The following is a 135469-nucleotide window of genomic DNA, read 5'->3' as shown; positions in this document are numbered from 1 at the left end:
ATAGCAGCACAAGTTAAATAGATAGCAATAAGGAGGCATTTGTAGTTGTGGACGGTAGTTGAGTTGTAGATGGTGGTAATGTAAGTTTGGGGGGGTGTGTTGTAGTTTTTTTGGCAGTGGTTGTAGTTATGTGTTGGGTGAGTGGTTTTGTAGTTGTACCTGGGGTGTGGGTTGTAGTTGTAGGGTGGTGGGTGAGTGGGCGTGTTGTAGTTGGTTGGGGGGATAGTTTGTAGTTGGGGGGCAAGGTCGTTTTAGTTTGGGTGCTTGCAGACAGAGGCAACACCTGATACTGTACCAACACGAAACCAATGAAAGGTATCAGAACCCAGGCTTGAAGCAGCTACACACCAGGTTGCAGAGGCGCAGCCGTAACCTGGAAACGTGCTGGTGCCGCTTTTGACTGCAGACCAAAAAGAAGAATTTCAGGATATGTTTTAAATTGGCTACTTTCCAGGAAGCTTAATATATTTCATGCAAAAAAACCAACTTAACAGCTTTTAAAAAAACTTTATGTGTTTGTCTGACTTCCAGGCTTGAAATTTAAAATCTTATCACAGTAACTTTCACACCCAAGGATAACATTTAGTATTAATTAGGGTAAAAGTTTCCGCTCTTTTATATGTCAGATGTATCACAAAAGAATTTGAAATCATCTTTGATCGAAAACCGATGACACAACTGATACAACATAAAGACTTACTGGTTGATTGGAAGCATTGGTTCTCCACTCCCTGACACTGTAATGTGGAGGAGCACTGACCAGTGGAAGGGTCACAAAACTTGCATACTCCGCCATTATTTGACTGAGAAGCAGGATCTGAAACAGAAAAGGAGGACATTTCATTTCAGAACAGAGACTCTTACAACATCAGATTATTGTTTTTATTTCTTTATATTATTCTTTTGTCATCAATGAGCAACGTAGTATTTAACTTACTTGGTAGAGTTGCTGAGTTGCAGTTATCTGTGTTGCAGCATTGAGCAGAAGCCAGAGCACTTTGAAAACCCAGGTCGACTGAAAATGTCTGAGAGGTTACGGCTGGACACAGGGAGGAAGATGCACATGCCTTGTAGATTTGTGTGACCGGAGTTCCAGATGAAGTAGCTACAAATTCAAAGTGCGGTTTGTCAATGTTGATGGAACACAAATAGCTTCACAGCAGTTGTAATTTGGTGAAAATATGAAATATGATATGAAGAAAACATTACCTAGAATGGTAGCTGTAACACACATTGGTTCCGATGAGGAGCATGTAAGTAGTGCTGTGCTTGAACATGCTGAATTTGTGCAGGTTTGGCACTGGAGGGCTCCAGCTGCAATCAGGAGAGAAACACAAAAATGATCATCACAATTTAAATATATAGCAAATATGACATTTGTAGTTGTGGCGGTAGTTGTAGTTGGGGTGGTGGTTGTAGTTGGGGTGGTGGTTGTAGTTGTGGCAGTGGTTGTAAGTGTAGTTGGGGTGGTGGTTGTAGTTGTAGCTGGGGTGGTGGTTGTAGTTGGGGTGGTGGTTGTAGTTGTGGCAGTGATTGTAGTTGTAGTTGGGGGGATGGTTGTAGTTGGTGCTGCAGAACAGGCAACACCTGATACTGTACCAACACTCTGCATGAAAGGTAGAGAACCCAGGCTTGAAGCAGCTGCACACAGGTTTGCAGATGCGCAGCCGTAACCTGGAAACGTGCTGGTGCCGCTTTTGACTGCAGACCAAAAAGAAGAATTTCAGGATATGTTTTAAATTGGCTACTTTCCAGGAAGCTTAATATATTTCATGCAAAAAAAACCAACTTAACAGCTTTTAAAAAACTTTATGTGTTTGTCTGACTTCCAGGCTTGAAATTTAAAATCTTATCACAGTAACTTTCACACCCAAGGATAACATTTAGTATTAATTAGGGTAAAAGTTTCCGCTCTTTTATATGTCAGATGTATCACAAAAGAATTTGAAATCATCTTTGATCGAAAACCGATGACACAACTGATACAACATAAAGACTTACTGGTTGATTGGAAGCATTGGTTCTCCACTCCCTGACACTGTAATGTGGAGGAGCACTGACCAGTGGAAGGGTCACAAAACTTGCATACTCCGCCATTATTTGACTGAGAAGCAGGATCTGAAACAGAAAAGGAGGACATTTCATTTCAGAACAGAGACTCTTACAACATCAGATTATTGTTTTTATTTCTTTATATTATTCTTTTGTCATCAATGAGCAACGTAGTATTTAACTTACTTGGTAGAGTTGCTGAGTTGCAGTTATCTGTGTTGCAGCATTGAGCAGAAGCCAGAGCACTTTGAAAACCCAGGTCGACTGAAAATGTCTGAGAGGTTACGGCTGGACACAGGGAGGAAGTTGCACATGCCTTGTAGATTTGTGTGACCGGAGTTCCAGATGAAGTAGCTACAAATTCAAAGTGCGGTTTGTCAATGTTGATGGAACACAAATAGCTTCACAGCAGTTGTATTTGGTGAAAATATGAAATATGATATGAAGGAAAAACATTACCTAGAATGGGCTGTAACACACCTTGGTTCCGATGAGGAGCATGTAAGTAGTGCTGTGCTTGAACATGCTGAATTTGTGGCAGGTTGGCAACTGGGAGGGCCTCCAGCTGCAATCAGGAGAGAACTACAAAAATGATCATCACAATTTAAATATATTAGCAAATAATGACATTTGGGGTATTGTGGCGGTAGTTGTAGTTTGGGGTGGTGGTTGTGGTTGGGGTGGTGGTTGTAGTTTTTTGGCAGTGGTTGTAAGTGTAGTTTGGGGGGGTTTGGTGGTAGTTGGTACCTTGGTGGTGGTTGTAGCTTGGGGTGAGTGTTGATATGTTGTGGCAGATGATTGTAGTTGTAGTTTTTGGGGGGATGGTTGTTGTGGTGCTGCAGAACAGGCAACACCTATATACTGTACCCAACGCGCTGCAGGAAAGGTAGAGAATCCCAGGGCTTGAAGCAGCTGGCACACAGGTTGGCAGATGCGCAGACGTACCCTGGAAACAGTGCTGGTGGCCAGATTTTGCCGGCAGGACCAAAAAAGACGCATTCGATTGGCGTAACCGGGTGTCATTACTGCCGACGTGAATTATGATTTTACTGAATTTACGTTTACCCTTAGCCAGCAGTTTTAAATTTCCTTTAATGTCGCCTGCTCTGGCCCCTGGAAGACAATTGACTATGGTTGCCGGTGTCTCTAGCTTCACATGTCTGAGAACAGAATCACCAATTACCAGAGTTTGACCCCCGGCGGGTGTGTCGCCGAGTGGGGAAAAACGGTTAGATACATGAACGGGTTGGTGGTGTACCTGGGGCTTCTGTTTAGGACTATGCTTCCTCCTCACCGTCACCCAGCCGCCCTCTTTCCCCAGCTGCTTGGGGTCTGCCGGGGAACAGCTAGCGTGGCCTACGCTATCTTCGGCTGCACCAGCTACAGGGGCCTGGCTAGCTATGGGTGAATGAAGGGTGCGAAGCCGAGTCTCCAATTCAGTAATCCTGGCCTCCAGAGCTGCAAATATGCTACATTTGTTACAGATATCATTATTGCTAAAGGAGGCCGAGGAGTAACTAAACATCTGACACAATGAGCAAGAAAGTGCAGGAGGGACAGGTGAAGTAGCCATGGTGCTAACGAGTCGGCTACGAGCTAGGCTAAGCTAGCGAAAGAGTACAGAGAAAGTGAGTGAATACTTTGGCTATAAATTAGGTAGTGAGTACACAGAAAGTGTGCTTCAGATGAAGCACGTGAAGATTATACTATGAAAAAGAATGTATTTAAAAGTTGTTAATTAAATTGCTAAGCAAATAAGCTACTCAGAAGCACCACTGTGTTTGAGCAGGAACAGGAAGTGATACTCTACCACAGAGCGGTATCTCCTCCTTTGGCCAGCTGATAATTCCAGCAAGGTATATGATCACCAGCAGGGCGTAGGTATTGATTGCCCACTTGTTGTTCTTCCCATTCAGCTGACTCCTCAGGCTTTGCCTTACTTTCTGCAGATATTTGGCTGTTGCAGCTTTCCAAGGGGCCTCCTGGGGTGGATGCTAGGCCCTGTGATGGCTGTAGCTTAAGAGGTAAAAAGTGACTCCCAAGCTAGGCGAGTGGCTCTAGCAGATCCCAGGAACAACATCCGAGATCACTGTCAGGACTCTCAAGCTTCCAGGCCTCTGGTAGTGGACCCAAGCTTGAATGACCGACTACCCACAGGGGTCAGAGGGGATTTTATTTTTTTGAGATTCTAATTAATTTCACACCAGAAAATTAATTAATTAATTAATTAATTAATTAAACAAATAATTAATTATAATTAATTCATTAATTATTTAGATCAATTAGTATCATTAAATGATTCTAAATATCCACGTGTCCAAATATATTTTAAAATATACAAAGCTTTCATAGTGTGTCCTAATTTTCTCACATGACTAGATAGATAGATAGATAGATAGATAGAATAGATAGATAGATAGATAGATAGAATTTCTATCCTAGTAGTGTAGATCAGTGAATCGATGTCTCGTCTCAGTCACTCTCGGCATACAGCTTCCAATACTGGAATTTTAGGAATAATCGGACTGTTCAACCGTATGCATGGTTGTTCGGGTTTTTTTTAATTGTACTGTAATTAACTTTTACATTTACGATATCAGTGTGTGATGGATGGGGCGGAATGAATGAATCTGAATACAGGCAGGAGGTAAAAAGGCTGAAAAGATGGTGCAGGGATACCAGTCTCAGCGTTTCATGCAGGCAGAAAACTACCTTTCCACCCCTACACATTGAGGAGCAGCTGAAAAGGGTGTTCAGTTTTAATTATCTTGTTTGAACATCCCTCTGAGGACCTGATCTGGAACAACAACAACCTTTTCTTTGTGGTTAACAAGGTGCACAGGCACACTCTACTTTCTTCAGGAAGTGAAGGAACACTGGACTTGGAAACTCAGTCCTAAAATTATTCTACAGATGTGTGGTAGAGAGTTCCCTGTGCTTGCTTCATCACTGTGTGGCATGGAATCGCTCTATGGCAAAGAAGAAGGACTCTGCCAGCGGTTGTGAAAACTACACAAAGGATTGTAAGCAGCAGCCTCAACACCACCAAATTAATCTATACCAGCATATGTCAGAAATGTTCCCAGTTTAACACTGAAACAACAGAAGGATATAGGACAAGGGCTTTATTTTATCTTTATCATCAGCAGGGGCAGATCTACAGAAATTTCCTAAATTCTAAAGACCTACACCCAAATTTTGTAAACAATAAAGTTCTATACAACTATTTACTGAAAAATGCAGGCAATGCATCTGGAGTTTTTTTCAATACTAAAAATTAGACAACAATCAGGTGTCACAGTAAATGCCACCACAAATTATTTGTGCCCGTGCAAAAAAAATAGTTTGTCTGCCATAAGACAGAGGAGAAACACCACAAGCTTAAACCCTGCAGGTCTGACAAGAGGAGGTGCAAACTTACTGTATTGCTCACTCTGTCAATGTTAACTGTTAGCTAGGCTCAAAGGTTAATGCTAGTTTATTTTAATAAACAACCATTGTCATATGAAAACGTGGGTTTCCACTAAAAGATGGCAAGAGATTATTTTTAGGTGGGCAATGCCACCCTTGCGATTCACCATTGATCATAGTAATATACATCAGATAGAGAGAGAGAAATGCAGAAAAATAAAAAGCACAAAGAAAATAAATAAATAAATAAGAAATAGAAATTCTCTTCTTTCTTCTATTTCCAAAGCATGCTTTGTTATTGCTAAAAGGATTCAGTATTATCACACATTTAGCATTATTATTATATTATTATATTATTTTGGACATAATGGACATAATTGTCCATCATGACAACATACTTATTCCAAGTTTTCTTCAACAAGACTCTATCACCTCTTTTCATTTGACTTTACTTTAACAGTGGTTTGTAAACACAAGGTCAATATCCAAAAGGTTTTTGAGTCTTGTTAAAGCATCATATGTTTCTTTGTTTGTTTTTTGTGTTATTCGGGACTTTAATGAAAGGTAAAGAGAAGGAGTCCAAGCAGCAGATGGATCATTCCCAGTCTGATAGAACAAGCGTCACTTTTGGGTTGTAGAGGCAGTTGTTGCAGTTGATTGTAGCAGTTGTAGCTGCAGAGGTTGTAGTTGTGGCGGTGGTTGTAGTTGTAGTTGGGGTAGTGGTTGTAGTTGTAGTTGGGGTGGTGGTTGTAGTTGTGGCGGTGGTTGTAGTTGTAGTTGGGGTGGTGGTTGTGGTTGTGGTTGTGGCAGTGGTTGTAGTTGTAGTTGGGGTTGTGGTTTTGTAGTTGTGGCAGTGGTTGTAGTTGGGGTGGTGGTTGTAGTTGTAGTGGGGGTGGTGGTTGTAGTTGTAGTTGGGGTGGTGGTTGTAGTTGGTGGCGGTGGTTGTAGTTGTAGTTGGGGTGGTGGTTGTAGTTGTAGATTGGGGTGGTGATTGTAGTTGTGGCAGTGGTTGTAGTGGGGTGGTGGTTGTCGTTGTAGTTGGGGTGGTGGTTGTAGTTGTAGCTGGGGTGGTGGTTGTAGTTGTAGTTGGGGTGGTGGTTGTAGTTGTAGTTGGGGTAGTGGTTGTCGTTGTAACTGGGGTGGTGGTTGTAGTTGTAGTTGGGGTGGTGGTTGTAGTTGTGCCAGTGGTTGTAGTTGTAGTTGTGGCGGTGGTTGTAGTTGTAGTTGGGGGTAGTGGTTGTAGTTGTAGTTGGGATGGTGGTTGTAGTTGGGGTAGTTGTTGTAGTTGTGGCAGTGGTTGTAGTTGTAGTTGGGGGTGGTTGTAGTTGTAGCGGTGGGTTGTAGTTGTAGTTGGGGTGGTGGTTGTAGTTGTAGATGGGGTGGTGGTTGTAGTTGTGGCAGTAGTTGTGGTTGTAGTTGGGGTAGTGGTTGTAGTTGTAGCTGGGGTGGTGGTTGTAGTTGGAGTTGGGGTGGTGGTTGTAGTTGTGGCAGTGTGTAGTTGTAGTTGGGGTGGTGGTTGTAGTTGTAGTTGGGGTGGTGGTTGTAGTTGTGGCAGTAGTTGTGGTTGTAGTTGGGGCAGTGGTTGTAGTTGTGGCAGTGGTTGTAGTTGTAGTTGGGGTAGTGGTTGTAGTTGTAGCTGGGGTGGTGGTTGTAGTTGTAGTTGGGGTGGTGGTTGTAGTTGTAGTTGGGGTGGTGGTTGTAGTATTTGTTGGGGGGTGGTGGTTGTATTGTAGAGGGGTGTGGTGGTTGTAGTTGTGGCAGTAGTTGTGGTTGTTTGGGGTGGTGGTTGTAGTTGTAGCTGGGGTCGTGGTTGTAGTTGTAGTTGGGGTGGTGGTTGTAGTTGTGGCAGTGGTTGTAGTTGTAGTTTGGGTGGTGGTTGTAGTTGTAGTTGGGGTGGTGGTTGTAGTTTGTAGAGGGGTGGGGGTTGTTTGTAGTGTGGCCAGTCGTTGTTTTTGCTATTTGGGGTAGTGGTTGTAGTTGTAGCTGGCTGGTCGGTGGTTTTGTCGTTGTCGTTGGTTTGGTGGTGGTTGTAGTTGGGTCAGTGGTTGTAGTTGGGCCGGGTTGTAGTTGTAGGTTTGGGGGAAGGTTGAGTTGGGGCAGCAGTTGTATAGTGGGTGCTGCAGAACAGGCAACACCTTGATACTGTACCAACGCTCTGCCAGAAAGGTAGAGAACCCAGGCTTTGAAGCAGCTGCACACAGGTTTTGCAGCTGCCGCAGCCGTAACCTGGATACGTTGCTGGTTGCCCTTTTGACTGCAGAATGAAAAAGAAGAATTTCAGGATTTGTTTCAATTTGGTACTTTCCCCAGGAGCTTAATATATTTTCAGGCACCAAAACAACTTACCAGCTTTTAAAACGTGTATGTGTTTGTCTGACTTCCAGGCTTGAAATTTAAAATCTTATCACAGTAACTTTCACACCCAAGGATAACATTTAGTATAAATTAGGGTAAAAGTTTCAGCTCTTTTATATGTCAGATGTATCACAAAAAAATTTGAAATCATCTATGATTGAAAACTGATGACAAAACTGATACAACATAAAGACTTACTGGTTGATTGGAAGCATTGGTTCTCCACTCCCTGACACTGTAATATGGAGGAGCACTGACCAGTGGAAGGGTCACAAAAGTTGCATACTCCACCATTATTTGACTGAGAAGCAGGATCTGAAACAGAAAAGGAGGACATTTCATTTCAGAACAGAGACTCTTACAACATCAGATTATTGTTTTTATTTCTTTATATTATTCTTTTGTCTTCAATGAGCAACGTAGTATTTAACTTACTTGGTAGAGTTGCTGAGTTGCAGTCATCTGTGTTGCAGCATTGAGCAGAAGCCAGAGCACTTTGAAATCCCAGGTCGACTGAAAATGTCTGAGAAGTTACAGCTGGACACAGAGAGGAAGTTGCACATGCCTTGTAGATTTGTGTTGTCGGAGTTCCAGATGAAGTAGCTACAAATTCAAAGTGCAGTTTGTTAATGTTGATGGAACACAAATAGCTTCACAGGGGATGTAATTTGGTGAAAATATGAAATATGATATGAAGAAAACATTACCTAGAATGGTAGCTGTAACACACATTGGTTCCGATGAGGAGCATGTAAGTAGTGCTGTGTTTGAACATGCTGAATTTGTGCAGGTTTGGCACTGGAGGGCTCCAGCTGCAATCAGGAGAGAAACACAAAAATGATCAGCACAATTTAAATATATAGCAAATATGAGATGTTCTGAAAGTTCATATTGGGTTACAGCAGGTTACAGTTGAGTCAATTCTACTCACTAACTTTGGGGGAAAAAATTCCAATGTAAGATTTAAATAAAAGATTTAAAGCTTTAAATTTGACTCTCTTCTACCTGCAGGTGAAATGAGTGTAGTTACCTGTGGTGGAGAGTGCCCAGAGAAGAAACAGAGAAAACAGCAGCTTCATTGTGATGAACAGGTCAGTTCTGCAGATTAGTTTGCCTGGACTGTGATACTAAAGCTGAGGAGCAGCACTGCACTTTATATACTGAACAGGTGACCTCACAATTGCATGTGTTCACATTTTTACAGCATGATCATTCATACAATTAACTCTTCTTTCGTCAAATCACTATGTCAGAGCACCTTACCACACCTTTCCTCTTCAATTCAACAACAAGTATTCGTGCATCACAAAAAACACAGGAATTCTTTTTTACATTATTAAGTTTTTAATAAATGTGAATGACCTTGCGTCTTGTGTCATTAAGCCATCATCTTTAATTTTGACTTTGAAACCATAATTGACTTTTTGTTCAGACAATTCAATTTGTTTATAACAGTTGACACTTCCAAAAAAAATCGGGACCAAATGTTATGAAACAAACCTGGAATAACTTTTCTACAACTGATGAAGATCAAGCCTAAATGCTTTACATCAACTATTGTCCTCTACATATACTACTAATGATAAATGGTGTCTAAATAGATCAGGGGTTATCAACTACATTTGTCCAAGGACCAGAATTTCATCAGCACACACTGTGAGGACCAGATGCTCTCATAAAGTAACTAAAGTAGCATAAACATAACATAAACTAACTCACATTACCTGTAAGCCACTAGAGAGTGACTGCAGTATTTTAGGCTTCATATTTGTGAGGCTAATAATGCACGCAGTGCTTTAGTTTGTGGAGTTGGCCTGAATATATTACATGCATGAAAAAGTGTCATTTCTCAAGAGCCTTAAGTGTTGTGCAAACAAAATTCATCCTAATGTTTTTCAAACTTGAAGAATAATTGTGGTCTTTTGCTGCTGTTTGGTAAATTTTGCTTGGAGCCTGCAGAAACTTGCAGTTTTGGAATCTGTGCTTTCTGAGTGAACTCTGGCGATTCTGTGGAAACAGGCAGAAGTGTTTAACAGGTTAAGTAGAAAGTTAATGCAGAAAACCATAGCTTTAATGAAGAATGGACTGATACGTATGTACTCATAGTGCAAACTTTTAGAAATGCTGTACCTGGGTGCCTCATTTGCAAACAAAGAGTCGCGGTTGCTAAATAATAATGTAGTTTATAAAGATAGGCTAACAAGTCCTCTGAAGACAGAGAAATCATGGGACAAAAGAGGGACAAAACTCAGAGATCCTACAGAGGTCAAGATAAAACAAAAGAAAGAAGTCCAAAAAGAACTATTAATTTGCTAACAAATGTTGTGTTTTTAATCTCAAAATTAATATATCTGAAAAAAACAGTGATCATTGTAGATGTCTATTTAATCAGCTTATACTACATAACAGTTTTCATTCCTACTTGAATGCCAGTTGTTGACCATTTCAATATGAAAACTTGATTTCACTCACTAACACAGTATAAACAGTGTGGTGTGAAATCTGTTTGATTTTATGTGTAAGTTGAAAGAAAATCATCAGATGTTCCTTGATGCAAGAACTAACAGTCATGACTGGGAGGTAACTGTCTGCATAAAATATAAAACATGTTAATCACTCTTTATTTTCTTGCCCCACACCTGCTTCATTCTTTCCTGTAGATCTGGTTTGTTGAGAAACTGACGGCTTTGTGATCAATGGTGTAAAACCTGCTGCAGGTGTGGCAGCTGCCTTACCCAATCAAGATCAATACTTGAACCGTGGAGTAACTTTACTTTTACTCAGCTACTTTACTGAAATGTCTTTTAGCTCAAACATTGATTTTCTGGTTTATGCTTCTATGCTTTGTACATTTTGCTCTTACACGCTTCAAACAGCCAAGAAATCATCTAAACCTCATGATCTACCATCTCAAATGTTTTCAAAAACCATCATGAAGCACAACTGACGCTGTAACTCTGTCACAGTGTTGTGCTACTCTCTGAATTTACCACACCTGCTGTTGTTAAACGGATGTCTTGCCACGCTCTCTTTGTAACATAATAATAGCACGCCTATTCAAATCAAACATACAGCATGTTATTTATCAAGTATGATCATTTGTCACATACACCTTCTTTTGTTATCTATTATGGTCTAACACAGAAATAACGCAGGTTGTTTCTGAATCACTTAATTAAGGGTTTGGCCATTACATTAATTTTTCAGCTAATGCCCTGGTATGTCACCTCCACCACAGCCGAGTTATCTTTTAATATATGCTTCTCTTTACTATTTATTTACTCCTTTCTGTTTCCATGTCTTAGATGAAACATCTGAAACACTACTGTGTGACAAACATGAACTATAAAAGGAAGACTTTGACTGAAACTTCAGGGGAAAAAACACAATGTCCAGCTTGAAATGGATATTTTCAACGAATGCCTGTGCAACTGTCCAACTGTGCATGGAATAAAATAAAATATAAACAGGGGAGCAAGAATAAGTAACAGATAAGAGAAGTATATGCATCCTCACTTAGATCTTCCTGTTCTCCAGATGGCTCAGCATTCTGTGAAGGGTGATGATGATGGCATCCTCCGTGAACTGATTTGGTGTGTACACAAACTGATTGTGGTCGAGAGAGGAAGATAGGCAGCCTCTGATGTACTGAGAACTTTTCGCCTTCTAGTGGGTCCTGTGCTCTCCTCAGCACCATAGAGCCCTGTTGGCTAAACCAAACCAGTTCTTATGCCTTCAACTGACTGGTTTGCTAATTAGTCAGTGATAGTCTGTGGAGGCATATCCATGGAGGGACCTCTACAAGCTAGGCAACGGCAGCCTGACTGCTATTAGGTATGATCAAGAAATCCTTGGGCCCATTGTCAGACCCTGCTCTGTTGCTGTACATCCTGGCTCCTCCTGGTGCCCGTCAATGCCCAGCCTCAGCATTATTATTAGCCTCATGCAGCATCTCAGTGATGCCGTGGACCAAGCATGTCTTAACATTACAGGCATGCATACAAGCACATGGGGGTCGTACAAACTACTGATACTGATACTAATGCTGCATTGAAATTTCTGCAAAATGAACTAGCCTACAGCATCATTTTGTTCACTTTGATTTTAAATGTGTCTTTTATTTGAGAGATATACAGCAAAAAAAAAAAAAAATGGGGCATTTTCAAAATTGTTTCTTTAATGTTTTTGTGCAGTGCATATATACAAATACTAGTGTTATGTATAATGAATTTACAAAAATGTACATTTTTATTTTCTTTTTTTCTATTAAAATGTATTTAATATGAGTAATATAGCAACACTTCAATGGAAGCGCTTATATTTTGCAGAAACACTGGGGGTCAGTCTCTGGTACTTCCAGTTTGCAAGTCTGTTGAATGGCCTTTGTTTAAATGACATGCACTATTTGTATTCTTGTTTTAATCAGCTAGATTTGTAATGTATTATGTCTATTTATATAGGATATATTTATATAGGAAAGTGTACTGCTGCCTGGAAAGTAATATGCTATTTAAATAAAGATTTGTTTGCTGTCTTCCATCTCTTTGGTCATTCCTCTACACTTTAACTACAGCAGAGGAACCAACCTGTGCACTGCCTGGATTGACTACAAAAAAACCTCAGACTCTCTACCCCTTCATCAGGAATTGGATGGGAATGTGCAGAATAACACTAGAGGCCAACTTCAAGCACACGTCACCATAAGTGTGGGATCTACCAAGGATATGCTCTGTTCTCACTGCTGCGTAGGACTGAACCCTCTGTCGTAGTCTGGGTGAGTGCTGGAGTTTTTCCACTGAGTCACAGTTCCACCCCTGGGTGGAATCACTGCTTTCCTGCATGTCTCCACACCTGCTGGCAATTGAGCTGCCAGTACTTAAGACCAGCGCTCACCACTCCTCTTCGCCAAGTCTTCAGCTAACCACACTATCCTGTTGTCTGCCACCTCCATCTCCTGGCAATACACGCTTTCATCCTGAAGCTGGTTTGTGCTTGGCAGCTCTTTGCGTCACAACACCTCTCAGATTCACTCACCTGCCTGCCCTCCTGTCACAGTGCTCAATCGGACCACCATCTCCTGGAGACCAGAACTGCTCACTCGGACCACTCACCCCTTCCTTGCCATTCCTCCACCTGCCAAATGTTCAGAGCCTCCAGGTCATGTTTCCTGCCCTGTGCCCCTGTACATATTCCCTCGTCACAATTCTCTGGTGCTTTCGTAAATCTAGTATTTCTCATAGTTTAGCGTCACTTCTGTTTACCACCGTAATTGAAGTCCCATGTTATTCCTCATAGCTCAGTCTTTGTCAGGCCCAAGGAAACACTCGTCTGTGCCTCTGTGTATGATCTGCATTTGAGTCTGGTTGTAGGGTTCGGCCTCGGCCGTGACACCCTCTCAGCTATTAACATTAACAAAACTGCCTGTGGATGCGGACTACAAAATGGAGGACTTGTTAGCCACCTCCTCTAAATGAATGTCATAATGCTGTTTGCCAGTAGTGAATGAGATACCAGTTCATTGATCCACACCACTAAGACCTACAGCAATGACATGAGAATGTCATTCAGACGGGAGAAGGTAGTCAGAACTGAGGGGATTGCACTACCAGAAGACAACATCGCAGACATAAGAAAAGCTACAAGTACCTTGGAATCCCACAGGTAAATGGGACCCATGACGAGGCTGCTAGGAAAGCCACAACAATGAAATACCTACCGAGAAAAAGGCCTGAGTAGTCAGCTAAATGGTAAGTACAAAATCTCGCCAACCAACACAAATTGGCCTTTAGATACCCTTTAGATACCCTGCTGAGATAATAAGTTGGCCAAAGGAGGAGACAGAAGCCACTGACATCAAGACAAGAAAATGCTTTACTGTGCATGAGGGGTTTCACTCAGAGTCCAGCACCCTGAGGTGTACGCTAAGCAGCAGTAAGGTGACCAGGGACTAGTGAGTGTAAGAACCACTGTCCAGGATGAAACACAAAAAATCCATGAGTACACCAGGGAGATGGCCACAACTGATCAGGTGCTGGAATACCTCAGTGAATACCTCAAGGAGCAGAAACTGGAGAAAGAAAAGGAGCACGAAGAACCTTCATGGAAGGTTACTTCCATCTAGCCATCTCAGCTGAATTCATCATATATAGGCTGTTTCTGAGTGACATTGCTGAAGGATAATATATGATTCAGATAGCTTTCACAACTCTTATCATTACTCTTACTCATAGCTCTTAAAGCTACATTTTGTACCATAAGTCTGTGGATTTTTGTGCCATTACTTTAACAGCCAATTACAGTACGGATTGGAGGATATGTCAACCACCAGCATAACATGACAAAAACAAAACAATAAATAAAATTCATATCAGTTTCAAACAGATTTTTTTTCTTGTTTTTATTTATTTTGTTACTGGTTTTACATTGAGAGCCATTTATGCAGAATCCCTTGTGCAGTAGATTGTTGATGCCTGTAAAGTCTTTAGCATTGTTTGAGTTGAATCTTCATTATTTTCAGATATTGATACTATTTTTCCTGCTAAAAAAGAAAATATGCAGAAAGTATGATATGATATATCGAGTAAATATTGGTATGTGTGCAGTTTTTTTTATTTGTTTTATATTGATACCTTTTTATTGTACCTCAGCTTCAGACAGACTCCAGTCTCTTAACTAAATTTGGATTTCGTAAGCCAAATCAGGTCATGAAAAAGGTGTTTTCTGAGCCTTTCTGATGCTTCACAAGGTGTATCAAGCCTTTTTGTTTTCTTCTAATAGATAATATAGTATTACACAAATTGTTATCACAACAGCTGACGTTCCCAAGATTCAAGACAGGGAGACTTGACAGGCTGGACACTGCTGTACAGATGTTTTCAGACATGCAGTTCTTGACTGGAAATGAAGTGCTGATACCTGATGGCACTGTCGATAAAAATCATCATTTCAGAATTTTCATCTTTAAAGAATTTTTTTTTTTGTCATTTTGCAAAAATCAGAAGGAAGTATTTAAAGACGCTTTAAGCAAAAACCTTCTACAGCATGTAATTACAACATTTACCAGCAAAGTGTATTTTACCAGTGGGTTTGTAAGGTGTTTTTTTGACGTAGCAGCCTATTAGCTTCCTTTTTTGTCAAGAGACTTTTTCCAGGCAAACCTCGTAAATACAAACACGTTTTTAATGGGTTATATTGACTCAGCATACCATCTTGTGGTACAAAGTGGTATTACATTAAACTAAAAGCACCTGACCAGAACACATATATTTTGGACATAAAATCACACATGTTGTTTTTACACCTGCTAGTGAAAGCTTTAGTTAAATTTCCAAGGTTTTCAACAAATATAAAATATATATTTACAATAAGTACTTTTAAAAAAATCAGTTTCAAAATAGATACAAAAATATCTAAAAATAGATCAATCTTATTTTCTAAAAATTCTCAAGATGTCCAGATAATGTTTTTCCCTTGTGGCCACTATTCTAATCCATCCGTTCTATTTGTCATGTCCTGCAAACTTTCCTTTTTTTCCTTTTTTTTTTTTTTTTTTTTTTTTTTACAGATTATAAGAATTTTGTGAGAAACGTTGCTGAAATAGTATGGGCTCAAATTGTGGTCATAAATATTTTGTATTTGTAAATCAAATGTGTATTTGTGTATTGAGTTTTGTAACCTTGTAAACCAAAATATATTAAAATTTTATCTTTGTACATCTACAGATGAGAATTTATGTGTGTGTAAAAAGGATTTGTGTGTTTACAGCAGATACAAATTTTTTTGTTAAGGTCTGGTTAGAGATACAAAGCAAAAAACTAAGTGCAAAACACTGCACTCGGGTTCCCTGGCTGCATGTGAATTTCAACTTACACGTACAAATTTTGACCCTTTCAGCTGCTTGGTCAATGTCATGTCAATCACAAATTTAACAATCCAATCAGAGAACAGATGGGTTTGGCTGTTGGAGGGGTGCTATACGGAGTTTCAGGTCCTGTAAGAATAAATGCCCTGCGTTTTCCTTCATCACCTCGCAGTGTGGCCAACTTAACGACTTTATTGCTATATTTAGCGAGTTTTCAGACCCCCTTAGGGAGTTTTTCTCTAAAATGTTTTGTAATGAGTAGTGAGCGCAAAACAACAAGTCCAAGTACAGATCTCAAGCACTGTGGCTCCCGTGGCAATTCCTCCATGAATCCCATACAGTGCAAGTGTCCGTGTAAGTGAATGGTGACAACTTCAAAAAACCCCAGACCCATCTGTGACTTCTCTCCGTAACTGACTCGCCGCTCCCAACTCCTGGTGACACAAAACACACACACAGCTCAGCAGGAAATCCACAGCAGCGAGGCATTCACTAATTCACATGGAAGTCTGTACTTAACGGTTTTGACACTAGGATCCAGGGCTGAGCAGAGCTCAGCCACACTCTTAATTATGGCTCCCCTGATAACGCAGATAACGAGCAGCAGGTGTGGCTGCCTCCAGCGCAGGAACAGTTCCGGGTCGCGATTCCTCAGGCGACCCAAAACACCTGGGAGCACACGCTGAGAGACAGGAGCGAAAAAAGAAAGAAAACAACAAACACTACACAAAGAAAATAAACAGGTACAAAAATACGTGAGCTCTGGGTCCTTAGACCCAGGCCATGACAGCACTATACTGAGAGATCTATGGTTTGATTTCTTTGCTTGTGTGGGTTGGATTGGTTGTTACTTCATATCAATATCACCTTTAGCAAAAAAAAAAAAAATTCCCCACTCAGTTTTGTCAGAAGGCCAGTTGGCTTGTACGTGAAGTGGACCCACAGGTCTGTTCTTTTAACTCTGTAATTCTAGCCACAAGGGCTCGGCAGGGAGTGAGAGTCACAGGCATGGAGCTTACTGCAACAGAAGGAGAGGCGGATTATTGTAAGGCAGAGAATACCGAAAGCAAGATGAGTCGTTACTAGAGATAATGCTTACTTGATAAGTGAGGAGTAATGTGCTCCAAGGGGGATGCGACCAGGTGAGTATCGAGGTGAGAGGCGAAATGAATGAGCCAAGATGTCCGACATTTTCTTCCTGTTGCAGTGATCTGCACTCAGAAAAATAAAGGTGCCAACTGGAACCAAAAGTGGTTCTTTAGACTGATGCCATAGAAGAACCTTTTTTGGTGCCACAAAGAACCTTTCAAACAATGGTTCTTTGAAGAACCATTTCTTTCAGTGGTTCATTGAAGAACCATTAAAGGTGCCCCAAAGAACCATCAAGAAATGGTTCTTTGGGGCACCTTTAATGGTTTTTCAAAGAACCTTTTAAAAAATGGTTCTCTAAAAAGAACCATTTTTAAAAAGGTCCTTCAAATGGTTCTTTAAAAGAACCATTTTAAATCTTTCAAAATAAAATGCATCATAAATTGAATTTGAGCAGGGTAAAATAAATACGAGCACAGCATAGACATATATTAATGGTTTATTGTCATTTTGTAGTTACCAAAAGACAAAAAGGCATTTTAACCCTCAGCACAACATCACTACTAATACATGTCACATATTAGTGTTTTAAACAGTAATAATTAAATGTATTTGCTATACTATAAATAAATATATATAAATACTACAGATAACACAACAAATAATACATGTATTGTTTAATTAATAAAACATCAGAAAGTGATAAAACACATTAGAAATAGCTTCATAACAGACCAATAAATCAACACATTTTCATCAGCAGATGTTTGCATGTTCATTAAAAATATTTCAACAAGTTTATGATTAAAATGATCAATGAACTTCAGCCTTACGCTATGTAATGTGCGTTTCATGTTGTACTCATGGCCCTTTGTTAGTCCAGTTTAGGATAATGTCTCTGACGTATGTTTCATATCAAATATATGTCATATCAAAACAAGCCCACACCTGCAGTTGTTTCAGTTTTTCACTGGTGCTTCCTGTCAGCTGGTCAACCTCACTCAGGCGGACATCCATATCAGCCAACCAAACGACAAGCTCCTCCCTTTGTGCTTCAAATCCCTCCCACTCTGAGACAAGGAGCTGAAAGAGAGAGAAAAGAGTCAATTATAAAGAAGAGAGAAAAGTGAAACCCTCAGAAGGTCTGACTCGCATACCTGCAGTTGACCTGTGATGGACTCCAGTTTGGCGTTCACGTCATCCCTCGTCGATGCCAGCAGCCGAGTCTGCAGGGTGCCCTGGAAGAGCTGAGTTAATGTTCGACTCCTCCTGGTCAGGCTCTCCAGCTGGATGAGCCGAGGTCTCCCCTCTCGCCGCTGCCTCTGAACACAGAAACAAATTGCATCTGAAGCAGGAGGAGCAGATTTTTTTTGCTATTCTTTTCTAAATCCAGGCTAGATCATGTGGAGGTATTTGGAAAACTTTTTTGGCCAGTGGACGACTGTTGTCTTGCAGAAAGTCAAATCAAACATATGCGATACACAATCAATTCACAAGAACACATTATAAAAAATAAGTCCAGTTCTTGCCTGATTTCAAGTGAAATCTGCATCAAAACAGGGTGACAGAAGTAAAACGAGAGCACAAAGCCTCACTTTGTACAAGCCTGCTATTACAGTTCTCCTCTATGCAGACGACTTTCCTGTTTTCAAGGCACAACTTGGATCTGCTGTACGAATCTTATGGATACACACTAAATGAAACAATAGTGTGCATGACTCCAGATTCTGATCCCTCATCCTAATATGGTCCCAACATAGCAACAGCAATAATGCAAATGTTGAGGCTTCAAAATACAAAGTCCATAAACCAATGGCTGACATGGGTTTTATCATAAGGGTGATAAATATACAGATTTCAGTCTGTCTTAGAGATTTGATGTTTATTTACCTGCAGATGCACTATACGTACCTGCTCCATGGTTTTTCACAACGTTTTGCACATCACTATTTAATACAGGAAGTAGGTGAACTAAAACAAGTCATCGTTCTTTGTGAGAGGACCATATTAATGAAACAAACCTCAATGACATCATAGGGATCCCTAAAGATGCTCCTGCTGCTTTTCTTCCTCCTCATCCAAAGCTTCCTTCTCCTTGTCCTCGCCTTCCATCCAATTGTATTTCAACCTAATTGTGTTTCTCCCCCTCCTCTTCCTCATTTTGTTGGAGCTGTGAACACAATTAATGTGAATCTGGATTAATTTGTGCAAACAAGAAAAATCTACAGCTTTTTGGTCAGAGGTGCTCTTGTGATTTAAGCCGGGTAGAGTAGATTTATGTGTTGATGCTACCTGCTTCAGCTCTGGCTGCTGAGTGATATTTACACCCTGGCTGGATTACAAACTTTAACCATGTGCTGAACTTTGGCCCAGCGTTGATACCTCTTGTTAGTATAAAGAACTCTTCTTAGCTTGTATGTATGATGTATGATGGTGGGTAAATGAAATATACAAAGAAAAATTAACTATATTACAAAAGAACATTATCTTGGAAACATCAAATGACCGGAGCATAACTTGTCAACTAGACCGAAACTAAGTTATGCAGGAACAGTCAAAGACACCTTCTCATGTCACATTCCTATTCATTTCTATATAATTCGATTAGACAATAAAGAGTTATCTAATCTAATTATTCATTCAAAACTCTTATGCATAGCTGTATTTTATACAGCTCATACAGAATTCAAAGTACAGGTTCATGTGAGTATTTAATGTACGGCTCAGATCTACAGAATTTCAGAGTTTCTAGAGCAGACACAGAGCTCACGCCACAACAGGCTTCAGGCGCCATTTTAGTGACTTTAACAATATATTAAATTTTAATTTCGGTCTAGCTGACATTAGGTTATGTACGCAGCACGCAATTGAACCAGAAGCCAAAGGTTCAAATTAGCTGGGAGCACCTTCACTTAATTATAACAGTGGTTTTGTTAGGAAAACAGTTTCTGTATACCGGATACTAAATTGCGCTGAAGTCAACAGCTAACGTATCTAGCTAATCGCTACTGTTAGCACAACATTAACAGCAAGCTACAATGACGAGTAACAAAAACAAAACAGTAATAAGGTTTTAATGAAAATGTTTTACCTTTTCCAACAGTCCCAGAATCCAGAGCTTCAAAGTCCAGCAGGTACTGAAGACTGTTATCCGCCTCGCTGTCACCGTCCGTGAGTTTATTTCCCGAAAGGTCAAGGCCCGCCGCTCCACACTCTGTCTGCGCATGCGCATCCCAACGACTGACCCTCTCCGTCCGCTCCCGGGAGGTTATAGTATGACGTGTTCTGACGTCACTCTCTCTCTCTCCCTGTCATTTATTTGGCTCGAAACACATATCAACAAATTGCTCAGTGATGAACAACTACTCAGATCATTTACCTAAGCAGTGTGCTTTGTCAAAACGAAGTGTGTGTTCATTACACTGACATTCTGTTCTGCAAATGTTATTTGCTTGTATTTTATAATTTGACTTTACATACTGTAAATGCCGGCAAAGCCACTTTACTTTGCGCTTTTATTTTGAAGAGTACCTTAGCACTTCCTCTTTTATTGTGTCAGACTTCCTGTTCTGTTCTCGGTGAGGCGACGCAAACACGTTGCTTCAGAGTGAGTAAAAGCGTTTGTTTTTTGAGGGTACTCATGTATGGAGTGCCAGGACTGCCATAATGCATTAATTAAATACACCATTAAATAATTAATTAAATGTGGCAATAATTAATTAAAATTGGAATTAATTAATCAAATAAATAGTTATGACACATGTAATTAATTAATTATTGACACATTTAATTAATTATTTATGTATTTCACATTTTAATTAATTATTGACACATTTAATTAATTAATTATTGACACATTTAATTAATTATTGACACATTTAATTAATTATTTAATGATATATTTATTTATTTCATTTTGGCAGTCCTGGCGCCTGGCTCTCATCATGAAATAATTTTATCTGTCAGCCTCACCCATCAAACTCAGAGGGCGGGGTTAACGCTGCCCATGCAGCTTCTCTAACATTTGATTGGTTGCCGTGCAAAGTAAGTCAAAACAGGTCGATCCTAGATAATCGATTGCTTGTGTAGACTTGGGGCAGCCAGGTATCCCAGAATGCAGATCAAATCACAGGCAGCAATGGTGGTGGTGTAGTTTTAAAATACCCCGTTTTTCTGTCACCAGCTACACTTTTAACAGTGTTTTAGCCGCGAATGTCGCGACGTATGTCTGGTCAGGTTGTCAACATAGAACATGTTTGCAAAAGTGCTCAGATGTTTTCAGAGATTTCACTAGCTCTGCTAACAATTAGCATGCAGAGTGCACCCAGGGGGTTACGTTAACCGGTTTGTTTACATATTCCACTCTCCGTGTTCCACATGTTGCATTCGCAGATTCTCATTTTCACCGAACGATCGTCTCTTTCCGCCTGCTCTTGTGTCTCTGTGCTTCTGTAACTAAAAGAACGAGCTGACATTTTTCTCACGAAACCAGCGATCAGCTCAACAGACCCTCAGTTTACCTGCATGCATCCTCCTCCTCATCTGTCAGCTGTTTAACACCTGCTGCTAATTCAAGAAACACGCCTACGTTACCTGGTGATAGTCACAGTTTAACCGGGCAGCCGGTGCTCGATATAAAGCAATGTCAGCGCATTTTTCTGCACAAGATAAGTAAATATAGTGTTTTCCCCAAGCGCAGAGCTGCTGGAGCTTGTTTCCTTACAGAGCACTTTATAGGCGAAGCAGCTTCATCAGCGGCTGATGTCCAATCACCGGCACACAGCTTTGAAACCTCAGCTGAGTTTTAGCTCTCAGTGGTTAAACGCTGGACTTCATTCACTCAGGTTCTGTCTGTCGGGTCACGTTTACTTCGCTGTTTTATTTACAACTGAGCAAATCGGTTTGGCTGAGGTTAAAGTTACGTTTCATAACTGCATAGTTTCACAGACGTTTAATGGTTCACTGGCACATGTGTTAGACTGAACTATCATCTAAATATCATCTGTTTTTTTAATAGTTATTCAACTGTATTCTAAGCACCAGCTGTCTGTTAGAATGTGATTTTTTTTCTCTCTCTGTTGGCAGAGGTATAAAAATGCGCAGGAAAATCTGACGTGCATGGCAAACTTCACCGACGATATTTAGGGAGGAATAAACACACATCAAACATAAATGAACCATTTGCCTGTCTCCATAATTGAGAGCATTTTCTCTTCTTATGTCAACACTCTCTCTTTTTTTTTTCTTTTTTTTTCTTTTTTTTCTTTTTCGGTCATGTTATGTTTACCTGTCAAAGGCTCGTTACAAACTATGAAACACATGGTGCAGACTTCTGGATGTTAGAAGAAAACTAATACTGCTCATGAAGGAGACTAAAGGCAGGAAGGTGTCCTTTAAAACTAAACATGTTAATAGGACCTCCCTATTTATATCATAGTTTATGATATAGCACATGTATTTCAGTAATAGCCTGCTGATTTCAGGTGAACAGTCGCTCACGTAGGCGTTATCTGTGATACTCCTTAACTATAATTTATCCAAGTTAACTTCAGTTAACCATTCAGACAGTTCTTTTGCAATGAAAAACATAAACACCCATGCTGGTGTAGGTTCCTCAGTGCCAGCTGTTAACATTATAGCTGCTTATGCAGTAACCATGGTAACCACGGACTGAGCGGCTGGATCGACGGAGGTCAGACAACAATTTTACATGTATGATCTTAAAACAGGACACAGCCACTATACGTGCTGGCCTCATATCAAATGTGAAGGCAGACTGAGTCTATGTTTGACGTTTTTTATATCTAATCTTCCTTTTCAAACATTTAAACAGCAGCGAGTCTGCAGCTGAGGAAATACAAACTCAAATTGTCGGAACAGGTTTGCTCGTTTCTTGGATTCATTTGGTGATTTATTAAATGTATAACTGTTATTCTAATCTGCTGCTGAGTCTCTTACACTTTTCTTTATGCTGCATATTTTCACGTCTCTGGAATAGTTGGAAGTTAGATAGTCAGCTGGGAAACTCTGTGTTAACTCATGGAGCTGAGGATATCGTGGATATCGTGGATATGCTGACCTCGCTCCGTGGTGTACAGGGCCGTTTACCCTCATGATTAATATTCGCAATAAAAATATTAGCCGAACATCATGAAGTCTGTATGTGTTTCATAGTGTCGAACAACCTTTGTACAGTTAAAGCCAGCAGTTACTACATGACAGAAACACCAACGTTATCTCTTTTATGCGTTTATACACAGGTCACGCTGATTACTGAACAAAAACCCAAAGATCAGATGTTAAACAGATTTATTTGCTCTCTCTCCTCCTTAAACATGTTTTTAATGTTAGTTATAATTCAGAATTGGCGACTGAAACACGTAGGACACATACGAACATCAGGAAATAAAACACCGATAAATATAACCTCAGTAAAAGAAGTCAGCGGGGGTTACTACAGCTGTGTACCGGGGCCTGCGCTTTGTCAGTGGGATTGCTTTCGAGGCGAGCGGGTCTATCCCACGCTTTGCCGTGAGACTGGGCAGACATCTCCGAAATCATCGAAGCACTTTTGCAAAGAGGCTGTATCTTGACAAACCGACCAGACACATGAAGATTAAACCACTACATTCTCGGCTAAAAAAATATTAAAACGGTATTTGGTGACACACAAACAGGGTTTTTCAAAGTTCAGTTCTGTTAGCTTCCACATGCCGGTTGTTGTGTGCTAGAAACAATGGCCACCAGGCCAAAGCAATGGTTTTGACTCGATCAGCGTTAACCCCGCCCCCTGAGTTTGATGGGTGAGGCTGACAGATAAAATTATTTCATGATGAGAGCCAGGCGCCAGGACTGCCAAAATGAAATAAATAAATATATCATTAAATAATTAATTAAATGTGTCAATAATTAATTAAATGTGTCAATAATTTATTAAAATGTGAAATACATAAATAATTTATTAAATGTGTCAATAATTAATTAATTAAATGTGTCAATAATTAATTAAAATGTGAAATACATAAATAATTAATTAAATGTGTCAATAATTAATTAATTACATGTGTCATAACTATTTTTTTAATTAATTAATTCCAATTTTAATTAATTATTGCCACATTTAATTAATTATTTAATGGTGTATTTAATTAATGCATTATGGCAGTCCTGGCACTCCATACTCATGCAGAACTATGTGTTTATGTATCTGTCACATGCTATAACTTTGAAAGTTTACTCAATGTTGTTGAATTCGTTTTTTATTGTGTATGCATGTCATTTGTTCGTGGTGTGGAAAGACTGGCTAAAAGATGCGCATGGAGGAGGTTGGCTAGCTGATTCAGCATGATTAGCACCCTTGGAAGCAAAAAGAGGTTGGTTAATGATTGCAAATGATTGTTTATGTATTTAAGACACAGAAAGGTTGTTGTTAATTGATTTTATTAAATGCTGTAACATAAATAGTTTAAAAACTATTGATTTATGTCAATATCACTATTTGGGTTAATCAAAATAATTTTCTATAGTAAAATGCGAACATTTCTGCACTTTCTACTTGAATGTTTAATGGTATTTGTTTGTGCATCTTTATAGTTTTCACGGTGCCATATTATCGGTGGTTTAAAGAGGAGAGAATAAAGTTGCATCAGTCGAAGCTCTCTGCGTCATGAGTGGTAATTCCAAGTGGGCAGCTACAGTGAAAACTCCTTGACTGCAAGAGACCTGCCATCCCTGCAGAGAACCTGACACCATTTCATCAGAGATCCAGCTACCAACCTGTTACCAGCCAGCTGATTCCACTTGCATCTACAAACTGCACTCGCAAGGTTAGAAAGAACAGCATACTAAAACTCAAGACTCCAGATACTGAAAGAGACATTGACTACCAAGAAGAAACATGGGACTGCTTACACACATGCACAAGCTTAATGCATAACTAGAAACTCCTTAAATAATGTTACGAGGCCAAAATAATTCATAGACTGCCAACACATAATATTCCTGAATCTGGTTAATGTTTCTTGGTGAGCGAAATGTGTTTTTTGTGGAATAATAATTCACAGGATGTCTGTTTATGAAAAGGTTTAAAAGGTGAAGCTCATTAGCTAATTTATGAACATTTGTTGTTGCTGTCTTACACTAAACATACCTCTGAATGTCCATAATCAGTAAATGTTTGACACGGCGTTACTCTGTGGTAAAGATTAACTACAGCTTTAAAGTATAGTCAGGCAGTAAGGCAATCAAAGCTACAATCGACTTAAGGCAGCTACGGAAACAAAATGTCACTACCGGAAGAGCAAACAGACAACCCCACAAGCGCACCGTGTGAATCCAGCTCATCAGAAGAAGAAACAGGCAACCCTACAAACGCACCATGCAAATCTAGCTTACGTGAGAGAAAATTAACAGAGAAAGGCCTAGAGATGCAAAAGCACGATATCAGAAAGCGTGAAAAATCATTCAACAAGACTTATGACTCTTGGAAGCTCGTAGCAAGGGAAACTAGAATAAAACTAAAATCCCTCTGCTCAGCAGAAGATCTCGATAAACTGCAGAAAAACATTGAAGCAAAGCATGACGCTGTAAGTTCACAGTATGAACCTATCCTGCGTAACAGTAACACCACACCTGACATTGTCAACAAAATGGACGCCTGTGTTACACTAACAAAGGAAGTATGTAACCTCATAAGTGACCGTCTAAAGACCGTTCATGAGGAATATAATAACCATCTTGAGAAAGAAAGAGTAAGAGAAGTGTTAAGCAAGAACGAATATAGGTCTGTTTTTGGCGACAGCATAACGGAAACTGCAAACTCTATAGAGATGTCAGAGCAATTGAGCCGTCACTCTGGCTCATCCTGTACCCGTAGCAGTAGAGTAGAAGCAGAAGCAGAGCTTGCTGCCAAGCTGGAGCAATCAAAGGCTATGGAAGAAATTCGAGCACAGCAAGCACATCTTCACAAGTTAGAAAGTGAATGGAAACTCAAAGAGGCAAAAATGTTGTCAGAAATTAAACTAAAAGAGGTGGAAATGCAACAACAGTTGGAACAAGAAAGAGCAAAACTACAGCAGTTACAAGCAGACAAAGAAGTTGCTATAGCAATAGCTCGCTTGAAGGCGTACAACAGCCTTGAAGGGTTTGAGAACCACAACGGGGAAATTGATAGTAAAATTAGCTCTGCTTGCTACAGAAGGCAAATTGAACCTCAGCTGAATCCAAATGCCGCATCATTCCAACCCCACCAAGCACTTCCAGAAATGACAATGACCCAGGAGTCTGTCAGCTTAGCACAAGCAATTGCTAGCTCATTAAGTATGAATCGCTTGCCAGTCCCTGAGCCTGCCACATTCAGTGGGGACCCTTTGCAGTTTACCGATTGGAAAATGTCATTCATTAATCTGATTGACCGAAAACCCCTTCCAGCAAGCGAGAAGATGTTTTATCTGAAAAATTATCTTGCAGGAGAAGCACGCAAAGTGGTAGGTTTCTTTTACCAAGATTCAGAAAATGCATACAAGGGAGCATGGAAGGTCTTAGAGGACAGATATGGGAACCCATTCATTATACAGAAAGCATTTCGTGATAAACTCATGAGATGGCCGAAAATCAGTGCAAATGACCCACTAGCGCTACGAGAGTTTACTGATTTCCTCAAAGGATGCTCTGAAGCAATCCCACACGTCAAAGGTCTAGCTATCCTAAACGATTGTGAAGAAAATCACAAATTGCTCAAAAAACTGCCAGAATGGACCGTGCGCAAGTGGAGTCGAATTGTCGTAGATGAACTTGACGAATCTGGCACCTATCCAAATCTTGCATGCTTCACAGACTTCCTGAGTAGAGAAGCACGGATAGCTTGCAACCCGATAGCTTCTCCACTGTTGATGAATTTCAAACCTGTAGATGATCGAATCCCAAAGAGAGCCAAAGTCTTCAACACAAACATGCAACCAAAGAGTTCCGCTCAGGAGAAACAAGTTGTGTGCTTTGCAGATTTCGGAAAGAAGCCGTGGCCGTAATCTGCGACATTGAAAGAATGTTCTATCAATTCGTTGTTACCCCTGAATCCAGAAACTATCTGAAATTCCTCTGGTGGAAAGAAGGTGATTTGGAGAAAGAACCTCAGGAGTACAGAATGGCAGTTCATCTGTTTGGAGCTGCATCATCTCCAGGATGCGCCAATTTCGGTTTAAAGCATCTTGCACGACAACATCAAACCGACTATCCTCTAGCATCAGCCTTTGTGGAGAAAAACTTCTACGTTGATGATGGATTAGCCAGCGTTTTATCAGTTGAGGAAGCCAAAGAACTCATCATTCAGTCACAAGAGTTGTGCAGAAAAGGAGGCCTGCGCCTTCACAAATTCAACTCAAATGAAGAAGCTGCTCTCTCCAACTTAGACCCTTCTGAAAGAGCAGCAACCATTGAAAGTTGCATCAGTCGAAGCTCTCTGCGTCATGAGTGGTAATTCCAAGTGGGCAGCTACACATACTGCTGGGTGGTTTGTAAAGTTTACAATAACTAGTATTATCATTATGCTATATTTTCAAAAATATATAATAATCTCAAAAGTAATGCCTTGGAGTAGAAAATAGTAATGCTTTATTAAAATTTAAAACTAAAGTACAGTATTTGAATGTGTGTATTGTGTCTACTGTTTGCAAATATTTCTAACTTTTATTTGAATATTCAGTTTCCTACCATCTTCTCTTAAAGGGTAATTGCCAGGTATCCCGCCCTCCCCCTTCGCACACACATGCACACAAAGAAAACACACAGTATAATTCACAGCCTCATTATAGTGAATAAATATTTATGCCATTTACACCATCAAACTTAGATTGCTAAGGATGAAGAACCATTTGTTCTTTAAAGAACCATTTGTAATAGCTGAAGAACCATCCACAAAATAAAAAGGTTCTTTGACGTATGATGGTTCTTTAAAGAACCATGAAGACATCTGAAGAACCATTTAAGAACCATAATTTTTCTGAGAGTGGCTGAGCAGAAGGGCAGCCAGGTAAGATGTCTGAGCATTTTGTTCTTTCCAGACCACTGAGGAAAGGCATCCCGCAGAGAAATTAAAGAGGTGAGTTTTGGATGCTTCAAAAGGAGACAAGCCTGTAGCAGAGAAGGTGAGAGTTATGTGCATATTCTATCCAGGTGAGCTGTGTAGACCAGAAGGAAGGGTTCTGAGACGTGACACAATAAAGGGCCCTCCCCAGTTCCTAATTCATTCCTTTTCCTTTGAACGTTACCTAAGCTTTGAGCACCTGTGTGAGCTTGTTTATTATGGTACCCTGTTTGGAAATGACGATACAGATTGGGTCTAATGGTTCCATGAAGTCTGTATCCTTCTAGTTCGGGTCCTCTTGAAGGTCCAACGCAGTATTTTTGCTGTGCCTTAGGACTGCCCTCCTTTGCAGATCTCAGATGTTGTTCCTGGGACCTGTTAAAGTGACTCACCCACTTTGGAGGTCCTCCGGTTACCTCAGAAACCAGTGTTGCCTTCAAACTCCACATCTTCTTGAGCTTCTCTCTCAGCCCTTGGTGTTTCTGGAGCTTCTCACATTTCTTTTTCCTGATGCTGTTATCTGTTAATATAGCTACATCTGTTACTATGGCCAATTTCTTCTGCTTGTCCACCACTACTTTGTCTGGTTGCTTAGCCATCACCAGTTTGTCTGTCTTTATCTGGAAGTCTCACACAATCTTCGCTCACTCATGCTCGATCGATCACCCTAGGGGACATATCGCATTTTAAACCTGGAACTTCCAGGCCATAGTCGGCATAGATGTTACTGTATATTATGCAGGCCAGCTGGTTATAGTGCTCCATGTATGCCCTGCCTAATATGATCCTGCTGTTATGTGCTGGATTGTCTCAGGGTCATCTTTGCACAGCGTGCACCTTTGGACTTGCTTGGAGTGGTAGAACCAAGCCTATGCTTAGAACTTGTTTCTGTACTACCATTTGTAGTGCCTCTGTGCTGTCTTTCAGTCAGCTTTGTCCAGGCACTGGTAGGATTTTTCTGCCACTTCTTTTAACAGCCGGTGGTACATGCTATGCAGGGGTCTGTCCTTCCATGATAGTTCCTACCTCTTATGCCTCTTCTTTCTCTGGTTTCTGGCACCTGAGATAATCACTAAGTATCAGTTGTGGTCACCTCCCTGATTTATTTATGGATTTCTTTGTTTCATTGTAGGTAATGGTTCTGACACTCACTCTTACTACTCCTTGGGCACCTTCCATCTGCTTAACCTACCCTACAGCCTTAGGATACTGAACTTGGGATGAATCCCTCCATGCATGGTGAGGTGGTTCCTTGTTAGTGGCTTCTATCTCCTCCTTTGGCCAGCTGATAATTCCAGCAAGGTATATGATCACCAGCAGGACGTAGGTATTGATTGCCCACTTGTTGTTCTTCCCATTCAGCTGACTCCTCAGGCTTTGCCTTACTTTCTGCAGATATTTGGCTGTTGCAACTTTCCAAGGGGCCTCCTGGGGTGGATGCTAGGCCCTGTGATGGCTGTAGCTTAAGAGGTAAAAAGTGACTCCCAAGCTAGGCGAGTGGCTCCAGCAGATCCCAGGAACAACATCCGAGATCACTGTCAGGACTCTCAAGCTTCCAGGCCTCTGGTAGAGGACCCAAGCTTGAAGGACCGACTACCCACAGGGGTCAGAGGGGATTTTATTTTTTTGAGATTCTAATTAATTCCACACCAGAAAATTAATTATTAATTAATTAATTAATTATAATTAATTCATTATATTATTTAGATCCCTTAGTATCATTAAAATTGATTCTAAATATCCACGTGTCCAAATATATTTTAAAATATACAAGCTTTCATAGTGTGTCCTAATTTTCTCACATGACTAGATAGATAGATAGATAGATAGATAGATAGATAGATAGATAGATAGATAGATAGATAGATAGATAGATAGATAGATAGTCAGAACTACCCTTCTGGTAGTTCAAAAAGAGGTAGTTCAAAAAGAGCTTTCCTCTTTTTGTTACCCACCTGATAGGTTTGTAGCTTGAACCTATTCGCTGGAACGTTGAAGACAATATAATTACACAGCAAGCAAGACACGAAGTAGGCAAAGTTCTTCATGTTTCTCGTGCACGGGAGAGAACCGAACAAACGCCGTTCCTTCGCTTGATCCCAGTTGCTCTCGTCCGCTCCCCCGTAACACTGCTCTTTTATTGAGGTTACATGAATATGCATAGGTTCATTAACATACAACATCTACATACAAACAAAGAGTACCGTGTGTGTGTGTGTGTGTGTGTGTGTGTGTGTGTGTGTGTGTGGGGTCAGAGTGTGGCCCCATAAACAACTTCCCTTAACCTGCTGGTCTGGAAAATCCAACAGTTCATCGATATGTAAAAAAGCACTTAGACTAAAACTGACATAGCTACGTTAATCCTACCGTAAAACACTAAAACAAGGTACAACCTCTTCCCATGCTCCCAGGATGTAGGTGTGCATGCACACCAAGCCTTTTCAGCCTGCTAAAGATCACACATCCTATCACTACACAATTGATTATACACCTCTAAGCATATATGGTTAAATATTTCTAAGCATAAATGACAATAAACAATACAAAACCTAACACCACCTACTACACTTCTACAGTCTAAATGACATTTCTATCCTAGTAGTGTAGATCAGTGAATCGATGTCTCGTCTCAGTCATTCTCGGCATACAGCTTCCAATACTGGAATTTGAGGAATAATCGGACTGTTCAACCGTATCCGTTTCACATGGTTGTTCGGGTTTTTTCTAATTGTACTGTAATTAACTTTTACATTTAAGATATTAAGTGTGTGATGGATGGGGCGGAATGATGAATCTGAATACACTCCCTTCCACCCCTACACATTGAGGAGCAGCTGAAAAGGTGTTCAGTTTTAATTATCTTGTTGAACATCCCTCTGAGGACCTGATCTGGAACAACAACAACCTTTTCTTTGTGGTTAACAAGGTGCACCGGCACATTCTACTTTCTCAGGAAGTGAAGGAACACTGGACTTGGAAACTCAGTCCTAAAACTATTCTACAGATGTGTGGTAGAGAGTTCCCTGTGCTGCTGCATCACTGTGTGGCATGGAATCTGCTCTATGGCAAAGAAGATGACTCTGCCAGCGGTTGTGAAAACTACACAGAGGATTGTAAGCAGCAGCCTCCACACCACCAAATTAATCTATACCAACATATGTCAGAAATGTTCCCAGTTTAACACTGAAACACAGAAGGATATAGGACAAGGGCTTTATTGTATCTTTATCATCAGCAGGGGCAGATCTACAGAAATTTCCTAAATTCTAAAGACCTACACCCAAATACTAAAACAAAAATTAGACAACAATCAGGTGTCACAGTAAGATGCCACACATATTATTTGTGCCAGTGCAAAAAAATAGTTTGTCTGCCACAAGACAGAGGAGAACACCACAAGCTTAAACCCTACAGGTCTGACAAAAGGAGGTGCAAACTTACTGTATTGCTCACTCTGTCAATGTTAACTGTAGCTAGGCTCAAAGTGTTAATGCTAGCTTATTTTAATAAACAACACTGTCATATGCCAAACTTGGGTTCCACTAGGGATGGCAAGAGATTATTTTTAGGTGGGCACATGCCACCCTTGCAGATTCACCATTGATCACTAGTAATATACATCAGATTAGAGAGAGAGAAATGCAGAAAATAAAAAGCACAAAGCAAAATAAATTAATAAATAAGAAATAGAAATTCTCCCTCTTTCTTCTATTTCCAAACCATGCTTTGTTATTGCTAAAAGGATTCAGGTGTGTCACCCATTATTAGCATTGTTATTATATTATAATATTATTTTGGACATAATGGACATAATTGTCCATCATGACAACATACTTATTCCAAGTTTTCTTCAACAAGACTCTATCACCTCTTTTCATTGACTTTACTTTAACAGTGGTTTGTAAACACAAGATCAATATCCAAAAGGTTTTTGAGTCTTGTTAAAGCATCATATGTTCTTTTGTTTGTTTTTGTGTTATTCGGGACTTTAATGAAAGGTAAAGAGAAGGAGTCCAAGCAGCAGATGGATCATTCCCAGTCTGATAGAACAAGCGTCACTTTTGGTTGTAGAGGCAGTTGTTGTAGCAGTTGTAGCTGCAGAGCTTGTAGTTGAGGCGGTGGTTGTAGTTGTAGTTGGGGTAGTGGTTGTAGTTGTGGCGGTAGTTGTAGTTGGGGTGGTGGTTGTAGTTGTAGTTGGGGTGGTGGTTGTAGTTGTGGCGGTGGTTGTAGTTGGGGTGGTGGTTGTAGTTGTAGTTGGGGTGGTGGTTGTAGTTGTGGCGGTGGTTGTAGTTGTAGTTGGGGTGGTGGTTGTAGTTGTAGTTGGGGTGGTGGTTGTAGTTGTGGCAGTGGTTGTAGTTGTAGTTGGGGTAGTGGTTGTAGTTGGGGTGGTGGTTGTAGTTGTAGTTGGGGTAGTGGTTGTAGTTGTGGCAGTGGTTGTAGTTGGGGTAGTGGTTGTAGTTGTGGCAGTGGTTGTAGTTGTAGTTGGGGTGGTGATTGTAGTTGTAGTTGGGGCAGCAGTTGTAGTTGGTGCTGCAGAACAGGCAACACCTGATACTGTACCAACGCTCTGCATGAAAGGTAGAGAACCCAGGCTTGAAGCAGCTGCACACAGGTTTGCAGATGCGCAGCCGTAACCTGGAAACGTGCTGGTGCTGCTTTTGACTGCAGATGAAAACGAAGAATTTCAGGATATGTTTTAAATTGGCTACTTTCCAGGAAGCTTAATATATTTCATGCAAAAAACAACTTAACAGCTTTTTAAAAAGTTTATTTGTTTGTCTGACTTCCAGGCTTGAAATTTAAAATCTTATCACAGTAACTTTCACACCCAAGGATAACATTTAGTATAAATTAGGGTAAAAGTTTCCACTCTTTTATATGCCAGAAGTATCACAAAAGAATTTGAAATCATCTTTGATAGAAAACCGATGACACAACTGATACAACATAAAGACTTACTGGTTGATTGGAAGCATTGGTTCTCCACTCCCTGACACTGTAATGTGGAGGAGCACTGACCAGTGGAAGGGTCACAAAAGTTGCATACTCCACCATTATTTGACTGAGAAGCAGGATCTGAAACAGAAAAGGAGGACATTTCATTTCAGAACAGAGACTCTTACAACATCAGATTATTGCTTTTATTTCTTTATATTATTCTTTTGTCTTCAATGAGCAACGTAGTATTTAACTTACTTGGCAGAGTTGCTGAGTTGCAGTTATCTGTGTTGCAGCATTGAGCAGAAGCCAGAGCACTTTGAAAACCCAGGTCGACTGAAAATGTCTGAGAGGTTACGGCTGGACACAGGGAGGAAGATGCACATGCCTTGTAGATTTGTGTGACCGGAGTTCCAGATGAAGTAGCTACAAATTCAAAGTGCAGTTTGTTAATGTTGATGGAACACAAATAGCTTCACAGGGGATGTAATTTGGTGAAAATATGAAATATGATATGAAGAAAACATTACCTAGAATGGTAGCTGTAACACACATTGGTTCCGATGAGGAGCATGTAAGTAGTGCTGTGCTTGAACATGCTGAATTTGTGCAGGTTTGGCACTGGAGGGCTCCAGCTGCAATCAGGAGAGAAACACAAAAATGATCATCACAATTTAAATATATAGCAAATATGAGATGTTCTGAAAGTTCATATTGGGTTACAGCAGGTTACAGTTGAGTCAATTCTACTCACTAACTTTGGAAAAAAAATTCCAATGTAAGATTTAAATAAAAGATTTAAAGCTTTAAATTTGACTCTCTTCTACCTGCAGGTGAAATGAGTGTAGTTACCTGTGGTGGAGAGTGCCCAGAGGAGAAACAGAGAAAACAGCAGCTTCATTGTGATGAACAGGTCAGTTCTGCAGATTAGTTTGCCTGGACTGTGATACTAAAGCTGAGGAGCAGCACTGCACTTTATATACTGAACAGGTGACCTCACAATTGCATGTGTTCACATTTTTACAACATGACCATTCATACAATTTGCTCTTCTTTTGTCAAATCATTATGTCACAGCACCTTACCACACCTTTCCTCTTCAATTCAACAACAAGTATTCGTGCATCACAAAAAACACAGGAATTCTTTTTTACATTATTAAGTTTTTAACAAATGTGAATGACCTTGCGTCTTGTGTCATTAAGCCATCATCTTTAATTTTGACGTTGAAACCATAATTGACGTTTTGTTCAGACAATTCAATTTATTTATAACAGCTGACACTTCCAAATAAAATCAGGACCAAATGTTATGAAACAACCCTGGAATAACTTTTCTACAACTGATGAAGATCAAGCCTAAATGCTTTACATTAAGTGTTGTCCACTACATATACTACTAATGATAAATGGTGTCTAAATAGATCAGGGGTTATCAACTACATTTGTCCAAGGACCAGAATTTTATCAGCACACACTGTGAGGACCAGATGCTCTCATAAAGTAACTAAAGTAACATAAACATAACAACAAGTACCTCACATTACCTGTACTGCAACAAGCCACTAGAGAGTGACTGCAATATTTTAGGCTTCATATTTGTTAGGCTAATAATGCACACAGTGCTTTAGTTTGTGGAGTTGGCCTGAATATATTACATGAATGAAAAAATGACATTCCTCAAGAGCCTTAAGTGTTGTGCAATTTGATACAATTTCATACAAAAGCTGGAATTTGTTAGCTGTTGAACAGCAGAAATTGGGTTATCTTGTCAGAGGTCTTTGTTGCAAAACAAAATCAATTTTAAAAAGGGGACAGCCACACTGTACATACAATAGACTGGTGCATAAAGCATCTATGCATAACAAGCAAATAAGGCTGAAAATAGTGATGGGAAACAGCTCTTGAAGCACACTGGAAGATGGACCTGTGCGGGAAGCGTTGGTTCAGGTGGACGTTTGGAAGCAAGAGAGCAAAGATAAAACAAAATTCATCCTAATGTTTTTCAAACTTGAAGAATAATTGTGGTCTTTTGCTGCTGTTTGGTAAATTTTGCTTGGAGCCTGCCAAAACTTGCAGTTTTGGAATCTGTGCTTTCTGAGTGAACTCTGGCGATTCTGTGGAAACAGGCAGAAGTGTTTAACAGGTTAAGTAGAAAGTTAATGCAGAAAACCATAGCTTTAATGAAGAATGGACTGATACGTATGTACTCATAGTGCAAACTTTTAGAAATGCTGTACCTGGGTGCCTCATTTGCAAACAAAGAGTCGCGGTTGCTAAATAATAATGTAGTTTATAAAGATAGGCTAAGAAGTCCTCTGAAGACAGAGAAATCATGGGACAAAAGAGGGACAAAACTCAGAGATCCTACAGAGGTCAAGATAAAACAAAAGAAAGAAGTCCAAAAAGAACTATTAATTTGCTAACAAATGTTGTGTTTTTAATCTCAAAATTAATATATCTGAAAAAAACAGTGATCATTGTAGATGTCTATTTAATCAGCTTATACTACATAACAGTTTTCATTCCTACTTGAATGCCAGTTGTTGACCATTTCAATATGAAAACTTGATTTCACTCACTAACACAGTATAAACAGTGTGGTGTGAAATCTGTTTGATTTTATGTGTAAGTTGAAAGAAAATCATCAGATGTTCCTTGATGCAAGAACTAACAGTCATGACTGGGAGGTAACTGTCTGAATAAAATATAAAACACGTTAATCACTCTTTATTTTCTTGCCCCACACCTGCTTCATTCTTTCCTGTAGATCTGGTTTGTTGAGAAACTGACGGCTTTGTGACCAATGGTGTAAAACCTGCTGCAGGTGTGGCAGCTGCCTTACCCAATCAAGATCAATACTTGAACCGTGGAGTAACTTTACTTTTACTCAGCTACTTTACTGAAATGTCTTTTAGCTCAAACATTGATTTTCTGGTTTATGCTTCTATGCTTTGTACATTTTGCTCTTACACGCTTCAAACAGCCAAGAAATCATCTAAACCTCATGATCTACCATCTCAAATGTTTTCAAAAACCATCATGAAGCACAACTGACGCTGTAACTCTGTCACAGTGTTGTGCTACTCTCTGAATTTACCACACCTGCTGTTGTTAAACAGATGTCATTGCCACGCTCTCTTTGTAACATAATAATAGCACGCCTATTCAAATCAAACATACAGCATGTTATTTATCAAGTATGATCATTTGTCACATACACCTTCTTTTGTTATCTATTATGGTCTAACACAGAAATAACGCAGGTTGTTTCTGAATCACTTAATTAAGGGTTTGGCCATTACATTAATTTTTCAGCTAATGCCCTGGTATGTCACCTCCACCACAGCCGAGTTATCTTTTAATATATGCTTCTCTTTACTATTTATTTACTCCTTTCTGTTTCCATGTCTTAGATGAAACATCTGAAACACTACTGTGTGACAAACATGAACTATAAAAGGAAGACTTTGACTGAAACTGCAGGGGGAAAAAACACAATGTCCAGCTTGAAATGGACATTTTCAACGAATGCCTGTGCAACTGTCCAACTGTGCATGGAATAAAATAAAATATAAACAGGGGAGCAAGAATAAGTAGCAGATAAGAGAAGTATATGCATCCTCACTTAGATCTTCCTGTTCTCCAGATGGCTCAGCATTCTGTGAAGGGTGATGATGATGGCATCCTCCGTGAACTGATTTGGTATGTACACAAACTGATTGTGGTCGAGAGAGGGAGATAGGCAGCCTCTGATGTACTGAGAACTTTTCACCTTCTAGTGGGTCCTGTGCTCTCCTCAGCACCATAGAGCCCTGTTGGCTAAACCAAACCAGTTCTTATGCCTTCAACTGACTGGTTTGCTAATTAGTCAGTGATAGTCTGTGGAGGCATATCCATGGAGGGACCTCTACAAGCTAGGCAACGGCAGCCTGACTGCTATTAGGTATGATCAAGAAATCCTTGGGCCCATTGTCAGACCCTGCTCTGTTGCTGTACATCCTGGCTCCTCCTGGTGCCCGTCAATGCCCAGCCTCAGCATTATTATTAGCCTCACGCAGGATCTCAGTGATGCCGTGGACCAAGCATGTCTTAACATTACAAGCATGCATACAAGCACATGGGCGCTGTACAAACTAGAGATGGCACGATACCACTTTTTTATGTCAGATACTGATATCATAAATTTGGATATCTGCCGATATAGATATAAATCTGATATAACGTAATTTATAATCAATAAAACATTATTTTTCTCAAATATCTTGCTGCATGTTGTATAATTTCATACTCAAGTTTAATAAAACAAAACAAAATTAAAGCTATTCTACTATACCTGTATGCAAAAAATATATGGCGGTCGTACAAACTACTGATACTGATACTAATACTGCATTGAAATGTCTGAAAAATGAATTAGCCTACAGCATAATTTTTTCACTTTGATTTTAAATGTGTCTTTTATTTGAGAGATATACAGGAAATAAATCCCATTGAGATGGGGCATTTTCAAATTGTGTCATGCTCCTGAGTCTGAGGACTCGGTGTATTGTGTTTCTTTATATTATTCTTTGTTCTCGGTTATTCTGTTTTGTCTTTTGTTTAGGTTTGCTATGTGTTAGTGTTTTTGTTTCATGCCTGCCTGTGTTCTCTCTGTCTGTCCATGGTGTTATTGTGTCTGCTCATGAGTCTGCCTGTCAAGTTCAGTGTCCTGTCTGGTTCTCTGTGTCTGTTAGTTTCCTGTTTTATTCTGAAAGTTCATGTCTCATGTCAGTGTGTTCAGTTTTACCTCTCCCCTGTCTCGTTAGCCTAATTGCTCCCAGCTGTGTCTCCCTCCTGTGGCCCATTCCCTGATTACTCCCCGTGTATTTAAGCCCTGTGTTTTCCTGTGCTCTCTGTTGTGTCGTCTGTTTAACGCCATGTCCGTTTGCATAATTCTGTGTAACCCGGTGTTCAGGCTGCGTCTCTCCGCCAGCTTTCTTTGTGCATTTTGTTCCTCCTCCCGTGCGTGTTTGGTTTAAGTTGAGTTCTTTAGTTTTCCCCAGTTTAGGTTTGTTTTCTCCCCGCTCTGCTCCTCCTGTTTTTGTCACCTTATCACCTCTGTAAATAAACATTCACTCGCACACCAACCAGTGCCTGCATTTTGGATCCTTTTCTCAATTCACCACACGACTGCTGCGCAGCCGTGACAGTACGACACGACCACAAGATGGATCCAGCGGCCTCGACCGGGGAGAGCGACCTCACACGCGCCCTACGCCTGGTGGACTGGGTAACCCACACCTCCAACACACGAGCGAAGGTTGTGAGGATAAATGCCATTGAGGCTATTCTGGATGGAAATCCCTATCTCCACCAGGTCAGGGGATTTACGGATTTAATCTCTGAGCTGCATAAAGCCCGGGAGGCGGTGCAAGGTCGGGAAGTGGCGGGTTCTGCCCAGCAACAGTGGACTACGACCGTCCCGAAGCAGCCGTCTCAGCTTCACCCACCGGAGGTTTCACGGCCCGACCCGCCGGAGGTTTGGCCCTGCCCGTCGGAGCTGTCAGCGGTGGGGAAGCAACGATCACGCCGCCAGCGCTTCACCCCACAGCCGGATTCAGGGACTTCTGTGCGACCAGCTGTGGTGAGTTCAAATGACACTGGTGCCTCTGAGACTGTGTTTTCTGGGGCTGTTCGTGGGGGGAGTAAAGACAGTACACAGAGCTTACCCACCTTCGTGGTAACTGACCTCTCACAAGTTGGCATTTTTAAAACATCCATAACAGTAACTGACCGTGTTTCATCCACTCCACCACCAACTCCAGTTTCACTTCAACCAGTACATAAGCCTTTAGCCAGCTCATTAGCCCAGCCTGCATCTATTCCATTAGCCCGGTCACCTGCCCCCTCCATACTGGGGGCTGTGTCTGCGCCACCCATCTTGAATCCCGTTCCTGGCGCCCATTTTAAGCGGAGAGACAAACACATTAAAACCACTCTAGTTTCTCAGAAACTGGCTAATTTAGAGACTGGTACTCGCCCCAGGGCCTCCCCAGAGGCTGAGTTTCTGCCTTCAGCCGACTCTGGACCCCTGGAGGCCAAGACGCCAGCTAAGAACTGCACCGTGCCAGCGCTGCCGGGGCAAAGCAAGTGCCCTGCGCAGTTTCAGTTACCGGTGACTTTGCCAGAGGTCCCCGCACCTGCTGGTTCTGTTCTGTCCCTGCCAGAGGTCTCCGCACCTGCTGGTTCTGTCCTGTCCCTGCCAGAGGTCCCCGCACCTGCTGGTTCTGTCCTGTGTGTGCTAGGGGCTCCAGTGCCCACTGGTTCTGAGACTGTTTTCGCTGTGGGGCCCGAGGAGCCCGTCCAGCCCCAAGCCTCGTCAGCTGGAGTTTCAGGAGAACCTAGCCAGCTTCCTGCCTCGTCAGCTGGAGGGCCCGAGGAACCCGTCCAGCTTCCTGCCTCGTCAGCTGGACGGCCCGAGGAGCCCGTCCAGCCCCAAGACTCATCATCCTCGCCAGCTGCAGCCTGTCCAGCCCCAAGACTCATCATCCTCGCCAGCTGCAGCCTCCGAGTCTTCATCCTCGCCAGCTGCAGCCTCCGAGTCTTCATCCTCGCCCGGTCCAGCTTCGGCTTCACCCACGCCGTCGCCTGGTCCAGCTTCAGCATCCTCGGCGTCGCCTGGTCCAGCTTCAGCTTCCGTCTCGTCTGGTGCTGCGAATGGCCACGCAGCCTTCAGGTCCCCAACTGCCGCCTCAACATCGTCAGTCATCGGCCAGGCCGCATGTTGGGCATCTTCACCACCGTGGCCGGCCTCCGGACTTGCTTTGTCGCCGCCGCTGTCGTGCGCCCGGTCGGCCCCCAGAACTACTTTCACGCCACTGCCTACTGCGTGACCGGCCTCCAGACCTGCCCCACTGCCGCTGCCTTTCACACGGTCGGCCCCCGGAACTGAACAGTTTTGGCCGCCGGCGCTGTCGGCCTCCGGGTCAGTCCCCTGAACTTGTCCGTCTGGGCCTTTTTGGACTATGTCCGTTTGCATAATTCTGTGTAACCCGGTGTTCAGGCTGCGTCTCTCCGCCAGCTTTCTTTGTGCATTTTGTTCCTCCTCCCGTGCGTGTTTGGTTTAAGTTGAGTTTAGTTTTCCCCAGTTTAGGTTTGTTTTCTCCCCGCTCTGCTCCTCCTGTTTTTGTCACCTTATCACCTCTGTAAATAAACATTCACTCGCACACCAGCCAGTGCCTGCATTTTGGATCCTTTTCTCAATTCACCACACGACTGCTGCGCAGCCGTGACAAATTGTTTCTTTAACATTTTTGTGCAGTGCATATATACAAATACTAGTGTTATGTCTAAGGAATTTACAAAAATGTACATTTTTAATTTCTTTTTTCTATTAAAATGTATTTAATTTGAGTAATATAGCAACACTTCAATGGAAGCGCTTATATTTTTCAGAAACACTGGCAGAGTCACACTGTATTTTTGCTCTGTAAAATCTGCCACCATCAGGGTGCAGTGTTGCTGTCAGTGAGCCTGTACTAGAAAGAGATAGTTTACACTATTCTCTGGCTCATAATGTTGACCTGGACTTTGTTGACTTTTGTTTGATATCTTTATTAGAATGCTTTTGGGAGAAATTAATTTGGTTAAAGAAGTTATTTATAAAGTCACATTTGGAACACTAGATATGACACAACAACTTAGTCATTACGTTACAGTCAAATGAAGACAAACTGAGTCTAAGGTTTGTCTGTGGATGGGTGTGACGGGTGGGATATCCACACACCATTAAGTGGTGGCTCTTCTCTGGAACTTAGATTACAAAAATTCAGAATTACATTACATTAATAACATTTTAGCACAGTAACAGAAAATAAAGGAGAAATGTCAAATGTCAGTGCCTAGTAGTCAGACCATCCGCACCCGTTTTTTGGTAAAAACAAGTGTTTGATGGGTCCAAATGCGCCTGTATCTCCCTAAGTGAAAAAACAAAACAAAACAAATTTTAGCTTTTCTTCAAGGTAGCTTGCATTTATCAAATACAATGTAAACACATCACATTACTTTACACATACAAATATAATATTTGTACTTATTGTTAGTAATATTAGAGACAGTGTTGCTAAGCAAAAGCGATGGCTGTGATCATCATGTACACGAAGAAGTTATCATAAATGTCAAGGGTCAATCTCTGGTCCTTCCAATTTGCAAGTCTGTTGAATGGCCTTCGTTTCTACTTTATTTAAATGACATGCACTATTTGTATTCTTGTTTTTCATCAGCTAGATTTGTAATGTATTATGTCTATTTATATAGGATATATTTATATAGGAAAGTGTACTGCTGCCTGGAAAGTAATATGCTATTTAAATAAAGATTTGTTTGCTGTCTTCCATCTCTTTGGTCATTCCTCTACACTGTATCTACAGCAGACGAACCAACCTGTGCACTGCCGGGATTGACTACAAAAAAGCCTCGGACTCTCTGCCCCTTCATCAGGAATTGGATGGGAATGTGGAGAATTACACTAGAGGCCAACTTCAAGCACAAGTCCCCATAAGTGTGAAATCTACAAAGGATATGCTTTGTTCCCAGTGCTGCGTAGAACTGAACCCTCTCAGCCATTAACATTAACAAAACTGGCTGTGGATGCGGACTACAGAATGGAGGAATTGTGGGCCACCTCCTCTAAATAAATGTTATAAAGCTGTCAATAGTGAATGAGTTACCAGTTCATTGATCTAGCCATCTGAGCTGAATTCATCATATATAGAGATATATCTATCTATCTATCTATCTATCTATCTATCTATCTATCTATCTATCTATCTATCTATCTATCTATCTATCTATCTATCTATCTATCTATCTATCTATCTATATCTATCTATCTCTATCTATATCTATCTATATCTATCTATATCTATATCTATCTATATCTATATCTATCTATATCTAGATATCTATATCTAGATATCTATATCTAGATATCTATATCTAGATATCTGAGTTCAATTCCAACATCAGGCCGGGGTCTTTCTGTGTGGAGTTTGCATGTTCTCCCCGTGTTTGCGTGGGTTCTCTCCGGGTACTCCGGCTTCCTCCCACCGTCCAAAGACATGCAGCTTGTGGGGATAGGTTAATTGGATAATCCAAATTGCCACTAGGTGTGAATGTGCGAGTGAATGTGAGTGTGAATGGTTGTCTGTCCCTATGTGTTAGCCCTGCGACAGACTGGCGACCTGTCCAGGGTGTACCCCGCCTTTCGCCCTATGACAGCTGGGATAGGCTCCAGCGCCCCCCGTGACCCTGAAAAGGATAAGCGGAAGCGAATGGATGGATATATATATATATATTTTAGACACTGGTGGAGAATGACCGAGCTAAGATCCTGTGGGACTTCCAGATACAGACGGACAAAATGGTGGTGGCTAACCAACCGGACATAGTGGTGGTAGACAAACAGAAGAAGACGGCCGTAGTGATCGATGTAGCGGTTCCGAATGACAGCAATATCAGGAAGAAGGAACACGAGAAGCTGGAGAAATACCAAGGGCTCAGAGAAGAGCTCGAGAGGATGTGGAGGGTGAAGGTAACGGTGGTCCCCGTGGTAATCGGAGCACTAGGTGCGGTGACTCCCAAGCTAGGCGAGTGACTCCAGCAGATCCCGGGAATAACATCGGAGATCTCTGTCCAGAAGAGCGCAGTCCTGGGAACAGCTAAGATACTGCGCAGGACCCTCAAGCTCCCAGGCCTCTGGTAGAGGACCCGAGCTTGAAGGATAAACCGCCCGCAGGGGCGTGCTGGGTGTTTTGTTTTGTTTTTTTTGGGGGATTCAGAGATTCTTTTATTGCTACCATATAATCTGCCTTATGAAGAATGTATTAATAACATGTTTCACAGTATCATTTATCAGTAATATTTCCTGCAGGGTTTATAAAATTGCATTGAATATGTCTGTCATCACATTGACCTTTCTATTTTTACAGGTTGAGTTCATTCTATACACAATGCATGAATGTGCTTGGTTAGAGTTGATGTTCCATTCTAGAAGGTTTTAAGCTTCACTGGTGAGAGTGTCCAGATGATACATGCTGAGGGGAGATGAGAACATAACAGGTTAATTGCATGCACGCTTACGATACACATATTAATCTAGTAGCTGGTCTGAGCGAAGGCCTAAGCGTCTTCTGCTTCAGTTTGAGACTGGCTGCAAAGTACTCTACTTAGTGATTAATGACGAGGGTCCATTATTAGCTCTCAGAGATGCTGAGACCTGAAGTTATTACCCTAAAAGGCAAGTAATGTAGAAAAGAGAAGTAATATGTCGGTGTATGGTTATTAGAAGTGTACGTGATGTACCCTTGTCTGCACGGGTTGAACTTTTGCCCGTCTGTCACCATGTATTTTTGAACTGTATTGACGTAGGTGTGATATTTTATCCTATAAAACCAGAACCCAATGTATTCTTGTCAGAGCAAAACAATCCGTATGCTGACGGTTGGTTGTTCTCCTGTGATAATAAAACTCATCGTTTGATTGCACTTTTCCGGAGCCTCCGTCGTTTGTTGTCTGGTCTAAAGTTGATCGATCTCGCAGCATTTGGTGGAGGATGCGGGCAACTGAAGATCAGTAGAACGAGGTTCAGGTGTTTGTTGTCGGCGGAGGTTGAGGCCGGATTTAGTGGTCAGACGGGCAGACGTCTCGGGTGATTTCTTGACTACTGTGGGCCCACATAAAAAGGTGAGCACAAACCTCTTAAACTGAAATTGTGCTGTATTGGATTATAATTCTAAAAATGTAGTCAAGAAGTTACTCATTGATCTCTGTTTTGAGTTTTGCCTGAGTAAAAGTGAAAGTATTAAGTAGTGTTGCATTCAAGGTCGACTCGTAAGAAACAGTACTGAGCTAAAAGTAACTCGAGATGTTGTTTTAAGGAAATAAGAGAATAAGAGAAGAAATAGAGAAGAGAGACTGATTTGTGTGTAAGGAATAAAGGGATTAAGAAGTGTCTAAAGTCACGGAACCGAAGGATTCCACCCCCGGGAAAGACGTTTCCTGGGTATTAAACTAGGGTGGGGCCCCGCTGAGACTTTGTGGCCTCAGATATAGCCCTGGTGATCGCAGAGGATCATCTTGAGAGACACTCAATAAATACATGTTTTAAGAGTAAATACCGGACAGAAGCTCAGAGGAATTGTGATATGTGTTGAGAATAAATACCGGACAAGAAGGTCCGAGGTGTTGATATGTGATTGAAGAGAAACTCAGGCCAAGCCGTGAGCTTGAGGTTTTGTAGTGAAGTGAGCTGATTATTAAAAGTGAGAAGTCTGATAATAAAATACTGGGAGCTATTACCTGTGCATTTTTGGGCCCGCCGTGGTCCGTGAAAAGCTGTGTTTTTGTTGTTATTCTTGTTGGCGTCTGAAAGACGAGCGGCAGTGTGCATATCCGGCTTGAACTGAACTGAGGTTGTGGCGTAGGAAACTGTCTGAAATAATTTAAAGTGCCAGGCGCCTGCAGGCTGGCTGTGTGAGGCTTTTTAAAAGTCTCTTTTTCCTTTCTTTTCTCTCTGGCGAAAAAGTGCGTAGTTAACATCTGGGTGCGGCCACTTCCCCTTTTTAAGTTCAACGGAACAGGCACGTTGATCAACCAGAAACGCAGTAATAAATGAAGGAGCGAGTGCACGGTGAATGGAAGAAAGGTTCCCCTATCAGACGTTTGATTCTAGGACATTAACTGGTTTTACCTTGACTATTTTGCTGACACCTGTCACTCATGGGGAGCCTGTGGAGGTGTTGGTTTGTTGTGAAACATCAGATAGAGAGTTTGATTTTGTTAGAGCAGAGATTTTAACCGAACCAGAGTTTCGGGTTGATTGTGTAGAACTGTGTGAAGGCTTAGCCGCAGTTCTGGCCCAGCGTGGTCATTTAGAAGAGTGAGAATTTCCACAGTAAATGTTGGTGTGCCATAATATTTTGTTTCAGTGAAAACCGAGAGAATTTAGGGGAAACTATTATATGCTTGTACTCCCTGCAGACATAACTGAGGACCAGCTTCTTGAGTTTGTTGGTCATTGTTTAAGAAGGTTTAAAGAGCTGGCTGAACTTGCTGAGAGAGGATTTGTTTCTGAATGAGAGATTTGAGTGTCTTTAGGTGTGATCTAGGTGTTAAGACTGGCTGGGTTGTGCAGTTGAAACCACTTGTTTTATCAAAAGTGTACCAGCAGATATTGTTTCAGCTAAGAGCTACTGGGTGCGGCCTACTTCCCCTTTTTACTTCCCCTTTGAACAGGAGAAGAAACACGCACTGTAGGCCTCTTTAAGATTAAAAGAATAACGTTGCTTGTCTCTTGGTGATTTAAAAAGCAGGCCTTGCTGAACGGTGTGAGTTTGACTTTAACAGAAAGAGAAGAGAATTGTTTCTAACTTTGTGCAGGTCTAAGGTATCTGAAATATACAACTGCGCAGTTTTTGGGTTGGCCCGCACTTCCTCTTTTTACTGAGGATTGGTCTACAAGTTGCATGAAGTATAAAAGCTCTGTGCTTGGTTTTAGAGCAAGAGTTGCAGCTGGTGTGGTGTGTTTATTTTGTAGCGCTGATAATTGTGGCTGTTTTGAGAATTTGTGAAGCAAATGCTGTTCTGACCCAGTGCTGGTTATATCAAGCAGGGTACGAAAAGAGGAAGTGACTGCTCGGGCTGCCACAGCGCTTCTGACGGAAGGAGGAAGTGACTGTTGGGTGGCTGCAGGGCATCTGATAAAGAAATAGGGAAGTCGCCTCAAGAAACTTGCAAGGAGGAGTCATATAGCAGCCATTTTGGGGAAATCTCAGAGGAACCAAAATGAAGAGCTCAACTATGACATCTAGTGAACCAGGGCTATATAAGCCACTAAATGATCAACTGGAGCAGCTGAGCAAAGCCATCCACATGTCTTGTTCAAGAACAACTAAAGCAGCAGATAAAGAATTCAAAGCTGTAAGGAAATATGTGGAGAAATTATGTGCTGCCCAACAAAAACTTTGCAGGACAGACACCCTCTATACTTGATCTTCAAAGAGGAAGTCCGACAGAAAACACCTGGTGCCGTCAGGATGTTTAAGTGACACAGAAGTTCAGAAAATCGAGTCAGAAATGGTTTTGTGGCTCTTGGTAAACTGATTTTGAGGGAAAATCAGTGTTTATTGTGCTGAAGTAACAGATCCGGCGTGGTCTGAGGAAGAAATAAATCGGTGAATGGTTCATATACCTACATGAATTTTGGTGGATCCACTGAGGTCCAGAAGAATAATCAATGTGGACTGTGTTGGTTTGGATGTTGATAAATGATCCAGGAAGGATTGCCCTGGGTCTGTGTCGGTGTGTTGTTCAGTAACAACATGCGCAGTTCAAGTTGGGCGCTCTTCCTTACTCTTTTTGTTTCAAAACACGAAGGGTGTTTGTTTCACTTTAAGGTTGGATTAAGAATTACTGTGTGAGGAACGGTTTCACTTTTGACTAGGGAGATAATAGGCTTACTTTTGGGTCTATGAGAATTGAATTACACTGAGAAGGGGATCTTCTGAATGCGCAGGCTGTTTGCTACTGTGAGACAGTGGAGAGAACTTACGAAGTTACCTTCTTTCACCAAGTAAGAGTGGAAGATCTCGTAACATTCTGGTGGAGATGTCGGGGTAAAAAGAGTGAGCTCGGACGAGGAAGTCCGAGAAAAGGACACCTTGAGTTGAGCAAGGTGTTTAACTGACTCAGGATTTCAGAGAATCGAGTCAGCTGTGATCTTGAGTTCTGATGGTAAATTGATTTTAAAGGAAAATCAATGTTTACTATGATGAAGTAATTCTGAAGATATTACTAGATGTGCTGTGATACAAGTGAAGAATAAGTTGTGTACATGAGGATACACAATTGTGTTAATATTGCTGGATCGGCTGCGGTCCATTTGATAAGTGAATGCTGACAAGAAACTGTTTTAAATCCTCACTGGCAGCGGTGAGATACATGTGCTGAAGATTACTGGACCCGGCGAGGTCCATTTGATGAAGTTCTTGGGCAGATAAATGACAAACAGTTCTTCAAGTGTGTGGAGAATTTAAAAAAGAAAAAACTGAACTTGCAGGTTCTCTGTACTGTGTGGACTTATATCAGAGTTACAAGTCCAAAGGTTATGCCCTGGAGGCCAAGAGTTGTGTATAGAGAAGAACATGACTTAGAAAAGGACATTTAAGGTCACAATTTGCCTAAGATGGGGAGAATTGTCCCATATGTGTTTATTTCTCTTCTCTTTTAAGAGGACAGACGCAGTTACTGAGTGTTGTCTACTTCCTCTTTCTGATTCTTGAAAGCATTTTTGATAAAATACTCTTAGGAAAGCGTATTTTGAGTGCTTCTAAGTGTGTGAATGCTGTGAGTACTCGATTTGAATGATTCTGTGTGATTTGTGCAAAATAATAAATAACTAATAATAACTCATAGGCGAGTGTGTGAACAGAGGAAGTCTGAGAGAGAAGTGTGTGCGTAGGCAAACTGCAGAGTGTGTGCGTGCAAAAAGGGGGTATTGTTTTTACATCAAGATTTAGTAGAACTAAAGTAGAACGTCACAAACAAACAGATAAAAAAGTAAAATAAAGAGAGAAAATAACTGACAATTACATTAATGAATAGAGAACACACATACACAAAGTGCCATATGTGAAATTATTTTAGGAAAGAATCAGAAGTGAGATAGTTTAATATAAGATGCAATGAAGGAAGCAGCTTACACTCCTTTAATTTCCAGAGCCAGTGTGTCCCCTCCCCTCACAGCACCCCTGCCCACTTGGCCCCCGTATCAGGCGAGTATGGAAGGCTGGATAGCCCATGACGGGTAAGATCCCACCTCGAAACCCTGGGACAACCTAAGGCAGGCACAGTCACGATTACTTGGCCTCAGTCCCTGTGAGCTCAGATTCACTGGTGAGATGAGTGAAGAAGACGGGACTTCAAGGGTAAAGCCGCTGGGCTGAGGCGGAGGGGGAAATGTCATTAATAATGACCAGTGATGAGCCAAAGAGAGAAAACACTCCCTCTCTTTCTGGTTGAATTGTTCACAGCGCCATGTCTCCATAAACCTGACAAGTGGGCCCTAACGTCTGGCTGAGGACAAGGAATGCTGTTATTTAAGGCGGGAAATCGAAATTTGGGTTAGCAAATTTGGGAAGGAGAAAACTGACTGTTTAAAGGGAAAATTGTGAAGGAGTCTGAAACACTGCAAAGCAACACATGCAAAATCACACACACACAAACAGAAAATGCATTAACCTTACAAAGATAAGACAAGCTCATGATGATTAATGCATAGACATTGATTAAACCTGGCTTAGAACACAAACATACGCGATGAAGATCAGCTTGCTATTTGTATGAGTGATAGAATGGGGTGAATGTTTAATAGAATACACTTGTGTTTGAAGCTGAGGAATAACTCAAAAGAAGTTATATGACAAAGGGAGTGAGTTATGGAAAAAAGAAACAGTGATTAAAGTAGTTTTAAAAGAGTGACTTAGGAGTGCTCTCGTACTGAGTGATCAAAACCAGTGATCACGGTTGAAAGAAATAAAATAATTTAATAAGGTGGTAATGTTTGAACATGTATTTCTCTTGTCACGGCAACTTCTTGAGAAGATGACTCAGTATGCAAAGTAGTTGAATGACTCGGGACAGGAAAAGAAAAAAGAGAAACTTGGGTTTCCTGTCTGACTGTGTGAGTGAAGCTTGCACTGGAGGAGACACTGTGACTTTGTGGCGTTTAACAAGACTTTCTGTGTATTGAGCAGGTGAAATTATGTCAGTTGACTTCAGAGTGTCAGGACCCTGAAGAACTTGTGGCAAAATGTTCTGTGTTTAAGATTTTTGAGGTTGTTGTTGTAGTGATGGATTGATTCGGTCAGCTTGCTTTGGATGTTCTTGTTATTTTAATAGAGGGATTTTGATTAACCATGGACATGTCTGAGAGGGGCCCATTATTTTGGTAACAGTGCACTTAGAGAAAACCTGTCAGGTGATTTTGTTTTGTGCTTTGATGAGCTAATAATCAGCTCTCTTTCTCTCATTTTTATTCTAAGCAGGCCTGCAACAGTGAATAACAGCGCTGAAAATTCTCGGGAGAGCAAATATAAGGTGGGCTTTCCAGATTACAACTGGCTGAGGAGAAGCCTACCTGTGATCAGGTCTAAGTCCCTGTCTAAAAGGATTGTAGCGATTCAATCCAGTCAAAAGCATAAAAAACTAGCTTCCTAAACAAAACAAAGAAACAAAACAGAATAAAACAAATGAATGAGCTCATGTTGCTGAGAGTGGAGAATCTGATTATTTGTGCGGGGGTCTCCACTATTAGCAATACCTGGTATGAATATGTATGAATGGATGTGTGCAAATGGACGGTGACTGGACGGATGAGGTGAACGAAGGTTGGACCAACTGGACACTGAGGCAGTAATTCTTATGACTGGACTAAGGTTAAGCACATGACTGATGACTGTTCTGTTTTAAGTTTTCTTTCTTATAACACAGATTGGATCATAAGTGAGGAAAATTCAGTATGAAATGTGAAGTTCGGGTTAACACACAGGTTTTGTTTACCTGAGAGGAGGATTGCTGAGGTGTGAAATGATATGACTAACCTTTTTCTTTAATTTTCTAAGCTCAGGTGAAGCATTTTGAGTTTCTGACACATCTTAATGTGTTACAAAAGGGGGGATTTAAGGTTTAATTTGAAATGGGTTTTAGGATCATTTTATGACTTTTGGGGTGTTTGATGATTTAGATATGGTAAAACTGAGGCAGAAATTGTTATTTTCATGTTTAAGTTGAAGGATTAAAATGAACTGAATCCTGTTTAGAAGATAAACTCTTTACACACATAAAGAGCATTGAGATTAAGTAAAGTTAATATAAAGGATAGAGCCCAGAACATGGTATCTTGAACCAACTTTGAATGATTAAGGGAACATTAGATGAACACAGTAGATTAGTGAGGTGTAGCAGGGAGAGGCTTTCTGCTTTCTATCCTTTACAGGAGAACATTCCAGTACCACAGCGACCATAGGGGTGGCGAGGATCTCCAGTTTCACAAAACAGGTCACATCTGGAGTACACGCTGTGGACAGGGCGACCCCGGAGGCAAAGGTGGTGTGGCTGAAGGTGCTCAAGGTGGAAGGAACCACGCTGGACGGGTCCTTACGAGGTCATTTCCAGAACGACTACAGCAGTTCAACTGGAAGAGAAAGGCGACACCTGGTACCACTGGTCGCAGTGTGCACCCGCACACGAGAGCTTGGTAGAGGAAATCTCGTCTTCAGAGAACACAGGTGTCAACAAACAGAGGCAGAATAAACCCTCTCACCTGTGCAACGGGCCGACCAGTAGTCCACCTGGAAGGCCGAAGAAAGAAGAAGAGCATCGCAGAAGGTCGCCGCGCCACCAAAAGGAGCGGTAACAAATTGAAAGAACTAGAAGGAGTGAAGGTGTAGGAAGTAGATTTAGGGCAGCTCACAGCCCGGCGTAAACGCAAGGTGCTGTCTCACAACTTGATTTATTTGTTTGATTTTTTGATGACAAAATAATTAGGAAACATTGAAGCATACAACCCGTTGAGGGGAGAGATAGGGTTCGGCAATTGAAAGGTATTGTTTTGTTGAGCAAAATCTCTTTTGTTATATTTTAGCTTTTAACATGGAACACGCCTCTCTGGAGCTTTTCTCCTTAGGGTACCCGAGGAAAAAACCCTTATCCATAGAGACTATGCCAGCTTCCAAACAGACAAAAACAAACTAAAAGCTAGAAATAAACAACATAAACAATCACGAAGAACAAACAACACAGAATCCACATCTGAACCAAAGATTAAAACAGTGAAATGTGGATTATTAAATATTAGGTCTCTTGCAGGGCGCATTTTGTGAATCGGTCGGACGCGGATGCCAGTCCAGCACAGCACTTCCTGAGACAATAGTTGCTAAAACGGGATCGGTGAAAAGACTAAAGCGCGAGGTGTCAGGTAAAGGTGATGAGTGTCTCAGCACATACAATGGCATAGAATTAAATTATGTTAAAGGGTCCACCAGCTCATTCACGTTTGATTTGTGTGACGTCATTAAGTGTGCAGGAGCTAGTAGCAGCTGGAGAGCATATGATGTGTGGGTCTGTAATCACCCTATGATATGCTCCAGTCATGCTTATTGGAGCCCCTCCTGGGGCAAACACATCCATACATACACAGCAGGTCAGTGGTGCTCCTGGGAAAATGAGGTAGGTTGGACAGGAGTAGGATGGCAGCCAAATATGCCGGAAGGCCTGCAAGGAATAGTAATTCAAAGGGTTTATTCTGTTTTTTCATAACCCTGTCACCATCTTCTTAGGTCCATGGAACATACTGCCTAAAGCCGAGAGCCCGGGAGGCGTATTTTATCTGGTAATCGGGGTGGACGTGTCAGGAACAGATTCGTTTGGGGTAATTAGGGTACACTTAGTTTACCCCAAAGCCTGAGTCGCACTTAAAAACTCAACCACCACTCTAACTGATAAACTAATAATCTCGGCACCAAACACGATCGGGCAAGCGGAGAATGCCAATTCATTTATGCCAAAACAAGATAACTATACATGTTTCAGGTTTTCTACAGATAATGTAAAGTACCAGGTGGGAGAAATCGACCCTACTTGGTGTGCTGTCACACCCACGGGAAGAACCATGAATAATGTGAGTGACCCGAGCACATTAATTGGAACATGGGCAAGAAGTGGGTTGTATTATTATTGTGGGCAAAGCACCCTTTTGGTTCGTGTCCCAAGGGGAAGCGTAGGGACATGTGCGATGGTGCCACTGGGAGCTCCTCTCATACTGATTGGAAATCAGGTAAAGACTATTCAGCAACACAACACACGTACCTTAGCAGCCAGACATAAGAGACACATTTTGGCAAAAAGAGGGACCCAGGGTATACATGCATATGACCCCCGGCTAAACTCTCCGACTAGGATAGACTCCATAGGAGTGCCCAGGGGAGTTTCAAACGAGTATAAGCTGGCAGACCCAGTAGCTTCGGGGTTTGAAAGTATATTCCTTTGGATAACGCCTAATAAGAATGATGACCGCATTAACTACGTTCATTACAACTTACCAGGGACGCCATGGAAGGGTTTGCAGAATAATCCGACTTCGCTGATGGGAGTGCAGAATCGAATGGCCCTTGACATGTTGTTGGCGGAGAAAAGGGGGCGTCTGTGCTATGTTCGGAGACATGTTCTGCACCTCTATCCCCAACAATATATATATATATATATATATATATATATATATATATATATATATATATATATATATATATATATATATATATATATATTTTTTTTTTTTTTTTTTTTTTACCATAAGTGTGTGAATGTTTGTGCCATTACTTTAACATGCTATGCAGGGGTCTGTCCTTCCATGATAGTTCCTACCTCTTGTGCCACTTCTTTCTCTGCTTTCTGGCGCCTGAGATAATCACTAAGCAAAATATCAGTTGTGGTCACCTCCCTGATTTATTTATGGATTTCTTTGTTTCATTGTAGGTAATGGTTCTGACACTCACTCTTACTACTCCTTGGGCACCTTCCATCTGCTTAACCTACTCTACAGCCTTAGGATACTGAACTTGGGATGAATCCCTCCATGCATGGTGAGGTGGTTCCTTGTTAGTGGCTTCTATCTCCTCCTTTGGCCAGCTGATAATTCCAGCAAGGTATATGATCACCAGCAGGACGTAGGTATTGATTGCCCACTTGTTGTTCTTCCCATTCAGCTGACTCCTCAGGCTTTGCTTTACTTTCTGCAGATATTTGGCTGTTGCAGCTTTCCAAGGGGCCTCCTGGGGTGGATGCTAGGCCCTGTGATGGCTGTAGCTTAAGAGGTAAAAAGTGACTCCCAAGCTAGGCGAGTGGCTCTAGCAGATCCCAGGAACAACATCCGAGATCACTGTCAGGACTCTCAAGCTCCCAGGCCTCTGGTAGAGGACCCAAGCTTGAAGGACCGACTACCCACAGGGGTCAGAGGGGATTTTATTTTTTTGAGATTGTAATTAATTCCACACCAGAAAATTAATTATTAATTAATTAATTAATTATTAATAATTCATTATATTATTTAGATCCCTTAGTATCATTAAAATTGATTCTAAATATCCACGTTTCCAAATATATTTCAAAATATACAAGCTTTCATAGTGTGTCCTAATTTTCTCACAAGATAGATAGATAGATAGATAGATAGATAGATGTGGCTGTGGATGCGGACTACAGAATGGAGGAATTGTGAGCCACCTCCTCTAAATAAATGTTATAAAGCTGTCAATAGTGAATGAGTTACCAGTTCATTGATCTAGCCATCTGAGCTGAATTCATCATATCTATATATATATATCTATATCTATATATCTATCTATATATATCTATATATATATCTATATATATATATATATATATAGATAGATATATAGATATATATAGATATCTATATATCTATGTATCTATATATATATATATATATATATATATTTTTTTTTTTATTATTTATTATTTTTTTTTACCATAAGTGTGTGAATGTTTGTGCCATTACTTTAACATACTATGCAGGGGTCTGTCCTTCCATGATAGTTCCTACCTCTTGTGCCACTTCTTTCTCTGCTTTCTGGCGCCTGAGATAATCACTAAGCAAAATATCAGTTGTGGTCACCTCCCTGATTTATTTATGGATTTCTTTGTTTCATTGTCGGTAATGGTTCTGACACTCACTCTTACTACTCCTTGGGCACCTTCCATCTGCTTAACCTACTCTACAGCCTTAGGATACTGAACTTGGGATGAATCCCTCCATGCATGGTGAGGTGGTTCCTTGTTAGTGGCTTCTATCTCCTCCTTGGACCAGCTGATAATTCCAGCAAGGTATATGATCACCAGCAGGACGTAGGTATTGATTGCCCACTTGTTGTTCTTCCCATTCAGCTGACTCCTCAGGCTTTGCTTTACTTTCTGCAGATATTTGGCTGTTGCAGCTTTCCAAGGGGCCTCCTGGGGTGGATGCTAGGCCCTGTGATGGCTGTAGCTTAAGAGGTAAAAAGTGACTCCCAAGCTAGGCGAGTGGCTCCAGCAGATCCCAGGAACAACATCCGAGATCACTGTCAGGACTCTCAAGCTTCCAGGCCTCTGGTAGAGGACCCAAGCTTGAAGGACCGACTACCCACAGGGGTCAGAGGGGATTTTATTTTTTTGAGATTCTAATTAATTCCACACCAGAAAATTAATTATTAATTAATTAATTATAATTAATTCATTATATTATTTAGATCCCTTAGTATCATTAAAATTGATTCTAAATATCCACGTGTCCAAATATATTTCAAAATATACAAGCTTTCATAGTGTGTCCTAATTTTCTCACAAGATAGATAGATAGATAGATAGATAGATAGATAGATAGATAGATAGATAGATAGATAGTCAGTCAGAACTACCCTTCTGGCAGTTCTGACTACCTTTCCTCTTTTTGTTACCCACCTACTACACTTCTACAGTCAAAATGACATTTCTATCCTAGTAGTGTAGATCAGTGAATCGATGTCTCGTCTCATTCACTCTCGGCATACAGCTTTTATTCAATACTGGAAAATGAGGAATAATTGTACTGTTCAACCGTATCCGTTTCGCAATATAATCTCTCGGGGATAACTTTGTCGGAGATGAAATGCCGGGTTGCTAGCGAAGCTCCAAATGCTATCCAGACCACCGACAGGCCCGCATGCCACAGCCGCTCTATCACATGATGCATACTGCTCTGACGTGCTAACGTTCTGAGGTGAGTTACGGGGTGTTGCAAGTTTTGTGAGGTGCTTTCGTGATATTTAATAGATCGGATTACATTTTTTATTTTTCTCCGATATCCGATCCAGTAATTTAGGTCAGTATCGGACCGATACCGATACGTAATATCGGATCGGTCCATCTCTAGTAGAGAGTTCCCTGTGCTGCTGCATCACTGTGTGGCATGGAATCTGCTCTATGGCAAAGAAGATGACTCTGCCAGCGGTTGTGAAAACTACACAGAGGATTGTAAGCAGCAGCCTCCACACCACCAAATTAATCTATACCAACATATGTCAGAAATGTTCCCAGTTTAACACTGAAACACAGAAGGATATAGGACAAGGGCTTTATTGTATCTTTATCATCAGCAGGGGCAGATCTACAGAAATTTCCTAAATTCTAAAGACCTACACCCACATTTTGTAAACAATAAAGTTCTATACAACTATTTACCAAAAGATGGAGGCACTGCATCTGGAGTTTTTTTTTTGTACCTCTATTTAAAACTACTAAAAACAAAAATTAGACAACAATTAGGTGTCACACTAAGATGCCACACATATTATTTGTGCCAGTGCAAAAAAAATAGTTTGTCTGCCACAAGACAGAGGAGAACACCACAAGCTTAAACCCTGCAGGTCTGACAAGAGGAGGTGCAAACTTACTGTATTGCTCACTCTGTCAATGTTAACTGTAGCTAGGCTCAAAGTGTTAATGCTAGTTTATTTTAATAAACAACACTGTCATATGCAAAACGTGGGTTCCACTAGGGGTAGCAAGAGATTAATTTTAGGTGGGCACATGCCACCCTTGAAGATTCAACATTGATCACTAGTAATATACATCAGATTAGAGAGAGAGAAATGCAGAAAATAAAAAGCACAAAGCAAAATAAATGAATAAATAAGAAATAGAAATTCTCCTTCTTTCTTCTATTCCCAAAGCATGCTTTGTTATTGCTAAAAGGATTCAGTATTATCACACATTTAGCATTATGATTATATTATTATATTATTTTGGACATAATGGACATAATTGTCCATCATGACAACATACTTATTCCAAGTCTGGTTCAACAAGACTCTATCACCTTTTTTCATTGACTTTACTTTAACAGTGGTTTGTAAACACAAGGTCAATATCCAAAAGGTTTTTGAGTCTTGTTAAAGCATCATATGTTCTTTTGTTTGTTTTTGTGTTATTCGCGACTTTAATGAAAGGTAAAGAGAAGGAGTCCAAGCAGCAGATGGATCATTCCCAGTCTGATAGAACAAGCGTCACTTTTGGTTGTAGAGGCAGTTGTTGCAGTTGATGTAGCAGTTGTAGCTGCAGAGCTTGTAGTTGAGGCGGTGGTTGTAGTTGTAGTTGGGTGGTGGTTGTAGTTGTGGCGGTAGTTGTAGTTGGGGTGGTGGTTGTAGTTGTAGCGGTGGTTGTAGTTGTAGTTGGGGCAGCAGTTGTAGTTGGTGCTGCAGAACAGGCAACACCTGATACTGTACCAACGCTCTGCATGAAAGGTAGAGAACCCAGGCTTGAAGCAGCTGCACACAGGTTTGCAGATGCGCAGCCGTAACCTGGATACGTGCCGGTGCCGGTTTTGACTGCAGATGAAAAAGAAGAATTTCAGGATTTGTTTCAATTTGGCTACTTTCCAGGAAGCTTAATATATTTCATGCAAAAAACAACTTAACAGCTTTTTAAAACGTGTATGTGTTTGTCTGACTTCCAGGCTTGAAATTTAAAATCTTATCACAGTAACTTTCACACCCAAGGATAACATTTAGTATAAATTAGGGTAAAAGTTTCTGCTCTTTTATATGTCAGATGTATCACAAAAGAATTTGAAATCATCTTTGATACGAAACCGATGACACAACTGATACAACATAAAGACTTACTGGTTGATTGGAAGCATTGGTTCTCCACTCCCTGACACTGTAATGTGGAGGAGCACTGACCAGTGGAAGGGTCACAAAAGTTGCATACTCCACCATTATTTGACTGAGAAGCAGGATCTGAAACAGAAAAGGAGGACATTTCATTTCAGAACAGAGACTCTTACAACATCAGATTATTGTTTTTATTTCTTTATATTATTCTTTTGTCTTCAATGATCAACGTAGTATTTAACTTACTTGGTAGAGTTGCTGAGTTGCAGTCATCTGTGTTGCAGCATTGAGCAGAAGCCAGAGCACTTTGAAAACCCAGGTCGACTGAAAATGTCTGAGAGGTTACGGCTGGACACAGGGAGGAAGATGCACATGCCTTGTAGATTTGTGTGACCGGAGTTCCAGATGAAGTAGCTACAAATTCAAAGTGCAGTTTGTTAATGTTGATGGAACACAAATAGCTTCACAGGGGATGTAATTTGGTGAAAATATGAAATATGATATGAAGAAAACATTACCTAGAATGGTAGCTGTAACACACATTGGTTCCGATGAGGAGCATGTAAGTAGTGCTGTGCTTGAACATGCTGAATTTGTGCAGGTTTGGCACTGGAGGGCTCCAGCTGCAATCAGGAGAGAAACACAAAAATGATCATCACAATTTAAATATATAGCAAATATGAGATGTTCTGAAAGTTCATATTGGGTTACAGCAGGTTACAGTTGAGTCAATTCTACTCACTAACTTTGGGGGAAAAAATTCCAATGTAAGATTTAAATTAAAGATTTAAAGTTTTAAATTAGACTCTCTTCTACCTGCAGGTGAAATGAGTGTAGTTACCTGTGGTGGAGAGTGCCCAGAGGAGAAACAGAGAAAACAGCAGCTTCATTGTGATGAACAGGTCAGTTCTGCAGATTAGTTTCCCTGGACTGTGATACTAAAGCTGAGGAGCAGCACTGCACTTTATATACTGAACAGGTGACCTCACAATTGCATGTGTTCACATTTTTACAACATGACCATTCATACAATTTGCTCTTCTTTTGTCAAATCATTATGTCACAGCACCTTACCACACCTTTCCTCTTCAATTCAACAACAAGTATTCGTGCATCACAAAAAACACAGGAATTCTTTTTTACATTATTAAGTTTTTAACAAATGTGAATGACCTTGCGTCTTGTGTCATTAAGCCATCATCTTTAATTTTGACGTTGAAACCATAATTGACGTTTTGTTCAGACAATTCAATTTATTTATAACAGCTGACACTTCCAAATAAAATCAGGACCAAATGTTATGAAACAACCCTGGAATAACTTTTCTACAACTGATGAAGATCAAGCCTAAATGCTTTACATTAAGTGTTGTCCACTACATATACTACTAATGATAAATGGTGTCTAAATAGATCAGGGGTTATCAACTACATTTGTCCAAGGACCAGAATTTTATCAGCACACACTGTGAGGACCAGATGCTCTCATAAAGTAACTAAAGTAACATAAACATAACAACAAGTACCTCACATTACCTGTACTGCAACAAGCCACTAGAGAGTGACTGCAATATTTTAGGCTTCATATTTGTGAGGCTAATAATGCATACAGTGCTTTAGTTTGTGGAGTTGGCCTGAATATATTACATGCATGAAAAAATGACATTCCTCAAGAGCCTTAAGTGTTGTGCAATTTGATACAATTTCATACAAAAGCTGGAATTTGTTAGCTGTTGAACAGCAGAAATTGGGTTATCTTGTCAGAGGTCTTTGTTGCAAAACAAAATCAATTTTAAAAAGGGGACAGCCACACTGTACATACAATAGACTGGTGCATAAAGCATCTATGCATAACAAGCAAATAAGGCTGAAAATAGTGATGGGAAACAGCTCTTGAAGCACACTGGAAGATGGACCTGTGCGGGAAGCGTTGGTTCAGGTGGACGTTTGGAAGCAAGAGAGCAAAGATAAAACAAAATTCATCCTAATGTTTTTCAAACTTGAAGAATAATTGTGGTCTTTTGCTGCTGTTTGGTAAATTTTGCTTGGAGCCTGCAGAAACTTGCAGTTTTGGAATCTGTGCTTTCTGAGTGAACTCTGGCGATTCTGTGGAAACAGGCAGAAGTGTTTAACAGGTTAAGTAGAAAGTTAATGCAGAAAACCATAGCTTTAATGAAGAATGGACTGATACGTATGTACTCATAGTGCAAACTTTTAGAAATGCTGTACCTGGGTGCCTCATTTGCAAACAAAGAGTCGCGGTTGCTAAATAATAATGTAGTTTATAAAGATAGGCTAACAAGTCCTCTGAAGACAGAGAAATCATGGGACAAAAGAGGGACAAAACTCAGAGATCCTACAGAGGTCAAGATAAAACAAAAGAAAGAAGTCCAAAAAGAACTATTAATTTGCTAACAAATGTTGTGTTTTTAATCTCAAAATTAATATATCTGAAAAAAACAGTGATCATTGTAGATGTCTATTTAATCAGCTTATACTACATAACAGTTTTCATTCCTACTTGAATGCCAGTTGTTGACCATTTCAATATGAAAACTTGATTTCACTCACTAACACAGTATAAACAGTGTGGTGTGAAATCTGTTTGATTTTATGTGTAAGTTGAAAGAAAATCATCAGATGTTCCTTGATGCAAGAACTAACAGTCATGACTGTGAGGTAACTGTCTGCATAAAATATAAAACATGTTAATCACTCTTTATTTTCTTGCCCCACACCTGCTTCATTCTTTCCTGTAGATCTGGTTTGTTGAGAAACTGACGGCTTTGTGATCAATGGTGTAAAACCTGCTGCAGGTGTGGCAGCTGCCTAACCCGATCAAGATCAATACGTGAACAGTGAAGTAACTGTGCTTTTACTCAGCTACTGTACTGAAGTGTCTTTAAGCTCAAACATTGATTTTCTGGTTTATGCTTCTATGCTTTGTACATTTTGCTCTTACACGCTTCAAACAGCCAAGAAATCATCTAAACCTCATGATCTACCATCTCAAATGTTTTCAAAAACCATCATGAAGCACAACTGACGCTGTAACTCTGTCACAGTGTTGTGCTACTCTCTGAATTTACCACACCTGCTGTTGTTAAACAGATGTCATTGCCACGCTCTCTTTGTAACATAATAATAGCACGCCTATTCAAATCAAACATACAGCATGTTATTTATCAAGTATGATCATGTGTCACATACACCTTCTTTTGTTATCTATTATGGTCTAACACAGAAATAACGCAGGTTGTTTCTGAATCACTTAATTAAGGGTTTGGCCATTACATTAATTTTTCAGCTAATGCCCTGGTATGTCACCTCCACCACAGCCGAGTTATCTTTTAATATATGCTTCTCTTTACTATTTCTTTACTCCTTTCTGTTTCCATGTCTTAGATGAAACATCTGAAACACTACTGTGTGACAAACATGAACTATAAAAGGAAGACTTTGACTGAAACTGCAGGGGAAAAAACACAATGTCCAGCTTGAAATGGACATTTTCAACGAATGCCTGTGCAACTGTCCAACTGTGCATGGAATAAAATAAAATATAAACAGGGGAGCAAGAATAAGTAGCAGATAAGAGAAGTATATGCATCCTCACTTAGATCTTCCTGTTCTCCAGATGGCTCAGCATTCTGTGAAGGGTGATGATGATGGCATCCTCCGTGAACTGATTTGGTATGTACACAAACTGATTGTGGTCGAGAGAGGGAGATAGGCAGCCTCTGATGTACTGAGAACTTTTCGCCTTCTAGTGGGTCCTGTGCTCTCCTCAGCGCCATAGAGCCCTGTTGGCTAAACCAAACCAGTTCTTATGCCTTCAACTGACTGGTTTGCTAATTAGTCAGTGATAGTCTGTGGAGGCATATCCATGGAGGGACCTCTACAAGCTAGGCAACGGCAGCCTGACTGCTATTAGGTATGATCAAGAAATCCTTGGGCCCATTGTCAGACCCTGCTCTGTTGCTGTACATCCTGGCTCCTCCTGGTGCCCGTCAATGCCCAGCCTCAGCATTATTATTAGCCTCATGCAGCATCTCAGTGATGCCGTGGACCAAGCATGTCCTAACATTACAAGCATGCGTACATGCACATGGGCGCTGTACAAACTAGAGATGGCACGATACCACTTTTTTACATCAGATACTGATATCATAAATTTGGATATCTGCCGATATAGATATAAATCTGATATAATGTATTTTATAATCAATAAAATGTTATTTTTCTCAAATATCTTGCTGCATGTTGTATAAGTTCATACTCAAGTTTAATAAAACAAAACAAAATTAAAGCTATTCTACTATACCTGTATGCAAAAAATATATGGGGGTCGTACAAACTACTGATACTGATACTGATACTAATACTGCCTTGAAATGTCTGCAAAATGAACTAGCCTACAGCACAATTTTTTCACTTTGATTTTAAATGTGTCTTTTATTTGAGAGATATACAGGAAATAAATCCCATTGAGATGGGGCATTTTCAAATTGTGTCATGCTCCTGAGTCTGAGGACTCGGTGTATTGTGTTTCTTTATATTATTCTTTGTTCTCGGTTATTCTGTTTTGTCTTTTGTTTAGGTTTGCTATGTGTTAGTGTTTTGTTTCATGCCTGCCTGTGTTCTCTCTGTCTGTCCATGGTGTTATTGTGTCTGCTCATGAGTCTGCCTGTCAAGTTCAGTGTCCTGTCTGGTTCTCTGTGTCTGTTAGTTTCCTGTTTTATTCTGAAAGTTCATGTCTCATGTCAGTGTGTTCAGTTTTACCTCTCCCCTGTCTCGTTAGCCTAATTGCTCCCAGCTGTGTCTCCCTCCTGTGGCCCATTCCCTGATTACTCCCCGTGTATTTAAGCCCTGTGTTTTCCTGTGCTCTCTGTTGTGTCGTCTGTTTAACTCCATGTCCGTTTGCATAATTCTGTGTAACCCGGTGTTCAGGCTGCGTCTCTCCGCCAGCTTTCTTTGTGCATTTTGTTCCTCCTCCCCTGCGTGTTTGGTTTAAGTTGAGTTCTTTAGTTTTCCCCAGTTTAGGTTTGTTTTCTCCCCGCTCTGCTCCTCCTGTTTTTGTCACCTTATCACCTCTGTAAATAAACGTTCACTCGCACACCAGCCAGTGCCTGCATTTTGGATCCTTTTCTCAATTCACCACACGACTGCTGCGCAGCCGTGACAAATTGTTTCTTTAACGTTTTTGTGCAGTGCATATATACAAATACTAGTGTTATGTCTAAGGAATTTACAAAAATGTACATTTTTAATTTCTTTTTTCTATTAAAATGTATTTAATTTGAGTAATATAGCAACACTTCAATGGAAGCGCTTATATTTTTCAGAAACACTGGCAGAGTCACACTGTATTTTTGCTCTGTAAAATCTGCCACCATCAGGGTGCAGTGTTGCTGTCAGTGAGCCTGTACTAGAAAGAGATAGTTTACACTATTCTCTGGCTCATAATGTTGACCTGGACTTTTTTGACTTTTGTTTGATATCTTTATTAGAATGCTTTTGGGAGAAATTAATTTGGTTAAAGAAGTTATTTATAAAGTCACATTTGGAACACTAGATATGACACAACAACTTAGTCATTACGTTACAGTCAAATGAAGACAAACTGAGTCTAAGGTTTGTCTGTGAATGGGTGTGACGAGTGGGATATCCACACACCATTAAGTGGTGACTCTTCTCTGGAACTTAGATTCCAAAAATTCAGAATTACATTACATTAATAACATTTTAGCACATTAACAGAAAACAAAGGAGAAATGTCAAATGTCAGTGCCTAGTAGTCGGAAGATCCGCATCATTTTTTGGGTAAAAACAAGTGTTTGATGGGTCCAAATGCGCCTGTATCTCCCTAAGTGAAAAAACAAAACAAAATAAATTTTAGCTTTTCTTCAAGGTAGCTTGCATTTATCAAATACAATGTAAACACATCACATTACTTTACACATACAAATATAATATTTGTACTTATTGTTAGTAATATTAGAGACAGTGTTGCTAAGCAAAAGCGATGGCTGTGATCATCATGTACACGAAGAAGTTATCATAAATGTCAAGGGTCAATCTCTGGTCCTTCCAATTTGCAAGTCTGTTGAATGGCCTTCGTTTCTACTTTATTTAAATGACATGCACTATTTGTATTCTTGTTTTTCATCAGCTAGATTTGTAATGTAGTATATCTATTTATATAGGACATATTTATATAGGAAAGTGTACTTCCACCTGGAATGTAATATGCTATTTAAATAAAGATTTGTTTGCCGTCTTGCATCTTTTGGGGCATTCCTCCAGTCTACACTGTAACTACAGCAGATGAACCAACCTGTGCACTGTCGGGATTGACTACAAAAAAGCCTCGGACTCTCTGCCCCTTCATCAGGAATTGGATGGGAATGTGGAGAATTACACTAGAGGCCAACTTCAAGCACAAGTCCCCATAAGTGTGAAATCTACCAAGGATATGCTTTGTTCTCACTGCTGTGTAGAACTGAACCCTCTCAGCCATTAACATTAAAAAAAACTGGCTGTGGATGCGGACTACAGAATGGAGGAATTGTGAGCCACCTCCTCTAAATAAATGTTATAAAGCTGTCAATAGTGAATGAGTTACCAGTTCATTGATCTAGCCATCTGAGCTGAATTCATCATATATCTATATCTATATCTATATCTATATCTATATATCTATATCTCTATATATCTATATCTATATCTATATCTATATCTATCTATCTATCTATCTATCTATATCTATATCTATATCTATATCTACATATATATATGTATCTATATATTATATCTATATCTATATATCTCTTCTATATGTATCTCTATAGATATCTATAGATATATAGATATCTATATCTATATATCTGAGTTCAATTCCAACATCAGGCTGGGGTCTTTCTGTGTGGAGTTTGCATGTTCTCCCCGTGTTTGCGTGGGTTCTCTCCGGGTACTCCGGCTTCCTCCCACCGTCCAAAGACATGCAGCTTGTGGGGATAGGTTAATTGGATAATCCAAATTGCCACTAGGTGTGAATGTGCGAGTGAATGTGAGTGTGAATGGTTGTCTGTCCTTATGTGTTAGCCCTGCGACAGACTGGCGACCTGTCCAGGGTGTACCCCGCCTTTCGCCCTATGACAGCTGGGATAGGCTCCAGCGCCCCCCGCGACCCTGAAAAGGATAAGCGGAAGCGAATGGATGGATATATATATATATATATATATTTTAGACACTGGTGGAGAATGACCGAGCTAAGATCCTGTGGGACTTCCAGATACAGACGGACAAAATGGTGGTGGCTAACCAACCGGACATAGTGGTGGTAGATAAACAGAAGAAGACGGCCGTAGTGATCGATGTAGCGGTTCCGAATGACAGCAATATCAGGAAGAAGGAACACGAGAAGCTGGAGAAATACCAAGGGCTCAGAGAAGAGCTCGAGAGGATGTGGAGGGTGAAGGTAATGGTGGTCCCCGTGGTAATCGGAGCACTAGGTGCGGTGACTCCCAAGTTAGGCGAGTGGCTCCAGCAGATCCCGGGAATAACATCGGAGATCTCTGTCCAGAAGAGCGCAGTCCTGGGAACAGCTAAGATACTGCGCAGGACCCTCAAGCTCCCAGGCCTCTGGTAGAGGACCCGAGCTTGAAGGATAAACCGCCCGCAGGGGCGTGCTGGGTGTTTTGTTTTTTTTTTTGTTGGGATTCAGAGATTCTTTTATTGCTACCATATAATCTGCCTTATGAAGAATGTATTAATAACATGTTTCACAGTATCATTTATCAGTAATATTTCCTGCAGGATTTATAAAATTGCATTGAATATGTCTGTCATCACATTGACCTTTCTATTTTTACAGGTTGAGTTCATTCTATACAGAATGCATGAATGTGCTTGGTTAGAGTTGATGTTCCATTCTAGAAGGTTTTAAGCTTCACTGGTGAGAGTGTCCAGATGATACATGCTGAGGGGAGATGAGAACATAGCAGGTTAATTGCATGCACGCTTACGATACACATATTAATCTAGTAGCAGGTCTGAGCGAAGGCCTAAGCGTCTTCTGCTTCAGTTTGAGACTGGCTGCAAAGTACTCTACTTAGTGATTAATGACGAGGGTCCATTATTAGCTCTCAGAGATGCTGAGACCTGAAGTTATTACCCTAAAAGGCAAGTAATGTAGAAAAGAGAAGTGATATGTCGGTGTATGGTTATTAGAAGTGTACGTGATGTACCCTTGTCTGCACGGGTTGAACTTTTGCCCGTCTGTCACCATGTATTTTTGAACTGTATTGACGTAGGTGTGATATTTTATCCTATAAAACCAGAACCCAATGTATTCTTGTCAGAGCAAAACAATCCGTATGCTGACGGTTGGTTGTTCTCCTGTGATAATAAAACTCATCGTTTGATTGCACTTTTCCGGAGCCTGCGTCGTTTGTTGTCTGGTCTAAAGTTGATCGATCTCGCAGCATTTGGTGGAGGATGCGGGCAACTGAAGATCAGTAGAACGAGGTTCAGGTGTTTGTTGTCGGCGGAGGTTGAGGCCGGATTTAGTGGTCAGACGGGCAGACGTCTCGGGTGATTTCTTGACTACTGTGGGCCCACATAAAAAGGTGAGCACAAACCTCTTAAACTGAAATTGTGCTGTATTGGATTATAATTCTAAAAATGTAGTCAAGAAGTTACTCATTGATCTCTGTTTTGAGTTTTGCCTGAGTAAAAGTGAAAGTATTAAGTAGTGTTGCATTCAAGGTCGACTCGTAAGAAACAGTACTGAGCTAAAAGTAACTCGAGATGTTGTTTTAAGGAAATAAGAGAATAAGAGAAGAAATAGAGAAGAGAGACTGATTTGTGTGTAAGGAATAAAGGGATTAAGAAGTGTCTAAAGTCACGGAACCGAAGGATTCCACCCCCGGGAAAGACGTTTCCTGGGTATTAAACTAGGGGTGGGGCCCCGCTGAGACTTTGTGGCCTCAGATATAGCCCTGGTGATCGCAGAGGATCATCTTGAGAGACACTCAATAAATACATGTTTTAAGAGTAAATACCGGACAGAAGCTCAGAGGAATTGTGATATGTGTTGAGAATAAATACCGGACAAGAAGGTCCGAGGTGTTGATATGTGATTGAAGAGAAACTCAGGCCAAGCCGTGAGCTTGAGGTTTTGTAGTGAAGTGAGCTGATTATTAAAAGTGAGAAGTCTGATAATAAAATACTGGGAGCTATTACCTGTGCATTTTTGGGCCCGCCGTGGTCCGTGAAAAGCTGTGTTTTTGTTGTTATTCTTGTTGGCGTCTGAAAGACGAGCGGCAGTGTGCATATCCGGCTTGAACTGAACTGAGGTTGTGGCGTAGGAAACTGTCTGAAATAATTTAAAGTGCCAGGCGCCTGCAGGCTGGCTGTGTGAGGCTTTTTAAAAGTCTCTTTTTCCTTTCTTTTCTCTCTGGCGAAAAAGTGCGTAGTTAACATCTGGGTGCGGCCACTTCCCCTTTTTAAGTTCAACGGAACAGGCACGTTGATCAACCAGAAACGCAGTAATAAATGAAGGAGCGAGTGCACGGTGAATGGAAGAAAGGTTCCCCTATCAGACGTTTGATTCTAGGACATTAACTGGTTTTACCTTGACTATTTTGCTGACACCTGTCACTCATGGGGAGCCTGTGGAGGTGTTGGTTTGTTGTGAAACATCAGATAGAGAGTTTGATTTTGTTAGAGCAGAGATTTTAACCGAACCAGAGTTTCGGGTTGATTGTGTAGAACTGTGTGAAGGCTTAGCCGCAGTTCTGGCCCAGCGTGGTCATTTAGAAGAGTGAGAATTTCCACAGTAAATGTTGGTGTGCCATAATATTTTGTTTCAGTGAAAACCGAGAGAATTTAGGGGAAACTATTATATGCTTGTACTCCCTGCAGACATAACTGAGGACCAGCTTCTTGAGTTTGTTGGTCATTGTTTAAGAAGGTTTAAAGAGCTGGCTGAACTTGCTGAGAGAGAATTTGTTTCTGAATGAGAGATTTGAGTGTCTTTAGGTGTGATCTAGGTGTTAAGACTGGCTGGGTTGTGCAGTTGAAACCACTTGATCGGTCTACAAGTTGCATGAAGTATAAAAGCTCTGTGCTTGGTTTTAGAGCAAGAGTTGCAGCTGGTGTGGTGTGTTTATTTTGTAGCGCTGATAATTGTGGCTGTTTTGAGAATTTGTGAAGCAAATGCTGTTCTGACCCAGTGCTGGTTATATCAAGCAGGGTACGAAAAGAGGAAGTGACTGCTCGGGCTGCCACAGCGCTTCTGACGGAAGGAGGAAGTGACTGTTGGGTGGCTGCAGGGCATCTGATAAAGAAATAGGGAAGTCGCCTCAAGAAACTTGCAAGGAGGAGTCATATAGCAGCCATTTTGGGGAAATCTCAGAGGAACCAAAATGAAGAGCTCAACTATGACATCTAGTGAACCAGGGCTATATAAGCCACTAAATGATCAACTGGAGCAGCTGAGCAAAGCCATCCACATGTCTTGTTCAAGAACAACTAAAGCAGCAGATAAAGAATTCAAAGCTGTAAGGAAATATGTGGAGAAATTATGTGCTGCCCAACAAAAACTTTGCAGGACAGACACCCTCTATACTTGATCTTCAAAGAGGAAGTCCGACAGAAAACACCTGGTGCCGTCAGGATGTTTAAGTGACACAGAAGTTCAGAAAATCGAGTCAGAAATGGTTTTGTGGCTCTTGGTAAACTGATTTTGAGGGAAAATCAGTGTTTATTGTGCTGAAGTAACAGATCCGGCGTGGTCTGAGGAAGAAATAAATCGGTGAATGGTTCATATACCTACATGAATTTTGGTGGATCCACTGAGGTCCAGAAGAATAATCAATGTGGACTGTGTTGGTTTGGATGTTGATAAATGATCCAGGAAGGATTGCCCTGGGTCTGTGTCGGTGTGTTGTTCAGTAACAACATGCGCAGTTCAAGTTGGGCGCTCTTCCTTACTCTTTTAGTTTCAAAACACGAAGGGTGTTTGTTTCACTTTAAGGTTGGATTAAGAATTACTGTGTGAGGAACGGTTTCACTTTTGACTAGGGAGATAATAGGCTTACTTTTGGGTCTATGAGAATTGAATTACACTGAGAAGGGGATCTTCTGAATGCGCAGGCTGTTTGCTACTGTGAGACAGTGGAGAGAACTTACGAAGTTACCTTCTTTCACCAAGTAAGAGTGGAAGATCTCGTAACATTCTGGTGGAGATGCCGGGGTAAAAAGAGTGAGCTCGGACGAGGAAGTCCGAGAAAAGGACACCTTGAGTTGAGCAAGGTGTTTAACTGACTCAGGATTTCAGAGAATCGAGTCAGCTGTGATCTTGAGTTCTGATGGTAAATTGATTTTAAAGGAAAATCAATGTTTACTATGATGAAGTAATTCTGAAGATATTACTAGATGTGCTGTGATACAAGTGAAGATTAAGTTGTGTACATGAGGATACACAATTGTGTTGATATTGCTGGATCGGCTGCGGTCCATTTGATAAGTGAATGCTGACAAGAAACTGTTTTAAATCCTCACTGGCGGCAATGAGATACATGTGCTGAAGATTACTGGACCCGGCGAGGTCCATTTGATGAAGTTCTTGGGCAGATAAATGACAAACAGTTCTTCAAGTGTGTGGAGAATTTAAAAAAGAAAAAACTGAACTTGCAGGTTCTCTGTACTGTGTGGACTTATATCAGAGTTACAAGTCCAAAGGTTATGCCCTGGAGGCCAAGAGTTGTGTATAGAGAAGAACATGACTTAGAAAAGGACATTTAAGGTCACAATTTGCCTAAGATGGGGAGAATTGTCCCATATGTGTTTATTTCTCTTCTCTTTTAAGAGGACAGACGCAGTTACTGAGTGTTGTCTACTTCCTCTTTCTGATTCTTGAAAGCATTTTTGATAAAATACTCTTAGGAAAGCGTATTTTGAGTGCTTCTAAGTGTGTGAATGCTGTGAGTACTCGATTTGAATGATTCTGTGTGATTTGTGCAAAATAATAAATAACTAATAATAACTCATAGGCGAGTGTGTGAACAGAGGAAGTCTGAGAGAGAAGTGTGTGCGTAGGCAAACTGCAGAGTGTGTGCGTGGAATAAGGGTGTATTGTTTTTACATCAAGATTTAGTAGAACTAAAGTAGAACGTCACAAACAAACAGATAAAAAAGTAAAATAAAGAGAGAAAATAACTGACAATTACATTAATGAATAGAGAACACACATATACAAAGTGCCATATGTGAAATTATTTTAGGAAAGAATCAGAAGTGAGATAGTTTAATATAAGATGCAATGAAGGAAGCAGCTTACACTCCTTTAATTTCCAGAGCCAGTGTGTCCCCTCCCCTCACAGCACCCCTGCCCACTTGGCCCCCGTATCAGGCGAGTATGGAAGGCTGGATAGCCCATGACGGGTAAGATCCCACCTCAAAACCCTGGGACAACCTAAGGCAGGCACAGTCACGATTACTTGGCCTCAGTCCCTGTGAGCTCAGATTCACTGGTGAGATGAAGTGAAGAAGACGGGACTTCAAGGGTAAAGCCGCTGGGCTGAGGCGGAGGGGGAAATGTCATTAATAATGACCAGTGATGAGCCAAAGAGAGAAAACACTCCCTCTCTTTCTGGTTGAATTGTTCACAGCGCCATGTCTCCATAAACCTGACAAGTGGGCCCTAACGTCTGGCTGAGGACAAGGAATGCTGTTATTTAAGGCGGGAAATCGAAATTTGGGTTAGCAAATTTGGGAAGGAGAAAACTGACTGTTTAAAGGGAAAATTGTGAAGGAGTCTGAAACACTGCAAAGCAACACATGCAAAATCACACACACACAAACAGAAAATGCATTAACCTTACAAAGATAAGACAAGCTCATGATGATTAATGCATAGACATTGATTAAACCTGGCTTAGAACACAAACATACGCGATGAAGATCAGCTTGCTATTTGTATGAGTGATAGAATGGGGTGAATGTTTAATAGAATACACTTGTGTTTGAAGCTGAGGAATAACTCAAAAGAAGTTATATGACAAAGGGAGTGAGTTATGGAAAAAAGAAACAGTGATTAAAGTAGTTTTAAAAGAGTGACTTAGGAGTGCTCTCGTACTGAGTGATCAAAACCAGTGATCACGGTTGAAAGAAATAAAATAATTTAATAAGGTGGTAATGTTTGAACATGTATTTCTCTTGTCACGGCAACTTCTTGAGAAGATGACTCAGTATGCAAAGTAGTTGAATGACTCGGGACAGGAAAAGAAAAAAGAGAAACTTGGGTTTCCTGTCTGACTGTGTGAGTGAAGCTTGCACTGGAGGAGACACTGTGACTGTGCGGCGTTTAACAAGACTTTCTGTGTATTGAGCAGGTGAAATTATGTCAGTTGACTTCAGAGTGTCAGGACCCTGAAGAACTTGTGGCAAAATGTTCTGTGTTTAAGATTTTTGAGGTTGTTGTTGTAGTGATGGATTGATTCGGTCAGTTTGCTTTGGATGTTCTTGTTATTTTAATAGAGGGAGTTTGATTAACCATGGACATGTCTGAGAGGGGCCCATTATTTTTGTAACAGTGCACTTAGAGAAAACCTGTCAGGTGATTTTGTTTTGTGCTTTGATGAGCTAATAATCAGCTCTCTTTTTTCTCATTTTTGTTCTAAGCAGGCCTGCAACAGTGAATAACAGCGCTGAAAATTCTCGGGAGAGCAAATATAAGGTGGGCTTTCCAGATTTCAACTGGCTGAGGAGAAGCCTACCTGTGATCAGGTCTAAGTCCCTGTCTAAAAGGATTGTAGCGATTCAATCCAGTCAAAAGCATAAAAAACTAGCTTCCTAAACAAAACAAAAAAACAAAACAGAATAAAACAAATGAATGAGCTCATGTTGCTGAGAGTGGAGAATCTGATTATTTGCGCGGGGGTCTCCACTGTTAGCAATACCTGGTGTGAATATGTATGAATGGATGTGTGCAAATGGACGGTGACTGGATGGACGAGGTGAACGAAGGTTGGACCAACTGGACACTGAGGCAGTAATTCTTATGACTGGACTAAGGTTAAGCACATGACTGATGACTGTTCTGTTTTAAGTTTTCTTTCTTATAACACAGATTGGATCATAAGTGAGGAAAACTCAGTATGAAATGTGAAGTTCGGGTTAACACACAGGTTTTGTTTACCTGAGAGGAGGATTGCTGAGGTGTGAAATGATATGACTAACCTTTTTCTTTAATTTTCTAAGCTCAGGTGAAGCATTTTGAGTTTCTGACACATCTTAATGTGTTACAAAAGGGGGGATTTAAGGTTTAATTTGAAATGGGTTTTAGGATCATTTTATGACTTTTGGGGTGTTTGATGATTTAGATATGGTAAAACTGAGGCAGAAATTGTTATTTTCATGTTTAAGTTGAAGGATTAAAATGAACTGAATCCTGTTTAGAAGATAAACTCTTTACACACATAAAGAGCATTGAGATTAAGTAAAGTTAATATAAAGGATAGAGCCCAGAACATGGTATCTTGAACCAACTTTGAATGATTAAGGGAACATTAGATGAACACAGTAGATTAGTGAGGTGTAGCAGGGAGAGGCTTTCTGCTTTCTATCCTTTACAGGAGAACATTCCAGTACCACAGCGACCATAGGGGTGGCGAGGATCTCCAGTTTCACAAAACAGGTCACATCTGGAGTACACGCTGTGGACAGGGCGACCCCGGAGGCAAAGGTGGTGTGGCTGAAGGTGCTCAAGGTGGAAGGAACCACGCTGGACGGGTCCTTACGAGGTCATTTCCAGAACGACTACAGCAGTTCAACTGGAAGAGAAAGGCGACACCTGGTACCACTGGTCGCAGTGTGCACCCGCACACGAGAGCTTGGTAGAGGAAATCTCGTCTTCAGAGAACACAGGTGTCAACAAACAGAGGCAGAATAAACCCTCTCACCTGTGCAACGGGCCGACCAGTAGTCCACCTGGAAGGCCGAAGAAAGAAGAAGAGCATCGCAGAAGGTCGCCGCGCCACCAAAAGGAGCGGTAACAAATTGAAAGAACTAGAAGGAGTGAAGGTGTAGGAAGTAGATTTAGGGCAGCTCACAGCCCGGCGTAAACGCAAGGTGCTGTCTCACAACTTGATTTATTTGTTTGATTTTTTGATGACAAAATAATTAGGAAACATTGAAGCATACAACCCGTTGAGGGGAGAGATAGGGTTCGGCAATTGAAAGGTATTGTTTTGTTGAGCAAAATCTCTTTTGTTATATTTTAGCTTTTAACATGGAACACGCCTCTCTGGAGCTTTTCTCCTTAGGGTACCCGAGGAAAAAACCCTTATCCATAGAGACTATGCCAGCTTCCAAACAGACAAAAACAAACTAAAAGCTAGAAATAAACAACTTAAACATAAACAATCACGAAGAACAAACACAGAATCCACATCTGAACCAAAGATTAAAACAGTGAAATGTGGATTATTAAATATTAGGTCTCTCTATGTTGCAGGGCGCATTTTGTGAATCGGTCGGACGCGGATGCCAGTCCAGCACAGCATTTCCTGAGACAATAGTTGCTAAAACGGGATCGGTGAAAAGACTAAAGCGCGAGGTGTCAGGTAAAGGTGATGAGTGTCTCAGCACATACAATGGCATAGAATTAAATTATGTTAAAGGGTCCACCAGCTCATTCACGTTTGATTTGTGTGACGTCATTAAGTGTGCAGGAGCTAGTAGCAGCTGGAGAGCATATGATGTGTGGGTCTGTAATCACCCTATGATATGCTCCAGTCATGCTTATTGGAGCCCCTCCTGGGGCAAACACATCCATACATACACAGCAGGTCAGTGGTGCTCCTGGGAAAATGAGGTAGGTTGGACAGGAGTAGGATGGCAGCCAAATATGCCGGAAGGCCTGCAAGGAATAGTAATTCAAAGGGTTTATTCTGTTTTTTCATAACCCTGTCACCATCTTCTTGGGTCCATGGAACATACTGCCTAAAGCCGAGAGCCCGGGAGGCGTATTTTATCTGGTAATCGGGGTGGACGTGTCAGGAACAGATTCGTTTGGGGTAATTAGGGTACACTTAGTTTACCCCAAAGCCTGAGTCGCACTTAAAAACTCAACCACCACTCTAACTGATAAACTAATAATCTCGGCACCAAACACGATCGGGCAAGCAGAGAATGCCAATTCATTTATGCCAAAACAAGATAACTATATATGTTTCAGGTTTTCTACAGATAATGTAAAGTACCAGGTGGGAGAAATCGACCCTACTTGGTGTGCTGTCACACCCACGGGAAGAACCACGAATAATGTGAGTGACCTGAGCACATTAATTGGAACATGGGCAAGAAGTGGGTTGTATTATTATTGTGGGCAAAGCACCCTTTTGGTTCGTGTCCCAAGGGGAAGCGTAGGGACATGTGCGATGGTGCCACTGGGAGCTCTACTCATACTGATTGGAAATCAGGTAAAGACTATTCAGCAACACAACACACGTACCTTAGCAGCCAGACATAAGAGACACATTTTGGCAAAAAGAGGGACCCAGGGTATACATGCATATGACCCCCGGCTAAACTCTCCGACTAGGATAGACTCCATAGGAGTGCCCAGGGGAGTTTCAAACGTGTATAAGCTGGCAGACCCAGTAGCTTCGGGGTTTGAAAGTATATTCCTTTGGATAACGCCTAATAAGAATGATGACCGCATTAACTACGTTCATTACAACTTACCAGGGACGCCATGGAAGGGTTTGCAGAATAATCCGACTTCGCTGATGGGAGTGCAGAATCGAATGGCCCTTGACATGTTGTTGGCGGAGGAAAGGGGGCGTCTGTGCTATGTTCGGAGACATGTTCTGCAATACACACACACACACACACACACACACACACACACACACACACACACACAAAAAAAAGTATTTAGTCAGCCACCGATTGTGCAAGTTCCCCCACCTAAAATGATGACAGAGGTCAGTAATTTGCACCAGAGGTACACTTCAACTGTGAGAGACAGAATGTGGAAAAAAAATCCATGAATCCACATGGTAGGATTTGTAAAGAATTTATTCGTAAATCAGGGTGGAAAATAAGTATTTGGTCAATAACAAAAATACAACTCAATACTTTGTAACATAACCTTTGTTGGCAATAACAGAGGTCAAACGTTTACTATAGGTCTTTACCAGGTTTGCACACACAGTAGCTGGTATTTTGGCCCATTCCTCCATGCAGATCTTCTCGAGAGCAGTGATGTTTTGGGGCTGTCGCCGAGCAACACGGACTTTCAACTCCCACCACAGATTTTCTATGGGGTTGAGGTCTGGAGACTGGCTAGGCCACTCCAGGACTTTCAAATGCTTCTTACGGAGCCACTCCTTTGTTGCCCGGGCGGTGTGTTTTGGATCATTGTCATGTTGGAAGACCCAGCCTCGTTTCATCTTCAAAGTTCTCACTGATGGAAGGAGGTTTTGGCTCAAAATCTCACGATACATGGCCCCATTCATTCTGTCCTTAACACGGATCAGTCGTCCTGTCCCCTTGGCAGAAAAACAGCCCCATAGCATGATGTTTCCACCCCCATGCTTCACAGTAGGTATGGTGTTCTTGGGATGCAACTCAGTATTCTTCTTCCTCCAAACACGACGAGTTGAGTTTATACCAAAAAGTTCTACTTTGGTTTCATCTGACCACATGACATTCTCCCAATCCTCTGCTGTATCATCCATGTGCTCTCTGGCAAACTTCAGACGGGCCTGGACATGCACTGGCTTCAGCAGCGGAACACGTCTGGCACTGCGGGATTTGATTCCCTGCCGTTGTAGTGTGTTACTGCTCCTCCCCTTTGTGAGTGTGGACGCTTCATCTCTTTGCTCTTGAATACTTTGCTTCTTATATTGATTTTTATGCTGATTTTTTCCCTTTTTTCCGTGTGAGCTTACCTGCGATAACTTCTGGACACTTGTAGATCATTAGGACTAGAGTGTTCTTAACAGAAACAGCAACATTTTATGGTTACCTTGTCCTCAGCGCTCCGTGTGTCTGTGGCCTAGACACAGCTGAAGCCTGATTACAGCGTCTGGGCACCGAGCAGCCTCAATAGCCTGGAAAGGTGCTAACCGCTAGGCTAACTAGCAACAAGATGCCTTCCCTCTCCACAGATGACTACCACAGCCTCCTGCAGAAGATTGCAGTACTGGAGACAAAAATTCATCGCTTAGAAGTAAACGTGGAGGTAAATGGACTGTGTGGAAATGAAACAACCTTGCCTTTGATTCAAAACAATGGCGATGAGCAAGCTAGTACACAGCTAAGGAGCACAGATAACATGACCAAGAAAGTAGACTCTGTGCATTATTATAAATCCTCAAGTGATAATCCCCCCTTAGACTGTCTTGGTGCAAAACCAAGACATAAATCATGTCTCGTGGAAGGGGGAGGACGTATCACAGGCAGGGCACAGCGAGCTGAAATCTCTGAAACCGACTGGCCTTCACTTCCTACGAGACAGAGAAGCTCTTCTACCCCTGTATACGGGAGGAAACAGGACTAGACAACCGTGAATAGGAAGGTTAACAACAAACCTCCAAAACAACTGAATGTGAAACTGCAGAACAGATTTGCTCCACTATCAAAGGACCCTGGATCTATATCGGACAACCATCCATCTAAAAGCAACGAAATAAGGTCTGAAAATCTGTTGAAAAGTGAAAGGCCACAGGGAAAGCTAAAGGCTAGGCCTGAAACTCTGATTGTGGGTGACTCTGCCGTAAAGGATGTACAAAGGATGTGCGGTAAGAACACTAAAGTCCTCTGCTTTCCTAACGATATGGTCAACAACCTGAAGGAGAGAATTCTTCAAATTGCAGATGAATATCCAACTGTGACAAACATTGTTCTGCATACAGGGTCAAACGATGTGCCCAAACAACAGTCGGAGGTTCTGAAACGGGACTTTACTGGATTATTAAATACTGTAAACTCTCTGAATGCAGCTGTATTCATCAGTGGACCTGTACCGCCGGTCAGAGGAGGAGACGAGAGATTCAGCAGGTTGTTTACACTGAATAAATGGCTTATATCAGCATGTGCTGACCACTCAGTGCACTTTATCGACAACTTTAATATTTTTTGGGAACACAGGCATCTGTTCAAAGCAAATGGATTTAATTTTAACAAGTCAGGGGTGAAACTGTTCACCTCCAACTTGTTTTATTCCATACGTCATCCATCCGTGCTTGGTGCCAAGGCTGAGATAAACGAGGAGTTATCTCATAAAGAGGAACAAACAGTACTCCAAGAACAGACAAAGCCCAGCAGAAACCTTGAGGAGGAGCTCCATTTGCCCCCACCTGGGAAGAGCCTCAGAAAGGAGAGACACCCATGGTATCTGAGGAAGAGCCTCAGAAAGGAGAGACATCTAAGGCAAGAAGAGGGGTCCCTATTTGCCTCCAACTCTCTCAACAACACCAACGACCAGGACAAGGGACCACGACCTTCCCCAGTCCCCCAAACCCCTGACAGGCCATCACCCTCCTCCCCCTCCCTTTCTCCCTCCTCCCCACACCTGAAATTCACTGAGGAGATGATGGAGCGGGTCAATGCTGGGCTCAGATCTACCCCCCGTCCCAATCCCTTTTTGTCCCCCATAAACCCCCCACCAGAGCGGCCAAAGGTTCGCCATCGAGCCCCACCCTCAACAGAGCAATCGAAGTCACATTGCCCAGCCTCGCCCCCCTTAGTTCCTCTTCATGCCCTGTCTCCGCAGTCTGATGCGTGATGTGTGAAGGGTCCGGGCTGTGAGGATTATGGCAGTGATGACTTTTCCCAGGAGAAGCTGGGACCCTGTTTACTAGAAGGTTTTAAAATTTCTGTACTTTTAGGTGACAGGAGACATGTGGCCTGGTCAAAACACAGAGAGCTGCACTCTAAAAGATCTTTAAACATAGTAAACATACCTTGTGTGCCACAGACTGCTCCCAAACACGAGGGGACAAGTAATACCTCTAAAACACTTAAGTTGGCTTTATTAAACATTAGATCTCTAGCTGGGAAAACATTTTTAATTAATGATTTAATCACTGAGCACAGCCTTGATTTTATGTTTTTAACTGAAACTTGGTTGGACCAAAGTAACAGTGGAGCTGTTCTCATCGAGACGACCCCTCCTAACTACAGTTTTATCAGTGAGGTCAGGGCGAGCAGGAGAGGAGGAGGGGTTGCTGTCTTATTTAATGAATCATTTCAATGTAAGCAGCTATCTCCTGGAAGTTTTCAGTCTTTTGAATATGTGGCTTTACAGCTGAAGGCCCCATCCAAAGTTGTGTTTCTTAATGTTTACAGGCCTCCCAAATACTGCACAGACTTTTTTAATGACCTCAGTGAACTGCTGTCTGTGATCTATGTTGATTTTGACTGTGTAATTATTGCTGGGGATTTTAACATCCATGTGGACAACCCTCAGGACAAAGGGACTAAAGACCTGAGTAACACTCTGGGCAACTTTGGGCTGACTCAGCATGTAACAGAAGCCACACATAATAGAGGACACACTCTTGACCTACTGATCTCCAAGAGCCTGAGCATTTCAAACATTACTGTGTCTGATGTGGGCCTGTCTGATCATTACTGTGTTTTCTTTGAAAGTAAAATCTCAGCCCACACAAATATATCAACAACAGTGATCACAAAACGGTGTATAACTGAACACAGTAGTGCAATTTTTAACCAGGTCTTCCCATTAACACCTGACCTGCCCAGAGGGTCAGTCAATGAGCTCGTCAATAGCTTCAATGCTAACATGTTAAATGTAATGGACACTATTGCTCCCATTAAGGTGAAGGTTATCTCTGGAAGGAAAAAGTCTCCATGGAGAAACTCCACACTGGTGAAAAATGAAAAAAGAGAGTGTAGGAAAGCTGAGCGCAGATGGAGAAAAACAAACCTCCAAGTTCATTATGGCATTTATAAAGAGAAACTTCACAATTATAATTTACAACTGAGGAATGCAAGGAGGTCCTACTTCTCTGACATCATCACTAAAAACAGCCATAATGCCCGGGTCTTATTTTCTACAGTTGACAGGCTAACAAACCCTCCTGTGTCAGTGGCAGCTGAACTTCATTCGACCATGGCCTGCAATGACTTTGCCAAATTCTTCACTGAAAAAATCCAAAAAATTAGACAAGCAATTGGTACATCAACAGCAGATCCAGGATATGTACTGTGTCCACCAAAAAACTGTTTAAACACCATGAAACAGTTTCAACCTATTAACAGCAAAGACCTGGAGGACATCTTAGGTCAACTGAACTCCTCCTCCTGCTGTTTAGATGTCCTGCCAACAAGTTTTTTCAAAAAGGTCTCAAAGACTTTAGAGTCAGACCTGTTACAGATCGTCAACTTTTCTTTATTATCAGGTGTGTTTCCAGAATCACTAAAAACTGCTGTAATCAAACCTATACTGAAAAAGGACAATCTTGACAAGACACAAATGAACAACTACAGGCCGATCTCAAATCTCCCATTTTTAAGTAAGATCATTGAAAAAGCAGTTTCTCAACAGCTCAATTACTTCTTAAAACAGAATAATTGCTACGATGCCTTCCAGTCAGGTTTTAGACAGAACCACAGCACTGAAACCGCTCTGACCAAAGTGTTTAATGACATATGTCTGAATACAGACAGTGGAAAAATGTCAGTCCTAGTTTTACTGGATCTCAGTGCAGCATTTGATACAGTTGACCACAACATATTACTCAAACGACTGGAGAACTGGACAGGTCTTTCAGGAACTGTACTAAACTGGTTCAAAACATACTTAGAAAACAGGAAATACTTTGTATCAATAGGTAACTTCACATCTGAGCAGACAAGTATCACATGTGGAGTTCCCCAAGGTTCCATCTTGGGACCCCTTCTGTTTAACATCTACATGCTCCCACTGGCACAGATTATAAACAACAACAAAATAAACTATCACAGCTATGCAGATGACACACAAATATATATCACAATGTCACCAGGAGACCGAGGCCCTGTACAGGCTCTTGGTAAATGCATTGAGGAAATCAATGACTGGTTGTGCCACAATTTTCTCCAGCTAAACAAAAACAAAACTGAGGTAATAGTCTTTGGCGCCAAAGAAAAACGATTACAGGTCACCAGAGAACTTCAATCTATACATCTAAAAACCACAAACCAGGCGAGAAATTTGGGTGTAGTGATGGATGCAGACCTAAACTTAGAAAAACACATTAAGACAATAACAAAGTCAGCTTACTATCACCTCAAGAATATATCAAGGATAAAAGATCTGATGTCTCAACAGGACCTGGAAAAACTAGTCCATGCATTCATCTTTAGTAGGCTTGATTACTGTAACAGCATCTTTACAGGTCTACCTAAAAAATCAGTCAGACAACTACAGCTCATTCAGAACTCTGCTGCTCGAGTCCTCACTAAGACCAAAAAAGTGGACCACATCAGTCCAGCTCTGAGGTCCTTACACTGGCTGCCTGTCCGTCAGAGGATAGACTTTAAAGTTCTGATGCTGGCCTATAAAGCTCTGAATGGTTTAGGACCAAAATACATCAATGACCTCCTGACCCAGTATGAACCATCCAGATCCCTCAGGTCATCTGGATCCGGTCTTTTATCAGTTCCCAGAGTCAGAACCAGACACGGAGAAGCTGCATTCAGCTTTTATGCTCCTTATATCTGGAACAAACTCCCAGAAAGCCTCAGATCAGCTGAAACACTCAGTTTATTTAAATCCAGGTTGAAGACTCACCTGTTCTCAGCTGCATTTGAATAAAGCACCAAATCCACACTTTAAGCTTAAATTTCAAAACTTACATTTAACTACTGATTTTATCTACTGTTCTGATTTTATCTGTTTTGATTTTATATACGTTTGTTTGTTTGTTTGTTTGAATCAATTTTAAATCATGCTTTTTATTTGTTCTTGTTTCTAATGTCTCTGTAAAGCACTTTGAATCACCTTGTTGTTGAATTGTGCTGTACAAATAAACTTGCCTTGCCTTGCCTTGCCTTACTGATGGTGACCTTTGTTACTTTGGTCCCAGCTCTCTGTAGGTCATTCACCAGGTCCCCCCGTGTGGTTCTGGGATCTTTGCTCACCGTTCTCATGATCATTTTGACCCCACGGGATGAGATCTTGCGTGGAGCCCCAGATCAAGGGAGATTATCAGTGGTCTTGTATGTCTTCCATTTTCTGATGATTGCTCCCACAGTTGATTTTTTCACACCAAGCTGCTTGCCTATTGTAGATTCACTCTTCCCAGTCTGGTGCAGGTCTACAATACTTTTCCTGGTGTCCTTCGAAAGCTCTTTGGTCTTGGCCATGGCGGAGTTTGGAGTCTGACTGTTTGAGGCTGTGGACAGGTGTCTTTTATACAGATGATGAGTTCAAACAGGTGCCATTCATACAGGTAACGAGTGGGGGACAGAAAAGCTTCTTACAGAAGACGTTACAGGTCTGTGAGAGCCAGAGATTTTCCTTGTTTGAGGTGACCAAATACTTATTTTCCACCCTAATTTACGAATAAATTCTTTACAAATCCTACCATGTGAATTCATGGATTTTTTTTCACATTCTGTCTCTCACAGTTGAAGTGTACCTCTGGTGCAAATTACTGACCTCTGTCATCATTTTAGGTGGGGGAACTTGCACAATCGGTGGCTGACTAAATACTTTTTTGCCCCACTGTATATATATATTTATTTTTTTACCATAAGTGTGTGAATGTTTGTGCCATTACTTTAACATGCTATGCAGGGGTCTGTCCTTCCATGATAGTTCCTACCTCTTATGCCTCTTCTTTCTCTGGTTTCTGGCGCCTGAGATAATCACTAAGCAAAGTATCAGTTGTGGTCACCTCCCTGATTTATTTATGGATTTCTTTGTTTCATTGTCGGTAATGGTTCTGACATTCACTCTTACTACTCCTTGGGCACCTTCCATCTGCTTAACCTACGCTACAGCCTTAGGATACTGAACTTGGGATGAATCCCTCCATGCATGGTGAGGTGGTTCCTTGTTAGTGGCTTCTATCTCCTCCTTGCAGGGCCGGCCCGTGGCATAGGCCGTATAGGCAAATGCTAAGGGCGCCGTCCATCAGGGGGCGCCAACTGGCGTGGCGCCCCCTGATGGACGTTGGTACAAGTTGGTACTGTTATTTCTAAATACAAAAAATAATCCCACGTTAATTAAAATGTAAAGTAAAGCTTATTTAATAGAAATATTATTTGTTACAACATTACGCCCCCCCCCCCCTCCCCGCACGGTGCGCCCCCTCCCTTCCCGTATCATGGTTCCTTTTGGGCGTCACCACATCAAAAAATCAACACAAGGTGTCAAAACGGCCAAAACTGTCAGGTGCCCAGGGAAGAAAAAAGAGAAAAGAAGAGGAGGAGAAATTTCGTTTTTTGGGTGTAATAGTAGATGAAAATTTGACGTGGAAATCTCATATTGAGTATATTAGAAAGAAGATGGTCAAAAGCATTTATATTTTGGGAAATTTAAGAGATTTATTAGATCATAAAACAATGCGCATTTTATATTTTTCATTGTTTTTCTCATATTGTAGTTACTGTGTTGAAGTTTGGGGGAATACATATGAGAATACTATAAAACCTCTAAACTTATTACAGAAGAAAGTGATACGAATGATTCATAACGTTAAATATAGAGAACATACAAATAAATTATTTATAAAATCAAAATTATTAAAAGTAGGAGATTTAGTGAAATTACGGACACTATTAATTATGTTTAAGGCTAAAAATAATATTTTGCCCTTTAAGTTACAAAGAGTATTTTTAATGTGTTCAGGGGGAGAAGATAGCAGAAGGAAATTTTATTTTAAGCATCAGCTAGCTAGGACTGCACAAAGATTAATGAGTCCAACGGTTAGGGGTATACGACTGTGGAACTCTCTTCATTATAATTTAAAGAATTGTATAAGTTTACATTGTTTTAAAAAGTGTTACATGCTTAAAACGATAACTCAATATGAAGAATGTGAATGAAATTGGAGTTCATTGAAAATGGATCCATTATAATTTTTTGTTTTATTTATTTAATTTTATTTTTCTCCTTGTTACTATGTGGAGTGGTATATTTGTTGTCTGGTTTGGGTTAGGACCGGAGAGAAATGTTAATATTAGTTTGTTCCCTGATTTTTGGTGCCCACTTGTAATATAAGTTGGAATGTAGATAGGGGCGGGGTTTAATAAGAATATTTTCTTCTTCCTGCTCCTTTTCACACATGGTTGTAGTGCTTTATTGATAGAAAGTGTGGTTGGTTTGTTTGATCTGTTGTACCAAGTGTGAAAAAAATAAATAAATGAAATGAAATTTATTGTATTTCATATATTCATTTTTTATTTTTTGTATTCATTTATTTATTCATATATTTTTTTATCTTGTTAATTATTCTGATTGTGAATTTTCTTTTTTAAGTAAAAAAAAAAAAGGTCAAAGACAAAGCTATTCGGTTTCTTGTGAGTACATACACTACACTGCCGATGTAGGGGGGCGCCACCTAAAATCTTGCCTAGGGCGCCAGATTGGTTAGGGCCGGGCCTGCGGGTCTGTCCTTCCATGATAGTTCCTACCTCTTATGCCTCTTCTTTCTCTGGTTTCTGGCGCCTGAGATAATCACTAAGTATCAGTTGTGGTCACCTCCCTGATTTATTTATGGATTTCTTTGTTTCATTGTAGGTAATGGTTCTGACACTCACTCTTACTACTCCTTGGGCACCTTCCATCTGCTTAACCTACCCTACAGCCTTAGGATACTGAACTTGGGATGAATCCCTCCATGCATGGTGAGGTGGTTCCTTGTTAGTGGCTTCTATCTCCTCCTTTGGCCAGCTGATAATTCCAGCAAGGTATATGATCACCAGCAGGACGTAGGTATTGATTGCCCACTTGTTGTTCTTCCCATTCAGCTGACTCCTCAGGCTTTGCCTTACTTTCTGCAGATATTTGGCTGTTGCAACTTTCCAAGGGGCCTCCTGGGGTGGATGCTAGGCCCTGTGATGGCTGTAGCTTAAGAGGTAAAAAGTGACTCCCAAGCTAGGCGAGTGGCTCCAGCAGATCCCAGGAACAACATCCGAGATCACTGTCAGGACTCTCAAGCTTCCAGGCCTCTGGTAGAGGACCCAAGCTTGAAGGACCGACTACCCACAGGGGTCAGAGGGGATTTTATTTTTTTGAGATTCTAATTAATTCCACACCAGAAAATTAATTATTAATTAATTAATTAATTATTAATAATTCATTATATTATTTAGATCCCTTAGTATCATTAAAATTGATTCTAAATATCCACGTGTCCAAATATATTTCAAAATATACAAGCTTTCATAGTGTGTCCTAATTTTCTCACAAGATAGATAGATAGATAGATAGATAGATAGTCAGATAGTCAGAACTACCCTTCTGGCAGTTCTGACTACCTTTCCTCTTTTTGTTACCCACCTACTACACTTCTACAGTCAAAATGACATTTCTATCCTAGTAGTGTAGATCAGTGAATCGATGTCTCGTCTCATTCACTCTCGGCATACAGCTTTTATTCAATACTGGAAAATGAGGAATAATTGTACTGTTCAACCGTATCCATTTCGCAATATAATCTCTCGGGGATAACTTTGTCGGAGATGAAATGCTGGGTTGCTAGCGAAGCTCCAAATGCTATCCAGACCACCGACAGGTCCCGCATGCCACAGCCGCTCTATCACGTGATGCATACTGCTCCGACGTGCTAACGTTCTGAGGTGAATTACGGGGTGTTGCAAGTTTTGTGAGGTGCTTTCGTGATATTTAATAGATCGGATTACATTTTTTATTTTTCTCCGATATCCGATCCAGTAATTTAGGTCAGTATCGGACCGATACCGATACGTAATATCGGATCGGTCCATCTCTAGTAGAGAGTTCCCTGTGCTGCTGCATCACTGTGTGGCATGGAATCAGCTCTATGGCAAAGAAGATGACTCTGCCAGCGGTTGTGAAAACTACACAGAGGATTGTAAGCAGCAGCCTCAACACCACCAAATTAATCTATACCAGCATATGTCAGAAATGTTCCCAGTTTAACACTGAAACAAAGAAGGATATAGGACAAGGGCTTTATTGTATCTTTATCATCAGCAGGGGCAGATCTACAGAAATTTCCTAAATTCTAAAGACCTACACCCAAATTTTGTAAACAATAAAGTTCTATACAACTATTTACCGAAAAATGCAGGCAATGCATCTGGAGTTTTTTTGTACCTCTATTTAAAACTACTAAAACAAAAATTAGACAACAATCAGGTGTCACAGTAAGATGCCACACAAATTATTTGTGCCAGTGCAAAAAAAATAGTTTGTCTGCCATAAGACAGAGGAGAACACCACAAGCTTAAACCCTGCAGGTCTGACAAGAGGAGGTGCAAACTTACTGTATTGCTCACTCTGTCAATGTTAACTGTAGCTAGGCTCAAAGTGTTAATGCTAGCTTATTTTAATAAACAACACTGTCATATGCAAAACTTGGGTTCCACTAAAGATGGCAAGAGATTATTTTTAGGTGGGCACATGCCACCCTTGCAGATTCACCATTGATCACTAGTAATATACATCAGATTAGAGAGAGAGAAATGCAGAAAATAAAAAGCACAAAGCAAAATAAATGAATAAATAAGAAATAGAAATTCTCCTTCTTTCTTCTATTTCCAAAGCATGCTTTGTTATTGCTAAAAGGATTCAGTATTATCACCCATTTAGCATTGTTATTATATTATAATATTATTTTGGACATAATGGACATAATTGTCCATCATGACAACATACAAAGAAGTCTTACATACTTATTACAAGTCAGCTTCAACAAGACTCTATCACCTTTTTTCATTGACTTTACTTTAACAGTGGTTTGTAAACACAAGATCAATATCCAAAAGGTTTTTGAGTCTTGTTAAAGCATCATATGTTCTTTTGTTTGTTTTTGTGTTATTCGGGACTTTAATGAAAGGTAAAGAGAAGGAGTCCAAGCAGCAGATGGATCATTCCCAGTCTGATAGAACAAGCGTCACTTTTGGTTGTAGAGGCAGTTGTTGCAGTTGATGTAGCAGTTGTAGCTGCAGAGCTTGTAGTTGGGGTGGTGGTTGTAGTTGTAGTTGGGGTGGTGGTTGTAGTTGTGGCGGTAGTTGTAGTTGGGGTGGTGGTTGTAGTTGTGGTGGTGGTTGTAGTTGTAGTTGGGGTGGTGGTTGTAGTTGTGGCGGTAGTTGTAGTTGGGGTGGTGGTTGTAGTTGTGGCGGTGGTTGTAGTTGTAGTTGGGGTGGTGGTTGTAGTTGTAGTTGGGGTGGTGGTTGTAGTTGTAGTTGGGGTGGTGGTTGTAGTTGTGGCGGTAGTTGTAGTTGGGGTGGTGGTTGTAGTTGTAGCTGGGGTGGTGGTTGTAGTTGTAGTTGGGGTGGTGGTTGTAGTTGTAGCTGGGGTGGTGGTTGTAGTTGTAGTTGGGGTGGTGGTTGTAGTTGTAGTTGGGGTGGTGGTTGTAGTTGTGGCGGTGGTTGTAGTTGTAGTTGGGGTGGTGGTTGTAGTTGTGGCGGTGGTTGTAGTTGTAGTTGGGGTGGTGGTTGTAGTTGGGGCAGCAATTATAATTGGTGCTGCAGAACAGGCAACACCTGATACTGTACCAACGCTCTGCATGAAAGGTAGAGAACCCAGGCTTAAAGCAGCTGCACACAGGTTTGCAGATGCGCAGCCGTAACCTGGATACGTGCTGGTGCTGCTTTTGACTGCAGATGAAAAAGAAGAATTTCAGGATATGTTTTAAATTGGCTACTTTCCAGGAAGCTTAATATATTTCATGCAAAAAACAACTTAACAGCTTTTTAAAAAGTTTATTTGTTTGTCTGACTTCCAGGCTTGAAATTTAAAATCTTATCACAGTAACTTTCACACCCAAGGATAACATTTAGTATAAATTAGGGTAAAAGTTTCTGCTCTTTTATATGTCAGATGTATCACAAAAGAATTTGAAATCATCTTTGATACGAAACCGATGACACAACTGATACAACATAAAGACTCACTGGTTGATTGGAAGCATTGGTTCTCCACTCCCTGACACTGTAATGTGGAGGAGCACTGACCAGTGGAAGGGTCACAAAACTTGCATACTCCACCATTATTTGACTGAGAAGCAGGATCTGAAACAGAAAAGGAGGACATTTCATTTCAGAACAGAGACTCTTACAACATCAGATTATTGTTTTTATTTCTTTATTTTATTCTTTTGTCTTCAATGGTCAACGTAGTATTTAACTTACTTGGCAGAGTTGCTGAGTTGCAGTTATCTGTGTTGCAGCATTGAGCAGAAGCCAGAGCACTTTGAAAACCCAGGTCGACTGAAAATGTCTGAGAGGTTACGGCTGGACACAGGGAGGAAGATGCACATGCCTTGTAGATTTGTGTGACCGGAGTTCCAGATGAAGTAGCTACAAATTCAAAGTGCAGTTTGTTAATGTTGATGGAACACAAATAGCTTCACAGGGGATGTAATTTGGTGAAAATATGAAATATGATATGAAGAAAACATTACCTAGAATGGTAGCTGTAACACACATTGGTTCCGATGAGGAGCATGTAAGTAGTGCTGTGCTTGAACATGCTGAATTTGTGCAGGTTTGGCACTGGAGGGCTCCAGCTGCAATCAGGAGAGAAACACAAAAATGATCATCACAATTTAAATATATAGCAAATATGAGATGTTCTGAAAGTTCATATTGGGTTACAGCAGGTTACAGTTGAGTCAATTCTACTCACTAACTTTGGGGAAAAAAATTACAATGTAAGATTTAAATAAAAGATTTAAAGCTTTAAATTAGACTCTCTTCTACCTGCAGGTGAAATGAGTGTAGTTACCTGTGGTGGAGAGTGCCCAGAGAAGAAACAGAGAAAACAGCAGCTTCATTGTGATGAACAGGTCAGTTCTGCGGATTAGTTTCCCTGGACTGTGATACTAAAGCTGAGGAGCAGCACTGCACTTTATATACTGAACAGGTGACCTCACAATTGCATGTGTTCACATTTTTACAGCATGACCATTCATGCAATTAACTCTTCTTTTGTCAAATCATTATGTCACAGCACCTTACCACACCTTTCCTCTTCAATTCAACAACAAGTATTCGTGCATCACAAAAAACACAGGAATTCTTTTTTACATTATTAAGTTTTTAACAAATGTGAATGACCTTGCGTCTTGTGTCATTAAGCCATCATCTTTAATTTTGACGTTGAAACCATAATTGACTTTTTGTTCAGACAGTTCAATTTATTTATAACAGCTGACACTTCCAAATAAAATCAGGACCAAATGTTATGAAACAACCCTGGAATAACTTTTCTACAACTGATGAAGATCAAGCCTAAATGCTTTACATCAACTATTGTCCTCTACATATACTACTAATGATAAATGGTGTCTAAATAGATCAGGGGTTATCAACTACATTTGTCCAAGGACCAGAATTTTATCAGCACACACTGTGAGGACCAGATGCTCTCATAAAGTAAATAAAGTAACATAAACATAACATAAAGTAACTCACATTACCTGTACTGCAGTAAGCCACTAGAGAGCGACTGCAATATTTTAGGCTTCATATTTGTGAGGCTAATAATGCACACAGTGCTTTAGTTTGTGGAGTTGGCCTGAATATATTACATGAATGAAAAAATGACATTCCTCAAGAGCCTTAAGTGTTGTGCAATTTGATACAATTTCATACAAAAGCTGGAATTTGTTAGCTGTTGAACAGCAGAAATTGGGTTATCTTGTCAGAGGTCTTTGTTGCAAAACAAATTCAATTTTTAAAAGGGGACAGCCACACTGTACATACAATAGACTGGTGCATAAAGCATCTATGCATAACAAGCAAATAAGGCTGAAAATAGTGATGGGAAACAGCTCTTGAAGCACACTGGAAGATGGACCTGTGCGGGAAGCATTGGTTCAGGTGGACGTTTGGAAGCAAGAGAGCAAAGATAAAACAAAATTCATCCTAATGTTTTTCAAACTTGAAGAATAATTGTGGTCTTTTGCTGCTGTTTGGTAAATTTTGCTTGGAGCCTGCAGAAACTTGCAGTTTTGGAATCTGTGCTTTCTGAGTGAACTCTGGCGATTCTGTGGAAACAGGCAGAAGTGTTTAACAGGTTAAGTAGAAAGTTAATGCAGAAAACCATAGCTTTAATGAAGAATGGACTGATACGTATGTACTCATAGTGCAAACTTTTAGAAATGCTGTACCTGGGTGCCTCATTTGCAAACAAAGAGTCGCGGTTGCTAAATAATAATGTAGTTTATAAAGATAGGCTAAAAAGTCCTCTGAAGACAGAGAAATCATGGGACAAAAGAGGGACAAAACTCAGAGATCCTACAGAGGTCAAGATAAAACAAAAGAAAGAAGTCCAAAAAGAACTATTAATTTGCTAACAAATGTTGTGTTTTTAATCTCAAAATTAATATATCTGAAAAAAACAGTGATCATTGTAGATGTCTATTTAATCAGCTTATACTACATAACAGTTTTCATTCCTACTTGAATGCCAGTTGTTGACCATTTCAATATGAAAACTTGATTTCACTCACTAACACAGTATAAACAGTGTGGTGTGAAATCTGTTTGATTTTATGTGTAAGTTGAAAGAAAATCATCAGATGTTCCTTGATGCAAGAACTAACAGTCATGACCGTGAGGTAACTGTCTGCATAAAATATAAAACATGTTAATCACTCTTTATTTTCTTGCCCCACACCTGCTTCATTCTTTCCTGTAGATCTAGTTTGTTGAGAAACTGACGGCTTTGTGATCAATGGTGTAAAACCTGCTGCAGGTGTGGCAGCTGCCTTACCCAATCAAGATCAATACTTGAACCGTGGAGTAACTTTACTTTTACTCAGCTACTTTACTGAAATGTCTTTTAGCTCAAACATTGATTTTCTGGTTTATGCTTCTATGCTTTGTACATTTTGCTCTTACACGCTTCAAACAGCCAAGAAATCATCTAAACCTCATGATCTACCATCTCAAATGTTTTCAAAAACCATCATGAAGCACAACTGACGCTGTAACTCTGTCACAGTGTTGTGCTACTCTGAATTTACCACACCTGCTGTTGTTAAACGGATGTCATTGCCACGCTCTCTTTGTAACATAATAATAGCACGCCTATTCAAATCAAACATAAAGCATCTTATTTATCAAGTATGATCATTTGTCACATACACCTTCTTTTGTTATCTATTATGGACTATCACAGAAATAACGCAGGTTGTTTCTGAATCACTTAATTAAGGGTTTGGCCATTGCAGTAATTCTTTAGCTAATGCCCTGGTATGTCACCTCCACCACAGCCGAGTTATCTTTTAATATATGCTTCTCTTTACTATTTATTTACTCCTTTCTGTTTCCATGTCTTAGATGAAACATCTGAAACACTACTGTGTGACAAACATGAACTATAAAAGGAAGACTTTGACTGAAACTTCAGGGGAAAAAACACAATGTCCAGCTTGAAATGGACATTTTCAACGAATGCCTGTGCAACTGTCCAACTGTGCATGGAATAAAATAAAATATAAATAGGGGAGCAAGAATAAGTAGCAGATAAGAGGAGTATATGCATCCTCAGATCTTCCTGTTCTCCAGATGGCTCAGCATTCTGTGAAGGGTGATGATGATGGCATCCTCCGTGAACTGATTTGGTATGTACACAAACTGATTGTGGTCGAGAGAGGGAGATAGGCAGCCTCTGATGTACTGAGAACTTTTCGCCTTCTAGTGGGTCCTGTGCTCTCCTCAGCGCCATAGAGCCCTGTTGGCTAAACCAAACCAGTTCTTATGCCTTCAACTGACTGGTTTGCTAATTAGTCAGTGATAGTCTGTGGAGGCATATCCATGGAGGGACCTCTACAAGCTAGGCAACGGCAGCCTGACTGCTATTAGGTATGATCAAGAAATCCTTGGGCCCATTGTCAGACCCTGCTCTGTTGCTGTACATCCTGGCTCCTCCTGGTGCCCGTCAATGCCCAGCCTCAGCATTATTATTAGCCTCATGCAGCATCTCAGTGATGCTGTGGACCAAGCATGTCTTAACATTACAGGCATGCATACAAGCACATGGGGGTCGTACAAACTACTGATACTGATACTAATGCTGCATTGAAATTTCTGCAAAATGAACTAGCCTACAGCATCATTTTGTTCATTTTGATTTTAAATGTGTCTTTTATTTGAGAGATATACAGCAAAAAAAAAAAATCCCATTGAGATGGGGCATTTTCAATTGTTCAAAATGTTTTTGTGCAGTGCATATATACAAATACTAGTGTTATGTCTAAGGAATTTACAAAAATGTACATTTTTATTTTCTTTTTTTCTATTAAAATGTATTTAATATGAGTAATATAGCAACACTTCAATGGAAGCGCTTATATTTTGCAGAAACACTGGCAGAGTCACACTGTATTTTTGCTCTGTAAAATCTGCCACCATCAGGGTGGAGTGTTGCTGTCAGTGAGCCTGTACTAGAAAGAGAGGGCACAGAATTATTTACACTATTCTCTGGCTCATAATGTTGACCTGGACTTTGTTGACTTTTGTTTGATATCTTTATTAGAATGCTTTTGGAAAGAAATTAATTTGGTTAAAGAAGTTATTTATAAAGTCACATTTGGAACACTAGATATGACACAACAACTTAGTCATTACGTTACAGTCAAATGAAGACAAACTGAGTCTAAGGTTTGTCTGTGGATGGGTGTGATGAGTGGGATATCCACACACCATTAAGTGCTGGCTCTTCTCTGGAACTTAAATTCCAATATTCAGAATTACATTACATTAATAATATTAAAGCACATTAACAGAAAACAAATGTCAGTGCCTAGTAGTCAGAACATCCACATCATTTTTTGGGTAAAAACAAGTGTTTGATGGGTCCAAATGCGCCTGTATTTCCCTAAGTGAAAAAACCAAACAAAACATGGGCTTATCACTGAGAGTACAATAATGGTCCCACTTATTTTACCTTCTCTTCCAGGTGGCTTGTATCTATAGCAGGCGAGTGCCATCTAAAATTTCCTCAGAAGTTAGTGTGCCATATGATTGCATTAGCAATAAATTTAATAACGCTCTACATGAAGTTACACACTATATAGAACCACTTTATAGAATTATATTTATTCGCAGATGTTGGCAGCTATCAGCGAATAGTTATCAGCTATTTTGAAACAAAAAAAGACAGTTTTTATCCATAACAGCAAATGAACTGTACAACAGAAAATGCAAATGCTATTTATGGTCTCCTCACAACAATGATAAGAAAAATAAACTGAGCCAATATGGCATGTTTGTTAATACACATGTTAATCTGATCTCTGGTCCAGCATTCAGACGGCTACCTGAGGACACTCATGTGAGAGAAAATCTGCTCACACAGATATGTAGAGCCAAATACTGTCAATAAGGCCTCTGCAATGTTCTGAAGACAGTCAAACTTGTCAGGTAGTGATGTCCAGCAGGTGAAAATGCAGCTCCATGAATACGCACATCTATGGATTCCAGCTGCTTCGATGTTGCATTAACTGGCATTAACTCAGCCAGTTAATGCGAGACAAATCCAGCTGCTCATTAAAGATTTCTGGTTTGATTAGAAAAGAAAACATTGGTCCACACACCTGAAAGTCCCAAAAACGCATTGTGAATTCTGTCTTGAGTCTACAGATGTACCCGTGTATTTCCGTGGTGCTGATGCTGTGCTGAGCGGACAGCTCCTGAAGCTTTTGAAGTGTCGGAATGTGGAAAGCTAACAACGTCCCTTATTTTTAGCCAATTACAAGTTGAATCTGGTAGTTGGGGTTGTTAGCTAAGATACCGTCATTTAGAAGCGGCACAACTATTCTGTCTGTGCGAGCTAATTTGCGATGTGCACCGCTGGCGCGGCCATTTTTTTTTTTAATGCACCTTCTCAGATTAATTCACTGCGTGTCGTGCCCAGGAATGGACTGGGACAAAAAAATTGGCCCGGGCATTTTGACTAGAGACTGGCCCACCAAGTATTATAGGAAAAACCATAAAGCCTTTGAATGAAAACAAACGTCGTTGTGACAGTGATGTACACTGTCTTGTTGGTACATATGTATCATTCTAATAAACTTAAACCTACACCATCCTCCCTATTCTGGTATTCTAAACAGTACTTAGCCGAAACCCAAAGACTGCTTGGTTGAGTTAACTTCCTGAACTATCTACAACATATGGTGGAAACCTGAAATTAAGACAGTGAAGACTAGAGGCGAGACATGACCATTACTGAATATTAAAAATAATAAATGACAGATTTAATGATATTTTCATAAACTATTTATTTACCACATCAATAAACAGCATGGCAGGGCAAAATATTTTTTCTAACATGGCAACCTTTAAAAAGTGAAAGGAGATAGAAAGACATGTGAGAAAGAATAAAACTTAATTGACTTTTTGATGGCATTTTACACAAAGTACTAATACAGAATCTAGAAAATGTGGGAAAATACTGGCATCATGTACAGTACTTTCTTCTGAAGAAATTATGTTGGGACCCTGAAAAAAATTACTATGTACAATAATGGATTTCTATACATTTGACATCAGATGAAAACTTTGGTTGTAAGATTCGGATAATTATTTGTTAAAAGCGAGACATTTTAAATGAGAATAAGAAAGAAAAGTATTTTTTGTGCCCTCCTTTTCTTGTTAATGCCTTGCCTGGCCCCATGGCAAAACTTTGCTAGACCCGCCCCTGCACAGTTACCAGCTGTCAGCTACATAGAAAAGGATCCTGGTGTTATTTGTCTCTCAGAAACAGTTCATAACTTCCCTTCAACTCATTCATGTCACCTAAAAGGTAAACCTGTTTCTCCATCACCTGTTCAGCTCTGATGATTCAGTAAGGACATCTCCTGGTTTCATCTTCATGTTTACCTCTCACCACATATCAAACCGTTATCATGACCAGCAGCTTTTCCAGCTGTGGCTCCAGCAAACAACAATTAATATTAAATAAATTCTAACAACAGCTGATCAAGCTTAAACATGCTGCTGTTGTTTAGCGCGACATCCGCTGGTTTCCTCTTTCTGGCGCAAAGTGGGCGATAAACAAACACGAGAGAAAAGCCGATCAGCTGATCATTGATCAGTTTCATGATTGAAGTAGCAACAGGAGAGAGAGGGGGAGAGAATGAGAGAAGAAGAGGCAGCTGCAGCGTAATAATGCAGAATAACTCCAGCTTTGTGTCTTTTTTTTCTATTCTAGCTGAAGTCCGGGACAAATCGGATTTCTTTTCAGCTCAATACGAAACGCGTAATATGTTTTTCTGAATACGGGACGATTCACTATCAGTAACATCATAGCACCCACCCAGCTGTATAGAAACTCCGTCATGCTAGCTAGTACGCAGTACAAGTTATTGTAACTGACTGTAAAAATTCAGCACAACAGAAAAAAAACTCCACCTAAACTTGGTTTATATCTGACCCAGATAAACTGCAGGTCATAAATTCTTACCTGAAGTTCAGTTCACCTGACACTCGGACCACCAAACAACTGAGTTATTTTTACACATCAGCCAGCATCTGGCCAATCCACCACCTTTCATCGTTTATACCGATAGAAAAAAATAAATAAATAAAAATCATCGGCCCATAAAAACGAAAATTCACCATGGGCCCACCGAGCAAATGCCCAGTATGCCCGATGGCCAGTCCAGCTATGGTTGTGCCATCAGTTAACCCGCTGGCACGCGTGCCTAGGGTTGCCGACCCCTGATCTATAGAATACACTTTAAACACATCACATTACTTTACACATACAAATGTAAAATTTGTGTTTACTGTTAGTAATATTAGAGACAGTGTTGTTAAACAAAAGCGATGGCTCTGAACATCATGTACACAAAGAAGTTAACATGAATGTCAAGGGTCAATTTCTGGTAACTTCCAATTTGCAAGTCTGTTGAATGGCCTTCGTTTCTACTTTATTTAAATGACATGCACTATTTGTATTCTTGTTTTTCATCAGCTAGATTTGTAATGTATTATGTCTATTTATATAGGATATATTTATATAGGAAAGTGTACTTTCCTATATGCTATTTAAATAAAGATTTGTTTGCTGTCTTCCATCTCTTTGGTCATTCCTCTACACTGTAACTACAGCAGACAAACCAACCCGTGCACTGCCGGGATTGACTACAAAAAAGCCTCGGACTCTCTGCCCCTTCATCAGGAATTGGATGGGAATGTGCAGAATAACACTAGAGGCCAACTTCAAGCACAAGTCACCATAAGTGTGGGATCTACCAAGAATATCCTTTGTTCTCACTGCTGCGTAGAACTGAACCCTCTCAGCCATTAACATTAACAAAACTGGCTGTGGATGCGGACTACAAAATGGAGGACTTGTTAGCTACCTCCTCTAAATGAATGTCATAATGCTGTTTGCCAGTAGTGAACGAGATGCCAGTTCACTGATCCACACCACTAAGACCTACAGCAATGACATGAGAATGTCATTCAGACGGGAGAAGGTAGTCAGAACTGAGGGGATTGCACTACCAGAAGACAACATCGCAGACATAAGAAAAGCTACAAGTACCTTGGAATCCCACAGGTAAATGGGACCCATGACGAGGCTGCTAGGAAAGCCACAACAATGAAATACCTACAGAGAAAAAGGCCTGAGGAGTCAGCTAAATGGGAAGTACAAAATCTGGCCAACCAACACATATTGGCCTTTAGATACCCTTTAGATACCCTGCTGAGATAATAAGTTGGCCAAAGGAGGAGACAGAAGCCACTGACATCAAGACAGGGAAATGCTTTACTATGCATGAGGGGTTTCACTCAGAGTCCAGCACCCTGAGGTGTACGCTAAGCGGCAGTAAGGTGACCAGGGACTAGTGAGTGTAAGAACCACTGTCCAGGATGAAACACAAAAAAAATCCATGAGTACACCAGGGAGATGGCCACAACTGATCAGGTGCTGGAATACCTCAGAGAATACCTCAAGGAGCAGAAACTGGAGAAAGAAAAGGAGCACGAAGAACCTTCATGGAAGGTTACTTCCATCTAGCCATCTCAGCTGAATTCATCATATATAGGCTGTTTCTGAGTGACATTGCCGAAGGATAATATATGATTCAGATAGTTTTCACAACTCTTCACAACTCTTACTCATAGCTCTTAAAGCTACATTTTGTACCATAAGTCTGTGGATGTTTGTGCCATTACTTTAATAGCCAGTTACAGTACAGGATTGGAGGATATGTCAAGGCACACCGTCATTACCAAACACAGGTTGGACACTATGTAAATATTTATCTGTTTTTATTTATTTGTTTGTTTGTTTTTATTGTATTCTGTTTGGCCTAAGTATGACCACCAGCATGACATGAGAAAAAACAAAACAATAAATAAAATTCATATCAGTTTCAAACAGATTTTTTTTCTTGTTTTTATTTATTTTGTTCATGGTTTTACATTGAGAGCCATTTATGCAGAATCCCTTGTGCATTAGATTGTTGATGCCTGTAAAGTCTTTAGCATTGTTTGAGTTGAATCTTCATTATTTTCAGATATTGATACTATTTTTCCTGCTACAAATAAAAGAAAAAAGAAAATATGCAGAAAGTATGATATATTGAGTAAATATTGGTATGTATGCTGTTTTTTTTATTTGTTTTATATTGATACCTTTTTATTGTACCTCGGCTTCAGACAGACTCCACTCTCTTTTATCTAAATTTGGATTTCGTAAGCCAAATCAGGTCTTGAAAAAGGTGTGTTCTGAGCCTTTCTGATGCTTCACAAGGTGTATCAAGCCTTTTTATTTTATTCTAATAGATAATATATATGAGTCCGAATAGAAGATAGATGAACGTGGTAGTTGTTGTTGGAGCAGTATTACACAAATTGTTATCACAACAGCTGACGTTCCCAAGATTCAAGACAGGGAGACTTAAAAGGCTGGCCACTGCTGTACAGATGTTTTCAGACATGCAGTTCTTGACTGGAAATGAAGTGCTGATACCTGATGGCACTGTAGATAAATCAAAAATCATCATTTCATTTTAATCTTATAGAAAAATTTTTCTTAACCAGCAGGGTGTGTTTTACCAGGGGGTGTTTAAGGTGTTTTTTTTGACATAGCAGCCTATTAGCTTCCTTTTTCGTCAAGAGACTTTTTCCAGGCCAACCTGGTAAATACAAACACGTTCTTAATGGGTTATATTGACTCAGCATACCATCTTGTGGTACAAAGTGGTATTACATTAAACTAAAAACACCTGACCAGAACACAGATATTTTGGACATAAAATCACACAGGTTGTTTTTACACCTGCTAGTGAAAGCTTTAGTTAAATTTCCAAGGTTTTCAACAAATATAAAATATATATTTACAATAAGTACTTTAAAAAAATCAGTTTCAAAATAGAAACAAAAATATCTAAAAATAGATCAATCTTATTTTCTAAAAATTCTCAAGATGTCCAGATAATGTTTTTCCCTTGTGGCCACTATTCTAATCCATCCGTTCTATTTGTCATGTCCTGCAAACTTTCCTTTTTTTCCTTTTTTTTTTTTTTTTTTTTTTTTTTACAGATTATAAGAATTTTGTGAGAAACGTTGCTGAAATAGTATGGGCTCAAATTGTGGTCATAAATATTTTGTATTTGTAAATCAAATGTGTTATTTGTGTATTGGATGTTTGTAACCTTGTAAACCAAAATATATTAAATTTTATCTTTGTACATCTACAGATGAGAATTTATGGTGTGTAAAAAGGATTTGTGTGTTTACAGCAGATACAAATTTTTTTGTTTAAGGTCTGGTTAGAGATACAAAGCAAAAAACTAAGTGCAAAACACTGCACTCGTGTTCCCTGGCTGCATGTGAATTTCAACTTACACGTACAAATTTGACCCTTTCAGCTGCTTGGTCCTGTCCATGTCAATCCAATCAGAGAACAGATGGGTTTGGCTGTTGGAGGGGTGCTATACGGAGTTTCAGGTCCTGTAAGAATAAATGCCCTGCGTTTTCCTTCATCACCTCGCAGTGTGGCCAACTTAACGACTTTATTGCTATATTTAGCGAGTTTTCAGACCCCCTTAGGGCGTTTTTTCTAAAATGTTTTGTAATGAGTAGTGAGTGCAAAACAACAAGACCAAGTACAGATCTCAAGCATTGTGGCTCCCGTGGCAATTCCCCCGTGAATTCCACACAGTTCAAGTGTCCGTGGAAGTGAATGGTGACAACTTCAAAAAACCCCAGACCCATCTGTGACTTCTCTCCGTAACTGACTCGCCGCTCCCAACTCCTGGTGACACAAAACACACACACAGCTCAGCAGGAAATCCACAGCAGCGAGGCATTCACTAATTCACATGGAAGTCTTTACTTAACGGTTTTGACACTAGGATCCAGGGCTGAGCAGAGGTCAGCCACACTCTTAAATATGGCTCCCCTGATAACGCAGATAACGAGCAGCAGGTGTGGCTGCCTCCAGCGCGGGAACAGTTCCGGGTCGCGATTCCTCAGGCGACCCAAAACACCTGTGAGCACACGCTGAGAGACAGGAGCGAAAAAAGAGAGAAAACAACAAAACACTACACAAAGAAAATAAACAGGTACAAAAATACGTGAGCTCTGGGTCCTTAGACCCAGGCCATGACAGCACTATACTGAGAGATCTATGGTTTGATTTCTTTGCTTGTGTGGGTTGGATTGGTTGTTACTTCATATCAATATCACCTTTAGCAAAAAAAAAAAATTCCCCACTCAGTTTTGTCAGAAGGCCAGTTGGCTTGTACGTGAAGTGGACCCACAGGTCTGTTCTTTTAACTCTGTAATTCTAGCCACAAGGGCTCGGCAGGGAGTGAGAGTCACAGGCATGGAGCTTACTGCAACAGAAGGAGAGGCGGATTATTGTAAGGCAGAGAATACCGAAAGCAAGATGAGTCGTTACTAGAGATAATGCTTACTTGATAAGTGAGGAGTAATGTGCTCCAAGGGGGATGCGACCAGGTGAGTATCGAGGTGAGAGGCGAAATGAATGAGCAAAGATGTCCGACATTTTCTTCCTGTTGCAGTGATCTGCACTCAGAAAAATAAAGGTGCCAACTGGAACCAAAAGTGGTTCTTTAGACTGATGCCATAGAAGAACCTTTTTTGGTGCCACAAAGAACCTTTCAAACAATGGTTCTTTGAAGAACCATTTCTTTCAGTGGTTCATTGAAGAACCATTAAAGGTGCCCCAAAGAACCATTTCTTGATGGTTCTTTGGGGCACCTTTAATGGTTTTTCAAAGAACCTTTTAAAAAATGGTTCTCTAAAAAGAACCATTTTTAAAAAGGTCCTTCAAATGGTTCTTTAAAAGAACCATTTTAAATCTTTCAAAATAAAATGCATCATAAATTGAATTTGAGCAGGGTAAAATAAATACGAGCACAGCATAGACATATATTAATGGTTTATTGTCATTTTGTAGTTACCAAAAGACAAAAAGGCATTTTAACCCTCAGCACAACATCACTACTAATACATGTCACATATTAGTGTTTTAAACAGTAATAATTAAATGTATTTGCTATACTATAAATAAATATATATAAATACTATAGCTACAGATAACACAACAAATAATACATGTATTGTTTAATTAATAAAACATCAGAAAGTGATAAAACACATTAGAAATAGCTTCATAACAGACCAATAAATCAACACATTTTCATCAGCAGATGTTTGCATGTTCATTAAAAATATTTCAACAAGTTTATGATTAAAATGATCAATGAACTTCAGCCTTACGCTATGTAATGTGCGTTTCATGTTGTACTCATGGCCCTTTGTTAGTCCAGTTTAGGATAATGTCTCTGACGTATGTTTCATATCAAATATATGTCATATCAAAACAAGCCCACACCTGCAGTTGTTTCAGTTTTTCACTGGTGCTTCCTGTCAGCTGGTCAACCTCACTCAGGCGGACATCCATATCAGCCAACCAAACGACAAGCTCCTCCCTTTGTGCTTCAAATCCCTCCCACTCTGAGACAAGGAGCTGAAAGAGAGAGAAAAGAGTCAATTATAAAGAAGAGAGAAAAGTGAAACCCTCAGAAGGTCTGACTCGCATACCTGCAGTTGACCTGTGATGGACTCCAGTTTGGCGTTCACGTCATCCCTCGTCGATGCCAGCAGCCGAGTCTGCAGGGTGCCCTGGAAGAGCTGAGTTAATGTTCGACTCCTCCTGGTCAGGCTCTCCAGCTGGATGAGCCGAGGTCTCCCCTCTCGCCGCTGCCTCTGAACACAGAAACAAATTGCATCTGAAGCAGGAGGAGCAGATTTTTTTTGCTATTCTTTCTAAATCCAGGCTAGATCATGTGGAGGTATTTGGAAAACTTTTTTGGCCAGTGGACGACTGTTGTCTTGCAGAAAGTCAAATCAAACATATGCGATACACAATCAATTCACAAGAACACATTATAAAAAATAAGTCCAGTTCTTGCCTGATTTCAAGTGAAATCTGCATCAAAAACAGGGTGACAGAAGTAAAACGAGAGCACAAAGCCTCACTTTGTACAAGCCTGCTATTACAGTTCTCCTCTATGCAGACGACTTTCCTGTTTTCAAGGCACAACTTGGATCTGCTGTACGAATCTTATGGATACACACTAAATGAAACAATAGTGTGCATGACTCCAGATTCTGATCCCTCATCCTAATATGGTCCCAACATAGCAACAGCAATAATGCAAATGTTGAGGCTTCAAAATACAAAGTCCATAAACCAATGGCTGACATGGGTTTTATCATAAGGGTGATAAATATACAGATTTCAGTCTGTCTTAGAGATTTGATGTTTATTTACCTGCAGATGCACTATACGTACCTGCTCCATGGTTTTTCACAACGTTTTGCACATCACTATTTAATACAGGAAGTAGGTGAACTAAAACAAGTCATCGTTCTTTGTGAGAGGACCATATTAATGAAACAAACCTCAATGACATCATAGGGATCCCTAAAGATGCTCCTGCTGCTTTTCTTCCTCCTCATCCAAAGCTTCCTTCTCCTTGTCCTCGCCTTCCATCCAATTGTATTTCAACCTAATTGTGTTTCTCCCCCTCCTCTTCCTCATTTTGTTGGAGCTGTGAACACAATTAATGTGAATCTGGATTAATTTGTGCAAACAAGAAAAATCTACAGCTTTTTGGTCAGAGGTGCTCTTGTGATTTAAGCCGGGTAGAGTAGATTTATGTGTTGATGCTACCTGCTTCAGCTCTGGCTGCTGAGTGATATTTACACCCTGGCTGGATTACAAACTTTAACCATGTGCTGAACTTTGGCCCAGCGTTGATACCTCTTGTTAGTATAAAGAACTCTTCTTAGCTTGTATGTATGATGTATGATGGTGGGTAAATGAAATATACAAAGAAAAATTAACTATATTACAAAAGAACATCTATCTTGGAAACATCAAATGACCGGAGCATAACTTGTCAACTAGACCGAAACTAAGTTATGCAGGAACAGTCAAAGACACCTTCTCATGTCACATTCCTATTCATTTCTATATAATTCGATTAGACAATAAAGAGTTATCTAATCTAATTATTCATTCAAAACTCTTATGCATAGCTGTATTTTATACAGCTCATACAGAATTCAAAGTACAGGTTCATGTGAGTATTTAATGTACGGCTCAGATCTACAGAATTTCAGAGTTTCTAGAGCAGACACAGAGCTCACGCCACAACAGGCTTCAGGCGCCATTTTAGTGACTTTAACAATATATTAAATTTTAATTTCGGTCTAGCTGACATTAGGTTATGTACGCAGCACGCAATTGAACCAGAAGCCAAAGGTGCAAATTAGCTGGGAGCACCTTCACTTAATTATAACAGTGGTTTTGTTAGGAAAACAGTTTCTGTATACCGGATACTAAATTGCGCTGAAGTCAACAGCTAACGTATCTAGCTAATCGCTACTGTTAGCACAACATTAACAGCAAGCTACAATGACGAGTAACAAAAACAAAACAGTAATAAGGTTTTAATGAAAATGTTTTACCTTTTCCAACAGTCCCAGAATCCAGAGCTTCAAAGTCCAGCAGGTACTGAAGACTGTTATCCGCCTCGCTGTCACCGTCCGTGAGTTTATTTCCCGAAAGGTCAAGGCCCGCCGCTCGCACACTCTGTCTGCGCATGCGCATCCCAACGACTGACCCTCTCCGTCCGCTCCCGGGAGGTTATAGTATGACGTGTTCTGACGTCACTCTCTCTCTCTCTCCCTGTCATTTATTTGGCTCGAAACACATATCAACAAATTGCTCAGTGATGAACAACTACTCAGATCATTTACCTAAGCAGTGTGCTTTGTCAAAACGAAGTGTGTGTTCATTACACTGACATTCTGTTCTGCAAATGTTATTTGCTTGTATTTTATAATTTGACTTTACATACTGTAAATGCCGGCAAAGCCACTTTACTTTGCGCTTTTATTTTGAAGAGTACCTTAGCACTTCCTCTTTTATTGTGTCAGACTTCCTGTTCTGTTCTCGGTGAGGCGACGCAAACACGTTGCTTCAGAGTGAGTAAAAGCGTTTGTTTTTTGAGGGTACTCATGTATGGAGTGCCAGGACTGCCATAATGCATTAATTAAATACACCATTAAATAATTAATTAAATGTGGCAATAATTAATTAAAATTGGAATTAATTAATTAAATAAATAGTTATGACACATGTAATTAATTAATTATTGACACATTTAATTAATTATTTATGTATTTCACATTTTAATTAATTATTGACACATTTAATTAATTAATTATTGACACATTAAATTAATTATTTATGTATTTCACATTTTAATTAATTATTGACACATTTAATTAATTATTGACACATTTAATTAATTATTTAATGATATATTTATTTATTTCATTTTGGCAGTCCTGGCACCTGGCTCTCATCATGAACTTTTATTTGAATATTCAGTTTCCTACCATCTTCTCTTAAAGGGTAATTGCCAGGTATCCCGCCCTCCCCCTTCGCACACACATGCACACAAAGAAAACACACAGTATAATTCACAGCCTCATTATAGTGAATAAATATTTATGCCATTTACACCATCAAACTTAGATTGCTAAGGATGAAGAACCATTTGTTCTTTAAAGAACCATTTGTAATAGCTGAAGAACCATCCACAAAATAAAAAGGTTCTTTGACGTATGATGGTTCTTTAAAGAACCATGAAGACATCTGAAGAACCATTTAAGAACCATAATTTTTCTGAGAGTGGCTGAGCAGAAGGGCAGCCAGGTAAGATGTCTGAGCATTTTGTTCTTTCCAGACCACTGAGGAAAGGCATCCCGCAGAGAAATTAAAGAGGTGAGTTTTGGATGCTTCAAAAGGAGACAGGCCTGTAGCAGAGAAGGTGAGAGTTATGTGCATATTCTATCCAGGAGAGCTGTGTAGACCAGAAGGAAGGGTTCTGAGACGTGACACAATAAAGGGCCCTCCCCAGTTCCTAATTCATTCCTTTTCCTTTGAACGTTACCTAAGCTTTGAGCACCTGTGTGAGCTTGTTAATTATGGTACCCTGTTTGGAAATGACGATACAGATTGGGTCTAATGGTTCCATGAAGTCTGTATCCTTCTAGTTCGGGTCCTCTTGAAGGTCCAACGCAGTATTTTTGCTGTGACTTAGGACTGCCCTCCTTTGCAGATCTCAGATGTTGTTCCTGGGACCTGTTAAAGTGACTCACCCACTTTGGAGGTCCTCCGGTTACCTCAGAAACCAGTGTTGCCTTCAAACTCCACATCTTCTTGAGCTTCTCTCTCAGCCCTTGGTGTTTCTGGAGCTTCTCACATTTCTTTTTCCTGATGCTGTTATCTGTTAATATAGCTACATCTGTTACTATGGCCAATTTCTTCTGCTTGTCCACCACTACTTTGTCTGGTTGCTTAGCCATCACCAGTTTGTCTGTCTTTATCTGGAAGTCTCACACAATCTTCGCTCACTCATGCTCGATCGATCACCCTAGGGGACATATCACATTTTAAACCTGGAACTTCCAGGCCATAGTCGGCATAGATGTTACTGTATATTATGCAGGCCAGCTGTTATAGTGCTCCATGTATGCCCTGCCTAATATGATCCTGCTGTTATGTGCTGGATTGTCTCAGGGTCATCTTTGCACAGCGTGCACCTTTGGACTTGCTTGGAGTGGTAGAACCAAGCCTATGCTTAGAACTTGTTTCTGTACTACCATTTGTAGTGCCTCTGTGCTGTCTTTCAGTCAGCTTTGTCCAGGCACTGGTAGGATTTTTCTGCCACTTCTTTTAACAGCCGGTGGTACATGCTATGCAGGGGTCTGTCCTTCCATGATAGTTCCTACCTCTTGTGTCACTTCTTTCTCTGGTTTCTGGCGCCTGAGATAATCACTAAGCAAAATATCAGTTGTGGTCACCTCCCTGATTTATTTATGGATTTCTTTGTTTCATTGTAGGTAATGGTTCTGACACTCACTCTTACTACTCCTTGGGCACCTTCCATCTGCTTAACCTACCCTACAGCCTTAGGATACTGAACTTGGGATGAATCCCTCCATGCATGGTGAGGTGGTTCCTTGTTAGTGGCTTCTATCTCCTCCTTTGGCCAGCTGATAATTCCAGCAAGGTATATGATCACCAGCAGGACGTAGGTATTGATTGCCCACTTGTTGTTCTTCCCATTCAGCTGACTCCTCAGGCTTTGCCTTACTTTCTGCAGATATTTGGCTGTTGCAGCTTTCCAAGGGGCCTCCTGGGGTGGATGCTAGGCCCTGTGATGGCTGTAGCTTAAGAGGTAAAAAGTGACTCCCAAGCTAGGCGAGTGGCTCCAGCAGATCCCAGGAACAACATCCGAGATCACTGTCAGGACTCTCAAGCTTCCAGGCCTCTGGTAGTGGACCCAAGCTTGAAGGACCGACTACCCACAGGGGTCAGAGGGGATTTTATTTTTTTGAGATTCTAATTAATTCCACACCAGAAAATTAATTATTAATTAATTAATTAATTATAATTAATTCATTGTATTATTTAGATCCCTTAGTATCATTAAAATTGATTCTAAATATCCACGTGTCCAAATATATTTTAAAATATACAAGCTTTCATAGTGTGTCCTAATTTTCTCAGATAGATAGATAGATACATACATACATACATACATACATACATACAGTGGGGCAAAAAAGTATTTAGTCAGCCACCGATTGTGCAAGTTCCCCCACTTAAAATGATGACAGAGGTCAGTAATTTGCACCAGAGGTACACTTCAACTGTGAGAGACAGAATGTGAAAAAAAAAATCCATGAATTCACATGGTAGGATTTGTAAAGAATTTATTCGTAAATTAGGGTGGAAAATAAGTATTTGGTCACCTCAAACAAGGAAAATCTCTGGCTCTCACAGACCTGTAACGTCTTCTGTAAGAAGCTTTTCTGTCCCCCACTCGTTACCTGTATGAATGGCACCTGTTTGAACTCATCATCTGTATAAAAGACACCTGTCCACAGCCTCAAACAGTCAGACTCCAAACTCCGCCATGGCCAAGACCAAAGAGCTTTCGAAGGACACCAGGAAAAGTATTGTAGACCTGCACCAGACTGGGAAGAGTGAATCTACAATAGGCAAGCAGCTTGGTGTGAAAAAATCAACTGTGGGAGCAATCATCAGAAAATGGAAGACATACAAGACCACTGATAATCTCCCTCGATCTGGGGCTCCACGCAAGATCTCATCCCGTGGGGTCAAAATGATCATGAGAACGGTGAGCAAAGATCCCAGAACCACACGGGGGGACCTGGTGAATGACCTGCAGAGAGCTGGGACCAAAGTAACAAAGGTCACCATCAGTAACACACTACAACGGCAGGGAATCAAATCCCGCAGTGCCAGACGTGTTCCGCTGCTGAAGCCAGTGCATGTCCAGGCCCGTCTGAAGTTTGCCAGAGAGCACATGGATGATACAGCAGAGGATTGGGAGAATGTCATGTGGTCAGATGAAACCAAAGTAGAACTTTTTGGTATAAACTCAACTCGTCGTGTTTGGAGGAAGAAGAATACTGAGTTGCATCCCAAGAACACCATACCTACTGTGAAGCATGGGGGTGGAAACATCATGGGGCTGTTTTTTCTGCCAAGGGAACAGGACGACTGATCCGTGTTAAGGACAGAATGAATGGGGCCATGTATCGTGAGATTTTGAGCCAAAACCTCCTTCCATCAGTGAGAACTTTGAAGATGAAACGAGGCTGGGTCTTCCAACATGACAATGATCCAAAACACACCGCCCGGGCAACAAAGGAGTGGCTCCGTAAGAAGCATTTGAAAGTCCTGGAGTGGCCTAGCCAGTCTCCAGACCTCAACCCCATAGAAAATCTGTGGCGGGAGTTGAAAGTCCGTGTTGCTCGGCGACAGCCCCAAAACATCACTGCTCTCGAGAAGATCTGCATGGAGGAATGGGCCAAAATACCAGCTACTGTGTGTGCAAACCTGGTAAAGACCTATAGTAAACGTTTGACCTCTGTTATTGCCAACAAAGGTTATGTTACAAAGTATTGAGTTGTATTTTTGTTATTGACCAAATACTTATTTTCCACCCTGATTTACGAATAAATTCTTTACAAATCCTACCATGTGGATTCATGGATTTTTTTTTCACATTCTGTCTCTCACAGTTGAAGTGTACCTCTGGTGCAAATTACTGACCTCTGTCATCATTTTAGGTGGGGGAACTTGCACAATCGGTGGCTGACTAAATACTTTTTTGCCCCACTGTAGATAGATAGTCAGAACTACCCTTCTGGTAGTTCTGACTAGCTTTCCTCTTTTTGTTACCCACCTGATAGGTTTGTAGCTTGAACCTATTCGCTGGAACGTTGAAGACAATATAATTACACAGCAAGCAAGACACGAAGTAGGCAAAGTTCTTCATGTTTCTCGTGCACGGGAGAGAACCGGACAAACGCCGTTCCTTCGCTTGATCCCAGTTGCTCTCGTCCGCTCCCCCGTAACACTGCTCTTTTATTGAGGTTACATGAATATGCATAGGTTCATTAACATACGACGTCTACATACAAACAAAGAGTACCGTGTGTGTGTGTGTGGGGGGGGGGGGGGGGTCAGAGTGTGGCCCCATAAACAACTTCCCTTAACCTGCTGGTCTGGAAAATCCAACAGTTCATCTATATGTAAAAAAGCACTTAGACTAAAACTGACATAGCTACGTTAATCCTACCGTAAAACACTAAAACAAGGTACAACCTCTTCCCATGCTCCCAGGATGTAGGTGTGCATGCACACCAAGCCTTTTCAGCCTGCTAAAGATCACACATCCTATCACTACACAATTGATTATACACCTCTAAGCATATATGGTTAAATATTTCTAAGCATAAATGACAATAAACAATACAAAACCTAACACCACCTACTACACTTCTACAGTCTAAATGACATTTCTATCCTAGTAGTGTAGATCAGTGAATCGATGTCTCGTCTCAGTCATTCTCGGCATACAGCTTTTATTCAATACTGGAATTTAAGGAATAATTGTACTGTTCAACCGTATCCGTTTCGCATGGTTGTTCGGGTTTTTTCTAATTGTACTGTAATTAACTTTTACATTTAAGATATTAAGTGTGTGATGGATGGGGCGGAATGATGAATCTGAATACAGGCAGGAGGTAAAAGGCTGAAAAAATGGTGCAGGGATACCAGTCTCAGCGTTTCATGAAGGGCAGAAACTCCCTTCCACCCCTACACATTGAGGAGCAGCTGAAAAGGTGTTCAGTTTTAATTATCTTGTTGAACATCCCTCTGAGGACCTGATCTGGAACAACAACAACCTTTTCTTTGTGGTTAACAAGGTGCACAGGCAAACTCTACTTTCTCAGGAAGTGAAGGAACACTGGACTTGGAAACTCAGTCCTAAAACTATTCCACAGATGTGTGGTAGAGAGTTCCCTGTGCTGCTGCATCACTGTGTGGCATGGAATCTGCTCTATGGCAAAGAAGATGACTCTGCCAGCGGTTGTGAAAACTACACAAAGGATTGTAAGCAGCAGCCTCAACACCACCAAATTAATCTATACCAGCATATGTCAGAAATGTTCCCAGTTTAACACTGAAACACAGAAGGATATAGGACAAGGGCTTTATTGTATCTTTATCATCAGCAGGGGCAGATCTACAGAAATTTCCTAAATTCTAAAGACCTACACCCAAATACTAAAACAAAAATTAGACAACAATCAGGTGTCACAATAAGATGCCACACAAATTATTTGTGCCAGTGCAAAAAAATAGTTTGTCTGCCATAAGACAGAGGAGAACACCACAAGCTTAAACCCTGCAGGTCTGACAAGAGGAGGTGCAAACTTACTGTATTGCTCACTCTGTCAATGTTAACTGTAGCTAGGCTCAAAGTGTTAATGCTAGTTTATTTTAATAAACAACACTGTCATATGCAAAACTTGGGTTCCACTAAAGATGGCAAGAGATTATTTTAAGGTGGGCACATGCCACCCTTGTAGATTCACCATTGATCACTAGTAATATACATCAGATTAGAGAGAGAGAAATGCAGAAAATAAAAAGCACAAAGCAAAATAAATAAATAAATAAGAAATAGAAATTCTCCTTCTTTCTTCTATTTCCAAAGCATGCTTTGTTATTGCTAAAAGGATTCAGTATTATCACACATTTAGCATTATTATTATATTATTATATTATTTTGGACATAATGGACATAATTGTCCATCATGACAACATACTTATTCCAAGTTTTCTTCAACAAGACTCTATCACCTCTTTTCATTGACTTTACTTTAACAGTGGTTTGTAAACACAAGGTCAATATCCAAAAGGTTTTTGAGTCTTGTTAAAGCATCATATGTTCTTTTGTTTGTTTTTGTGTTATTCGGGACTTTAATGAAAGGTAAAGAGAAGGAGTCCAAGCAGCAGATGGATCATTCCCAGTCTGATAGAACAAGCATCACTTTTGGTTGTAGAGGCAGTTGTTGTAGCAGTTGTAGCTGCAGAGCTTGTAGTTGGGGTGGTGGTTGTAGTTGTAGTTGGGGTGGTGGTTGTAGTTGTGGCGGTAGTTGTAGTTGGGGTGGTGGTTGTAGTTGTGGCGGTAGTTGTAGTTGGGGTGGTGGTTGTAGTTGTGGCGGTGGTTGTAGTTGGGGTGGTGGTTGTAGTTGTAGTTGGGGTGGTGGTTGTAGTTGTGGCGGTGGTTGTAGTTGTAGTTGGGGTGGTGGTTGTAGTTGTAGTTGGGGTGGTGGTTGTAGTTGTGGCGGTGGTTGTAGTTGTAGTTGGGGTGGTGGTTGTAGTTGTAGTTGGGGTGGTGGTTGTAGTTGGGGTGGTGGTTGTAGTTGTAGTTGGGGTGGTGGTTGTAGTTGTGGCGGTGGTTGTAGTTGGGGTGGTGGTTGTAGTTGTGGCAGTGGTTGTAGTTGTAGTTGGGGTGGTGGTTGTAGTTGTAGTTGGGGCAGCAGTTGTAGTTGGTGCTGCAGAACAGGCAACACCTGATACTGTACCAACGCTCTGCATGAAAGGTAGAGAACCCAGGCTTGAAGCAGCTTCACACAGGTTTGCAGATGCGCAGCCGTAACCTGGATACGTGCTGGTGCCGGTTTTGACTGCAGATGAAAAAGAAGAATTTCAGGATATGTTTTAAATTGGCTACTTTCCAGGAAGCTTAATATATTTCCTGCAAAAAACAACTTAATAGCCTTTTAAAACGTTTATTTGTTTGTCTGACTTCCAGGCTTGAAATTTAAAATCTTATCACAGTAACTTTCACACCCAAGGATAACATTTTGTATAAATTAGGGTAAAAGTTTCCGCTCATTTATATGTCAGAAGCATCACAAAAGAATTTGAAATCATCTTTGATAGAAAACCGATGGCACAACTGATACAACATAAAGACTTACTGGTTGATTGGAAGCATTGGTTCTCCACTCCCTGACACTGTAATGTGGAGGAGCACTGACCAGTGGAAGGGTCACAAAAGTTGCATACTCCACCATTATTTGACTGAGAAGCAGGATCTGAAACAGAAAAGGAGGACATTTCATTTCAGAACAGAGACTCTTACAACATCAGATTATTGTTTTTATTTCTTTATATTATTCTTTTGTCTTCAATGAGCAACGTAGTATTTAACTTACTTGGTAGAGTTGCTGAGTTGCAGTTATCTGTGTTGCAGCATTGAGCAGAAGCCAGAGCACTTTGAAAACCCAGGTCGACTGAAAATGTCTGAGAAGTTACAGCTGGACACAGGGAGGAAGATGCACATGCCTTGTAGATTTGTGTTGTCGGAGTTCCAGATGAAGTAGCTACAAATTCAAAGTGCAGTTTGTTAATGTTGATGGAACACAAATAGCTTCACAGGGGATGTAATTTGGTGAAAATATGAAATATGATATGAAGAAAACATTACCTAGAATGGTAGCTGTAACACACATTGGTTCCGATGAGGAGCATGGAAGTAGTGCTGTGTTTGAACATGCTGAATTTCTGCAGGTTTGGCACTGGAGGGCTCCAGCTGCAATCAGGAGAGGAATACAGAAATGATCATCACAATTTAAATATATAGCAAATATGAGATGTTCTGAAAGTTCATATTGGGTTACAGCAGGTTACAGTTGAGTCAATTCTACTCACTAACTTTGGGGAAAAAAATTCCAATGTAAGATTTAAATAAAAGATTTAAAGCTTTAAATTAGACTCTCTTCTACCTGCAGGTGAAATGAGTGTAGTTACCTGTGGTGGAGAGTGCCCAGAGAAGAAACAGAGAAAACAGCAGCTTCATTGTGATGAACAGGTCAGTTCTGCGGATTAGTTTCCCTGGACTGTGATACTAAAGCTGAGGAGCAGCACTGCACTTTATATACTGAACAGGTGACCTCACAATTGCATGTGTTCACATTTTTACAGCATGATCATTCATACAGTCAAGTCTTCTTTTGTCAAATCATTATGTCACAGCACCTTACCACACCTTTCCTCTTCAATTCAACAACAAGTATTCGTGCATCACAAAAAACACAGGAATTCTTTTTTACATTATTAAGTTTTTAACAAATGTGAATGACCTTGCGTCTTGTGTCATTAAGCCATCATCTTTATTTTTGACGTTGAAACCATAATTGACGTTTTGTTCAGACAATTCAATTTATTTATAACAGCTGACACTTCCAAATAAAATCAGGACCAAATGTTATGAAACAACCCTGGAATAACTTTTCTACAACTGATGAAGATCAAGCCTAAATGCTTTACATTAAGTGTTGTCCACTACATATACTACTAATGATAAATGGTGTCTAAATAGATCAGGGGTTATCAACTACATTTGTCCAAGGACCAGAATTTTATCAGCACACACTGTGAGGACCAGATGCTCTCATAAAGTAACTAAAGTAACATAAACATAACAACAAGTACCTCACATTACCTGTACTGCAACAAGCCACTAGAGAGTGACTGCAATATTTTAGGCTTCATATTTGTTAGGCTAATAATGCATGCAGTGAAATCATATAGTTTTTGTCATAATGTAGCTTCGAGTTTGTTTGTCTAAGAGAGGGACACAAACTCAGAGATCCTACAGAGGTCAAGATAAAACAAAAGAAAGAAGTCCAAAAAGAACTATTAATTTGCTAACAAATGTTGTGTTTTTAATCTCAAAATTAATATATCTGAAAAAAACAGTGATCATTGTAGATTTAATCAGCTTATACTACATAACAGTTTTCATTCCTACTTGAATGCCAGTTGTTGACCATTTCAATATGAAAACTTGATTTCACTCACTAACACAGTATAAACAGTGTGGTGTGAAATCTGTTTGATTTTATGTGTAAGTTGAAAGAAAATCATCAGATGTTCCTTGATGCAAGAACTAACAGTCATGACTGTGAGGTAACTGTCTGAATAAAATATAAAACATGTTAATCACTCTTTATTTTCTTGCCCCACACCTGCTTCATTCTTTCCTGTAGATCTGGTTTGTTGAGAAACTGACGGCTTTGTGATCAATGATGTAAAACCTGCTGCAGGTGTGGCAGCTGCCTTACCCAATCAAGATCAATACTTGAACCGTGGAGTAACTTTACTTTTACTCAGCTACTTTACTGAAATGTCTTTTAGCTCAAACATTGATTTTCTGGTTTATGCTTCTATGCTTTGTACATTTTGCTCTTACACGCTTCAAACAGCCAAGAAATCATCTAAACCTCATGATCTACCATCTCAAATGTTTTCAAAAACCATCATGAAGCACAACTGACGCTGTAACTCTGTCACAGTGTTGTGCTACTCTCTGAATTTACCACACCTGCTGTTGTTAAACAGATGTCATTGCCACGCTCTCTTTGTAACATAATAATAGCACGCCTATTCAAATCAAACATACAGCATGTTATTTATCAAGTATGATCATTTGTCACATACACCTTCTTTTGTTATCTATTATGGTCTAACACAGAAATAACGCAGGTTGTTTCTGAATCACTTAATTAAGGGTTTGGCCATTACATTAATTTTTCAGCTAATGCCCTGGTATGTCACCTCCACCACAGCCGAGTTATCTTTTAATATATGCTTCTCTTTACTATTTATTTACTCCTTTCTGTTTCCATGTCTTAGATGAAACATCTGAAACACTACTGTGTGACAAACATGAACTATAAAAGGAAGACTTTGACTGAAACTGCAGGGGAAAAAACACAATGTCCAGCTTGAAATGGACATTTTCAACGAATGCCTGTGCAACTGTCCAACTGTGCATGGAATAAAATAAAATATAAACAGGGGAGCAAGAATAAGTAGCAGATAAGAGAAGTATATGCATCCTCACTTAGATCTTCCTGTTCTCCAGATGGCTCAGCATTCTGTGAAGGGTGATGATGATGGCATCCTCCGTGAACTGATTTGGTATGTACACAAACTGATTGTGGTCGAGAGAGGGAGATAGGCAGCCTCTGATGTACTGAGAACTTTTCGCCTTCTAGTGGGTCCTGTGCTCTCCTCAGCGCCATAGAGCCCTGTTGGCTAAACCAAACCAGTTCTTATGCCTTCAACTGACTGGTTTGCTAATTAGTCAGTGATAGTCTGTGGAGGCATATCCATGGAGGGACCTCTACAAGCTAGGCAACGGCAGCCTGACTGCTATTAGGTATGATCAAGAAATCCTTGGGCCCATTGTCAGACCCTGCTCTGTTGCTGTACATCCTGGCTCCTCCTGGTGCCCGTCAATGCCCAGCCTCAGCATTATTATTAGCCTCATGCAGCATCTCAGTGATGCCGTGGACCAAGCATGTCCTAACATTACAAGCATGCGTACATGCACATGGGCGCTGTACAAACTAGAGATGGCACGATACCACTTTTTTACATCAGATACTGATATCATAAATTTGGATATCTGCCGATATAGATATAAATCTGATATAATGTATTTTATAATCAATAAAATGTTATTTTTCTCAAATATCTTGCTGCATGTTGTATAAGTTCATACTCAAGTTTAATAAAACAAAACAAAATTAAAGCTATTCTACTATACCTGTATGCAAAAAATATATGGGGGTCGTACAAACTACTGATACTGATACTGATACTAATACTGCCTTGAAATGTCTGCAAAATGAACTAGCCTACAGCACAATTTTTTCACTTTGATTTTAAATGTGTCTTTTATTTGAGAGATATACAGGAAATAAATCCCATTGAGATGGGGCATTTTCAAATTGTGTCATGCTCCTGAGTCTGAGGACTCGGTGTATTGTGTTTCTTTATATTATTCTTTGTTCTCGGTTATTCTGTTTTGTCTTTTGTTTAGGTTTGCTATGTGTTAGTGTTTTTGTTTCATGCCTGCCTGTGTTCTCTCTGTCTGTCCATGGTGTTATTGTGTCTGCTCATGAGTCTGCCTGTCAAGTTCAGTGTCCTGTCTGGTTCTCTGTGTCTGTTAGTTTCCTGTTTTATTCTGAAAGTTCATGTCTCATGTCAGTGTGTTCAGTTTTACCTCTCCCCTGTCTCGTTAGCCTAATTGCTCCCAGCTGTGTCTCCCTCCTGTGGCCCATTCCCTGATTACTCCCCGTGTATTTAAGCCCTGTGTTTTCCTGTGCTCTCTGTTGTGTCGTCTGTTTAACTCCATGTCCGTTTGCATAATTCTGTGTAACCCGGTGTTCAGGCTGCGTCTCTCCGCCAGCTTTCTTTGTGCATTTTGTTCCTCCTCCCCTGCGTGTTTGGTTTAAGTTGAGTTCTTTAGTTTTCCCCAGTTTAGGTTTGTTTTCTCCCCGCTCTGCTCCTCCTGTTTTTGTCACCTTATCACCTCTGTAAATAAACATTCACTCGCACCCCAGCCAGTGCCTGCATTTTGGATCCTTTTCTCAATTCACCACACGACTGCTGCGCAGCCGTGACAGTACGACGCGACCACAAGATGGATCCAGCGGCCTTGACCGGGGAGAGCGACCTCACACGCGCCCTACCCCTGGTGGACTGGGTAACCCACACCTCCAACGCACGAGCGAAGGTTGTGAGGATAAATGCCATTGAGGCTATTCTGGATGGAAATCCCTATCTCCACCAGGTCAGGGGATTTACGGATTTAATCTCTGAGCTGCATAAAGCCCGGGAGGCGGTGCAAGCTCGGGAAGTGGCGGGTTCTGCCCAGCAACAGTGGACTATGACCGTCCCGAAGCAGCCGTCTCAGCTTCACCCACCGGAGGTTTCACGGCCCGACCCGCCGGAGGTTTTGCCCTGCCCGTCGGAGCCGTCAGCGGTGGGAAAGCAACGATCACGCCGCTGGCGCTTCACCCCACAGCCGGATTCAGGGACTTCTGTGCGACCAGCTGTGGTGAGTTCAAAGGACACTGGTGCCTCTGAGACTGTGTTTTCTGGGGCTGTTCGTGGGGGGAGTAAAGACAGTACACGGAGCTTACCCACCTTCATGGTAACTGACCTCTCACAAGTTGGCATTTTTAAAACATCCATAACAGTAACTGACCGTGTTTCATCCACTCCACCACCAACTCCAGTTTCACTTCAACCAGTACATAAGCCTTTAGCCAGCTCATTAGCCCAGCCTGCATCTATTCCATTAGCCCGGTCACCTGCCCCCTCCATACTGGAGGCTGTGTCTGCGCCACCCATCTTGAATCCCGTTCCTGGCGCCCATTTTAAGCGGAGAGACAAACACATTAAAACCACTCTAGTTTCTCAGAAACTGGCTAATTTAGAGACTGGTACTCGCCCCAGGGCCTCCCCAGAGGCTGAGTTTCTGCCTTCAGCCGACTCTGGACCCCTGGAGGCCAGGACGCCAGCTAAGAACTGCACCGTGCCAGCGCTGCCGGGGCAAAGCAAGTGCCCTGCGCAGTTTCAGTTACCGGTGACTTTGCCAGAGGTCCCCGCACCTGCTGGTTCTGTTCTGTCCCTGCCAGAGGTCCCCGCACCTGCTGGTTCTGTCCTGTGTGTGCCAGGGGCTCCAGTGCCCACTGGTTCTGAGACTGTTTTCGCTGGGGGGCCCGAGGAGCCCGTCCAGCTTCCGGCCTCGTCAGCTGGAGGGCCCGAGGAGCCCATCCAGCCCCAAGCCTCGTCAGCTGGAGTTTCAGGAGAACCTAGCCAGCTTCCTGCCTCGTCAGCTGGAGGGCCCGAGGAGCCCGTCCAGCTTCCTGCCTCGTCAGCTGGACGGCCCGAGGAGCCCGTCCAGCCCCAAGACTCATCATCCTCGCCAGCTGCAGCCTCATCATCCTCGCCAGCTGCAGCCTCCGAGTCTTCATCCTCGCCCGGTCCAGCTTCGGCTTCACCCACGCCGTCGCCTGGTCCAGCTTCAGCATCCTCGGCGTCGCCTGGTCCAGCTTCAGCTTCCGTCTCGTCTGGTGCTGCGAATGGCCACGCAGCCTTCAGGTCCCCAACTGCCGCCTCAACATCGTCAGTCATCGGCCAGGCCGCATGTTGGGCATCTTCACCACCGTGGCCGGCCTCCGGACTTGCTTTGTCGCCGCCGCTGTCATGCGCCCGGTCAGCCCCCAGAACTGCTTTCACGCCACTGTTGCTGTTCGCACGGTCGGCCCCCAGAACTACTTTCACGCCACTGCCTACTGCGTGACCGGCCTCCAGACCTGCCCCACTGCCGCTGCCTTTCACACGGTCGGCCCCCGGAACTGAACAGTTTTGGCCGCCGGTGCTGTCAGCCTCCGGGTCAGTCCCCTGAACTTGTCCGTCTGGGCCTTTTTGGACTATGTCCGTTTGCATAATTCTGTGTAACCCGGTGTTCAGGCTGCGTCTCTCCGCCAGCTTTCTTTGTGCATTTTGTTCCTCCTCCCGTGCGTGTTTGGTTTAAGTTGAGTTCTTTAGTTTTCCCCAGTTTAGGTTTGTTTTCTCCCCGCTCTGCTCCTCCTGTTTTTGTCACCTTATCACCTCTGTAAATAAACATTCACTCGCACACCAGCCAGTGCCTGCATTTTGGATCCTTTTCTCAATTCACCACACGACTGCTGCGCAGCCGTGACAAATTGTTTCTTTAACGTTTTTGTGCAGTGCATATATACAAATACTAGTGTTATGTCTAAGGAATTTACAAAAATGTACATTTTTAATTTCTTTTTTCTATTAAAATGTATTTAATTTGAGTAATATAGCAACACTTCAATGGAAGCGCTTATATTTTTCAGAAACACTGGCAGAGTCACACTGTATTTTTGCTCTGTAAAATCTGCCACCATCAGGGTGCAGTGTTGCTGTCAGTGAGCCTGTACTAGAAAGAGATAGTTTACACTATTCTCTGGCTCATAATGTTGACCTGGACTTTTTTGACTTTTGTTTGATATCTTTATTAGAATGCTTTTGGGAGAAATTAATTTGGTTAAAGAAGTTATTTATAAAGTCACATTTGGAACACTAGATATGACACAACAACTTAGTCATTACGTTACAGTCAAATGAAGACAAACTGAGTCTAAGGTTTGTCTGTGAATGGGTGTGACGAGTGGGATATCCACACACCATTAAGTGGTGACTCTTCTCTGGAACTTAGATTCCAAAAATTCAGAATTACATTACATTAATAACATTTTAGCACATTAACAGAAAACAAAGGAGAAATGTCAAATGTCAGTGCCTAGTAGTCGGAAGATCCGCATCATTTTTTGGGTAAAAACAAGTGTTTGATGGGTCCAAATGCGCCTGTATCTCCCTAAGTGAAAAAACAAAACAAAATAAATTTTAGCTTTTCTTCAAGGTAGCTTGCATTTATCAAATACAATGTAAACACATCACATTACTTTACACATACAAATATAATATTTGTACTTATTGTTAGTAATATTAGAGACAGTGTTGCTAAGCAAAAGCGATGGCTGTGATCATCATGTACACGAAGAAGTTATCATAAATGTCAAGGGTCAATCTCTGGTCCTTCCAATTTGCAAGTCTGTTGAATGGCCTTCGTTTCTACTTTATTTAAATGACATGCACTATTTGTATTCTTGTTTTTCATCAGCTAGATTTGTAATGTATTATGTCTATTTATATAGGATATATTTATATAGGAAAGTGTACTGCTGCCTGGAAAGTAATATGCTATTTAAATAAAGATTTGTTTGCTGTCTTCCATCTCTTTGGTCATTCCTCTACACTGTATCTACAGCAGACGAACCAACCTGTGCACTGCCGGGATTGACTACAAAAAAGCCTCGGACTCTCTGCCCCTTCATCAGGAATTGGATGGGAATGTGGAGAATTACACTAGAGGCCAACTTCAAGCACAAGTCCCCATAAGTGTGAAATCTACCAAGGATATGCTTTGTTCTCACTGCTGTGTAGAACTGAACCCTCTCAGCCATTAACATTAAAAAAAACTGGCTGTGGATGCGGACTACAGAATGGAGGAATTGTGAGCCACCTCCTCTAAATAAATGTTATAAAGCTGTCAATAGTGAATGAGATACCAGTTCATTGATCTAGCCATCTGAGCTGAATTCATCATATATCTATATATATATATCTATATATATCTATATATATATCTATATATATATATATCTATATCTATCTATATCTATATCTATATCTATATCTATATCTATCTATCTATCTATCTATCTATATATATATATATATATATATATATACATATATATATGTATATCTATATATATATCTATATATATATATATATCTATATGTATATCTATAGATATCTATAGATATCTAGATATCTATATATATATCTGAGTTCAATTCCAACATCAGGCTGGGGTCTTTCTGTGTGGAGTTTGCATGTTCTCCCCGTGTTTGCGTGGGTTCTCTCCGGGTACTCCGGCTTCCTCCCACCGTCCAAAGACATGCAGCTTGTGGGGATAGGTTAATTGGATAATCCAAATTGCCACTAGGTGTGAATGTGCGAGTGAATGTGAGTGTGAATGGTTGTCTGTCCCTATGTGTTAGCCCTGCGACAGACTGGCGACCTGTCCAGGGTGTACCCCGCCTTTCGCCCTATGACAGCTGGGATAGGCTCCAGCGCCCCCCGCGACCCTGAAAAGGATAAGCGGAAGCGAATGGATGGATATATATATATATATATATTTTAGACACTGGTGGAGAATGACCGAGCTAAGATCCTGTGGGACTTCCAGATACAGACGGACAAAATGGTGGTGGCTAACCAACCGGACATAGTGGTGGTAGACAAACAGAAGAAGACGGCCGTAGTGATCGATGTAGCGGTTCCGAATGACAGCAATATCAGGAAGAAGGAACACGAGAAGCTGGAGAAATACCAAGGGCTCAGAGAAGAGCTCGAGAGGATGTGGAGGGTGAAGGTAATGGTGGTCCCCGTGGTAATCGGAGCACTAGGTGCGGTGACTCCCAAGTTAGGCGAGTGGCTCCAGCAGATCCCGGGAATAACATCGGAGATCTCTGTCCAGAAGAGCGCAGTCCTGGGAACAGCTAAGATACTGCGCAGGACCCTCAAGCTCCCAGGCCTCTGGTAGAGGACCCGAGCTTGAAGGATAAACCGCCCGCAGGGGCGTGCTGGGTGTTTTTTTTTTTTTTTTGTTGGGATTCAGAGATTCTTTTATTGCTACCATATAATCTGCCTTATGAAGAATGTATTAATAACATGTTTCACAGTATCATTTATCAGTAATATTTCCTGCAGGATTTATAAAATTGCATTGAATATGTCTGTCATCACATTGACCTTTCTATTTTTACAGGTTGAGTTCATTCTATACAGAATGCATGAATGTGCTTGGTTAGAGTTGATGTTCCATTCTAGAAGGTTTTAAGCTTCACTGGTGAGAGTGTCCAGATGATACATGCTGAGGGGAGATGAGAACATAGCAGGTTAATTGCATGCACGCTTACGATACACATATTAATCTAGTAGCTGGTCTGAGCGAAGGCCTAAGCGTCTTCTGCTTCAGTTTGAGACTGGCTGCAAAGTACTCTACTTAGTGATTAATGACGAGGGTCCATTATTAGCTCTCAGAGATGCTGAGACCTGAAGTTATTACCCTAAAAGGCAAGTAATGTAGAAAAGAGAAGTGATATGTCGGTGTATGGTTATTAGAAGTGTACGTGATGTACCCTTGTCTGCACGGGTTGAACTTTTGCCCGTCTGTCACCATGTATTTTTGAACTGTATTGACGTAGGTGTGATATTTTATCCTATAAAACCAGAACCCAATGTATTCTTGTCAGAGCAAAACAATCCGTATGCTGACGGTTGGTTGTTCTCCTGTGATAATAAAACTGATCGTTTGATTGCACTTTTCCGGAGCCTCCGTCGTTTGTTGTCTGGTCTAAAGTTGATCGATCTCGCAGCATTTGGTGGAGGATGCGGGCAACTGAAGATCAGTAGAACGAGGTTCAGGTGTTTGTTGTCGGCGGAGGTTGAGGCCGGATTTAGTGGTCAGACGGGCAGACGTCTCGGGTGATTTCTTGACTACTGTGGGCCCACATAAAAAGGTGAGCACAAACCTCTTAAACTGAAATTGTGCTGTATTGGATTATAATTCTAAAAATGTAGTCAAGAAGTTACTCATTGATCTCTGTTTTGAGTTTTGCCTGAGTAAAAGTGAAAGTATTAAGTAGTGTTGCATTCAAGGTCGACTCGTAAGAAACAGTACTGAGCTAAAAGTAACTCGAGATGTTGTTTTAAGGAAATAAGAGAATAAGAGAAGAAATAGAGAAGAGAGACTGATTTGTGTGTAAGGAATAAAGGGATTAAGAAGTGTCTAAAGTCACGGAACCGAAGGATTCCACCCCCGGGAAAGACGTTTCCTGGGTATTAAACTAGGGGTGGGGCCCCGCTGAGACTTTGTGGCCTCAGATATAGCCCTGGTGATCGCAGAGGATCATCTTGAGAGACACTCAATAAATACATGTTTTAAGAGTAAATACCGGACAGAAGCTCAGAGGAATTGTGATATGTGTTGAGAATAAATACCGGACAAGAAGGTCCGAGGTGTTGATATGTGATTGAAGAGAAACTCAGGCCAAGCCGTGAGCTTGAGGTTTTGTAGTGAAGTGAGCTGATTATTAAAAGTGAGAAGTCTGATAATAAAATACTGGGAGCTATTACCTGTGCATTTTTGGGCCCGCCGTGGTCCGTGAAAAGCTGTGTTTTTGTTGTTATTCTTGTTGGCGTCTGAAAGACGAGCGGCAGTGTGCATATCCGGCTTGAACTGAACTGAGGTTGTGGCGTAGGAAACTGTCTGAAATAATTTAAAGTGCCAGGCGCCTGCAGGCTGGCTGTGTGAGGCTTTTTAAAAGTCTCTTTTTCCTTTCTTTTCTCTCTGGCGAAAAAGTGCGTAGTTAACATCTGGGTGCGGCCACTTCCCCTTTTTAAGTTCAACGGAACAGGCACGTTGATCAACCAGAAACGCAGTAATAAATGAAGGAGCGAGTGCACGGTGAATGGAAGAAAGGTTCCCCTATCAGACGTTTGATTCTAGGACATTAACTGGTTTTACCTTGACTATTTTGCTGACACCTGTCACTCATGGGGAGCCTGTGGAGGTGTTGGTTTGTTGTGAAACATCAGATAGAGAGTTTGATTTTGTTAGAGCAGAGATTTTAACCGAACCAGAGTTTCGGGTTGATTGTGTAGAACTGTGTGAAGGCTTAGCCGCAGTTCTGGCCCAGCGTGGTCATTTAGAAGAGTGAGAATTTCCACAGTAAATGTTGGTGTGCCATAATATTTTGTTTCAGTGAAAACCGAGAGAATTTAGGGGAAACTATTATATGCTTGTACTCCCTGCAGACATAACTGAGGACCAGCTTCTTGAGTTTGTTGGTCATTGTTTAAGAAGGTTTAAAGAGCTGGCTGAACTTGCTGAGAGAGAATTTGTTTCTGAATGAGAGATTTGAGTGTCTTTAGGTGTGATCTAGGTGTTAAGACTGGCTGGGTTGTGCAGTTGAAACCACTTGTTTTATCAAAAGTGTACCAGCAGATATTGTTTCAGCTAAGAGCTACTGGGTGCGGCCTACTTCCCCTTTTTACTTCCCCTTTGAACAGGAGAAGAAACACGCACTGTAGGCCTCTTTAAGATTAAAAGAATAACGTTGCTTGTCTCTTGGTGATTTAAAAGCAGGCCTTGCTGAACGGTGTGAGTTTGACTTTAACAGAAAGAGAAGAGAATTGTTTCTAACTTTGTGCAGGTCTAAGGTATCTGAAATATACAACTGCGCAGTTTTTGGGTTGGCCCGCACTTCCTCTTTTTACTGAGGATCGGTCTACAAGTTGCATGAAGTATAAAAGCTCTGTGCTTGGTTTTAGAGCAAGAGTTGCAGCTGGTGTGGTGTGTTTATTTTGTAGCGCTGATAATTGTGGCTGTTTTGAGAATTTGTGAAGCAAATGCTGTTCTGACCCAGTGCTGGTTATATCAAGCAGGGTACGAAAAGAGGAAGTGACTGCTCGGGCTGCCACAGCGCTTCTGACGGAAGGAGGAAGTGACTGTTGGGTGGCTGCAGGGCATCTGATAAAGAAATAGGGAAGTCGCCTCAAGAAACTTGCAAGGAGGAGTCATATAGCAGCCATTTTGGGGAAATCTCAGAGGAACCAAAATGAAGAGCTCAACTATGACATCTAGTGAACCAGGGCTATATAAGCCACTAAATGATCAACTGGAGCAGCTGAGCAAAGCCATCCACATGTCTTGTTCAAGAACAACTAAAGCAGCAGATAAAGAATTCAAAGCTGTAAGGAAATATGTGGAGAAATTATGTGCTGCCCAACAAAAACTTTGCAGGACAGACACCCTCTATACTTGATCTTCAAAGAGGAAGTCCGACAGAAAACACCTGGTGCCGTCAGGATGTTTAAGTGACACAGAAGTTCAGAAAATCGAGTCAGAAATGGTTTTGTGGCTCTTGGTAAACTGATTTTGAGGGAAAATCAGTGTTTATTGTGCTGAAGTAACAGATCCGGCGTGGTCTGAGGAAGAAATAAATCGGTGAATGGTTCATATACCTACATGAATTTTGGTGGATCCACTGAGGTCCAGAAGAATAATCAATGTGGACTGTGTTGGTTTGGATGTTGATAAATGATCCAGGAAGGATTGCCCTGGGTCTGTGTCGGTGTGTTGTTCAGTAACAACATGCGCAGTTCAAGTTGGGCGCTCTTCCTTACTCTTTTAGTTTCAAAACACGAAGGGTGTTTGTTTCACTTTAAGGTTGGATTAAGAATTACTGTGTGAGGAACGGTTTCACTTTTGACTAGGGAGATAATAGGCTTACTTTTGGGTCTATGAGAATTGAATTACACTGAGAAGGGGATCTTCTGAATGCGCAGGCTGTTTGCTACTGTGAGACAGTGGAGAGAACTTACGAAGTTACCTTCTTTCACCAAGTAAGAGTGGAAGATCTCGTAACATTCTGGTGGAGATGCCGGGGTAAAAAGAGTGAGCTCGGACGAGGAAGTCCGAGAAAAGGACACCTTGAGTTGAGCAAGGTGTTTAACTGACTCAGGATTTCAGAGAATCGAGTCAGCTGTGATCTTGAGTTCTGATGGTAAATTGATTTTAAAGGAAAATCAATGTTTACTATGATGAAGTAATTCTGAAGATATTACTAGATGTGCTGTGATACAAGTGAAGATTAAGTTGTGTACATGAGGATACACAATTGTGTTGATATTGCTGGATCGGCTGCGGTCCATTTGATAAGTGAATGCTGACAAGAAACTGTTTTAAATCCTCACTGGCGGCAATGAGATACATGTGCTGAAGATTACTGGACCCGGCGAGGTCCATTTGATGAAGTTCTTGGGCAGATAAATGACAAACAGTTCTTCAAGTGTGTGGAGAATTTAAAAAAGAAAAAACTGAACTTGCAGGTTCTCTGTACTGTGTGGACTTATATCAGAGTTACAAGTCCAAAGGTTATGCCCTGGAGGCCAAGAGTTGTGTATAGAGAAGAACATGACTTAGAAAAGGACATTTAAGGTCACAATTTGCCTAAGATGGGGAGAATTGTCCCATATGTGTTTATTTCTCTTCTCTTTTAAGAGGACAGACGCAGTTACTGAGTGTTGTCTACTTCCTCTTTCTGATTCTTGAAAGCATTTTTGATAAAATACTCTTAGGAAAGCGTATTTTGAGTGCTTCTAAGTGTGTGAATGCTGTGAGTACTCGATTTGAATGATTCTGTGTGATTTGTGCAAAATAATAAATAACTAATAATAACTCATAGGCGAGTGTGTGAACAGAGGAAGTCTGAGAGAGAAGTGTGTGCGTAGGCAAACTGCAGAGTGTGTGCGTGGAATAAGGGTGTATTGTTTTTACATCAAGATTTAGTAGAACTAAAGTAGAACGTCACAAACAAACAGATAAAAAAGTAAAATAAAGAGAGAAAATAACTGACAATTACATTAATGAATAGAGAACACACATATACAAAGTGCCATATGTGAAATTATTTTAGGAAAGAATCAGAAGTGAGATAGTTTAATATAAGATGCAATGAAGGAAGCAGCTTACACTCCTTTAATTTCCAGAGCCAGTGTGTCCCCTCCCCTCACAGCACCCCTGCCCACTTGGCCCCCGTATCAGGCGAGTATGGAAGGCTGGATAGCCCATGACGGGTAAGATCCCACCTCAAAACCCTGGGACAACCTAAGGCAGGCACAGTCACGATTACTTGGCCTCAGTCCCTGTGAGCTCAGATTCACTGGTGAGATGAAGTGAAGAAGACGGGACTTCAAGGGTAAAGCCGCTGGGCTGAGGCGGAGGGGGAAATGTCATTAATAATGACCAGTGATGAGCCAAAGAGAGAAAACACTCCCTCTCTTTCTGGTTGAATTGTTCACAGCGCCATGTCTCCATAAACCTGACAAGTGGGCCCTAACGTCTGGCTGAGGACAAGGAATGCTGTTATTTAAGGCGGGAAATCGAAATTTGGGTTAGCAAATTTGGGAAGGAGAAAACTGACTGTTTAAAGGGAAAATTGTGAAGGAGTCTGAAACACTGCAAAGCAACACATGCAAAATCACACACACACAAACAGAAAATGCATTAACCTTACAAAGATAAGACAAGCTCATGATGATTAATGCATAGACATTGATTAAACCTGGCTTAGAACACAAACATACGCGATGAAGATCAGCTTGCTATTTGTATGAGTGATAGAATGGGGTGAATGTTTAATAGAATACACTTGTGTTTGAAGCTGAGGAATAACTCAAAAGAAGTTATATGACAAAGGGAGTGAGTTATGGAAAAAAGAAATAGTGATTAAAGTAGTTTTAAAAGAGTGACTTAGGAGTGCTCTCGTACTGAGTGATCAAAACCAGTGATCACGGTTGAAAGAAATAAAATAATTTAATAAGGTGGTAATGTTTGAACATGTATTTCTCTTGTCACGGCAACTTCTTGAGAAGATGACTCAGTATGCAAAGTAGTTGAATGACTCGGGACAGGAAAAGAAAAAGAGAAACTTGGGTTTCCTGTCTGACTGTGTGAGTGAAGCTTGCACTGGAGGAGACACTGTGACTGTGCGGCGTTTAACAAGACTTTCTGTGTATTGAGCAGGTGAAATTATGTCAGTTGACTTCAGAGTGTCAGGACCCTGAAGAACTTGTGGCAAAATGTTCTGTGTTTAAGATTTTTGAGGTTGTTGTTGTAGTGATGGATTGATTCGGTCAGTTTGCTTTGGATGTTCTTGTTATTTTAATAGAGGGAGTTTGATTAACCATGGACATGTCTGAGAGGGGCCCATTATTTTTGTAACAGTGCACTTAGAGAAAACCTGTCAGGTGATTTTGTTTTGTGCTTTGATGAGCTAATAATCAGCTCTCTTTTTTCTCATTTTTGTTCTAAGCAGGCCTGCAACAGTGAATAACAGCGCTGAAAATTCTCGGGAGAGCAAATATAAGGTGGGCTTTCCAGATTTCAACTGGCTGAGGAGAAGCCTACCTGTGATCAGGTCTAAGTCCCTGTCTAAAAGGATTGTAGCGATTCAATCCAGTCAAAAGCATAAAAAACTAGCTTCCTAAACAAAACAAAAAAACAAAACAGAATAAAACAAATGAATGAGCTCATGTTGCTGAGAGTGGAGAATCTGATTATTTGCGCGGGGGTCTCCACTGTTAGCAATACCTGGTGTGAATATGTATGAATGGATGTGTGCAAATGGACGGTGACTGGATGGACGAGGTGAACGAAGGTTGGACCAACTGGACACTGAGGCAGTAATTCTTATGACTGGACTAAGGTTAAGCACATGACTGATGACTGTTCTGTTTTAAGTTTTCTTTCTTATAACACAGATTGGATCATAAGTGAGGAAAACTCAGTATGAAATGTGAAGTTCGGGTTAACACACAGGTTTTGTTTACCTGAGAGGAGGATTGCTGAGGTGTGAAATGATATGACTAACCCTTTTCTTTAATTTTCTAAGCTCAGGTGAAGCATTTTGAGTTTCTGACACATCTTAATGTGTCACAAAAGGGGGGATTTAAGGTTTAATTTGAAATGGGTTTTAGGATCATTTTATGACTTTTGGGGTGTTTGATGATTTAGATATGGTAAAACTGAGGCAGAAATTGTTATTTTCATGTTTAAGTTGAAGGATTAAAATGAACTGAATCCTGTTTAGAAGATAAACTCTTTACACACATAAAGAGCATTGAGATTAAGTAAAGTTAATATAAAGGATAGAGCCCAGAACATGGTATCTTGAACCAACTTTGAATGATTAAGGGAACATTAGATGAACACAGTAGATTAGTGAGGTGTAGCAGGGAGAGGCTTTCTGCTTTCTATCCTTTACAGGAGAACATTCCAGTACCACAGCGACCACAGGGGTGGCGAGGATCTCCAGTTTCACAAAACAGGTCACATCTGGAGTACACGCTGTGGACAGGGCGACCCCGGAGGCAAAGGTGGTGTGGCTGAAGGTGCTCAAGGTGGAAGGAACCACGCTGGACGGGTCCTTACGAGGTCATTTCCAGAACGACTACAGCAGTTCAACTGGAAGAGAAAGGCGACACCTGGTACCACTGGTCGCAGTGTGCACCCGCACACGAGAGCTTGGTAGAGGAAAACTCGTCTTCAAAGAACACAGGTGTCAACAAACAGAGGCAGAATAAACCCTCTCACCTGTGCAACGGGCCGACCAGTAGTCCACCTGGAAGGCCAAAGAAAGAAGAAGAGCATCGCAGAAGGTCGCCGCGCCACCAAAAGGAGCGGTAACAAATTGAAAGAACTAGAAGGAGTGAAGGTGTAGGAAGTAGATTTAGGGCAGCTCACAGCCCGGCGTAAACGCAAGGTGCTGTCTCACAACTTGATTTATTTGTTTGATTTTTTGATGACAAAATAATTAGGAAACATTGAAGCATACAACCTGTTGAGGGGAGAGATAGGGTTCGGCAATTGAAAGGTATTGTTTTGTTGAGCAAAATCTCTTTTGTTATATTTTAGCTTTTAACATGGAACACGCCTCTCTGGAGCTTTTCTCCTTAGGGTACCCAAGGAAAAAACCCTTATCCATAGAGACTATGCCAGCTTCCAAACAGACAAAAACAAACTAAAAGCTAGAAATAAACAACTTAAACATAAACAATCACGAAGAACAAACACAGAATCCACATCTGAACCAAAGATTAAAACAGTGAAATGTGGATTATTAAATATTAGGTCTCTCTATGTTGCAGGGCGCATTTTGTGAATCGGTCGGACGCGGATGCCAGTCCAGCACAGCATTTCCTGAGACAATAGTTGCTAAAACGGGATCGGTGAAAAGACTAAAGCGCGAGGTGTCAGGTAAAGGTGATGAGTGTCTCAGCACATACAATGGCATAGAATTAAATTATGTTAAAGGGTCCACCAGCTCATTCACGTTTGATTTGTGTGACGTCATTAAGTGTGCAGGAGCTAGTAGCAGCTGGAGAGCATATGATGTGTGGGTCTGTAATCACCCTATGATATGCTCCAGTCATGCTTATTGGAGCCCCTCCTGGGGCAAACACATCCATACATACACAGCAGGTCAGTGGTGCTCCTGGGAAAATGAGGTAGGTTGGACAGGAGTAGGATGGCAGCCAAATATGCCGGAAGGCCTGCAAGGAATAGTAATTCAAAGGGTTTATTCTGTTTTTTCATAACCCTGTCACCATCTTCTTGGGTCCATGGAACATACTGCCTAAAGCCGAGAGCCCGGGAGGCGTATTTTATCTGGTAATCGGGGTGGACGTGTCAGGAACAGATTCGTTTGGGGGTAATTAGGGTACACTTAGTTTACCCCAAAGCCTGAGTCGCACTTAAAAACTCAACCACCACTCTAACTGATAAACTAATAATCTCGGCACCAAACACGATCGGGCAAGCAGAGAATGCCAATTCATTTATGCCAAAACAAGATAACTATATATGTTTCAGGTTTTCTACAGATAATGTAAAGTACCAGGTGGGAGAAATCGACCCTACTTGGTGTGCTGTCACACCCACGGGAAGAACCACGAATAATGTGAGTGACCTGAGCACATTAATTGGAACATGGGCAAGAAGTGGGTTGTATTATTATTGTGGGCAAAGCACCCTTTTGGTTCGTGTCCCAAGGGGAAGCGTAGGGACATGTGCGATGGTGCCACTGGGAGCTCTACTCATACTGATTGGAAATCAGGTAAAGACTATTCAGCAACACAACACACGTACCTTAGCAGCCAGACATAAGAGACACATTTTGGCAAAAAGAGGGACCCAGGGTATACATGCATATGACCCCCGGCTAAACTCTCCGACTAGGATAGACTCCATAGGAGTGCCCAGGGGAGTTTCAAACGTGTATAAGCTGGCAGACCCAGTAGCTTCGGGGTTTGAAAGTATATTCCTTTGGATAACGCCTAATAAGAATGATGACCGCATTAACTACGTTCATTACAACTTACCAGGGACGCCATGGAAGGGTTTGCAGAATAATCCGACTTCGCTGATGGGAGTGCAGAATCGAATGGCCCTTGACATGTTGTTGGCGGAGGAAAGGGGGCGTCTGTGCTATGTTCGGAGACATGTTCTGCAATACACACACACACACACACACACACACACACACACACACACAAAAGTATTTAGTCAGCCACCGATTGTGCAAGTTCCCCCACCTAAAATGATGACAGAGGTCAGTAATTTGCACCAGAGGTACACTTCAACTGTGAGAGACAGAATGTGGAAAAAAAATCCATGAATCCACATGGTAGGATTTGTAAAGAATTTATTCGTAAATCAGGGTGGAAAATAAGTATTTGGTCAATAACAAAAATACAACTCAATACTTTGTAACATAACCTTTGTTGGCAATAACAGAGGTCAAACGTTTACTATAGGTCTTTACCAGGTTTGCACACACAGTAGCTGGTATTTTGGCCCATTCCTCCATGCAGATCTTCTCGAGAGCAGTGATGTTTTGGGGCTGTCGCCGAGCAACACGGACTTTCAACTCCCGCCACAGATTTTCTATGGGGTTGAGGTCTGGAGACTGGCTAGGCCACTCCAGGACTTTCAAATGCTTCTTACGGAGCCACTCCTTTGTTGCCCGGGCGGTGTGTTTTGGATCATTGTCATGTTGGAAGACCCAGCCTCGTTTCATCTTCAAAGTTCTCACTGATGGAAGGAGGTTTTGGCTCAAAATCTCACGATACATGGCCCCATTCATTCTGTCCTTAACACGGATCAGTCGTCCTGTCCCCTTGGCAGAAAAACAGCCCCATAGCATGATGTTTCCACCCCCCATGCTTCACAGTAGGTATGGTGTTCTTGGGATGCAACTCAGTATTCTTCTTCCTCCAAACACGACGAGTTGAGTTTATACCAAAAAGTTCTACTTTGGTTTCATCTGACCACATGACATTCTCCCAATCCTCTGCTGTATCATCCATGTGCTCTCTGGCAAACTTCAGACGGGCCTGGACATGCACTGGCTTCAGCAGCGGAACACGTCTGGCACTGCGGGATTTGATTCCCTGCCGTTGTAGTGTGTTACTGCTCCTCCCCTTTGTGAGTGTGGACGCTTCATCTCTTTGCTCTTGAATACTTTGCTTCTTATATTGATTTTTATGCTGATTTTTTCCCTTTTTTCCGTGTGAGCTTACCTGCGATAACTTCTGGACACTTGTAGATCATTAGGACTAGAGTGTTCTTAACAGAAACAGCAACATTTTATGGTTACCTTGTCCTCAGCGCTCCGTGTGTCTGTGGCCTAGACACAGCTGAAGCCTGATTACAGCGTCTGGGCACCGAGCAGCCTCAATAGCCTGGAAAGGTGCTAACCGCTAGGCTAACTAGCAACAAGATGCCTTCCCTCTCCACAGATGACTACCACAGCCTCCTGCAGAAGATTGCAGTACTGGAGACAAAAATTCATCGCTTAGAAGTAAACGTGGAGGTAAATGGACTGTGTGGAAATGAAACAACCTTGCCTTTGATTCAAAACAATGGCGATGAGCAAGCTAGTACACAGCTAAGGAGCACAGATAACATGACCAAGAAAGTAGACTCTGTGCATTATTATAAATCCTCAAGTGATAATCCCCCCTTAGACTGTCTTGGTGCAAAACCAAGACATAATCATGTCTCGTGGAAGGGGGAGGACGTATCACAGGCAGGGCACAGCGAGCTGAAATCTCTGAAACCGACTGGCCTTCACTTCCTACGAGACAGAGAAGCTCTTCTACCCCTGTATACGGGAGGAAACAGGACTAGACAACCGTGAATAGGAAGGTTAACAACAAACCTCCAAAACAACTGAATGTGAAACTGCAGAACAGATTTGCTCCACTATCAAAGGACCCTGGATCTATATCGGACAACCATCCATCTAAAAGCAACGAAATAAGGTCTGAAAATCTGTTGAAAAGTGAAAGGCCACAGGGAAAGCTAAAGGCTAGGCCTGAAACTCTGATTGTGGGTGACTCTGCCGTAAAGGATGTACAAAGGATGTGCGGTAAGAACACTAAAGTCCTCTGCTTTCCTAACGATATGGTCAACAACCTGAAGGAGAGAATTCTTCAAATTGCAGATGAATATCCAACTGTGACAAACATTGTTCTGCATACAGGGTCAAACGATGTGCCCAAACAACAGTCGGAGGTTCTGAAACGGGACTTTACTGGATTATTAAATACTGTAAACTCTCTGAATGCAGCTGTATTCATCAGTGGACCTGTACCGCCGGTCAGAGGAGGAGACGAGAGATTCAGCAGGTTGTTTACACTGAATAATGGCTTATATCAGCATGTGCTGACCACTCAGTGCACTTTATCGACAACTTTAATATTTTTGGGAACACAGGCATCTGTTCAAAGCAAATGGATTTAATTTTAACAAGTCAGGGGGTGAAACTGTTCACCTCCAACTTGTTTTATTCCATACGTCATCCATCCGTGCTTGGTGCCAAGGCTGAGATAAACGAGGAGTTATCTCATAAAGAGGAACAAACAGTACTCCAAGAACAGACAAAGCCAGCAGAAACCTTGAGGAGGAGCTCCATTTGCCCCCACCTGGGAAGAGCCTCAGAAAGGAGAGACACCCATGGTATCTGAGGAAGAGCCTCAGAAAGGAGAGACATCTAAGGCAAGAAGAGGGGTCCCTATTTGCCTCCAACTCTCTCAACAACACCAACGACCAGGACAAGGGACCACGACCTTCCCCAGTCCCCCAAACCCCTGACAGGCCATCACCCTCCTCCCCTCCCTTTCTCCCTCCTCCCCACACCTGAAATTCACTGAGGAGATGATGGAGCGGGTCAATGCTGGGCTCAGATCTACCCCCCGTCCCAATCCCTTTTGTCCCCCATAAACCCCCCACCAGAGCGGCCAAAGGTTCGCCATCGAGCCCCACCCTCAAGCAGAGCAATCGAAGTCACATTGCCCAGCCTCGCCCCCTTAGTTCCTCTTCAGGCCCTGTCTCCGCAGTCTGATGCGTGATGTGTGAAGGGTCCGGGCTGTGAGGATTATGGCAGTGATGACTTTTCCCAGGAGAAGCTGGGACCCTGTTTACTAGAAGGTTTTAAAATTTCTGTACTTTTAGGTGACAGGAGACATGTGGCCTGGTCAAAACACAGAGAGCTGCACTCTAAAAAGATCTTTTAACATAGTAAACATACCTTGTGTGCCACAGACTGCTCCCAAACACGAGGGGACAAGTAATACCTCTAAAACACTTAAGTTGGCTTTATTAAACATTAGATCTCTAGCTGGGAAAACATTTTTAATTAATGATTTAATCACTGAGCACAGCCTTGATTTATGTTTTTAACTGAAACTTGGTTGGACCAAAGTAACAGTGGAGCTTTTCTCATCGAGACGACCCCCTCCTAACTACAGTTTTATCAGTGAGGTCAGGGCGAGCAGGAGAGGAGGAGGGGTTGCTGTCTTATTTAATGAATCATTTCAATGTAAGCAGCTATCTCCTGGAAGTTTTCAGTCTTTTGATATGGGCTTTACAGCTGAAGGCCCCATCCAAAGTTGTGTTTCTTAATGTTTACAGGCCTCCCAAATACTGCACAGACTTTTTTAATGACCTCAGTGAACTGCTGTCTGTGATCTATGTTGATTTGACGTGTGTAATTATTGCTGGGGATTTTAACATCCATGTGGACAACCCTCAGGACAAAGGGACTAAAGACCTGAGTAACACTCTGGGCAACTTTGGGCGGACTCAGCATGTAACAGAGGCCACACATAATAGAGGACACACTCTTGACCTACTGATCTCCAAGAGGCTGAGCATTTCAAACGTTACTGTGTCTGATGTGGGCTGTCTGATCCTTACTGTGTTTTCTTTGAAAGTAAAATCTCAGCCCACACAAATATATCAACAACAGTGACTCACAAAACGGTGTATACTGAACACAGTAGTGCAATTTTTAACCAGGTCTTCCCATTAACACCTGACCTGCCCAGAGGGTCAGTCAATGAGCTCGTCAATAGCTTCAATGCTAACATTGTTAAATGTAATGGACACTTATTGCTCCCATAAGGTGAAGGTTATCTCTGGAAGGAAAAGTCTCCATGGAGAAACTCCACACTGGTGAAAAATGAAACAAAGAGAGTGTATGGAAAGCTGAGCCGAGATGGTAGAAAAACAACCTCCAAGTTCATTATGGCCTATTATAAAGAGAAACTTCACAATTATAATTTACAACTGAGGAATGCAAGGAGGTCCTACTTCTCTGACATCATCACTAAAAACAGCCATAATGCCCGGGTCTTATTTTCTACAGTTGACAGGCTAACAAACCCTCCTGTGTCAGTGGCAGCTGAACTTCATTCGACCATGGCCTGCAATGACTTTGCCAAATTCTTCACTGAAAAAATCCAAAAAATTAGACAAGCAATTGGTACATCAACAGCAGATCCAGGATATGTACTGTGTCCACCAAAAAACTGTTTAAACACCATGAAACAGTTTCAACCTATTAACAGCAAAGACCTGGAGGACATCTTAGGTCAACTGAACTCCTCCTCCTGCTGTTTAGATGTCCTGCCAACAAGTTTTTTCAAAAAGGTCTCAAAGACTTTAGAGTCAGACCTGTTACAGATCGTCAACTTTTCTTTATTATCAGGGTGTTTCCAGAATCACTAAAAACTGCTGTAATCAAACCTATACTGAAAAAGGACAATCTTGACAAGACACAAATGAACAACTACAGGCCGATCTCAAATCTCCCATTTTTAAGTAAGATCATTGAAAAAGCAGTTTCTCAACAGCTCAATTACTTCTTAAAACAGAATAATTGCTACGATGCCTTCCAGTCAGGTTTTAGACAGAACCACAGCACTGAAACCGCTCTGACCAAAGTGTTTAATGACATATGTCTGAATACAGACAGTGGAAAAATGTCAGTCCTAGTTTAATGGATCTCAGTGCAGCATTTGATACAGTTGACCACAACATATTACTCAAACGACTGGAGAACTGGACAGGTCTTTCAGGAACTGTACTAAACTGGTTCAAAACATAGAAAACAGGAAATACTTGTATCAATAGGTAACTTCACATCTGAGCAGACAAGTATCACATGTGGAGTTCCCCAAGGTTCCATCTTGGGACCCCTTCTGTTTAACATCTACATGCTCCCACTGGCACAGATTATAAACAACAACAAAATAAACTATCACAGCTAGCAGATGACACACAAAGATATATCACAATGTCACCAGGAGACCGAGGCCCTGTACAGGCTCTTGGTAAATGCATTGAGGAAATCAATGACTGGTTGTGCCACAATTTTCTCCAGCTAAACAAAAACAAAACTGAGGTAATAGTCTTTGGCGCCAAAGAAAAACGATTACAGGTCACCAGAGAACTTCAATCTATACATCTAAAAACCACAAACCAGGCGAGAAATTTGGGTGTAGTGATGGATGCAGACCTAAACTTAGAAAAACACATTAAGACAATAACAAAGTCAGCTTACTATCACCTCAAGAATATATCAAGGATAAAAGATCTGATGTCTCAACAGGACCTGGAAAAACTAGTCCATGCATTCATCTTTAGTAGGCTTGATTACTGTAACAGCATCTTTACAGGTCTACCTAAAAAATCAGTCAGACAACTACAGCTCATTCAGAACTCTGCTGCTCGAGTCCTCACTAAGACCAAAAAAGTGGACCACATCAGTCCAGCTCTGAGGTCCTTACACTGGCTGCCTGTCCGTCAGAGGATAGACTTTAAAGTTCTGATGCTGGCCTATAAAGCTCTGAATGGTTTAGGACCAAAATACATCAATGACCTCCTGACCCAGTATGAACCATCCAGATCCCTCAGGTCATCTGGATCCGGTCTTTTATCAGTTCCCAGAGTCAGAACCAGACACAGAAGCTGCATTCAGCTTTTATGCTCCTTATATCTGGAACAAACTCCCAGAAAGCCTCAGATCAGCTGAAACACTCAGTTTATTTAAATCCAGGTTGAAGACTCACCTGTTCTCAGCTGCATTTGAATAAAGCACCAAATCCACACTTTAAGCTTAAATTTCAAAACTTACATTTAACTACTGATTTTATCTACTGTTCTGATTTTATCTGTTTTGATTTTATATACGTTTGTTTGTTTGTTTGTTGTTTGAATCAATTTTAAATCATGCTTTTTATTTGTTCTTGTTTCTAATGTCTCTGTAAAGCACTTTGAATCACCTTGTTGTTGAATTGTGCTGTACAAATAAACTTGCCTTGCCTTGCCTTACTGATGGTGACCTTTGTTACTTTGGTCCCAGCTCTCTGTAGGTCATTCACCAGGTCCCCCCGTGTGGTTCTGGGATCTTTGCTCACCGTTCTCATGATCATTTTGACCCCACGGGATGAGATCTTGCGTGGAGCCCCAGATCAAGGGAGATTATCAGTGGTCTTGTATGTCTTCCATTTTCTGATGATTGCTCCCACAGTTGATTTTTTCACACCAAGCTGCTTGCCTATTGTAGATTCACTCTTCCCAGTCTGGTGCAGGTCTACAATACTTTTCCTGGTGTCCTTCGAAAGCTCTTTGGTCTTGGCCATGGCGGAGTTTGGAGTCTGACTGTTTGAGGCTGTGGACAGGTGTCTTTTATACAGATGATGAGTTCAAACAGGTGCCATTCATACAGGTAACGAGTGGGGGACAGAAAAGCTTCTTACAGAAGACGTTACAGGTCTGTGAGAGCCAGAGATTTTCCTTGTTTGAGGTGACCAAATACTTATTTTCCACCCTAATTTACGAATAAATTCTTTACAAATCCTACCATGTGAATTCATGGATTTTTTTTTCACATTCTGTCTCTCACAGTTGAAGTGTACCTCTGGTGCAAATTACTGACCTCTGTCATCATTTTAGGTGGGGGAACTTGCACAATCGGTGGCTGACTAAATACTTTTTGCCCCACTGTATAATATATTTATTTTTTACCATAAGTGTGTGAATGTTTGTGCCATTACTTTAACATGCTATGCAGGGGTCTGTCCTTCCATGATAGTTCCTACCTCTTATGCCTCTTCTTTCTCTGGTTTCTGGCGCCTGAGATAATCACTAAGCAAAGTATCAGTTGTGGTCACCTCCCTGATTATTTATGGATTTCTTTGTTTCATTGTCGGTAATGGTTCTGACATTCACTCTTACTATCCTTGGGCACCTTCCATCTGCTTAACCTACGCTACAGCCTTAGGATACTGAACTTGGGATGAATCCCTCCATGCATGGTGAGGTGGTTCCTTGTTAGTGGCTTCTATCTCCTCCTTGCAGGGCCGGCCCGTGGCATAGGCCGTATAGGCAAATGCTAAGGGCGCCGTCCATCAGGGGGCGCCAACTGGCGTGGCGCCCCCTGATGGACGTTGGTACAAGTTGGTACTGTTATTTCTAAATACAAAAAATAATCCCACGTTAATTAAAATGTAAAGTAAAGCTTATTTAATAGAAATATTATTTGTTACAACATTACGCCCCCCCCCCCTCCCCGCACGGTGCGCCCCCTCCCTTCCCGTATCATGGTTCCTTTTGGGCGTCACCACATCAAAAAATCAACACAAGGTGTCAAAACGGCCAAAACTGTCAGGTGCCCAGGGAAGAAAAAAGAGAAAAGAAGAGGAGGAGAAATTTCGTTTTTTGGGTGTAATAGTAGATGAAAATTTGACGTGGAAATCTCATATTGAGTATATTAGAAAGAAGATGGTCAAAAGCATTTATATTTTGGGAAATTTAAGAGATTTATTAGATCATAAAACAATGCGCATTTTATATTTTTCATTGTTTTTCTCATATTGTAGTTACTGTGTTGAAGTTTGGGGGAATACATATGAGAATACTATAAAACCTCTAAACTTATTACAGAAGAAAGTGATACGAATGATTCATAACGTTAAATATAGAGAACATACAAATAAATTATTTATAAAATCAAAATTATTAAAAGTAGGAGATTTAGTGAAATTACGGACACTATTAATTATGTTTAAGGCTAAAAATAATATTTTGCCCTTTAAGTTACAAAGAGTATTTTTAATGTGTTCAGGGGGAGAGAGATAGCAGAAGGAAATTTTATTTTAAGCATCAGCTAGCTAGGACTGCACAAAGATTAATGAGTCCAACGGTTAGGGGTATACGACTGTGGAACTCTCTTCATTATAATTTAAAGAATTGTATAAGTTTACATTGTTTTAAAAAGTGTTACATGCTTAAAACGATAACTCAATATGAAGAATGTGAATGAAATTGGAGTTCATTGAAAATGGATCCATTATAATTTTTTGTTT

At 41.1% G+C, this 135469-nt stretch overlaps 3 protein-coding genes and 3 long non-coding RNA genes across 8 annotated transcripts in view; all 6 read right to left on the bottom strand.

The window, feature by feature from the left end:
• Positions 1-9018, bottom strand: part of LOC120716570 (phospholipase A2 inhibitor and Ly6/PLAUR domain-containing protein-like) — a 14872-nt gene extending 5854 nt beyond the window's left edge. Inside the window, exons 1-5 of the mRNA XM_040004109.1 lie at positions 8849-9018; positions 1210-1314; positions 938-1105; positions 701-817; positions 296-400 (exon numbers count right to left, since the gene is read on the bottom strand). Of these exons, the coding sequence (XP_039860043.1) occupies positions 296-400; positions 701-817; positions 938-1105; positions 1210-1314; positions 8849-8897 (544 nt within the window). The 5' untranslated portion in view covers positions 8898-9018. The remainder of the gene's footprint in view (positions 1-295; positions 401-700; positions 818-937; positions 1106-1209; positions 1315-8848) is intronic.
• Positions 9019-17494: 8476 nt separating this feature from the next.
• Positions 17495-100832, bottom strand: LOC120716563 (nesprin-1-like). 2 transcript variants are annotated; one of them, XM_040004105.1, is made up of 6 exons: positions 100746-100832; positions 99675-99823; positions 98811-98975; positions 98602-98736; positions 17926-18090; positions 17495-17851 (listed from the first exon to the last, which is right to left on the bottom strand). In XM_040004105.1, the coding sequence occupies exons 2-6, from the start codon at positions 99729-99731 to the stop codon at positions 17684-17686; spliced, it is 690 nt and encodes a 229-aa protein (XP_039860039.1). In that variant the 5' UTR covers positions 99732-99823; positions 100746-100832; the 3' UTR covers positions 17495-17683. The 2 variants fall into 2 exon arrangements, with proteins under 2 accessions (XP_039860039.1, XP_039860038.1); XM_040004104.1 differs by lacking the exon at positions 100746-100832 and having other exon boundaries at positions 99675-100522.
• LOC120716567 lies at positions 43103-45259 on the bottom strand. The gene is made up of 2 exons (XR_005691982.1): positions 44126-45259; positions 43103-43490 (listed from the first exon to the last, which is right to left on the bottom strand). It is a non-coding gene; the product is annotated as an uncharacterized LOC120716567 (long non-coding RNA).
• On the bottom strand, positions 55347-87318 carry LOC120716561 (integumentary mucin C.1-like). 2 transcript variants are annotated; one of them, XM_040004101.1, is made up of 5 exons: positions 86494-87318; positions 86171-86275; positions 85899-86066; positions 56539-56655; positions 55347-56241 (listed from the first exon to the last, which is right to left on the bottom strand). In XM_040004101.1, the coding sequence occupies exons 1-5, from the start codon at positions 86540-86542 to the stop codon at positions 55895-55897; spliced, it is 786 nt and encodes a 261-aa protein (XP_039860035.1). In that variant the 5' UTR covers positions 86543-87318; the 3' UTR covers positions 55347-55894. The 2 variants fall into 2 exon arrangements, with proteins under 2 accessions (XP_039860035.1, XP_039860034.1); XM_040004100.1 differs by lacking the exons at positions 85899-86066; positions 86171-86275; positions 86494-87318 and adding exons at positions 56776-56943; positions 57048-57152; positions 57371-57742.
• Positions 64751-66567, bottom strand: LOC120716565. The gene is made up of 2 exons (XR_005691980.1): positions 65775-66567; positions 64751-65138 (listed from the first exon to the last, which is right to left on the bottom strand). It is a non-coding gene; the product is annotated as an uncharacterized LOC120716565 (long non-coding RNA).
• A 17470-nt stretch (positions 100833-118302) lies between the features above and the next one.
• LOC120716566 lies at positions 118303-119437 on the bottom strand. The gene is made up of 2 exons (XR_005691981.1): positions 119327-119437; positions 118303-118690 (listed from the first exon to the last, which is right to left on the bottom strand). It is a non-coding gene; the product is annotated as an uncharacterized LOC120716566 (long non-coding RNA).
• Between the last annotated feature and the right edge of the window lie 16032 nt (positions 119438-135469).

Source organism: Simochromis diagramma, unplaced genomic scaffold (assembly GCF_900408965.1).
Source record: "Simochromis diagramma unplaced genomic scaffold, fSimDia1.1 OVJJ01000477.1, whole genome shotgun sequence".
Taxonomy (NCBI): Eukaryota; Metazoa; Chordata; class Actinopteri; order Cichliformes; family Cichlidae; genus Simochromis; species Simochromis diagramma.
This window is presented reverse-complemented; position numbering and strand designations above follow the sequence as displayed.

Excerpts from the sequence above, each read along its gene's own strand:
- LOC120716561 (XM_040004101.1), bottom strand. The coding sequence starts at position 86,542 with ATGAAGCTGCTGTTTTCTCTGTTTCTTCTCTGGGCACTCTCCACCACA. Across the intron at positions 86,067-86,170 it reads TGTTACAGCTACCATTCTAG|CTACTTCATCTGGAACTCCG; the intron begins GTAATGTTTTCT and ends TTGAATTTGTAG. Across the intron at positions 56,656-85,898 it reads CAACTCAGCAACTCTGCCAA|ATCCTGCTTCTCAGTCAAAT; the intron begins GTAAGTTAAATA and ends TTTCTGTTTCAG.
- LOC120716563 (XM_040004105.1), bottom strand. The coding sequence starts at position 99,731 with ATGAGGAGGAAGAAAAGCAGCAGGAGCATCTTTAGGGATCCCTATGAT. Across the intron at positions 98,976-99,674 it reads ATCCCTATGATGTCATTGAG|AGGCAGCGGCGAGAGGGGAG; the intron begins GTTTGTTTCATT and ends TTCTGTGTTCAG. Across the intron at positions 17,852-17,925 it reads CCATCACAGGTCAACTGCAG|CTCCTTGTCTCAGAGTGGGA; the intron begins GTATGCGAGTCA and ends TCTCTCTTTCAG.